Source organism: Podarcis raffonei, chromosome 6 (genome assembly GCF_027172205.1).
Source record: "Podarcis raffonei isolate rPodRaf1 chromosome 6, rPodRaf1.pri, whole genome shotgun sequence".
In the NCBI taxonomy this organism is placed as follows: domain Eukaryota; kingdom Metazoa; phylum Chordata; class Lepidosauria; order Squamata; family Lacertidae; genus Podarcis; species Podarcis raffonei.
In genome coordinates, this window is record NC_070607.1 from 33,948,072 (window position 1) to 34,066,091 (window position 118,020).

At 40.1% G+C, this 118,020-nt stretch overlaps 3 protein-coding genes across 18 annotated transcripts; 2 read left to right on the forward strand and 1 right to left on the reverse strand.

Annotated features, from left to right (window-relative positions):
- Positions 1-277: 277 nt before the first annotated feature.
- Positions 278-37,832, reverse strand: MIGA1 (mitoguardin 1). 5 transcript variants are annotated; one of them, XM_053392003.1, is made up of 16 exons: positions 37,616-37,832; positions 33,950-34,125; positions 31,321-31,498; positions 30,398-30,534; positions 29,872-29,998; positions 28,797-28,933; positions 26,919-27,042; positions 14,231-14,331; positions 11,085-11,203; positions 10,856-10,928; positions 9,848-9,934; positions 9,191-9,289; positions 8,787-8,921; positions 3,851-3,904; positions 2,663-2,779; positions 278-2,487 (listed from the first exon to the last, which is right to left on the reverse strand). In XM_053392003.1, the coding sequence occupies exons 2-16, from the start codon at positions 34,046-34,048 to the stop codon at positions 2,269-2,271; spliced, it is 1,806 nt and encodes a 601-aa protein (XP_053247978.1). In that variant the 5' UTR covers positions 34,049-34,125; positions 37,616-37,832; the 3' UTR covers positions 278-2,268. The 5 variants fall into 5 exon arrangements, with proteins under 5 accessions (XP_053247978.1, XP_053247974.1, XP_053247976.1 ...); XM_053391999.1 differs by lacking the exon at positions 37,616-37,832 and adding an exon at positions 35,558-35,662; XM_053392001.1 differs by lacking the exon at positions 37,616-37,832 and adding an exon at positions 34,469-35,434.
- Positions 37,833-37,856: 24 nt separating this feature from the next.
- USP33 (ubiquitin specific peptidase 33) lies at positions 37,857-68,122 on the forward strand. 6 transcript variants are annotated; one of them, XM_053391994.1, is made up of 24 exons: positions 37,857-37,907; positions 41,917-42,037; positions 42,775-42,828; positions 45,323-45,385; positions 46,565-46,702; positions 47,915-48,017; positions 49,039-49,108; positions 49,754-49,867; positions 50,926-51,004; positions 51,790-52,189; positions 53,956-54,096; positions 55,971-56,083; positions 56,726-56,898; positions 56,991-57,085; positions 57,657-57,690; positions 59,728-59,773; positions 60,578-60,758; positions 60,902-61,028; positions 62,553-62,719; positions 64,520-64,601; positions 65,209-65,317; positions 65,908-66,010; positions 66,806-66,874; positions 67,770-68,122. In XM_053391994.1, the coding sequence occupies exons 2-24, from the start codon at positions 41,957-41,959 to the stop codon at positions 67,925-67,927; spliced, it is 2,700 nt and encodes an 899-aa protein (XP_053247969.1). In that variant the 5' UTR covers positions 37,857-37,907; positions 41,917-41,956; the 3' UTR covers positions 67,928-68,122. The 6 variants fall into 6 exon arrangements, with proteins under 6 accessions (XP_053247969.1, XP_053247968.1, XP_053247970.1 ...); XM_053391993.1 differs by lacking the exon at positions 37,857-37,907 and adding an exon at positions 40,666-40,687; XM_053391995.1 differs by lacking the exon at positions 37,857-37,907 and adding an exon at positions 40,666-40,687 and having other exon boundaries at positions 57,015-57,085.
- A 7,176-nt stretch (positions 68,123-75,298) lies between these two features.
- ZZZ3 (zinc finger ZZ-type containing 3) lies at positions 75,299-116,155 on the forward strand. Of its 7 annotated transcripts, none has more exons than XM_053392011.1 (13): positions 75,299-75,482; positions 83,499-83,649; positions 91,559-93,120; positions 102,762-102,900; positions 104,790-104,937; positions 105,013-105,128; positions 105,376-105,447; positions 105,608-105,709; positions 109,329-109,424; positions 111,162-111,314; positions 113,245-113,379; positions 114,360-114,460; positions 114,799-116,155. In XM_053392011.1, exons 3-13 carry the CDS (start codon positions 91,610-91,612, stop codon positions 114,941-114,943), a joined length of 2,718 nt encoding a protein of 905 aa, XP_053247986.1. In that variant the 5' UTR covers positions 75,299-75,482; positions 83,499-83,649; positions 91,559-91,609; the 3' UTR covers positions 114,944-116,155. The 7 variants fall into 7 exon arrangements, with proteins under 7 accessions (XP_053247986.1, XP_053247980.1, XP_053247984.1 ...); XM_053392005.1 differs by having other exon boundaries at positions 75,300-75,482; positions 105,010-105,128; positions 105,373-105,447; XM_053392009.1 differs by having other exon boundaries at positions 75,300-75,482; positions 105,010-105,128.
- The last annotated feature ends 1,865 nt before the right edge of the window (positions 116,156-118,020 follow it).

Below are 118,020 nucleotides of genomic sequence, written 5' to 3' on the forward strand. Positions count from 1 at the left end.
TACTTTCAAGTCTTTATTTCATTTGAAGAAGGGACCCTGCAGACACCAGAAACATGGGCACCCATGGAAGCCATGTTGGCAATACCAACTCTAGTGAATGCCAGCCACAAGTACAAGCAAGCAAGTCACCTAGAGAAGGATTTTATCCAGAGATCTTTGTAACCAGGGAGATTTGTAGAGGAGTCCCCTAAACTGTAGGTGTTTCAGGGCAAGACCAGCACCTCGGATTCAGCCCAGATACACAAAACAAAAAGCATCACAAAAAGCAAAATCCGCATTAGGGCAATACGTTTTATTAAGCGAGTCCAAAATGTCACAAATAGTATGCAGACTTTCAAGTTGAACAAATAGTGTCGTTTTCTAGACATAGGCATAGATCACAGTATCTAAAACTGAATCCAGACAAGGCAGAAGTACCGTGGGCTGGTGGGACTGGTATTCAACCTGTTTTTGAACATGCCCACGGTTTGGTGGGAGGTGATATTATATCTCTACAGCCTGATCACAGTTATCCATACACTGGTAATACAGTGGTACCTCGGTTTAAGAACAGTCCAGTTTAAGAACGATTTGGTTTACAAACTCCGCAAAACCAGAAATAGTGTCCCAGTTTGAGAACTTTACCTCGGTCTAAGAACAGAATCCGAACGGTGGAAGGGCACCAGCGGCAGGAGGCCTCATTAGGGAAAGCGGGCCTCGGTTTAAGAACCGTTTCGGTTTAAGAACGGACTTGCAGAACTGATTAAGTTTGTAAACCAAGGTACCACTGTATCAGTTTAGATTACTGTGGGATGATAGCTTTTGAAGACTGCTGGATGTACAGTTAATGCAAATCATGCAGCAGTTATGTAAGGGGACTGGCTGCTTGGAGTGAAAGCTCAATAGTTCTTTGAAAGAGTTAAATTGGCTTCCGATCCATTTCTGAAGAAAGTGCTGGTTTTGACCTAGAAAGCCCCAAACAGTTTAGGGCCAGATTACCTTTTCCTGCAAGTGAAATAGGATTCAGATCAGCATCAAAGGTCCTGCTCCAGGTTCTGCCACCCTATGAGGTGCAGTGATGATAACCAAGAGTCTTCTCTGCTGTGTTTAAAATCCACACCCCTCCCCCCACAAGAGCTTCACCTGGTGCAATCTTCCTTCTCTTTCCAGAAGCAGGTGGAATCATTTCATATGCCCAGGCCTTCACAATATTTTACTGTAGTATCATTTTATTCTGATATCCCATTTTATGGTTGTATTATGCAAGCTTAGATGTGAAGTTTTGCTTTTTCTAAGAGTCACTTCGTAAACTGAACCCCAGAATTTTCAAAAGAGACGAAGACAAAATTTAAAATGACGGAAGTAACATGTATTTAAGTCTGTTGCATGATTATCGTTTTTGACATAACATTCCCCCTCCCTCACAAATATACTTTAAATGATACATTCAAACAAGACAAGATTCTAGCTTATTCACAACTAGTAAAAAGTTTTAAAAGCTCTCTAAAGGTGCAAGGGGATTCAACCAATTATTAAATTATTTAAGAGCATTGTTTAAGGCCTCCCTAGACTGTGATTTCCAATGTAAAATATCAGTGAAGGGTAATTTACATAAAAATATGAGCTTTGTACTCTATTATTATTTTTTGTTAAAAAAAAAAGCTTATAGAACGGCATTGCTGCCCAAAGGCTGAATGCACCGATTTATTTCGCTACATAATGAGCTATAGCTTATACACACAACATACATTTTCAAGGCAAAGTTAAATCGTTTGTCACTCTAAGTGTCATTATATTGCACTTCATTTAAGTAAAAATAACAGTAAATGTATAACTTGGCAAGTGTGTGGCCAGGGTCAGGTAGAGCTTTTGAGACTTTGTACTGGGTAATTCCAACAGTGCAAACCTTCGAGACAAACTTGTATACTATATACCACGTTTCTTTGTATCACTTTCAGTCACAAACAATATCAGAGGAAATTCACAGTATTTCCACAAATACATTTCACTTCGTTTTCAAAAATATATATATGTTGGGATATATTACATATAAATCCAGTGACGGTTAAGCTACCTGCTCCAAACATATGCAGTATCTTTTTTCCACAAGCAATTCTTTCCATATATTTTTTTAACTTCCCTGAGTCCATATTTAACAACATTGTAGATTTCAGGTACTTGCTAAAAAGAAGAAAAAGAAACCAAAACCAAAGCCGAAGCGATGGCAGCTTTCCTTGAGGGAGAAAACGGCAAAAAATTGTGCTCACATTAAGAACGAAAAGGAGGAAACTATTGTGCTTTAGCTTCCAAAATGCCACTGGCTGCTGTGTCCCCGCATCCACTAACAAGGCCACTGGAATGCCTTAGCGAGTCGGCTCCGAGGTTAGCCAAGAGAAGATCAGTGTGTCGAATCAGCAACTGCATAAGGTCTTCCGCTAGGTTATCTATAGTGGAGTACCGCACCTTTTCAAAGTCAAAAATGTCTTTCAGGAAATAGAGAACCTGGTCCTGGTAAAAACAAACACAAAGCAAATTCACTTATTTGTGATCATTATCAGGCTCTGAGATTAATTACAGAAGTATTTCTTTCTCGTTTTGCCCTGGTTTTGTGTTTTTTTAAAAAAATCGGTAATAGTATCAAATTAGTGGCAACGAGCTCTCCTGGTACAATGAAGCAGCATACCTTGAAGAAGTTGCATAATTCATACAGAGAATTCCTGGGGCCAAGGAAGCCCCATGCCAGAACAGGGCTGATGTGTTCACAAATAGCATAGAAGTGTGCAAAGAAGCCATCAGGAACCTGGAGATGTAATCAGCGCAGAAAAGGTAAATCACTTCCTGCTTCCACGTATGAATAGCTGTTATGTCAAAGGAAGACACTAAAGGAGGGGGGAGGCTTCACTTTTATTGCTCAGCAAGTGATTCACCAGGGCCAAGTTTCCCAGGGGCAGAGAATCTAGCGCCCTTCAGATGTTGCTGGAACTATAACTCCCAACCATTCCTGGCTAGCAGTTGGGAATCCAATGAAATCTGGAGGAACCACAACCCACCCCCCAACTCACCGCTTGTCCACACTATTTTTTAATAAGTTTCTAAATAAACCAATTTACACTGTGAACTAAAGTCATACCAGCTTTCACTTTTGATTTCTTCATAGGTGTACAAATATTTCTAATATCTAGGCACCCTTGCCACATTATGCATATATAAACTTCTGGACATTAACAGAACGTAGGACCTTCTCCAGCTACGTTAACATGGACAATCCATAACCATGTGATCCATTGTAATTTTTATGCATTACAGTTTTTTGGGGAGGAGTGAATAGCTGTTCTTTTACTGGTTAATAGGGAATTAAAGTTATATTTAATTGGATATTCACCATTAGATGTCAAAATGGCAAACATCCTCCTATTTCTGGAGCCTGTTTGGATGCCTGATTATCGTCTTTCAAAGCAACTACTCTATTCCGAACTTAAAAATGGAAAGCGTAATGCTGGTTTAAAGACTCTCTCAAGGTGAATCTAAAAAAATATAGTATAAACACCAACAACTGGGAAACCCTGGCCTGCGAGCACTCCAATTGGAGAACAGCCTTTACCAAAGGTGTCATGGACTTTGAAGACACTCAAACTCAAGATGAAAGAAACGTGGTAAGAGGAAAGCATGCTTGGCAAACCCTCACCATGATCAACTCCCACCCAGAAACCTATGTCCCCACTGTGGAAGGACGTGTGGATCCAGAATTGGCCTCCACAGTCACTGTTAAGACTGTGTTCATGGAAGACAATCTTACTTGGCTACAAGTGATCGCCAAAGAAGAATACCACCCATATCTACAAAAGTATTTAAAAAAGGAAAACCTGCTTACCTTCATTTGTTGCTTTTTTTGTTTTAGAACTGACCAGCAGCTTGAAGCCACAGCCTAAGTCAGAAGAAGAAGAGAAGTAAGGGTTGTACCCAACACTCTGTGCCCAAGCAGAGCAAACTTCCACTTGCACAATGAGACTTCACTCTCCTCTCCTCCCCACCTGCACTCTCTCAGAATCTGCTCTGGTGGGATTGGGGAAACCTCTGGAACATATTCTTGGGGTGGATGGATTGCCATGGGGCAGGGGGAATAGAAGATGATGCAGGACCTTTGTGCAAGCTGACATTCATTCAGTGTTCAATTCCACCCTACTTTACTTACCAATTTAGAAATATCTGTTACATAAAACCAGCTGGTAATTTTCCTAATTTTGAAGTTGTATTATTTTAAGTTTAAGCTTTTTAAATTACTATTGGGTTGTTGATTGTCAAGTAGACAGGCTTAACTTACGTTAAAATAAATTAGGCTGGTTTATAGGAGAAAAGAGGTCAATGGTGCACCTGCATTATTATTAGCAGGGAAAGTGTGATAATCAAGGAAAGGTAGGACCACAACCAAGGGGAAAAGAGAAAGTAAAAGACATATGTCCATGTCAGTCACAGAAAGACTTATACCTTTTTAATGAGGTGCACGATTTCACACACAATAAAAAAAAACCTATACACACAAAGAATGAAAGTGGGAACCTTAGCAGAGACATGGGACAAGAGTGGGCTGCACCTCCTCACACAATTGTTAATATGACTTTGCTTGAAAAGTCATTCTTGGTGCATGCAAAACAGCTTCCAGTCGCAGGAAGTTTCTGAATCAGGGTGGACAGTCACGTGAAATCAGTAGGATCAGGAGAAGTCCAAATGCAATCAGGACATTATCATTACGCCATATTTCTTTTCTCCGACCATAGCATGAATGAATATGGCTATATTTTCATGTGTGTGTGTATGACTTCTTTTAAATTGTCTCTCAGCAAAGAGAGCTGTACTATAGTTTCTGCAGCATCTTGATCTGGCTACTTGTAAAAGGCAGGAAGCAGGGTTCAAAGGGCAGCTCAGCTGACATAGTACAACTGTTCTTATGCTAGTTTCCAAACTCCATGGAATGTTTCAGTATACTAAAAAAGAAGCAGTACTTCGGTGCTTTATACAGCGCTAGACCAAATCAATCTCTCTCTCTCTCTTTCAGCTTAGGAACTTTGTTTTCTAAAGTTAGATTACTTACTATTTTGTACATAAGTTTGCTAATAAGGCTTTTCTTCTTGGTCTGCTAAACTCAGAAATGTGCATACGTTCAGTCAGTTTTAACTGCTCCAATAGCAGGCACCCAGCTATGTAACAGTTCTTCTTGCCAACTTGGCGAAGCGACTTTTTCGCCATTGCCTTCTGAAATCTATAGCTTTTGTATTATGTTATATGGCTGTAAATAAATCCTTTCTGCTTTTCATATTTTAATACTATTAGAGCTTAAATGCAAGCCAAAATCCCCAGCGCATTTAAATGCCAAAAGATGTTTTAAAGCCAGAAGTATTTGTAACCATAAAAACAAAGAACAAACTACATACTTTTGTTTTGACCACACTGTTAAAAAAAACCCAACACACTCACTTAAGAAAAAAAAACATACTTCAAATAGTTTTTGACACAGCTAAGCAGTTTTGTCCTAATAAGGATTGGAATAATACAATATACAGATGGCAAAAACTTTTGTCTCCCATAGGGCATAACAGAATTTGAATGGAATGCAATGCTACTTCGGTACTGGGAGGCAAAATGCTGACAGAATTCCATTGAGAAAAAGTCTGTCTCTGTGTGTCTATCTAATTATATATCCAACAGGAGGGGGAAACAAAACAAGATATCAAGACAAGAATAAAACCGATGCCCTTTTAAAATGCATTGGGGAGGGAGGGTTATTGGGTTGTTATTGTTTTTATTATCTGGTTTGTTTTTTTATAGGACAGGGGTATAGGATGGTATACAAATTTTAATAATAGATAGATAGATAGTTTTATTCCTTCCATTTCCAATGAGTCCAATGAGAGCTGGGCACCCTCAAGTCCTATTGAAGTTAATGGGTTTTGCAACTTTAACTCTGTGCTTAAAGTTGTCATTGATTGAAGATAATCATGTATAACTTTCTCAACAGGGATTCCCATGTGTAAACATCATTTTCAGCATTTTATCCTCCACAAATCTGCCTATTCCTCTTTCAAAGCCATCCAGGTTGATGGCTATCATCACCTTTCATGGGAGCAAATTCCACAGACTTGTCTATCTTAGGCTGCAGAAGTATCTGGTCTCATCGGGTTCATCATAGACCTAGAGCATCAACCACTCAAGATGAGAAGTTCCAATCTGTAATCCTAGTGAACTGACAAAATTGATCTCCAGCTACCATCTTGAAGGATCAAGTAAGTTTTACACCAAGGCAATAGTTGAAGGATTCTGTTAGCAGAATATTAAATATTATTCACCATAGCAACTCTGGGGGGGGGGGGAAGCCAGCAGCACTTCTCTCAGATATTGGGACATACCTATGCATACAATAGCAGCCAGAACCCATTAATCCATGTTGAAACAGGTCCACTGCTGGCACATGACACCAGTAAAAATGCATCACATAAATAACAGATTTTCTGCTGAGCGCAGGAAGAAATATGCCAAGTGAGCGAGAACCATTTTCTTTTGTGGTAGGTGTGTCCAGAAGTACAAGGTTTTCGGCTGGAGGTATCATATGAGATTCCGGGATGCAAGTTTGCGCCCAGGGGGATTCCCCCCCCCACGCAATGACTTGATGCTACCAATGTTTGCTCCTCACATGGCCAATCCCTAGAAATTGTGTGCAGTTTGCACTATTAATGGTTGTTTTCCTAGGCATGGGGTGCTTTGTTGTTTAGTCGTTTAGTCGTGTCCGACTCTTCGTGACTCCATGGACCAGAGCATGCCAGGCACTTCTGTCCTCCACTGCCTCCCGCAGTTTGGTCAAACTCATGCTGGTAGCTTCGAGAACACTGTCTAACCATCTCGTCCTCTGCCGTCCCCTTCTCCTTGTGTCCTCAATCTTTCCCAACATCGGGGTCTTTTCCAGGGAGTCTTCTCTTCTCATGAGGTAGCCAAAGTATTGGAGCCTCAGCTTCAGGATCTCTCTTTCCAGTGGGTACTCAGGGCTGATTTCCTTAAGAATGGATAGGTTTGATCTTCTTGCAGTCCATGGGACTCTCAAAACTGGTGCTTTGGGACCACCCAATTTATCACAGCAGGTGAGCCTGAGATCTAACAGTGCAGCACAATTTTGTAGAAATTTTATATAATTATTTTATAGAAATTTTGTGCCATACCAAAAATATGGTACCAAATATTTGAGAATCGCTATACCATCCTAAGAAGAAGAGGATTTGATATCCTGCTTTATCACTACCCTAAGGAGTCTCAAAGCAGCTAACAATCTCCTTTCCCTTCCTCCCCCACAACAAAAACTCTGTGAGGTGAGTGGGGCTGAGAGACTTCAGAGAAGTGTGACTAGCCCAAGGTCACCCAGCAGCTGAATGTGGAGGAGCGGGGAAGCAAACCCGGTTCACCAGATTACGAGTCTACTGCTCTTAACCACTACACCATACTGGATCTCCTACACCACGCTGATACTTACATAGATGTCCTGGGTTGTTGTTGTTTTATAAAATGTGAAAGTCAGCAATACTCAGCAATGGCACTCAGCAAGGAGTGGCATGATGACTTGAAGGAAGTGGTGTCTGAGAGCTTAAAAAGCAGCATTTCTAACAAAGTTTCTGCACTCTCAGTAATGTGGAATTATTCCAAAGAAGGCTGGACTTAATGGATCTTAGTGTGATCCCACAAGGTAGTTCTTTAGGTTCTTAAGAAGGCTGCATATTCAAGATCACTTCACACAAGTTAATTACCGGTATGTCTTAACTATAAACAAATCCTTAGAATGCACTGTTGTGTTGCAAATTTTACACATACTGGTGAACTACAGGGGTCCTCATTCCAAGAAAAGACCATGTAAGATAGCCTATTCCATAGGTGGTCCAACTGCAATCACCCTGGGTGAAACAAATGCAAGGGTGACCTAATTAGACTTCGGATTCCAACATATGCGATCAGTGCAATGCAATTTCTTAAAATGACATGCTTCATCTGTGTAGTTTAAGGTGCCATTCTTCATTCATTAAATCAGTTCAGACTGTGAAATGAGGTAGTAGTTATTCTTCAAACTTCACTGCTTTGCACTTCTTGATGGGTGTCTGTGTCAGCTGAATCCAAGCAAAACCAGTGTCTATGAATGCATGTATGCTTGCACAAGTCTTGTTGTTAGTCACCAATCATGGAGTGTAACCATTTCTTTTGAGAAAGTAACTTTCAACAACTACTGAACAGATCTCTCTGTGACATGAAGGCCCAGGTGGGCAAATTGGATAGAGCAGGCACCCCCAAACTCGGCCTTCCAGCTGTCTTGGGACTACAACTCCCATCATCCCTGACCACTGGTCCTGTTAGCTAGGGATGATAGGAGTTGTAGTCCCAAAACAGCTGGAGGGCCGAGTTTGGGGATGCCTGGGATAGAATTTGCCATATGTATTTTTAATGGCTTAGATATGTGGATAAAAAAGATTAATATATTTTCACTCTTGCAGACATTTCCTTTTATTATACAAAGTACTAAGACTATGACTTGATCCAAAATATGCGAGTTTCATGGCTAAATTTTATGCAGATTAGTAGTCTGCAGAAAGCCAATTAAGGTTCTTGCAGGTATGAATCAAAACTGCTTAATGAGTAAAAGGAATCTGAAACAGATTATCCAACCATAATGTAATTTCCTTTAAATTTAAATATCGCTCAGAGGAATGCAATCATTAAGTTACCTGTCCAATATTCCGCAACCCCCATATGAAAGCATGGAACCAAACAAAACCACTTACAGTTTCTTTGAAAGAGGAATTCAGCCAATTGTTATTGACCACATTTTGTATAGACATAGGTGGATTCTCTAAATCTTCAAAGGAATCCATTAATACGAAGTCCAGAACAACATCATAGAAATTTAGATGTTTCACCTGCAGAGCATCGGAATATTTATAAAGTTACTGACCTCATTTATACAACTTCCAGGTCTATAATAATAGCCTAAATGACACTCTGGGGGGAAAACAACAGATTTTAGTGAAATTGTTTAATAAACTGTCTAAGCAGACAGACTAAAGTAATAAAATTGACACCCTGAAATAGAGACAAAATAAAGAACAATAAGGGAATTGCAATTGTCTAACCAGGGAGAGATAACATTTACAAACTATTGAACTAATTTTTTATAACATATACTTACTCCCCAAGCAGCAAGCTCCATTTCAGTATTAGCCCAATGATCAGACTGCTCTAAGAAAGAGATCATTTCATCAAATACTTCCTCAAATTTCTTTGGGTTCTGTGGGTGAAACAACCAACAAGCAGGAGACAAATTATACATGTTTCTTTAGTTCTTAATTAGAGATAATAATCGCTTCCATTTAGTGCCTGAGTAATCTAGAAAGACTGGCTTCAGTCCAATGCTCTGAAGAACACATGGAACTCCTCTGTGATTCATTTCAACTGGAGCAGCTCTGTCAGCACAACTGGAATGTTTATACAGCGCTGTCACTGAAACTGAGATCAATGCAGATGCTGGACTGCACCTTAGCATATATATTGACTTGAATGTGTTTGTAAGGACATTCTTGTTTGGGCAATCAAAATCCACAGCTGCAAACAATTACAGAACGTACCACCTTTCAGAATCAGGTCTGCCAAATATGAATACTTGCTGCTTACCTCACAGTGAGAGGGGGCAACTACGGGGAAATAATCATGTCTACTGAGAAGTAAGTCCTATCAAATTCAATGGGGTTTATTCTCAGGCAAGTGGCATTAGGATTATAGCCTGTGACCATAAAGCTTTCTTGAAAATTAAATCCACCATACAAATTAATTAAACAAAAGTGTTTACCTTTCTAGCTCTCATGATTAGCGCGCACAAGATTTTTCTTCCACTTTCAGCAAGAAATATTCTATTTGCGGCGTTGGAAAAGATTACCTGTAATGGATCACTAGGTATTACCCATCTGAGATCACTTACATTCTTACCTGTCTTAATAAATAATAAAATTTTGTACCCCGCCAATCTGACTGGGTTACCCCAGCCACTCTGGGTGGCTTACAACATTTCTTTTAATTCTCCCAACCAGGGCTTTTTTTCAGCTGGAACAAACCGAAGGACATTGTCCTCTTTTTATGCTCCTCCCGATGGAAACATGCAGATGGGGACAGATATATCCCTGCTTTAACTCGTTGACATACTGTCTTCTCTTGTATATTATTTACTACAAAGCTCGATGACTAAGCCCTTTAGCGATGAAATGAGCACTGAACCACTGGTATATTAGAAGTGGATTCTTCATTTACTGTGTTTGCTATTGTTTAAGATAAAACCTATTTAAGAAAGCAACTACTTTTGCCATTTTTATGGACGTTTAGTGTTGGTTTACTGATAGTTGCCTTGGTGATATTATCTTGTGTCAATTGCAGAACTCAGTTGCCATTGTAAGAGAACAAGGGAGATGCTCATGGTGAGTTCCTTTTCTAGAAAAATAGCACTGCTGCCAACCAGTTCTCCCTGAAAATAGTCCATTTTCCAAGCAAACTTACTTTGAAAGGTTTCGAGGATACAGACAGAGACAGATAGAGAAGATGCTAATGGCAGAAAGAATTAGCTATCAATTGTGAAATACACTGGTAGGAAACAAGGCCTCTGTTGCTGGCGTCCTCCCGATTTATATACATAGAACTTAAATAGTATGTGACTAAGAAGCTATATTGAATACAACCCAATATAACAAATCACAATTACCCTTGATGATTGGGCGGTTTGGCTGATCTGTTAGAAAACCTACTGCCACAGGAGTTTTGTGCCTATGTGGTATGGAGGTCAGCCTTAAGGAGCTGATTGAACATTTACCTGAAAAGCTTGGCGGATACAATGGAGCTTAGCAAGAAAGTCGCTGTCCCCCAGACACTCCAACGTATCAGTCCTATTTACAGAGACAACAACAAAAAGGCACTTGAAACTTAATGGTTGACTTGCTCTTTAATTCAAGCCAATATAAAAAAGATAGCATACAAAGCACTGCTTAGCTTTTAGAAAATGTGCAAGTAATATTAGGGAAAGCAGACAAAGCATTTAGTACCGTAAGACTCGTGAATAAATCTTGCCCTCTTCTGCCAGGTGCATAGCTTCTTCGTATAATGGGCAATGGCATAGCGAATCCAGATTATAAGAGTTTCGGCTCTCTTTGTGTTCTGCAAGCTAGAAGAGGGAGACCTTCTCAAGATCAGTTGGCTAACATCCTGAAACACTTCCACAAATATCAAGAGCTAAATGCCCTTTGTGGTATTTCTATGCAAGATCCATCTCTTTCGACATTAGTTAAAAGATAAATATCCAGGGCTGCAGCTTGCAAAGAAAAGCCACAGTGACACACTGGGACAAGGGCCTGCTGCTGAATCATGTCCCTGAGGAGCAGAAATGGATAGCCGGCATCCATGCAAGGCAAGCCAGAGCTGAGGGCTACATCACATAGCTTGTCACTTGAACGCTAGCCCAACTAACAGTTTGCCTTCCATAAGGCAAGAACTTTTAATGCATCTTCCATTTAAAACGGACATTCTTAATATGCAAAGCATGGGAAAGAGACTTTGTAATCATATAGTATTAAAACAGTCTTTAGTAGCTGTTGCGTCGGAGTAGCACTTTGCAACAACAGCTGAATGCTTGTGAGTGCCCAACTGCTTTTGTGGCACATTCCAGAAAAGCCAAGACATGCAAGGAAGGGGAGAGATAATTTACAAGCCACCTTCTAATTATATTTTACCAAGGGAGGGATTGCAAACAGAGTAATAGGATTCGAAAGCATTTTAAGGGAGGGCAGCTAAAAACTGAAAAGAAAACTCGTACAGCAGCATGTTTCATGATGGCAGGGACTATGCAACCCCCTCCCCACAACCCATAGGTCCATAGTGCAGCTCAGTCATGTGCTGTTGCAGAAACACCCATAAGAGAATTAAGTTTAAGATGCAGCAAGCAAAGCCAAAACCAGTGTCATCAAGGAAAGTAGTCAGTCAACAGGGAAAGGGCCCTTCAAAACCACTTCAGCGATTTCTACAGGAACTTTGCATTACTGGTATATGTAGTCTTCTCAAACTTACATTTCATACAGCCTACAGACACCAATATTAGTTTTTGTTACCAACAACAGAAATCAGTTCCCTTAAACTCAAAATCTTCTACAGTGGTACCTCGGGTTAAGTACTTAATTCGTTCTGGAGGTCTGTTCTTAACCTGAAACTGTTCTTAACCTGAAGCACCACTTTAGCTAATGGGGCCTCCTGCTGCTGCCACGCTGCTGCAGCACGATTTCTGTTCTCATTCTGAAGCAAAGTTCTTAACCCAAGGTAATATTTCTGGGTTAGCAGAGTCTGTAACCTGAAGCGTATGTAACCCGAAGCGTATGTAACCCGAGGTACCACTGTATTTGGTTTCTGCTACTGGGTGTAATCACCACCAGCAGCACTGCCACAATTTATTTCTAGAACGTTTTAACAGGCATTATGAGCTTCACATTAAATGAAAGTTCATGGTGTTGCAGGAGCCATGTATTTTCAAGTGGCAGGCTGCAAGCAATGCTTTCATTTGCAGAAAGCACTTTTAGCCACTCCCAGAGCGGCTTATGTAAGGCCAATGATGAAAAGATGAGGGAAGAAGAAAACAAGCAAACTTGGGCACCGTTTTATACGTTTGCCCAAGAGAAGAAAACACCTTGCACAGAGAATAACCCTCTGCTGCCACAGGGAAGTGCAGCAAAGCCCTCTACTGCTTCGGGGAAGCATGGCCCACCCTTTGCCGCTGTGGGGAGGTACAGCAGGACCCTCTGCCACAGCGGGGAGGCCCAGCAAGGCCCTCCGCTGCTGCAGATATATATATAGAGATGTCATGATTTTTAGCTAGTGACATATCGCGATGCTGAAAGCCAGATATTGCCCAGCCCTACTCACCACCATTTGTCCTACTGCACATGGCCATATGAGAATGCTGGTGCCTGGCTAACAGAAATCTAGCTAGAAGTTTTCTCACACGGATGGAATGTGCTTGTGGGAGAGTGGCACCTTGACTGAATGGCACACACATTCCATAAGGCCACAAGCCTTCTTGCGGTGGTGTATTCAGAAGTGCAAATTAAAGCCCAGTGTTTCGAAAGGAAGGCTGCAGCGATCCAAAACCTGTTCACTCTGGAGCAGAATATATCCACTGATACATGGAATGGGGCCTTATTTCAGTAACACAAACTTTGGCTGAAATCCTAAGCATGTTCCCCTGGAATTCTCGCTAAAATGAACTGAAGTTACTTCCCAGTAATGAGGTTAAGGATTGTGATCTAAACATCAAAGCATTTGCGACTCCAAGATAACACTCCTTTATCTATGAGGTTAATTGAAGCTATTTCCGCTAAACCTCTCAACATGCATCCCAATTAAGGTAAAAGTGTACCATTGTTTCTGATGCAGGAAGATTAGAACGCTGCCCGTTGCATTGTGTAACTACTCCCATTTAAGATCCTTTAAGTGACTGGCCAGGCTATATTTGCACAACAGCACTTCAAAATCCAACTCTCACTCCAGGATTCCTGCTATGAAGGGAAGCTATCTGAGATCTAGGCTGGATGTGCTCCTTACAAGCAGACAAAAAGTAACATTATCCCCCAACTCAGCCCTCCTTCACCATCAGGCATACGAACCATGCTCCAATACTACTGTTATGTGTTGAATAAGTGGCAGATGATATCCAACACATAGCTGTCTCAGGCTAAAAATGAAAGGAGTGGATGCTGAGCTTTCAATCAATCAGTTGGGGACTACAGATTCCAGAAGCATGGTGGCCCAGGGCCTCCAAAAAGTGTCATACTTCTTGGCAAGAAGTTATTAAAGCAGTGCTCACCAGAGTATGATCATATTGCCTTTCTGGTGAATTCATGAGAATATCACTTTTATTCTCACTTCAGACACTACAAGCTCCTACATGGAAAGAGTATAGGGAAAAGGATGGAACCTGTGTATCTGTAAACATTTTATTATGGTGTGATGACTTCATGAATCTTTTACCTGTCTATCTACCTTTTTTTTAAGTATCAGAAGGCTACAATCAGTCTGCAGACTGCAGTGCATTTGTATGCATTTTTCACAGATATTCTACTCTAAGAGAAAGTCATTCCTGTTTAGCAGAATTCAGAAGTGGTATGATGGCTAAGCAAAAAAACAGCAAACACTACTTCCAACATACCTCAGCAGCTGAAACAAATGAATCTGTTGATCCCATGCTTAATGTATCCCGCAGGCTGAATTCTTCGGTATTATCCTTTACAGTGATATCCGTGTCTTTATCTTATAAAGAGAGAGAGAAACCTTTCATTAAAACACCTTGTGGATTTTCATTATAGTGCCAGCTAATGTTGATGAAAGACAAAGGGTTGGATCCAGACTTCCCACCAAGTAGTGTTTCACAGGACACAACCACTGGATGGGGAGAAGGAAATGAGGTTTTTCCCCACCAATTCCCACCCACCTCGGCTCTGCAGACTTCTGTGGCCCCTGAAAATCCATAAGAGGCTTACAAAAATGAGCTAGGAAAATAAAGTTAAATAGATGCATGGCAAAATTATGCCAACCTTATGGCACAGTTCAAACCACAGATAGTAGGTAGCGAATATTTCAATGACAAATGTAATGTCTGGCATACAATAACTAGTTTATCCAAAGGCATAGTGACAAGTGCACTTCATTGCAGAACACTTTTTTCTACACACACACACACACACACTGTTTAGGGCAGCTTGAGAGAGGAGACACCAGCACAATGAAAGCTCCAGGAATGCACAGCTGCTTGATACACCTGCCGCCCAACTCATTTACATGAAGTCCAGAGCATAACAGCCTGAAATACTGGCTCTCTTATATGTTTCAACGTACTTATTTAAGAAACCACAGTCCTTCTAGACTGCCTTGTCTTTAGGCGTTGCTGGATTTCCTAAGTCAATCAAAGAGTGAAATTATTTACACTTTAGCAGGGAAGCAGCCACAGGCTTTAGCTTTAATGCACAAAGCCTGAAGCTACTGAAGAATAAAACCGCAATAGAAGATTGTATCAAACCTTAGATACAAGGGTGTTTCTCCCTACCCTGACTTACAACTTTTTCAGCCTAAGTACAGCGGTACCTTGGTTCTCAAACTTAATCCATTCCGGGAGTCTGTTTGACTCCCGAAATGGTTCGAAAACGAAGGCGCGGCTCCCGATTGGCTGCAGGAGCTTCCTGCACTCAACTGGAGGCCGCAGAAGCCACATTGTACATTCAGCTTCTGAAAAAACGTTCACAAATGTTCTCTAATTTACGATTTGATCAAGCTAATGCCCCCGTCCAATGATTACAGAGTTATCCCATTAGTGTCTTCTACTTCAGTTGATATATTCCAAAATACTGGAGGATAGAGAAACAAATATGCTCTCTTTTTAATGTTCCAAATTACCTATTACCTCCATCACCATGAATATACCTATTGGTCTGCAAACCAATTTTGTAAGGCTAACCAACTGATCCTTTAAAATTTACCTCACAGATGTAGAAAACGAAGTTCCTCAGTTTACCCACTCACTTTAGTTCTAATTCAGTTGTACCTAAAGAGTATATTACGTTACTTTCTAATTGTTCACATTAATTGCCACAAAGATACACTCTCACGTCATAAAAATGGGGCTCTCTCTTAGTCACAAGGTCTCCTCAGCCCTTTATGCCCTCACAGTCCCCATCATTCAGCTGAAGAGATGCTATTTTAAACTTCCAATATGTTTACTTCAGATGAAGCTTGTGCACACGGCGCGCATAATCCCTGCCACCATCCCTCCAAACAGCAGCACTGTCAATCACGTGAAAAAGTGGTGGACCGCCAAGAGAGCCCCAGTCCTTGCTCAAACACAACACCAAGTGTGCCCTTTGCACCATGCTTTTTGCCCCGTCACTCTCACAAACAGCTGGCTTTCGACAAGGCAGTCTAGGAACGCCCACAGTGGCTCTGGCTCCGTGCCCCCATTGGTTACAAAAAACTTTCGTTCCAAATTACAAGCTACTTTATTCTCAGCAGGCATTCCTGAAGAAAAAGGAAAGTAAACTGATAGTGGAATAGAAAACATACCACACCTGTTGTCCTTACAAACGGGCATAAAAGCAACAAAACAGATCCAGACGAAGTATAAATATAATGTAAAATGCAATGTATTGAGAGAGATTTCTTGTTGTGTTTGTGTGTGTTAAAAAAAATCAATTATGCACCTTATTTCTCAAACACTGAGAGCTTCCTTTGAAACACATCTAATTTGGGGTCGTATATTTTATTTGGCTGATTGTTTTTCTCAACCATTACAATTCTCCCTTCCTTTTCCTTTCCCCTTTAAGACAGAGGTGGCTTCCATAAGCTGGAGAGAGCCTGGTTAGCCACCCCTGCTTCTACCATCATGGTTGGACAGTGTTCTCGAAGCTACCAGCATGAGTTTGACCAAACTGCGGGAGGCAGTGGAAGACAGGAGTGTCTGGTGAGCTCTGGTCCATGGGCTCACGAAGAGTCGGACACGACTAAGCGACTAAACAACAACAACCATCATGCTTCAGGTAGGAGCATCCAGAAGCAAACAAAAAAACCAGGACATTCTCAAGAAAGCATTTTCTTTAGGTGCCTGGACCAAAACATGCCAAAACCCTTCTCCCCAGGCCTTTGGCTAATTAAACAATCCATGGCCTTTTAAACTGGGGGGAATTGTTTTTGTTTGTTATTATGGTATGTATTTTTTGTGTTTTTATATTGTAAACCGTCCGGTGATCATTGGATGAATGCATTATAGCAATTGAATAAATATGAAACGTACAGAAACCACTCCGCTATCTGCACACTCTTCAAAAAATGCCATCTTCTTCAAAAAGTGCCCTTGAACAAAACGCTTCTGTCTCTCTTCTTGGCAGCCTCTATCACAATTAAAATGGCCAGCCAGATCACAGTTCCCAGCCCACCTGTTCTCAACAGCCAGCTTCCTCTTTGGGCACAGCATCATTCTGGGCACTATGCCAGGCCATTCCCCAGCTTTCCAGACTATGCTGAAAGCTCATGTCGCCCACTGCCTGCCACCTCCTGGACTGAAGAGAAGTGCTGGGGCTCTCTGAAAGGGCAGACTGGGAAAAATCAAAATCAAATTAGGAACCCACTATCTTTCTGTAGCCGTAACATGAGTCCTGTTGAAATCAGACCAAAGCTGCATCAAGTCCCTTTCCCACTCTTGTCCCCCATAAATGCATAAAGCCATTGTGATTAGCAGCCTTAGCCGCCAGGAATTTGTCCAATTCATGGACAAATTTGTCCAATGTTCTTGTATATTTTTATCTATTCCCTCTGCTGTTTGACCTGTCACACATCCTATGGCAAGAATGAGGAACCTTTGGTCCTCCAGATGTTGCTGGTCTACAACTCCCAACGCTGGCTGGGGTTGATGGGAACTGAAGTCCAACAACATCTGGAGCGCTATAGGTTTCCTATCATTGCACTACAGCAACCCTCAGAGAAACCATGCTATTGAATTGTTATAGCTGATTAAAAGCTGAAATTCATATAGCATAGAAGGAAGACTTGATTACACACTTGGAAAGCTTTCTTATCATGCTATGTACATGTAAAAAGTCTCAGTAAGGATCAGTCACAGTAACGTAATCCTTGGAAAATAAAGCTTAATCCACTTGCTGAAAACTAAGTACCGTAAGTGAAAACAAAATAGAACAAGGTGTAATAATTAGCATTTTCTTTCTCCATCCTTCACAGAGTGTGAACAAAATCAGAGAAACATTTACTCATATTCTTCATCTTTTAGGAAAAGGAGGGCAAGTTAATTCCAATTGGTTATGTCATAGAAACACAGAAGTTCATAACCAAAAAAAGGGAAAAGAGAAAGGGAATATTATATAACTTAATCTAATAACTAATTAACAGATCTGGGATGCAATCCAAGTGGTAAAACATGTGTATAACATATGATAAATCCACACATCAAAGTTCTTTTGGGAGGGTTTATGTCTACAGAAGGTTTCTGACCAGCTTTTTTGAACACGAGTTTGAAAAGCTGTTTGGGGAATTGGATATAACTTTTTAAAAAACGAAAGAGTGGTAAGAGAAACATAACACAAAGCACTATTTCATTGTATAATTGCTCACGCCAATTCCTCTAGATTTACAAAGGCTATTCTAACAGGAAATCCTTCTGAAAAACGCAGGTGCACATGCTGGTATGCTGATGTATTAATTAGTATATAGACGTATCCACTACTCTGAGATGTCAACTAGCTATCACTATGGAGAAACATGAGCTTGTCTCCTAAGAGGAGTTAAACTTACGCACACTTCCACTCCCCACAAAAGCCCCTGAAAAAGCCTCCCTGAAGTCTGATCCTTTTGAACAACATGGGATGGGGCACACGGTGTGTGGCTGTGGGTGGAATTGTACAAAATTAGTCTTAGATTTTGCGTTACTGAAGTCCTCCAGCAACCCATTGAGTCTCAAACCACATATCAGTGCCATGGTACTTTTGTACTGGTGAAAAGCACAAAGAAGGCAAAATTTAAACTAGGACTGCTGCAAAATCATGTCTTTTTATCAACTCAGTGAGGTACAAGGATGGGGATTCTGGGCTCTGCTCCCATCAGCCACCATGGCCAATGATGAGTTGGAGTCCAGTAGAACCTACAGGGCCGCTCATTCTCTGACCCTTCCTTTGAGAGATTTTTTAAAGAAGAGATTCCCTGGTTTGCAATCAGTCCCTTTTGTGGCTTTCTAAACTTTGACCTTCTTTCCCTTCCCACTCATCCTTCAATACCTTACAACAACAGCAGGAAACCTCTTTTGGATCAAGCGCCACCTTATCCCTTGGCCAACCCTTCAATGACTACACACCAAAAGTGGAGATGGTCTCGTACACTTCCCCTTACCAGCAATAAGAGCTGAAAAGCAGCGTTTGGATTTTTCAAAACCAAACTCCCACAGCATGTGTGTGATCTTCTGAGGAGAATGTAATTGGGAAGGAAGAATAACTCTCACTTTCCCAGCTACAGTCTTCAGCAGGATTGCCTCAGTGCCAGTCTCAACAATTAGGGCTTGAAGAAAGCTTCCCTCAGAGACAATAAAATGTGTTTTTTTCAATTGCAAAAGCGGACACTGTTGGCACTAGGGAGGGAACACAGGGCAAGGGGAGGACAAGATCAACCCTTCCCTCCCCAGCAGTACCTTCCTCTCCAAAAATGAACCCCCGTGCTGCAATTAGGCTTATATTCTTTTGTTATTATTAGAAACCATTTTAAAAGCCTAATTTCAATGGGGAAAGGCAATGGAATAAGGAGGGCAAACTGTGGGTCATACAGAGGCCCCAAGGTATGCATGAACCCCACACGCCTTCCTACCTTAGCACAACCAGCTTTTTAAAACACACAGAACTAAAAATACAAAACAAAGTGTGACACAGCAATATGTGTTGTGTTAGAAAAGAAGTAGGCATGTGAATTAGGCTTGGAGTCGAAAGTAAGTTTAAAGTTGGCCATAGGTTAGCGACAGCAAAATAACGCGTTCCTATTTCTTTCCCAATGTGTCAGAACTTTGGAACTTAATGGAACGTTACTGTGCGATTAGCACTTAGATAAATATTTCACTTGTCATCACATTCAGGAAGGAAGTCAAGATCTAAAACAAACAAAAAAGCTTTCTTGCACTCATTTGTTTAGTTTAGCCTTATTAAGACCCAACATTACTGCTTCCTAGTTGCAACTAAATTTGGATCTTGCAACAGATAAGCACAAACAGATGCAGCTTTCTTATTATTGTCACTTCCCCCCTTTTCATCTAACCTTGCCTGCACACTTTCCCTCTTCACTACTGGCTGCACTGTTCTGATGTCATGGAATGTTCATTAACGTTCCAGCAACAGAAGTTGGGAAGATGCCAGGGAGAGCTGCAAAATTAGTATAGCCGCTTAAGAGACAGTAGGAAACTTGGTTTGGCTTCAGGAAAACATCTCAATTGCAACATATGTATCCTGCAAGAGAGCCCATATACAGGGTGATCAGGTCGCAAGCAGAAAGTTACATGTTATTTCTAAACCCAAATAGAAAATCATCTGAAGCTAAAACACTTAAGCAGAAAAAAAAATAGTTGGGAGGCAGGAGAAGAAGTCCAGTACCTATGACCATAACTTGATGTTATTTCAATGCAGGTTAGTTTTTCAATCACCTAGGTAGTTGTGTTTTAGTTCACTATATTATTTATTTATTTATTTATTTATTTATTTATTTATTTATTGTGTTTTATTTATACACAGAGAGCACACATATAAGTACACACGCACACAAAATTGTGGTGTACAAGTTTAAGTAGATTAAAATTTTGAGTTAACATTTAAACTCTGCTTTCCTATTGAAATAATGCAGTTTACAATGAAAAACAAAACTATATAAACTCTAAAATTATATATTCAACATGACAATGAACAGAAGTAATGTGTTTCATCTCCTGTACTTCTTGCTATCTCCAGCAAAACAGAGTTTCTGGAACATAATTCATATCTACGATATGTTGTCATTTTGACACTGCATTAAGAGAAACTTTTCAGTGATAAAATTTGCTATTTCCTGTACCAATATGGTGACCCATACCAACCCCCCCCCCGTAATTATGAACCATAGCAGCTAAAGCAGTTGTGCCTAATCCACTGTAGTGCCTTTGCAGCAATCGCTTGATTGAGCTAATGACAAAATGGTGACTTTCAGAGAAAAAGTTAATTTGACAGGAAAAGTTGGCTTTTTAAAAAATGAGAATTCCATGTAGTTTTGAATTTAATCTTCTGTAGCCTTCTTCCAATTTCTACGAAGGTCAGCATGCACAGGAAGTATAGGTTATTGTTAAGCCCGCAGTTCTCGGCGATTCTATGATGAGGAAGTGTCAATTTTCATGTCCCAACTCACATGCCTATCTTTAAGCGGTGACTAATGTCAATGACTGATGCATATGGCGTCAGAAAAACTGAGCACATGCTTTGAATTAGGAATCCAAATAAAACTCAAAGCATTAATATAGCTCTAACTGGTCTATGTTACAGTGATTAACAGCTGAAGAATGGCAAAGTTATATTGTGATGCTAAGTCATTTGAAGTTAAGCTATAGAAAGAGACATAGTCAGTTTACATTCTAACTTATTTTTGTACACTGGAAGCTACTCGAAAGGCTATCCCACATTGAAAATAAATATTCAGCAAATAGATACACAAGAGCAGTAGCACAGGAAGAAATCAGTAAAATTATCTCTTCTCCATAGTAATTTACAGAAGCCTCTGCTGGATCCAACCTTACAAGAGGGGACTTGTGAAAAATTCTCAATCGTTATTATTTTTGGGGGGAGCGCTGAAAGGGGTAGGGGGCCTCTTTGCTCTTGAACAGGCCTTAAGATAGGGAAGGAAGAATCCAAGTCCTTATCTCCCATTTGAAAAATCACAATAATAAATTGTATCCAAGAGACACCCAAACCAATCTGCTTGTTCTTACCATTGTACTCCTGAAGCAAGTAGTATGATTAAGGTTCCCCTCCCCTCATACATCCAGATTGCATTCAATTCTAAATGCTTTGGATTCAGAGAAGATCAAAAGTCTGGTCATCCAACAAGAGGGTGCACCAACCCTCTGCTACCTTTCGAATGGGGCTCAAAGACTGCAGCAGGATGGCTGCCTTGCACAAACAAAAGCGCTTTTCCACATCTCCATATTAAAACCATTTTGCTTCCTCTTGCAAGAGGAGACCTTTTGTTTTGGGCTCAAAAACACCAGATTACCCCCCCCCAGTCTCTCTGTTTTCTACCATTGTGAAAAGTGCATAAATACATTCATTCATTCATTCATTCATTACATAAATACATTTATAAATGGAACTTTCACCCAAACACGTCCATAAGCGTAGGCAAGTACTTCTGACTGGAGGCTCCATGACATAGGAGGACAAAGCAGTACTAGATGTGTGGGGGTGCCCTAAGCTGGGGGGGATTTGTAGAAGGACCTGCCTCTCCCTGCTAGTGTTATGCTTTTTTATTTTTTGACTTTTCACACAAAGACATCAGGAACTGCATTTTCTTTTTCTTTCTTTTTCAAGTAGCATTGAACTTCTATTTGTGAGGAGCTAATTAATGGAACTTGATCCATCACCAGTTCTGACAGAGAAATGGCAGGGAGGGAGAGAGGATAGGAAGCCAACAGGTCGTTTTTCATTTCATCAACCAATACATGTGTAATACACACACACATTATATCACTTTTCAACTGGTTGGCCAGGACCAGCTACCACTCAAAGTCTGATCTAAGGTGAGTTGCAACAACAGCACTACCACCATACGAATACGCGGTAGAAAAATACAAAGAAATGGGCTTCAAAATGGATTCTGGGGTTAAAGAATGACTGGTACCAACAGTGCACAGAGCAGTATCTATAACAGCCTCACTTTTAAGGACCAGCATACCTTTGTCCTGAAAATATGGCAGCTATTCTTTGGTTGTTGTTTTTAATTTTAAAAAAAGACTCAATGGTTAGTTTGAGGTGGGTGGGAGAGCTGTTGGATACAAACACACTTTCTCCTCTCTCTAACCCTCATTTTCTGGCCTACACCATCTCTTGCACAGCAGTCGATGTGCCTCCTCTAACAGAATCAACACTTCAACTATCTCTTCCCTCTTTCCTGTTCTAAGACTTATTTTGGCAGATTCCTCCTTCAGACAAGAATCTGAGGAAAACAGAAGGCCTTAAAATATTGTATTACTTTACATCTCAGCTCAACCATAATATTACCTAGTCCTTCCTGCCAAGCTGTCCTCCCATTATTGTGTCTGAGGTTATGTTGCTTTTGGCACAGTTCAGCTACTGAAGCAGTCCCAGGAAACTATTGCTAATTCCCGACTCCCTTTCTTCAACTATTCAGCTAAATATTCTATGGTTACAAAGCATGGAGTGCAACAAAGGTAGGTGTGGTCGAGGGTTTGTATGGTCCTTTATCCAACAAGAAGAATTTTAATGAAGATTTGAATTCAGAGAGAGAAATGTATCTGGGTGACAGGTAACTCAAGCCTTGGTTTTTGCTTGGGCACACAAAATTAAGTACAGAGAAAACATCAATGACTGAGGGAAACACAGTCTGTGGAGATAACTTGGAGATGCTCAGGTGGGGATCAAAGTCTTGTTGGGTAGACAGCCCTGGAAATTACGATTTTCCTTCATTGAAAGCCTAATAAGACATACATTTTGCCACATTGAATCGACTATTGGACTTTTTTTATATAAAAGTGTTTATCTGAGCTGTAAATAAAAAAGTGAGAGGAAAAAATATTTTTACAGTGGTACCTCAGGTTACATACACTTCAGGTTACATACGCTTCAGGTTACAGACTCCGCTAACCCAGAAATATTACCTTGGGTTAAGTACTTTGCTTCAGGATGAGAACAGAAATCGTGCTCCGACAGTGCGGCAGCAGCAGGAGGCCCCATTAGCTAAAGTGGTGCTTCAGGTTAAGAACAGTTTCAGGTTAAGAACGGACCTCTGAAATGAATTAAGTACTTAACCTGAGGTACCACTGTATATAAAACAAAACATTGTGGTATCCAGCCTACTGTGAATCTAAAAATACTTGGGGGGGATGATTTTCTATTTCAAATCTTAGAAACACAGATTAAAAGAGCCAACTGCTTTAGGTTACAACATTAATATGACAGAAACTACTCAGGGCAACGATAATATGCCATTATTAGTATTCTGTTTTGCCCTTGCATGTTGCTTTAGCATTCTGTACTGAAAGGCTCTTTTGATTGTTATTTAGCTCTCTCTATACAATTTCATCATCTTTACACACCAGCAGTACTGTACTGTGAAACATATAAATTAATTTAACCCTTTGAAAAGCTGACAGACTCTCCACAAGGAAGAAAAATTAAAAAGGAAATTGACATCCAACAGCTGGTATGCAGATATATATGCCAATGTATATCAGTGTGATTTCTAACCTCAGAGCTGACATTCAAGCCCCTTTCTATGTTCTGACTTACAGTAGCAGGTGTTGGGGGAAAAATGTGCCAGAAAACTAAAATTAACTAGCAAGTTCCCAGGAAGCATGCTTAGAACAGGATTTTTAAAAGCCATTGGAAGACTGACCCCTGGTGGCATCCGTGATTCAAACTCACAAATCAATATTAGAACGAACACAAATGTCATGTTTCAGAGGGAAAACAGTTTCTATCTATAATTCAAACATGCAATCAATTACCCCATTGCCAAGTTACTCATTTGCACCATCTTAAGAATTGCCAATAGCTTTGAAAATGGGTCACAATCTTAACTACTGTACAAATTAGCAGTGGCAGCATGCGCCTCTGACTTTAAAGCCATGAGAATCTAGAGCTGGACAGTTGCCATTATCTTAAAATGCACACTTTCCAGGAACAAGTTGTGACCAATAAATCTACTTGGCAACAGAGACAGTGCTTTGCCTTAGTTAGCTCCTGAGGATGCAGAATACATATGGCTGCTCGGCTTCCCAATAAACCTGATGTCATGAATTTAATGTACAATGCTTCCCCCTGCTGCTGATGCTGCAGGAAATTTGGGGCAGGAAATGAGTGTTGATTTGTTTCAACACACTAGCATTTCTGAAAGTATAATACAGTGGTACCTCAGGTTAAGTACTTAATTCGTTCCGGAGGTCTGTACTTAACCTGAAATGGTTCTTAACCTGAAGCACCTCTTTAGCTAATGGGACCTCCTGCTGCTGCTGCGCCACTGGTGCACGATTTCTGTTCTCATCCTGAAGCAAAGTTCTTAACCCGAGGCACTATTTCTGGGTTAGCGGAGTCTCTAACCTGAAGCGTATGTAACCCGAGGTACCACTGTATGGGTTTCTGCCTCACCCTTCAATCAATTTCTCATAGCGGCTTTCTATACTTATCAGTAGTTTTAAAACAAACAGTTTGTGATTATTATAGCACTTTAAAGTCCTTCATATATTTTCTCAATAATCTTTACAATAACCCTGGTAGGTAGGCCAATAACAACACATATTTTGCAGAGGGGGACTGAAGACTAAATATCTTACTTCAGGCCACATAGAGAGTTAATAATTGAGCTGGGAGCCAGAAGTCTCTGTCATGAATTTCTACTCAATATTGACCCAGAGTAGAATTCCAACTTATAGTTAGCAGAGTAAAAACTTACACACATTGCAGGATTCCCAAAAAATAGACCAGAGGCAATAAATATTTCATCCAGTGGAGCTTTACTGCTACTGAAGGCAAATGAGCATAATGGTCACAAATCCAATACATTCAGGATTGGCACTGTCCATAAGAAACCCAGTTGCAGCAGACTTAAACTTACAGTAACTTATAACAAGTCTAAACCTTAACACTAAGCATACTATGTACAGAACACCACACCACAAGCAAAAGAGATAGAAAGAGAAAGTGAAACCCAGGCTCCTCCTGGCCTTACTTTTATAGTCAGCATGACCTTGACTGAAAGAAATCACAGAACCAGTTTAAGCCAGCTGTACTCAGCTTCTCTGAAGGGATAACCCAAACATCATGAACCTTCTGCTTGCTTCTTTCACACAGAGAAGCTTCCAGAAGCCTTGTGAATTAAGCAGAATAGGAAAGATCTCTACACATCAGATCAATACTTTCTGCACTAAGAAATGCAAACTGACAGTCTCACTTCACACTCATAGACACACTTCAACTTTCAATATCACACATCCTTCAGTAAATCGGTTATTCTGAGATACAGCAGTATTTTATCTTCTTAAAATATATTTGGTGTCCCCCAATTTCAAATTTTTCTGCATTATCTGTGCAAATCACACGATGAAGCAATTTGTATTTCAAGTTTACAGCTGTTATCAAAGAAAACATACAAAGCTTCTAGGCATGATCCCTGATCATCCTGGCATCCAAATACTAACTTTGATATTTTTAAGCTTCTAACTGAGATATGCCATAGCGGTAGAGCATCAGCTTTCATGAAGAAGGTCCTTAGTACACATAGGACTAGGAATGTCCTCTGCCTGAGACCAGGGACTAAGGTGCTGCCAGTCAGTGCAGACAGCAATGAGTTAGATGGACCAACTGTGTAACTCAATATAATACAGTTTCGTATGTTCTCAACAGCTCCACGCAACCTTGCTTTTTACAGAAACGGCAGACTGGCACTAAGCAAGCTCAGTCTTCTAAAGTTGCAGAAGAAAGGGTTCATTTTGGGGCAGAGTGATTTATTAGAACAGACTACCAGCAAGTCTCTTCCTGCCACTGCAGTCAGTTGTACAGAAGTACCTCAAAAATTAAAGTTGAAAATGTCAGCGCGGTACAAGTCTGACTTGCAAGCAAGTTCAAAGATGTTATCCTTTTACCTGTTCGCACATGCTGATGTGGCCGAGGGCTGGCAAACTACTTGATCAGGCCTAGCTTACAATACATAGTTAGCAAAGTAGCCACGTTCTGCTTTGCTATGTATTCTTACACAATACATAAGAAGTATCCTCATCTCCCCGCAAATCTCTACTTTTATGTCTCACTGATCATTACAATGCTTTCTAGCCAAATGCAAGAGCACCCTTTACACCAGGGGCTCTAAATTCAGTCCAAATATGGAGATGTGCGGATTAACAAATCACTTTACAGGCTCCTTGTGCTACTACTATGAGCCGGCAGCTAAACCAGCTTTGTGGAACTGATCCTTTGTACAAGAGGAGCAACTCAAATCACAAGTAATTTCTCATTCCCCTATTTCTACCTCTTCAGCATGTCCCAATAAGTTTTCAAGACTAGCAGCCCTATATTATCAAGAAACATGCAAGTTTAAAGCCAAAACAAACTCACCAATATCATTGGCAAAGGAAGCAGGATCAGATGCCCCAAGAGAAGCCTCAAATTCTTCCTGAAGACGATAAGCTCTTTGGAGCAAGGATTCAAGCTTATGAATGAATTCAGCACTAATGATATCCTGCAAAACAGAAGTTGCAGAGGGCAAATACATTCTGTCACCAATATTTTATGCAGCTCATGGAGATTCTGAGATGCACAAGGATCAACAAACCCGTTTTGGTTATTATTTATATCAAATATTTATACTCTGCCACATGCAAAAATCAGCAGGACCTGAAAACATTACCTAGAACAGCAACTAATCTATGCTTATACCAAGAAGCTCACTTCAGAAAAACTAAAGGTGCAATCCTATATACATATACTTCAGATACCCCACCCTGGAACTTCCGCATAAACATGTTTGCAACTGGGTACAAAAAGAGAATTTAAAGTATGTGCGGAATTCATGCCTTTCAGCAGCAAAATGCTTAGGGTTTCCATCACTGTGGACATATAAAGATCACTGTACAAATAACTGCCTTGTGAGGTTGGCCAGTTGTGCAAACTTTGTTCTTATCTGTGCCTCTACCCCACCTGTTTTCTCTAACCTTGGCCAGGGAGGAAAATAGCTGTCAAGCTATTCGGTGGGACAGTCCCTTATCCCAGCGCCACGCCCCGCTGCTGTCCCTTATTGATGAGGCTTTGTTTGGCTGCTGGCTGGACTTTCTGCCTTTGGCTCGGAAGGGCTCAGAAGTCGAACATACCTGTGACCGGAAAATCCCTTATTTTGGTTGCTGATCCCTTATTTTCGAGGCTGCTGATCCCTTATTTTCAAATCTGTAAGTTGACAGCTATGGGGTGGAAGTCCATGGAGAAAGAACTATAAGCTATGTCATCTGCCTCAGCAAGGTGGCTGCCAGTCTGCTGCTTCCCGTCTTCATGGGTCAGGAGTAAATTGCTTTTCTTGTGCTTCCACTTAGGTACAGGAGATAGTGGGCAAACACCTCCCCAAATCCCAGGCCCAATTAAAGAAGCAAAGCGAAAGGCAGATTGGTAATTCAAGAGAATAGGCAAACACTTTAAAAGTTAACTAACCAATGGAAGAGTGTCCAACCAATGTAGGCTCAGGGTGCAGCATTCTTAGATGGCCAAAGTAGGGGATAAAATAATATAGGGATCATCTTCTAATGTTATCCTATTAAGCCCATGCCAGTTCATCCTAGCCAGGATTTGCAATGAGATAATTTTGAGATAGCTTTGTGTAAGTTTTGATTTTAATAGTACTGTATTGGCCTGAATATAAGCCTCACTTTTTTCCAAATTCTGACCGTGAAAAGTTAAAGTGCAGCTTAAATTTGTGACCTTACAAAAATGGGCTTTTATGATATCGCTGCCGAAACAGACATACGGTAAAATGGAACGGGTTTGAGTGCCTGCAGAATTTTAAGGGAGCGGCTTATATTTGGGTATTTTTTCTTTCTTTCTTCCCCGCCCCCTTGAATTTTAAAGGTGCGGCTTATATTCGGGTGCAGCTTATATTCAGACCAATATGGTACTATGATATATTGAAAACTTTTGAAGGAAGAAAGACACTAAAGAAGAAATAGGTCACTGGGGACGCAGTTGCTCATATTGCAGGCATTCAAGAGGCTCACAGAGTTCTTCAGCATCATAAAAGTTGGAAGGGTCCCTGAGGATCATCTAGTCCAACCAACTGCAATGCAGGAATATGCAGCTGTCCTTTACAGGGATCAAACCTGCAATATTGGTGTTATCCAGGTTCTCTTGAATAATTTTTGCTTCTTTGCTAGAAGCTGGAGTATACTTTGGAATTTTAACCAGAAACAGGGGAAACAAATTATCTGAAGGAACAGCAACTCATTTACTTACTTCTACACTTTCTTCTGCAATAGCATCACCTGCTCCAAGTTTGACGGCGCTACAGTTGGCTTCGTCTTCCGCTTGCCTGTTACGAAACGTCAGTGCCTGCTCCCATCGGCGAAGAGCTTCTTCAAATAGTTCCATTCCTGAAAGAAATGTTTACTAATGCAACAACCCTGTATCAGATTTTCAAATTGCCTTCCCTTGTACCAGGTAGCAATGGCTCGACACTTGAACCTTTTGTAGAAAGGTGCCTGCCAAATAAATAAGTCCAATGTACTGGCACTCTAGCTGAGCAAGCCATGTACTTCATTGACTGATCAGGAGGAATGCTGCATTGTGAGAGGGGAATGGATTAGACCAGAGGTCAGCAAACATTTTCAGCAGGGCCGGTCCACTGCCCCTCAGACCTTGTGGGGGCGCCAGACTATATTTTGAAGGGGGGGGGGGGAAATGAATGAATTCCTATGCCCCACAAATAACCCAGAGATGCATTTTAAATAAAAGGACACATTCTACTCATGTAAAAACACGATGATTCCCGGACCATCCACGGGCCGGATTTAGAAGGCAGCTGGGCTGGATGCGGCCCCCATGGATGAGACAGCTTTTGAGTCCTTCCAATTCAATTGTTCCAAGCGAAGCCACACATTCTTTTAATATTCAATAAGCAAGCATATTGTGAATACACGTAGCAACACTGTAGATGAGGAAGGTTTCATGTTTCTATTAGTTTCTAAAACTTTTGTTGTCTACAGAGACTACACACCACATGCTCTTTCTGTTCCTGATCCCTGCATGTGGCAGGCTTTGTGTTCATGCATTATCATTATCATTATTATTATTATTACTCCCTGCCCATCTGGCTGGGTTGCCCCAGCCAATCTGCTGCAGAACAGACAGATATGTTATATGGCCTATAGAGGACTTAAGGCAACAAACAGATCACAATTTGCTAAATAAAAGTGTCATCATGCCCTTGAAAGAAAGTAACACTATTTTTGTAATAGCAAACAATCCTGAACTTAGAAACTTTTGAAAATAGCAGCAAGAAATGCTGCATCTAAGTAATCTGCTCACTTACCCATCAAGTATAAGTTTTCTGGAGTAGTTACTGGAACATTGACCAGCTTTATATCATCTTCATCTGCTTTGTCCCAGGAACTAGAATTGACACAAGCACAGCTAGGACAGGATGCGGCACTTTGGACCTAATTTAAAGAAGATGTACAGGTGTCAGATTTGGGATGCTTAGCTCACATGGCTTTCTAGAAGGGCAGTCTTTCAGTTTGGGAATCATTTTTTTAAAAAAATCCACTAGATGTCCCCATAGTTTTGTGGGCAATTTGTATGACAATAGCATAGAGGTGTCCCTAGGTAAGAAACGTGCTAGACAAATAAGCCCAAGGGTTTTCAGGCTAGGTGACTTTAAGGTTCATTTTATACAGGAGGAAAAGCAAGGTGAGAGTCAGCATAAAAATGGCACACATTCTAGAGGAGCACTGATCCAGGAAGAGTGCCTCTTTCCTGCCCCTATGCAAGTCAATGGGGGGGAATCACTATTCAACAGCTTATCAGCAAACTACATGAAAATAATAAGATATGCTTACCGAGGCCAAACTCTGCACTGAACCTGAATATTTACTGAAGAGGCCTCCATTTGCATTGATATAGGATTGAGAACCTTTTTCTTTGGCTGAACTCAATGAAAGTGTTAGATTTTGTCTGCTGCTGGAACAACTGGAACCTGAAGAGGAAGATAATACAATCAAAGCAACAGACCTATGCAGACTTACCTGGGAGTAACCCCCATTGAAGCAAGTGTCACTTGCATGACCGCAAAGGGTTTTCATTGAACAACAACTAACCAATTTTGTTGTATTCGAGCAATAACTTTTTAAGATTGGATAACTCTTTCTTTTCCAGTAACTCTTAAAATTATCATTTTGAAAGTAATGTAACATTCTAGAATGCTATTAATGCTGTACAATGATTGTATAAGCTGTGAATCACTAAGCTCTCATCTCATCTCTCATAAGCACGTGCACTTTGTAGTCAGCAAGGCTTGAGGATGGGAAAACAAAAAGGAAGGCTGCAGGCAGGTTTATGCTGGACCTGCTGCTGGGGGGAAAGGTGCTACACGTGTCCATCTCCTTGCAGACCAATCAGGGCTATGCTAAGCCTCCCAACTGTTTATTGTGGTTTAAAAAAATTATCTCTAAGCGATAAAGAGGCAGTTTAGGGATTTGTTAAGGAAAGAGTTGTGGTGCACACACACTGTTGCATGCATATAGTACATGTTTCAGTGGGAAACCAAGCTGAGGAACTTAAAAAACCAAAAACCTCTACCCCAGTCCCAAAATGCTTGCTTGGCAATAAGCCCCAATTTTTCCAACTTATTTCCATGTACTTCTAAAGCTGGCCACTGCAAGTCTACATAGGCGTGCTCAGAAGTAAGCCCCACTGTGTTCAATGAGGCTTCCTTCCAGGTGTGTACATAATCTTGGCTTTCCTTAGACATCGTGTCACCTACCTTTCTCTGATGCAGGTGTTTTTATATAGTCTAACACGACGTGGCCTGGCTCCCATGGAGATACATTCCTGGTTTTCTTCCCACGCTTTCTTTTGAAGTGATGGGCAAGAAAAAGCACAGACACTGCACCCACTGCTGTTATTACAAATAACTTCTTGAGACCTGGGGAAACCTTAACCTTAAAACACATATTTTAAAAAGTAAGTTATATCATATGTTCTACAGAAGGAGAAAAAATAATTCAGTTTTGATGCAATAGGTTTAAGTTAACATTTGAAATCTGAACACTACACCAATCAAAGAAACTCTGTGCAATTTATTGTGTATAAATCTTAAATAATTTCTGTAAAATATAACAACAACAACACACAATAGGCTAAAATTCTATACTTTTATGTTAACTTTGAGAAAGTGTGCGTTTGCATTTATTTTGACAGTTATATTGGATGCTGTATTTCTACATTTTGACCACAGACCTTCGGATTCCCACTGGCAAATCCAAAGGCCTAGAGAAAACTAGGTGAATGTCTTCTTTTGCTCCCAAACACTGATTCTTTTCAGGAATTTGAGCGGTAAGCTGATAATTACTGGAAGCAGAACTGGATGTGCCCAACATTAGCTATTTTTAGAACAAGGCATGCTCATTACAGCATTTGTTTAACTGCATTAGTCCTACTCTATAATTAATCATATTCTGTGTTTTGCTATGTAACCATTTAGAGACATTTCTAAAGGTTTCCACTTGTAGATGCACCTGGCATAATATGTAGCCTGGAAACAACTAAGAATCAGTACACTGTGATGAACTTTATGAACAAATGTATTAGCATAGAGTTGGCAATCACATTATTTATTTGCACCAGACATAACACTATAGCCACTGCCGAATGTGTCGCCCACACACGCCTCATTATTTAAAAGAAAATAGCAGAATCCGATGTGATTTCTACTCTCCACTGATTTTTTGTCTTCCTCAATTGATCTAAGGATACAGGAGTAGTCGTGGCGCCTTCTCCCAACCAACAGGTGCCCAGGGAAAACGGGTACCTGGGGTGTGGCCACCAGAGGACTGGGCATGGTTTCTATTAGTTCAGCAGCAGGCAATCTGCTGTACTTGTGCAGATCCTCAACACAAGCAAAGTGTGCTGCTCAAGACAGTGAATTTCCAACCCTTTCAGTAGTTTTCCTGTGTGCAACACAGACATTCTCACAAAGCATTCTGTGGCTACATGTGGTTTGCCTGTTACCGGACAAATGTCACTATGCTTGCATTATATACAAGTTCTATCTGCACAAGGAGGGCACAAGGAGAAGGGGACGACAGAGGACGAGATGGTTGGACAGTGTTCTCGAAGCTACGAACATGAGTTTGACCAAACTGTGGGAGGCAGTGGAAGACAGGAGTGCCTGGCATGCTCTGGTCCATGGGGTCACGAAGAGTCGGACACGACTGAACAACAACAATCTGCACAAAATGACCCTCTGGATCACACTCCTAATATGTGTTTCTCAATATACAAACTTTCAGGCTCTCTGTTCATATTGTATAGAGATACATTATACATTCAGGTTTTTTCCTAGTTGATGGAACTAGTAGAGGTTTTTTGTCATTGAGACAAATGATACAGCAGTCTTTCCTCTTCTGGAGTGGAGCACATTGACATCAAGGTAACAAAACTCAGTCCAACACTGTCTATTTCTGTTCTGTTGCTTTTCACCACTCCACCTCCTCTTATAGTGCAGCAGCTTTTCTGGCAGTCGGGGTTCCACCCTACCCTGCTTTAGAAACAGATGTTGTATGTCCTATCCACCACCACCCACAGTAAAAGCCTGCTCTAGATTATTTCTGTCTTCCTGATTCTGCAGATCATGCTAAATATTGGAAGTATCAACACTCTGTAAATGCTCATCTCGTAAATTGGGACAAAACTGACAGCAACATGATTAAATTTGTAGAAATCTTAAAAAACAAAATACTGTCTGAAGCCTTCTGTGACTTGCATTAGCAAGAAAACATACACATAGGGTGTGGTTATTTGCAAGATATTCTTAAGAGGTAGTCCCTATTTTATAATTATTAAAACTGCCAACACAGGGTGGTATCTGACTAAACTGTACTACAAGAGACCTGCTGAAATAAAGCAATTAAAATTAGTTGCTGCTAACTTCTCTCCTGTGATTTCAACAGGTCTGCTCTGTATATGACTTAGCTGTATACTACCCATATTACTCTTAAGGGTTTTTTGTTTATTCATATCAGTGAGCTCAATAAAAAACTTTACACTGAAAGGCAGAAAATAATTAGAAACTGGCTAGACAATACATCAAATAATGCACTTTGACGCAAAACAGAAAAAACAAGATAGGCAGTACTGGTTGTAATCACTCTACAATTGAGATGTATGGCACTGCAAAGGCTTCACTGCAGCCTCTGCAGTCCAGTACATGTAACAGAATGAAATCTACTGGAATCCACAGCAATATTTTTTTTTAATGCTACGTTCAACAATAATTTTATATAAACCATCTTAACCAAATACGTATTACATAAAAGCACATTATATAAAACACTGTTAGATGTTAGCTTCAAAAAGCACTACAAGCTAAAATAAAGAAATGCAAGGGTTACCTGGGTTAGGGAAGAATACCAGGAAAGAGGAAGATCAAATACTCTTAAAGCTGCTGTCTTCAAAGATAAACGTGTCTCACTAGTAGCGTCTTCTGACATGGCTCCTTCTTTCCCACAGCATCATTGAGTGACACTAAGTCAAAACCATATTACTTGCAGACGATGCTGGATATAGGCTGCCAATGAGAGACAGATATTGGACTATACACCTCACGCTTTGTGAAGTTAACTCAGTGGCTTCAAACTTCCTTCCTTCCATCCAGAGTTCCAATGGTACAAAAAGCAAATATAGTTCGCAGTAGAACAGTGAATGTCGTGGAGAAAGTAAAAGGTACACACCCTTTCATTTTCCTGTAAATAGTAACAGCAATATCCTAACTGTGTCTACTCAAAAGTTAGCCCCATCAAAGTCAGTGGGCCTTGCTCCTAAGTAAGTGAGACAAGGTTTGCAGCCCAATACTGCAATTCTATACACACTTATCTAAAAGTAAAGTCTATTAAAAACTCAGTAAGACTTACCTTGGGCAGATGTGAATAAGATTCCAGTGCTAATGAACAGCTCTGAGTACCGAGAAAGCTATGGAGTTTTCCAGTGTGTTATTCTTTTTTTATTTTTTTATCTTTAAAAACATACAGAGCACAACACAGAAAAACAGAAAGATTACTCCTAAGATTTATAATTGCCATTTGGCTGACCTGTGAGTTAACTAGAGATATTTGGAGCACTTAAAAAAAGAAAACTGTGCAAAAGATTTTGAAAAGCCTGCAAAGCAGCTTATCTCCACACAAAGGTTTTTAACAAGCTTCCACATGCACACACAAAATACAAAGATGAATAACAGTAAATGTTTCTAGGCAGAAAAACAAAAGTGGGGAAATGTTTTAAAGTGGAAGGTTACATCCAACCACATAATAATAATAATAATAATATTCTTTGAATGGATGACAGTGGAATTTCCCATAACTCTTATCTGATGGGGGGGTGCTATTTATGGTACTGAGCCAAGACATATTTCAGTCTGTTACTTTGGATTTCTAATTATTGTTATTTTAACATGTATCGCCATTAAGAGGGGGAAGGGACATAGTTCTTAACATTACAATAAGTATTTAAAACCCAATTGAATATTTTTTCCACATCCAGCTTGCATAACAGCAAGGGCAGGGGGAAAGCAGATGACATGACAATGTTTGTAGAGAACAGGAGAGTAATATATTGCAGTTAACTCACAGAATGACTTCTAAAGGATGCTGCGACTGAGCTATCCTGTTATAATGTCCTACTCTGTCATGTTATCCTAAACATTCCCAGGCCTATTTGGGTATCCCTTAACCCCACAATTCCATACCACCCCATGGCTGCCTCTTATTGCACCCTGATTCATTACTACTGTATATTATATATAAGCTCTTTGCTACAAGATCACAAGACCAACCCGTATTTTTGGCCCAGGTTTTTCCTTGAGCACCAGCAAGGGTGGGGCTCGGCCAAGAGGGTCACGGCCTCTCCACCTGCTAGGATGGGGTTGGAAGCAGCTCTTCTCACCCTGGAGGACCAAACAAATCGCCTCCACGGAACAATAGCGAAAAAAGGAACCGAAACCAGACCTGGCGGCTTCTCGGGGCTGCACCGCAGACACGAAGCGACCCGGTTCCTCCTTTGCACCAGCTGCGATTCCTGCTGCCCAAAAGTGGGGCGGGGGTGGGGTTTGAGAGAGATCATAGAGAGGAAATTGTAGAGTAATATGTGCCTCCTCTTGCTTCCGGATCAATTTTTTTGGGGGGGCGGGGAAGGTTTCCCTCTACATTAGGGTGCTAAGAGCCAATTGAGTTGAGTAAGGCAGGGAGGGGAGAATCTTAGCAGGTTTATTTTCGCCGCGTGCTTTGCGGAAGCTGCTGGCGCATTCTGCTTCCATTCATTTGCAAACAGGGCGTGCTGCCATCACTCCAAGGCTATGATCTCATGCAACTTTAGTTGGGGCATAAACCCCATTGAACGCTGCAAGGTTTAAACTCCGGTATACATAAGGCCTGTGTGAGCGACATAGCCAACTGCAGGTAAGGCAGGGATATAGAATTTCTAGCTTTTAAAGGACCGATTTAACAACTTTCCATTAACGAAATGCATCTGGTAGGTGACCATTATGAGCACCTTTATAAAAGTGTTACTGTGAGAATCTATTAACCTCCGATCCACCCCATCTGAAATTGGAGATGACGATACGGAGGTTACAAGTGTTCTTTCCAACCCGCAGTATTAATAAGACTGGACCACATGGCAGGCCTGTCATAAGCCACACTCCCAAGCTGCAACAGTTTAAAAACAATTCTATTATTATTTTTACACATGAAAGTTTACTGGGTGGCAAGAGACTTGCTGCTGTCAAAATACTGCAATTATAAATTTCTAGATTTCTCCATTATCTCCTAGAAGCAGTTGGCATTTTTGTCACTCTTTGGGATTTAAAAAGCTGTGGAAATGAACCAGCACCTAAGGCTGGTTTTAATTTCTAGCAAAAAATAAAAAACCTGCTTACAGAAAAAGGGCAATTCATTTAAATCCTATATGTGTCTCCTCAGAGGTAAGCCCAACGCAGTTCAATGTGATACATATCTCAAGGGAAAATCAATTTGGAATTACTACCTTATGACTTTACCCCAGCCCAAATGGGCTAGAGCCTCACACTCTCCAACCATCGACATGCATGCAGCTGCTGTGCACTTTTAAATGTTGTTATACGCCACCTCAATCTCTGAGCGATGTGAGATTCCAGGGGTACCAAGCGTGCAAACCAGGGTCCTTTGGAACAATGAGGCACAGAGGACACAGTGGTGTCTTTATATTGTTTATATATGCAACCTAAATTCTACATGGAGGAGTCCACAGCATTCCTCCCCAAGAGGTTTCTGTTCCTCTCTGGACTGCATCCTTGCAGCCCAAGAGCAAGAAGCTGTGCTCTCTGACCCATAACTCGCTTCTGTCTGCTTGCATCACACTCTTAAGCTTTCCTTGCCTCTGCCTTTTTAAAAACTGGCCGAAGTGCTAATGGCTCATTTATCCCCAGGCCATCACTGCAAAGGAAATTAGGATGACCTTTCAACTCCTGTTGATTTCCTAGGATTAAGAAGTACCTAATAAACAACTTAGGAAATTTGCCCAGCGTAAATGCTCATTAAATGATTAGAAGTGTCTAGCACACAGGTCAAATGCACACATGAATTATCTTAAACACACATAAGTCACGCTATTTCCCGGTTCTAGCACCTCTAAACTTAATAAAATTATAACAATCACTAAGCTCAGGCATTTAGCACCCACACACCTATAACCATTTTGTGTGTGCGGTGTTGGAAGAGAATTAATATTAGATTTTTTTTACGTCTATGGCCCATTAGTTTGCCGAGAAGGAAAACGGGCAGCAACCTCTTTCCGAGGTCAAAGGGAAGAAAAAACACACGAAGAAACCAGGACGCACCTTCCCCACAAATCTTTGCCTAAACAGAACCACGTGTTTTCGCCACACCTCAGGCGTCAAGCCCTGTTCGAATTTTCTCCACAACATTCAAAAGGACAAAGCAGTTCGGAACGTCCACTTCCCACCGCAAAAACCCACTCATTCCTTTCCCCTCCCTTCTTATCTCTATGGTCCCTATTTTCCCACCCACCTTTAACGAACAGCGTGCTCTTGAAGGCGCGCACGCGCAAAAGAAGGTGAGTCGACCGCCGCCCTCTTTGTTTAGGGCAACATCGCTCCTCCTTTTTCTCCTCCTCCTCTCAGCCATCTCTCCACACCAGTGAAAGCGAGCGCTGCCATCTTGGTACGGGGCCCATTGCGAGTGACAGCCCGGCTTGGAGCGGTGCGGAAGGCTGCGGCCCAGTGAAAGAGAGAGAGAGGCGGAAGGCGGCGGAGCCGCCTGCCTCTCTTGGACCTCCATCTCTTGGCCGTGTGGGAGGCAGGTAAGGAGAAAAGGGCGAGGGCGCAGCGGCCGTTATAATGAAGCTGGAGGGCGGGAATTGGCGTTGGGATGCGAGGAAAGCGGCCTCGCAAGTTGGCCTGGAAGGTATCCATCCGCAGGGGCTGCTTTCGCGGAAGAACCAGGTCTTTTAACCTTCCTGAAGAAGTAAACCCCATTCGGTTGAGTGGGGTTTATTTCACCTGAGGTAAAAGCGTATAGGGTTGCAGTCTTGAGGACTGGGGCCTCTCCGTCGGTTTATCGATGCTTCCACCCCTGTTGGAGGTGGTGGAGAACTGAAGTCCCATTTTCGAGATATGTTGATTCCCCATCCCTCCCTCCCTCCCTCCCTCCCTCTCTCTCTCTCTCTCTCTTTCTTTCTTTCTTTCTTTCTGTAGCCTCGATTTTTTTATTAACATCACACACCTGCACACTCCTTAGCTGTAAGCCAAGGATTGGTCCTGGATTATTTTTTTCCAGTGCCAGGAGGTTTTGAGTCTGAAATAAGTCTTGGATCTTAAGGAAGTGAAAATGAAGAAATGGCACATGAGCATGTACAGAGGGGTCCTTTTGAGAACAAAATGCCAATGCTATCCTAGGCTGTATCAACAGAAGCATAGTGTCTTGATCCAGGGAAGTCATAGTCCCTCTCTGTTCTCCCTCGGTCAGGAATATTGTGTCCCGTTCTGGGCACCACAATTTCAGAAGGATGTTGACAAGCTGGAATGTGTGCAGAGGAGGGTGGCCAAGATGATTGAGGGTGTGGAAGTAAAGCCTTATGAGGAACAGTGGAGGGTATTTGGTATGTTAGCCAGAGGACGTCTGATAGCCATCTTCAAATATCTAAAAGGCCAGCACACGGAAGATGGAAAAAGTTTGTTTTCTCCTGCTCCTGAGGGTAGGGCTTGAACTAATGGCTTCAAGTTACAAGAAAGGAGATTTTGACTAAACATCAGGAAGAACTTTCCGACAGCACGAGCCTGTTTGACAGTGGAACAGACTCCCACAAGAGATGGTGGACTGTCCTTCCTTGGAGGTTTTTAAGCAGAGCTTGGATGGGCATCTGTCATGGATGCTCAGGTTGAGATTCCTGTATTGCAGAGGGTTGTACTAGATGACCCTTGGGGTCCCTTCCAACTCTACAATTCTATGAATGACCCCTCTAACCCTGTATAGCTGTAGTAAGGGAGAAAGCAACTTCCAGGTCACAGAAAGTGACTTCCAAACTAACCAGCACCCAGGTATTTCTCCCACCTTGGAAAGTGAATAAAAGCTATGCATGTGTGTTAGATCCAGATATAAGTAGCTTTCTTTTTAAGGGTTATCATGTTGCTGTGTGATGTTCGATTTGTGAAGCTCAAAAGTGCTGGCGTGCCTTAAAATAGATACGTTGTTGGAGCAAAACTTAAAAACAAAAGCAAACTGTAGGCTTCCATTCTCTTTTTATAAAGCTAGGCAGTCTTGACATAATATGTGCTGCTATGCCCTAGGGGAACATTGTAATCTGGAAGAAGGGGCAAATTAGGAAAAATGTGACATTACTATTTAAGGGCCATTAAGAAAATGTGTGTTTGTGTTAGGGTGGGGAGGAGAGGAGAGGAAAAGAGAAAGGAGTGATGCTTTTTCTCATATATCATACTGTACCTGACCTTATAGTTCAGATGCTGCATTTAATAAATAATTGGGACATCTATTCTGTGCTGCAGAGCATCATAGAGAGAAAGCATGGTTGACAAACTCCACTGCAGTTTGCAGTAGTGCAGGGACAGCAGTTCTGCTGCAAAAAGATCAATCTGCAGAATATGCTGCGGGACAGCCAATTCTTTCTTTTAATATTCTTAAAGGATGCAAAGGGAGGACTCAGACAGCATGAAACAGATTGTATTTAAGAAACTTCTGTTTCCTCTTAATGTTATATACATAAGCACTTGGAATAAATATTGTTGTTATTGTGGCATTTGTAGAATTTAATGCAAACTCTGTTTATTTTATATGAGTGAGCTCTTTTTGGAGAAAGAGAGTAGGAAGAAATCAGCTTGGATAAATGTCCTCAAGAAGGAAATAAATTATAGTTGATCCTTCCTAGTTTTTCCTTCTGAGTTTTTAACTGCAGTTTTGTAAAACAAAAGGAATATTAATATGAGATAATGAAATCATCCCTTATGAACACCTCTGAACATACTGTGCATTGGATTTTCTGCAGAATACAATGGATATATCTTTTTTAAATCTGAAAATGATACACAAAAAACTGAATGCATATGTGCGCGCTCTCTCTCTCTCTCTCATTAAGAGGACATATATTTGGAAAAGATGAAATGATATATTCTGTTTGTCCAAAAATGTCAAGAGAACAACAGTTGGGTTATTGGGTGTTAAACATAACACACGGTTAGCATTTTAATAGTAATTAGGAGTTGAATATCTCTGAGTTGTGAAATTGCCAAGAGACAAAGACACCTTCATAGAATGTTAAGAATAACCCAGAAACAACAATATTATGAAGTAAAAGAGACCATTATTGATAATAGTTTCTGTGTCAAGGGTATATGTTTGCAACCCATTGTAAACATAAAAAAAAATTATAGATCTTTATCATTGTAAGCTTGGAAGAGAGAAATTATGTATCACGACCATAACTACAATAATTTATGCTCTACATTTTCTGTTTTATATCCTGGGTAGATCCTGTTTATATGATGAAAATAATAAATTACAATTGTTGGGAGGCTTCACGTAACATTATTGGTTGTCATACAGCAGTCTAAATAAAGTTTATTTCTAGTAAGTAGCAAATAATTTGAGGGGGCAAAGCTCTTATGGTTCTCAGGATGCAAGTTGTCAAATTTCCTTTTGATACCTGATCTTTCTGCTCACTAAATTATTTAGATTGGGTTGCAATCTTCTTCGCTATTTTTTCCTTTGTTAAAGAAATAACAAATATTTGCTGTTTTCTCAAATGATTTGAAAACTAGCTTCTGTGATTATTTGGCATTTGGATGTTTAAATCTATTAAATATACACTGGTTAACTCAGCACCTTTTACGATACCCTTCACAATGTGACATCCTGTTTCAAATGAATTTTTAATATCGGCCTTTGCATCATTAAACATGTCTTTCAGAATTATATTAGATGCCATGGTGTATAGCAGGAAGTTATGAAATAATCCTTTGGTCTATTTAGGGAAGCAGGGATTGAACTGGGTTGTATCCAGTTGGTCTCCCTCTACTGTCAGAATATATCTGTCAGCAGAGGCAATTTTGAGTGATTCTGCCTTTTCCATCCCCCCAATCTGCTCCAGAGGGTTAGGAGAGTTTCTGGATTAGATTGTAACAGTCACACCAAAGGCTGTTTGGGATAAAATGAATTACCAAAAATTGCCTCCCACCCCATTCCACTGTTGGATGCCTCCCTTCATTGGAGGAGCACGACTTGGATACCACCTATTGGTTTTAGTGTAAATTAGAATAGGACCTACACTCAGGTCTTGCTTTCAGACTTCCCATAAGCATCTTGTTGGCCACTGTGAGAGCACGATGCTGGACTAGATGAGCCAATGGCCTGACTCAGCAGGCTTTTCTTATGTTCTTATCTGTAATCTGATTACTACCAGTACCACTTCCCTCAATACAGTGGTACCTCAGTTTAAGAACAGTCTGGTTTAAGAACGATTTGGTTTACAAACGCCGCAAAACCAGGAAGTGTCCTGGTTTGAGAAATTTACCTCGGTCTAAGAACGGAATCCGAACGGTGGAAGGGCACCAGCGGCGGGAGGCCTCATTAGAGGAAGCGTGCTTCGGTTTAAGAATGGTTTCGGTTTAAGAACAGACTTCCGGAACGTATTAAGTTCGTAAACCAAGGTACCACTGTATTTTGTTTTGTTATTTCACATTCATTTTTTAATGTTAGCATAAGTTGTAATGATGTGGTTTCGCCTTTACTAAAGCCTTTTTGCATGCTATCAGTTGCACAGATGTCTCACAGTACAATCACTATGTTTCCCTCTCAAGATGTAGATACAACCTGAATTTGGAAGAGACCACTATTAAAATGTCAGCACTAAGCAATGATTGTTCGCATTTGGAGTCTGTTGGTGAAATAACCAAGGAAGACTTAATACACAAGTCACATGTGAGTTTCTGCTGAGTACATTCCTTGATGGATTAACATGGACTTATTTTTGCCTTGAATTGTGCAATACGTTTTAGTGCTAGGTGTTACAACAGGCAGCATGCTTGTTTTATTAATAATATTTTATTATATCCTGCCTTCCTCTAAAAGGATCCCAGGGTGGCTAGCATAATCATTGAATGAATGACCACAGGAAGAAGCCTTTTAAGCTAATCTTAAGCTAATCTATTTAGGTAGGAGTTTAGGTATCATATATTTATGTGCCTAAGTGGACATGGGATTTTGAAGCAGTTGCTAATTTATTTATTTTTAATTAATTTTTATTAAAGTTTTTCTGTGGTACAAAACAAACAGATAAAGAGTTTAAGATTGGGAGACATGTAATACAGGCTTAAACGTTCTATTTTTAAATTGTAGTCCTACACACTTTCCTGTGACTAGGTCCCAACTAAATTAGTTGTGTTTACTTTTGAGCATGCTTTCTATAGTCCTTTTTATATGGATATAGAGCAGGGGTCATAGAGAGTAACCTGTATCAGTGGCACCAAAGATGTGGAACAGCAGCTGATTTTGTAGAAACAGAATTTTTGTGTGAGTAAACGTATAAAAAATGCAGATTCTCTGAAGTAATGAACAGAAATATTTAGACTTTATAATATGAGAATAGGGCTTTTTGCCCTTTTGCTCCTCTCTGACTAATTTTATTAACTAACCACATCACTCTCTGCTTTTAATAGGGTACTTGCCAGGACTGTAAAGTGAAAGGACCAAATCTTTGGGCATGCTTAGAGGTAAGATGAAATTCCATTTATTATATGCAACAGAAAAGAGGTTTTTTTCCCTAGAACCTTAAGTTTAAAACTGATAATTCAAGGGTGAGAGCAGTATTCACCTGCCTCTAGGCTTGGCTGGATTGTAGTGGGAACTGTGTTTGTGGAGTGGATTCTTCAAGTGTCCTCTGCAGTGTGTCCTTGTGAGTTATAGGTTGTTCCCCTAACAAAGGCCACCTTTGAAACTATAGTTGGGCTGTGCTTCGAACTCAGCAATTGTGAGTTCAAGTCCAGTGTTCTGGCCACAGAATCCCATGTTGGATTTCAGTTCTACCCTAAACTTGCAGTTCACACTGAATACCATAATTGAGCAAGTATGCTAAACAACCTCCATGCATGCCCTTTTGAGAAAAACATGTTTCAAAGATAATTTTGGCTGGGACACTGTATATAATATTTTGCATTTTGTTAAATAAAAATGTTGTTTTGTTAAAATAAAATCCCTTTTTGGAGAATGCAGTTGGCTGACAAAATGGGAGGGATAGGTGAAAAAACTGACAAACACTTAAATAAATAAATGTTCTTGGTAAGAGCTCACCTACTATTTTCACTTTAGAAAGAATTCTAATCAGAAATGTTTGGTATGCTATAAGTTAGTTGCCAGCTTTCTGCCATATAATCATTAAACTGTGTAGTTGTTCCTGCATAAGAAGTGCCACTTAAGTCACTGGACACCGTCTCCGCCTTTTGTGTGGATGCTTTTCTTTAGATTCAGAAAGGAGCCCCAGCAACCTATTGCTTGCTGTTGATTTCTGGTGTGCTGAATTTATTTTAAAATGCCTAATTACTAATCATGTTCACTGTTTTTGTAATCTACAAAGCATTGCCATAATTATGTACATTTTCTTGTTTGAACTACTTGTAGATCCACCAAATTGAAAATGATTTGTAAGGGCTTGAGAAAGCAAGACATGCCATTGCACTAGCTCTTGTAATTCTAGACTTTCTTGCACTGAAAACCTTTAGAGCTCTGTGGTCTGCATAATAATAAAGGTTTCATAATGTAGGTTATACAATCCATCTTAATGGTGTTCTAGTTGTTGCAATAAGTTTATTTAACCTTATTTAAGGTATTATGTAAAGGAAAAATAGCTACAGTTGCTACATTATTGACTAGATATGCTGCACAATATCTATTTTTTGTTTTTGGTTGTATCTAATGTCACCACTCAGCTGACAGTAAGCCTTCATCAGCAGAATGGGAAGAAACACTTTTTTGTGATTTATCCTCCAGCCTGCAGCCTTCCACCCCAACTAAATCTGTTCCTAAGAGTTGGGGAACCTTTCCGAGGAGGTTTGGGAGAGGCAGCGTGTGTGTGAAAATAGCTTTCTTCCCTGTTCCACTAAGGGAAGCCTTACCAGCAGCTGAGTGACAGCATTGGATGCCACACTTCATTCTTATAAAGCAGAGGTTTTGAACCTTTTTGGGTCCACAGCTCCCTTGACCAACTACATTATTTCTGCTGCACCCCTTCCCTGAAGAGCCAGCAGCTCCTCACTTTTTTTGAACACCTTGTGGAGTGTTCCTCAGCCTCCTCTCTTCTCCCCTCTCCTTGGGAGTCCTCTGGGCAGCTGCAGCAGCCGTCCCTGGTCTCTGAGCTGCCACCCCCCAGAAGAGAGGTGCCTCTTCCCATTGCCCCACTGGGGCCTGGGAAGCACCCCCTGGCCAGCCCCAGAGGCACCATTCGCTTGGGGAGCTTGTAGCCAAGGCTGCTGCAACAAACAACTGTGCAAGCCTTTGGGAGGCAGAGATGCGAGAGGGCATCAGAGGAAAGAGGGACAGAGGCTAGTGTTGCCCGCGGCACCCCTGACCATTCAAGGCACCCCAGGGTGCCATGGCGCACTGATTGAAAACCACTATTATAAAGGAAAAGTTGCTTCAGTTGATGCGTTTAAATGTCTTACTCTGCTTCTAAATTCTTAGCTTTCCGTTTGAATTGAAGTTACTTTAGGCTGCAGTCCAGCAGTGGTTACCTCTGCAACACTTATTGGTCAACAGCATTGGCACACTTAGCATTACAGCTCTGAATTGTATTTCTTGCAGCTTTAACCATGGGTAATTATTTATGCAAGTCTCAGTAAAAGATATTTACCTGGGAATTGAAATTAGCCTGAAAGGTTGCACTGTAGAATTATTAACATCAAGTAGAGTTTTGATACTGACTTACTATGTTGATTGAATCCAATCTAGGGAGCCCTTTTGTGTACCTTTTTACATTAATAGTTTCAACAGCAACTCATCATGCCTCATCAAAAGCTGCTTTTGGCGATGTTCCGTTGCCCTAAGTTTTAGAAGAAGCATTCTTGGTGAAGTGGGATAATTACTCTTGAGCTGATAATATAAAGTGCCACCCCATTTGTATCATACTGTGAATTGCTCCTGCTGAGGACTGAATTATGTGCCACTACGTTACTGTATTTTGCGTTTTGTTAATGATTCTGTTTTGTTTGACAGAATAGATGCTCATACGTTGGTTGTGGAGAATCTCATATAGATCACAGTACCATACATTCGGAGGTATGTATGTATGTAAAAATACTTCAGCGTTTTGACAAGTTAACTCATCTTTAACTTTTGAATCTTTCTGGTGTGCAGAGATTACTTATATGGATGGTTGATAAACAGGGAGGTTAGATTTAATTTAAAATAAATAATTGCTTAATTTTGGCAGATATGAACGATGATGTCTTGTTCAATAAGCAGAACCTTTAATGGCTGAATACATAATTTAGATTCCAGCATTTAACTGTATTGTTCATGATAACCTTATTTTTACATTTATCGGCAGTTGGTGTAGGAAAATGTATTTTATACCAGCTAGTATTTTATACCAGGGTGAATAGCAACTACTATATCCAAGTTTTGGAGTTTAAAATAATGTTTTTGTTCATAATTTTTGTTGAAAATAGTAGTGGATACTATTTGGTTTGTGAATAAAAAGCCAAAGGCATTGTTCTAAGTAAAATGTATTTCCCAAATGTATTTGGGTTTCATTTTAAGGAAGAAAGTTGATATGGAGAGGAAGTATGCAGTTGCAAAACACCTTTAACGTGAAGAACTAGCACAACCACATTCTTTTGCCATTCTGCTGTTAGGAGCTGAAGTGGTCTCCATGGAGCCCAGGAAACACTTTTTACTTTTTCTGTATCATGTGGAATTCCACCTTGAACTCATTGCCTCCCAGTTGCATAGGCAGCACGGGGGGGGGGGGCAGGGGGATGAGCTCCCCCCACTCCCCCCTGCTCCATACCTGAATTGCTGTTATTGCTGTTATTTTTCTTTCTTGCCCACCTAGAAATATATTTTGTCTCTTCTGTGCCCTCACTCCATTTTTTCCAGGTGCCACCACTTCTCAGCTGTGTATTCCTATATATAAACTCCCCTCCTCAATCATAAGCCCCTCCCTTTGGGTTACAGTTTCAAAGCAGTTTGGAGCTTTTTATTTTCCTGCCAGCAGGTGATGGATGTGCAGCCTCTCATGTATACAATGGAGTTCTCATTGCCCTAAGTTTAGAATGTCAGGATGTAGCTAGTTATTCCTATAACAGTCTGTGCAAACATTACGTTTAAACCAAGCCTAGAAAGATATGCATTTCCATACAAGTAAAATGCAACAGTCCATACAAGCTAAACCCAATTCCTTCACAGTTGGTCTTACTGTATTAAAAAGATTTAGTAGCTGCATTTGTTTTCTAGGAAACAAATCACTGTCTAACAGTTAACCTTACCACATTACGTGTCTGGTGTTATGCATGTAGCAAAGAAGTGTTTCTTGATAGAAAACTGAAGTCTCATTCTTCAATGCAAAATGTTCGACTGTCTCACATCATACAGGTAATTAGGCAAGTTCACTATCTGGGATTTTATATGGGATTTTTAATTGATTTTTTTGCTGTTTATGTATGGTTTATAAGATGTTTCAATTAAGAAGTCAGGTTTTTAGTCTTCTACACATAAACATTCAATAGGTTATTTAAATAGTGTTTAAGGAAGCTATTAACAAAGCTTGTAGTACAGCAATTTTGCTTTAGCATCTTTAGAGTCCTAAATTCTTGATGATTTTACACGGTTTGCATGGCAGTGTAAGCCAAATATGGTTTACTGCGACTACACAAACATGCAGGCTTTTGCAGAGCAGTTTGTAACCACTTTGCTCTTTCCACAGTCCCATTTTGGCCATGCCAAAGGCTCAATTAAATTTAGAATCTATATTCAAGAGGTTCAAAAACTTCAGAGTGCTATATAAATGCTTATTAGGGTTCAGTCCTATGTGTGTTTGCTAGGGAGTAAGATCTTTTGAATCGTGGGACTTACTTTTGCGTAAACATTTATAGGATTACACTGTTACTGTGTTTTAATTTTGAAAACGGATAGTGTAATATGTGCATATTTTAATACTTTATGATCACTCATAAAGTGGTCAGTTGCATCACTCATGGGGATCCAACGAGCCACTTCAAGCATGCTCTAGGCACAGCTCATACCCAGTGGGATTTCTGACTTTTTAAAAAATTGAACACAGTACAAATTGCTTTTGAAATTCCCCAGAGTTTTGAAAGTGCTTTGCCATATAGCATTGAGCGCTACCTTGAGAAATGGAACTCGAGCTCAGCTGGGAAACTTCATTTAAGAATTATGAAAATATGTCCTTAATATACTGACATTCATAATAACTATTAATTTTTAAAGTAAAGTTGAATATGGTTGCTTTCATTAAGTGGTACCGCAGTGGTCAACCAGATGGCTATAGCCCTTGAGCAGGACCTGAGTTTATCAGCATTCTCCCCACTTGTGATCTCAGCAACTAGCCCTCGGAACATTCATATTTCTTATCTTCCTATAAGAAACCTATGCTCTTGGATAAGTTATTTCAAAAAGTTGTGACATATACATGTCAGTAAACTCTTGGCTTTGCATGTAAAACATGCTTTAGAACTTGATATAAATAAAGTTCATAGACTGATTTTAAATGATACACAAAGAAAAGTAAGATTTGCAGGAACAACACAAGGCTTCTCATGCTTTGTATCTTGATCTTTCCCAAAGGATATTAGGTTACCTAGTATCCCTACGCTGAAAATTCCTCTAATTGCAACATTTGATGACCTTGATGTACAAGTAGATGAAGAGGATGAATTCAAGGCAAGAGGTAATATAACTGAAAAGTTCACCAAAATATTGTTAGTTGACACAAATTGTTAGTACCATATTCATAATTTCAGTGAAATTTTATCTCATCAGTGGTTTCATGTGTGCTTTTATGTTCTTCTTTCACATAATTGTTTTATAGGTCCCATCTACCCCTACATCTCAGTTTTCTGACCCTAATTAGTTACCTATTTGGATAATAAGCTTTGTCTGTTGAAATGTAAGTGTTCAGCTGGACATCTAGGGAGCTGGGTTGAGAGAGAAATTGGACATTTCTAAGGGTCTTGGAGAGACGTGGGTGGCGCTGAGCCTAGGGCTTGCTGATCAAAAGGTCAGTGGTTCGAATCCCCGCGACGGGGTGAGCTCTTGTTGCTCGGTCCCTGCTCCTGCCAACCTAGCAGTTCGAAAGCACAAAGTGCAAGTAGATAAATAGGTACCGCTCCGGCGGGAAGGTAAACGGCGTTTCTGTGCGCTGCTCTGGTTTGCCAGAAGCGGCTTAGTCATGCTGGCCACATGACCTGGAAGCTGTATGCCAGCTCCCTCGGCCAATAAAGCGAGATGAACGCCGCAACCCCAGAGTCGTCTGCGACTGGACCTAATGGTCAGGGGTCCCTTTACCTTTTAAGGGTCTTGGAGGGAATGCAAGAATTTGTTTAGTTCTGTGGTGACTGCGGTCAGTGATATAATTTAAAGACGATAAAAATGTGAGGAGAAATGAGGAGACACTTTTATTCAATTTATAAGAGCAGTGAGTAGGAGTTGAATTTCACAGATGTTGTCTCATTGGGTGATAGCCAAATAATCCATACCCAGAGTAGACCCACTAAAATTAATTGGCTTGTGTCTGTTGATTTCAATAGATCTAGCTTAGTATGACTGATTTTGGATATCTCTCATTGAGTTCTGAGCTACTATGTATATACACAGGCTAAAATGTTGCTTTTAAATCTGTGTGAGAAACTCGCTACTACACATATTGTAACCTTTTTTTTGCTTGCTTAGCAGTTTTTCATTATTTGCAGGACTGACAGGCTTGAAAAATATTGGAAACACTTGTTACATGAATGCAGCTTTACAAGCTCTTTCAAATTGGTAAGAAAAACAGTCCTCTTTGTAGGGCAGTGTGCTTTTCAGTTGTTAGAAAGTCCAGATCAGCAAGAAGCTGTGTAGGGTAGAGGTTATAGCATAAATATTACTATGTGAGTTGTATGGCCTACAGAACTTGCTGGAGGCACGTCCTGATCATATGCCCTTTCATAAGGCCCTCAAACTCATAAGTTAAATTAATATGAGTTTTCACTTTACAGATTGTCTCATAGTTATTTAATTGGCCTATGAAATGCAGGACTCTTTCCTGTTTTCACTGATTTTCTGTGCTAACTCAAGGGTATCCAATTTCTTGATGATATGAATGTAAAGAAAAGGATTAAAACCAAAAGTTTATAAAAGGCTTTTATTTTTTCTTCAATATTTATTGGTGTAGAAGCAGTGTGGTCATTTTGTTACACTGCATCTCATTTTGTTAATATATTATTAAACAGTTCTGTTACTGTTGCAATCAGATGCTGAAGGTGCAAGATGGTATCAGCCCTATCATGGAATCAAAGTGTCTCTTACTAGAAAAATGGAGCTTATCTAGAAAGGAGCAGAGCTGTACCATATAACTGGGGTTGGAGTAATATTGACATGTTTAGCACAGTCTCAAAAAACTAATGGTCTTTTTCTCTTTCTTGCCAGCCCACCATTAACCCAGTTTTTCCTTGACTGTGGGAGTTTAGCTCGTACTGATAAGAAACCAGCCATCTGCAGAAGTTATTACAAACTGATGACAGAACTCTGGCATAAAAGCAGGTATTGTGCTACTTCTGTACTGGCATAATTTTTCTAAATCAGCTTCTCACAAATATATTTTCAGTAGAATATTTTGTAATTAGTGAACTACATAAAATCTTAGAGTTTCAATGATTGTTTAGCAGAAAACATATGAGGTAAAACTGTATTTTTCATAATATGCACACACTTGAAGTCATCTTCCCAATGAAAATCTTACATCTGCTTATTCAGTTCCATAGTAGGTTATGACATGTAAATCATCCCACAATAATTATAATTACGATAATATAACATTAATCTAGCACCTGAATGGAAGGCCTACTGTAAACAATTAGCATGTTCGAATGAATTTGGCTGAGTTATTGAATAATGTAGGATCTCTGTTTGAAATGTATCGTAATTTGAGTGCATTGTAATTTTTTTCTGTTTTTAGTTTGGGGCATCACCTATTGAAACAATAAATATCCATAATCTGGGTTGTAGAATTTTAAGCAGCTCTTGTATAATAAAATAATAATTGATCTGATGAAGTTAGACAAGGTACATCTAGTGCCCCACACAGCTTTCAGCAGTGACTAAAAAGATGCCTCTAATTGAAACTCACAATTTCCTTGACAGAATTCTTATTGTTTACTTTGGTATAGTTTGACTCAAAATATAAAAGACTGCGGCAAGCAAGCAAGATTTTGTGTCTATCTTAGATTGTTCTTAAGTTATGTGTATGGTACAGAATTAGATGTACACATCAATGAGTACAGTCTTGTGTGAAAGGAATAAGAAAGGATGCATGAAATGAATATTTCATGATGCATGAAAGGCATATTGAGACATCCATACTACCCCAAACGGTGTACCCAATCAATCACAGAATCAAGAAAGGTGAGAATAGGCCTATAATGTCATAGGATGCTGAGAGATGAAATTCAGATTTTGTATCCAAAGGCAGTTTTAGAAACCTCTTGACATTTTGATTTGTTGGTTTAAAAACTATTGCAGTTTGAATACTGTACTAGTAAACTGAAACATTTGAACCATTTGAAAAGTTGTAAATGCACTTAAATATTTTTTTCTTCCAGACCTGGAGCAGTTGTCCCCACAAACTTGTTTCAAGGAATTAAAACAGTTAATCCAACATTTCGAGGCTATTCTCAGCAGGTAAGCTTTTCTTAAGGCTTCTTCTATGCATACTACAGGAAAATTTTATTTAGTAAAGCTGCAAGGTTCAAAGAAATGGAAATTGCAGGTAAAATAATACATTTCACTTCGGGTTCTTAGCTAGCTGCTAGATGATGTTTACAATCCATGCTGGTTTTTCCCCTTCTTGATTTATGAATAAGAGTAGTTGATAAAATTCTGCCTAGGTCCAAAATTACACAGTCATATCCAACGTCGCTGTTCTGCTACTGCAGCAGACGTCTGCATGAGCAATGAAACTTCCCCTCATCTCCCCTGCTGCCCATCACACACCCTCAGAATCTGCTCCAGAGGAGTTTCCAGAGCAGACTTTGGAGCTATGTGGAGAGGTGAACAGGAAGTCTCATTGCACAAGCAGAATTCTGCAGGTGCAGCATTGGATACAACCCATAAAGTGTAATGTGAAAATTTAGAACAGTTTAAATCCAGCTACAGACCACAATAGGGAACTAGGAGCTTTTATTTTGTAATAAAATAAAATATAAGAAGAAGAAGCAATAAAAATAAAAGTAATACAGCATGTAGCATAATGCATTACATTTGCTACAACAGGCAGAAAAATCATTAACTGGTCTGCCAAGACCATCAGCAATTTTCAAGTGATCCGGGGTTTGTGGGATTTGGAATCACTGCTGTAAACCCAAAGAGCTGATTGAAAGTTCTTTTTAGCATTATTGAATGGCTAGCACCATTGGAGTACTCAACTGAATAAAGCACAATGCTGTACCTACCATTTTAAATTTCAGGATGCACAGGAATTTTTGCGTTGTTTGATGGATTTACTACATGAAGAGTTAAAAGAGCCTGTTATTGCAGTAGAGGATAGTATCCCAGCAAATGAAGAGAGCATGGAAGAAGAGAAGAGTCAATCGGATGTAGACTTTCAATCATGCAATAATACTGATAAGGTAGAAAATGAGGCTTGGTCAAAATCTGTGGCAGAGGACCAAGCAGAGGACACAATGTTAATTCAGGATGATGAAAATGCATCCAAAGACAATCAGAAAGAGAAATCCTTGTGTACCAAGATGAACAAAGCAAGCTCTGTGGAAGACATAGAAAAAGACATATACAATTTCTTTGAAACGGCTGAATTTTTGAACAATCAGGAAACAGTGAAGGTGCAAATACACAGCAGATACTCAGGTGATTGTATGGCTATTAATTAGAAAAAGTGTTGGGTAATAGTTTGGTCACATCTGTTACAAGATTCAATTCTACCTAACTACATGCTACAATGTTATTTTACTGATTTTGATCTCGTTTGTAGCTGTTACAGGATAGAATATTTTTGAATTTGTTGTTGACTTGGCAGCAGTGGATATAAACCATTTGTTTTTGTATGATCAGCTGTTATTAGGATGGGTTGCCGCAATTTTATATTAAAATGGCCAAGTTCTGTCACTCTGTAATAGAACAGATAGTACAAGACTTTGGGGAGGCACTAGTCAGAATTCTACCAGCAACAAAAGCAAGTGATAGTTACTCTGGTTTTCCCTTATTTATTTATGTAAGTGTTTCTGTACTGCCTTCTGCTAAAATATCAGGTTGGTGTACGGAAATATAAGAATATTAAAAACGTTGAAAGCAGAACAGAACAATGATTAAAATGATTGCCTACTAGGGAAAAAAAATAGTAAACAACAGGATAGGCCTGTCGGCATAGCAAAGTCTTCAGGAGGTGCCTGAAAGTTAAAAGCAAGGATGCCTGCTGAAGACACTTAAGTGCTTGACTTTGGTTGAGAGCAGTTGGGCCTCTGTAACACAAAGGAACTAACAGTACTCCTCCAGGTAAAATTAATAAAATGTGTCCGGTGTTTGCATAAAATGACAAAATTTTGAACTGGAGCTCAGTGTTTGGGTTGGGATATTAGCTGCTTCATTCTGCACTCGGTAGCTCTTCTCAAGGGCAGACCCATATAGAGCACATTGCAGTAATGCAGTCTTGAAGTTACCAGTGCATGGGCTGCAGTCACCATGCTATCCAGATACTGCAGCTAGTATACCAGCCAAAGCTGGTTGAAGGCACTCCCAAGGTCTCTTGGGCTTCCAGAACAGTTGCTAGTTGACCACAGTGGTTGGAAGAAGTTGCTTCCAGCTCTGTTCCAGGAGTGACATGTGCTTTCACTGCTTTCTCACGTTTCTCTGTCGAGTGATAGCAACATGGTTGTTTCAGTTTAAGGATAAGTGCACTTTAAGAGTGAAGTAAACCACTTGCCATGAGAAGGGGCTGGAATGGAGTGGTGTGTGTATGTGATCATTTGTGTATTAGGGAAATGAGTGTTTGCTCATTTACTTGACAGTTTCTACCCCCACGTTGGCAGAAATGGAAAGTTGTTCGTGTAATTAGATGAGCTTTTCTTTGCAAACTGAAATTGCAAACTTACATGTATGTGCATTTTTCACAGCAGAAGCTATGCATTTTCTCTAAGTTAAGATTAAAGAATGTGAAGACCACATGGCAATATTGCTGAAATACCTGGTTGACGCTCGACATTTTAGCCAGCATGAAAGCTGCTGCTCTTGTCTGTATGGGGTAAAACATTTGAGCTGAATGATGTCTTGGATGTGGCAAAATACACACATTTGTAGTTTCTAAACAATCTTTCCATAGTGTCCCTCTTCCTTCACCAGTCCCTGCTCTATTTTCCTTTGCAACTTCTAATTTTTCATTTGCTTAATTTTTCCATTGTGGCAGTTTTGGTTCATATCCTTTTCCATTCTTCCTTGGTTCATTTTCTACCCTGCTCATGATTCCAGGTTTTTTTCTTTTTCTTTTGAAGGGCATTGTGACTCTTCTTCTTAAACTTAATAACAAATAGGACTCTGGGCAGTTAAAATTAATTTTTAACTCCATCCTCTTGGTTCATTTTAATTTTGTAATACTTATTTGGCTAAAATGTGTTTTACAGACTATATCAATGATGTCCATATGAATGATGTGTCTATGCCACAAAGTTTTCCTTCAAAAGATGGGGGGAATGCACGTTTATCAACCAGCCCTCCCAAATCAGGTACTTTCTGGTCTGGACTGGGACCCTTGAACAAAAAAGGTATAGCATTCCCTAATGTTACTTGGTGCTTTTCTCCTGTATTGGTCCTAACACTTTTAAATGATTAAAATAACAACATTAAGTTGCTTGATTCACCCACCCCCTTTCATCAATTCATATTGGAAATGAATTTTGGTCTTTCAGTATTACACTGTGGTCTGGTGGGTGTCAGCAGTGAGACTGGACATTAAGAACTCTTTATTTGTTCCCGTGCCCCATACTATTTTGAGGGCTTTGGGTATCTCATTCCATCAACAAAATGCTAAGACAATAACATAAACGGCAAGCACAAGATTTCTGTCTAGGGACCAAACACCAGCACCAAAGCCTCTATTTATTTACTGAATGTCTCTGGGGAGTTGCATCATTTTGGCAAATTTGTCAGAGGAGCTTAAAATATCCTATTGTTTTCCAGTCACATTTTATTCCTTCATCTGCTTCGTTTCTTTTTCATACTTTCATGTAGCCAGTTCTTTTAAAAGCTAGTTAAGAAAATTCTCCTCTAGTTTGTATTTAAACTGTCTTTTATTTTGTTTCATAAGATGCTTTTGCAGATTTATATCTCCATTGCCTGACACACAGGAGTTTTCTTCTTCTGACACATACATAGTAGTAGGGATTGAGCCACATACAGTCTCTCTGGATTGTGCTGTGGACACTGCATGTGAGGCTGTCTTTGTCTGGGTCTGTACATGCAGCAGAATGAGGTGAGAATTTAGTGGCAGAGGGTTTAGTGGCTGAGGTGATAGAATGGACTATGCCAGTTCAGGCTACAGGTGCAGAATCACATTCTGAATTTATTTTAAGTGTCTTTGTAAATAGAAAACTAGCACAGCAGGAGAGGGCTAGGTCTGAATATTTCCCCTGAATCTGTTAGTTTTCTACTTTCAGGGTGTGTTTACATGGAGGAACACTTAAAAAGGTTTATCTCCAACCTGCAGTCTGAAGTAGTGCAGTCCGTTCTGCTATCATATTTTGCTGATGTACAAGGCAAGGCCTTTGTCTCCCATCAAATCTGAAAGATCCAGTGATTTGTTCAAAGCCAGAAGGCTTGCAGAAACCATAATAGAACCCTTAAGTCATTTGTTGTCTATACCAAATTTCCTTATTAGATATAATTTTTGTGGGACAGCCCTGTCTAGAAGTTGCATTTTGTATAGTCGAAGAGTTGGCTGTGTTCTTATCACCATCTGTCATGCAGATTTGTGGCATGGGAGCAGTGAGGTCTTGTGCCAAAGACCCCATGTTAATGTGAAATGTACTTAATGTATGTTTTGTGTGAACACTGCCATCTCCCCTTGTAGAATTATATTAAAAAATCTGGTACCCTAGCCAGCTCAACAAGCAATGTTTTGTAATAAAGTGGATTTGCTTTTCGGCTCACTGTTTATTAAAAATAATACAACAACAACAACAAATAAATTTATCATTTATACCCCGCTCATCTGGCTGGGTTTCCCCAGCCACCCTGGGCAGCTTCCAACAAAATATTAAAATACAGTAGTCTATCAAACATTAAAATCTTCCCTAAACAGGGCTGCCTGCAGATGTCTTCTGCTTTTAAAGTTATTTTTCTGAATGTTTGGTAGTGGAGTTCTCAAAAATAGTAAAAGAAAGGGAGAATTAACTATAGGTCTGGTATTCTTAGAATCATAGAGTTGTAGAGTTAGAAGTGGCCCCAAGGGTCATCTACTCCAACCCTCTGTGATGCAGGAATCCTGCCCACAGCTATCCCTGGGTGGGCTTGAACTACCAACCTTCTGGTTAACAGCCAGATTCACTGACCCATTGTGCCACAGAGACCAGAGGAAGGGTAGAATAAAAAGTTACTGTACTTCAACTCTGTCCTGATTTCAATTTTCTTTTCTTTTTAGTTTCAACCATATGTTCCCCCAAAAAGAAGAAACACAAAAAATTCAGAAGTGTTATTTCTGACATATTTGATGGGACTATCATAAGTTCAGTACAATGTCTAACATGTGACCGGGTAAGTGAAGGGATAAAATAAATGTTGCTACATACACCATTAGTACTTGTGTAAGTTTTCTTCCCTTATATGGTAAAAGAAGTTGTTAAAAATGAAGCATGAATATATTTATTCATCCACTTGAAATATGCAAACAGTTCCTGGATTATTCTAGTTCGGACTTCCTCATAGTTTTAGGCTGGTCTGTTTCCTGTTCTTAATAGCTTTTTCAGCTTAGTTTAGTCCCAAACAGCTACTGTTAATTTTCATGTTCACATAGTACTGTAGTACTTTACAGTGGATGCATCCAGGCAACTCTCGACTTACTTTGGGGTTACATTCCGGGCATAGTGCCTAAAACCAAAATTGTGTATACTCAGAACACATTGGGTTATGAATGGGAATGCCAAAGTCTTTTTTCCTGGAAGCCCGCTCCCTTTTTAAATTTTTTTTTTAATTGCCAAGTACGTAAAGCTGAATGTGCACAAGTTATATGCGTGAAGGTTGTAAGTTACCTGCAATTGCCTGTAGTTTGCCAAACAAAGCACTGTAATTAGCCACAAGTGGAATTTAGTGTTGGTAATTTAACATATAGAATTTTATTGGGTCAATTAAAAAGAAGGTGGTGTTGGCCTAATCATCTTCCCTTTGGTTTGGCAATAGGTGTCAGTGACCCTGGAGACTTTCCAGGACTTGTCATTGCCTATTCCAGGCAAGGAAGACCTTGCTAAGCTGCATTCGGCAAGTCATCAGACCTCTCTTATCAAGGCAGGCTCTTGTGGTGAAGCATATGCTCCTCAGGGCTGGATAGCCTTTTTCATGGAATACTTCAAAAGGTTTGTTTCCTTGCATTGCTTGAACATTTTAAATTGATGTTTCTGCTGTACTGGCAGAACATTTGCTGTTTTTTTTGTCAATGATGTTTCAGGTTTGTTGTCTCATGTGTTCCTAGCTGGTTTTGGGGTCCAACAGTAACCTTACAAGATTGTCTTGCTGCCTTTTTTGCTAGAGATGAACTGAAAGGTAAGAAATTAATATTTTTTTACATGTCTTACTAAATATGACCACCCATACCTCTTACTTTTTCTACCTATTTTCACATTCAAAAGGTCTAGAAAAGGTTCCCTTTTACACTGTTGCAGAACCATCAGTTGACAATATATTCAACAGAGCAAAGGTTCAAATTAGCCAGTGTAGAAATGTTATCCCTTTAATTTAAAATAATCTCATTTTCATTGATGGGAAGGGCTGTGGCTCATTGGTAGGACATCTGCTTTGAATGCAGAAAATCCCTGATTCAATCCTTAGCATCTTCAAGTAGGGTGAGCAGAGGGTCTGCCTTTGTAGTACAGACCTTGATGGATCAGTAGTCAGGCTCACTATAATGCAGCTTCCTATGGCCCAATCTTACAATTTATTAACAAAAATATTTTTAAGTATCTGGGCTGTGAAAGTCCATGTAGTGCATGTATTCCTGATGCTAGAATGTCTTGAATACTTAGTGCCTTTCAAAATCAGAAAAGCTCAGTGCAGGCTGTGGTGGGAATATGTTTTTAGAATAATGGTTGTGCTTTCCTTCCCGCAATGTCTGCAGGTGACAATATGTACAGTTGTGAAAAGTGTAAAAAGTAAGTGGCCTGCTCTTAAATTCTTATAATTTGATATATGTGGTTACTTTAAAAGCTGTTGGATGAGAGCCAGAATTGCAGCAGCAGATACAGTGGGACTTCCCCTTCCTCCCACTTCCCCCAAATCTTGTTTTGCAGCGAAAGTCTCCATTGCCTTTACCTACAAAACACAGCCTGAGTATCCAAAGTACCTCTTTCATTTCAGAAAGATGGAAGTGGGAAAAGGCATTTTGCAAGTAAAGGCAGAGTGCAGGAAAAGTTGCCTCTCCCTTTCCCATCACTTCTGCACTCCTCAAACAAGGATTTTGACAAGGTGTATAAGACATCTGCCTGCTGATCAGATGTCAAGGAGATAAAGAACTATAAAACTTTTAGAAGACACCTGAAGGTTGATCTGGATCGATCGCGGGCCTAAGGCAGCTGGAGTACAGCATGCTCCTCAATAGACAGAAAGACAACAGTTCCAAAGCCGGGCATGAAAGAGCTCCGTAGCCCAGCTGGTTTGAGGAGAGAGAGAGAGAGATGTGCTGGGGGGGGAGGAGGGAGGCGAGAAGGAGCCAGGTCTCTGACAAGGGAAGGTGGGATCAGGACCAACAACAGCATCACCTGCGCAAGGGTGGAGGGAGGCGGGGTGGGGGGAGAAGGCAGGATTGGCATTGAAATCACCTGAGTGGCTCTCTTTGACCGGGGGTGGAGGGAGGAAGGGGGAAAAGGCAGGATCAGCATCGCCCACCCACCCTGCACCCATCCCTGCCCCCCTCGGCATAAGCAGCCAACACTCGCCCACCCACCCTGCTCCCATTCCTGCCCCTTTGGGAGAAGCAGCCGGTGGTGCATGCCCACCCACCCTGCACCCATCCCTGGGTGGTAGATCACTGCCAGTTTTTATATTGGATCATAGATCACACCGTACTTGTTGGACATGCCTGGCATACAGCATCTCCCTATGTCCATAAGTGCACAGATGCTTTGAACTATGCAGAAAGATTTTCTAGGCTTCCTTTCAGTTCTCTTCTGCCCCCTGGCCCAAGGTTCATGAGGGTTGTAGGGACATTGGTGCAGCACCAAATATATGGCAAGAGGCTGCAAACAGAAGCAAAGATAGAATTGTAAAATCGTAGAGTTGGCAGGGATCATGAGGGTCATCTAGTCCAACCCCCTGCAGTGGAGGAATCATTTGCCCAGCGTGGGGCTTTTAATATTGTAAACTACCCTGTGATCCTTGGATAAAAGGCAGTATCAAATTTAATAAAGAAATAAGGAAAATAAGAGGTTGCTCATGAGAATCAGGGGGCCCTCTTGAATACCTTTCAAGGCAGTGTTGGGGGACTGCCACTGAGCTGGGAGAAAATGGCAGAATTTGGCAAGTTCCCTCCTTGCATAAGTGACAGTACCTTTGGCTTCTACAAGGGGCTAATTTGTGTTTTTTTAATTAGTTCATACTACCAAAAAAATAACAGGCGTTTTGTTCAGAGGACTGGTGTCATCAGCCTACTTTGATTCTGGGCCTGCAGTCAAATACAATGTCCTCCCCATTTTTTCTCAGTATAAAGTTTTACTCAAAGGAGACCTTTAAAATTAATGGATCTAACCTAATCATAATAGTTTCAGTATGTCTACTCTGAGTAAAACTTGAGTACCCTTCAGAGAGGTTAGTTGAGGGCATGCTGTGACTTCTCCTTCCACAGCTATGCTTAATGTTCCTCTGAGTGTGCATTTGCTGCATGTTTTTTGTATTACTAAACAGGAGACCCACGTTGCCTTTTCTGATATATGCTGACTACATCAGTTGCCAAGAAGGAATGATTGCTTATGATGTACAAATTGATCATACCTATGACTTATGCCTTGTGTCTGTGAAAATAAGATCTAATTAATTTCTGATCACTTCCAACCTTGTGATTTCTTTTGAAGATGATAGCCCTTTTTCTAGTTAGCAATTTTGAAATATCCAGGGTATTGTACAGTATTTAAAACGTCATTATTTTAAATGTTTGCATTGGATACTTTTTTACAACTTTACTAAATTTGCTTTAGGTTAAGAAACGGAGTAAAATTCTGCAAAGTTCAACACTTTCCTGAGGTATTCCATTTTTTTAAATAATAGTGTTGTTTTTCCATAATAGATAGTTGTGAATATAGTGTGAAAGCTGCATTCTGACTTCCCAAAAGATGCTTTTATCTAGTCACATTTGCACACTTACTCAGATGAAGATATTAAAAATGGCGATGCACCTACACAAATGACTAAAAGCTGATGACGTGTGATCAGATATCCACTTGTACAATGGGCTTTCCTGTACTCTCCCTCCCCCACCCCCCTGCATGTACTCAGATCTGGAGCATCCTCCAGCCCATTGCACAAGTGTATATCAGTTCCTCAGGCACATGGACGCAACTGCATGGCACTCATTACATTTTTTTACAAAGCATCTGTGGCTGCCTCTGTGCACCCAAAAATCTGCTCCAAAGCGTCCATCAACCATCCAGCAGATTTTGAGGGCATGTAGTAGGCTGTGTGGGAGAGGAGAGGAAGGTGAAGTTCCAAAGTACAAGCAGAAGTTCATTCTGCTTCCACATAGATGGCATTGGATACAACCCATAATCTTCCATTATAACCAGTTACATAGGGAGTTTTTTCTACAAAAGTGTACATCTGTGCAGGAAAATGTCCTTATTCACCGAACTAGACACAAATCTTTGGTAGCATTATGTAAAGTGGCCCATGGAACATCCCTTTTTTGTAAAAAAAAAATAAAAAATGAGAAGGCAGGACAGAACGCAATAAATTTAATAACAAGGTAGCAGTAGTAAAATGCTTGCCTTTTATATTAGTATTAAGTTGTGAAGCATCAGTTTTTGAATGAGTGTCTACTCTTCTTTATAGATATTGTGCATTCATCTCAAAAGATTCAGGCATGACCTTATGTTTTCCACAAAAATTGGGACTCATGTATCCTTTCCCTTGGAAGGACTTGATCTTCAACCTTTTCTTGCCAAAGACAGTCCAACTCAAATAGTGATGTATGATCTCTTATCAGTAATCTGTCACCATGGAACTGCCATCAGTAAGTATATATAGTATATATTCTCTTTCTGGATCCATATTATGCAACTGGGGTGGAATCAAATAGTTGTGTTAATATGTTTTAGTTTCGGATTGCCTTACAGTACTTTGACAAAAAATTATCTTAACTGTTCTTGAATTTAGATGGACATTATATAGCTTATTGCCGGAACAATTTAAATAATCGATGGTATGAGTTTGATGATCAGAGTGTCACAGAAGTCACCGAATCAACAGTTCAAAATGCAGAAGCTTATGTTCTCTTCTACAGGTGAGAAAACAAGGGACAAGGATTTGAAATACTGTCTTGAGTAAAGTTCTTGTTAGTACCCAATGCATGGTATTTGATCATATTAGCTGTTAATTCTTGCCTGCATGAGTTTCAAGAGAGTATTCCAAAGAGCTGGATAATACTTTCCAATGGTTAGAGTTTCTGATCAGCTGTAATTGTGGGCCAATACAGAAAGCGTGACTTCTTTTAAGATGCTACTTTGCAGTGAGGTAGTGTATTTTCCCACAGTTCTCACGTTTTTCAACTCATTCTGCTTCTTTTTCTGGGCCTTTCTACTGACTTAATTTTTCCTAGCTCCCCCCCACCCCCCGAGCATTTTTTACAATACAATGTTCTTGGAACATACTGAACCATGGCCCTAACATCAATCCATGTAAAAGTAGAGACCTCTGGTCTTCTGTAGTATTTATTTATAATAGGAACAGGGAATTTGTGGCCCTCCAGATATTTTTGGACTCCAACACCCATTATCTTCAGCCAGCTTGGGCAGTAGTTAGGGATGATGGGATTGGTAGTCCAATATTCTCTAGGACCACAGATTCTAACATCTCTGGAAATACTGTTTTGACAGCCATGCATTTTTATTGCAAAATTAGAAAGTAAGCTAAATTGACTTAAAACCTGAATATTATTCATTTCATTTCAAATAAATTGTAATATATTTGATGAAAATTCACAGATAGGATGCCACAGTGAAATTGGACACTGTGCATAGTTCACTTTGAATTAATAGCTGATGTTTCCTCATTTAAATTCATAGGAGAATGCATGTAGGACGGATTCTGGAGTCAGATAGAATTCAACTGCAGTAGAAGGAACACTTCACAGTTCAGCAGCTGAAAGCTGGAGGACAAAGGGATTCACTGTAGTAGCTTGAAATTTATGAGCTCCTGCAGCTGAGCTTTTATTGAAATGTGAATAGGGCCAGGGAGAGAGGGAACTACTCTTCCAGTCTAAAAAGCAAAGACATTCTAATAAATGGGATAATAAATTTAACCTCTTAACAAATAACAGTAGCCAAATTATGTAAAGAGCTAAACATGTTATTAGAGAAACTGTTTTGTGTTGCAAGCATTAGACCTAGAGGTTGACCTCAAGTACATAGATTCTGATAAACCGGGGAGCAAATTTTCAAATTAATTGTAACTGTACTTAATTGACATCTGTACCAGTAACGTGTGCAGATCAATTCCTTCTATTAAAATAAAGCTCAGGAGTTATGTATGCTTCTGATGTGCACACACAAATATAAATATGTGCTGCCTTGTTAGGGTATTCATATTTCCAGTTACTATATCCTAAATATTTTTTACTTGGAACACATCCAAATTTGAAACACTGCACTTTATTTTATTGGCAGATCTTTCCAGTGACTTACAATTAGCATAGTGTATAAACTTCCATTTTATTTCACACAAATTGAAATAATCTCATATGGATATAATAATGATTATTGATGTTACTTAATGTTCTCAGTATTACCTCTTTTCATTATTGTAATAGAAAAAGCAACGAAGAAGCTAAGAAAGAGAGACAGAAGGTATCAAGCCTTAATATAATGGAACCAAGCCTCCTCCAGTTTTATATTTCCAGACAGTGGTTGAACAAATTCAGGACTTTTGCAGAACCGGGACCTATTTCAAATAATGATTTCCTCTGCATGCATGGAGGTGAGAGCATAATTATGCATCATACATAATTGAGTGTGTTATCTAATAAGTTATCTCATCACGTAGTGTGACAACTTCCTGACTCTCTACTTGGCAGTCATAGCCTGACTTCCCTCTGAAATAGTCCCATCTATTTCAGAAATGGCTTCTGTTTGAGCTTAACTTCTTCAGGCAATCATCTTTGAAATGTGAAGAGGGATATTGCTGGTTAAGAATTACAACCATAGATATAAGTTGTTTAGCTTGCTAGCTGAATGGTGCAGCAGTTGGTATATCTTTACTTGTCAGCAATGACTCACTGATAATAGTATTTAATTTGAAACCCATAATAAAATCAGCACATTATTTACTGCTTGTATTCTTTTTACCCCATTTTCCTTCCTACTGCTTCAGGCATTGACAGGCAGAACATTTCTGATTTTATTTGGGTCTTTAAATTTTTGCATTCTAAAAATCAATTGAAAGATGATCATGCCCTCTAATTTTCAAGCAGATTGACAATAAAACTGGCAGGGGTTAGACTTAGGTTAGAGAACAAAAATACAAGGCATCCTTAAATTGTAAGCTCCTAAATACACAGATTTCTTTAAACCATTCTTTATCCTGCTGCCATCAAAGCTTGAATTTGGGGAACAGTTTGTTTGATTTTGTTTTCCCGTTCCTGAAATTCTTACAAGATCATTCAGATCATATCAGTTGTCTGGCTGTGGCTGGTATTTGCATAAGGAATCGTACATACATGATAACTTGTTTCTGCTCTTTTGACGGATTGACACACTTCTCTGTGGAATAATATTAAGGAAAAGCAGTATTAGCTTCCACATTTGCTTTGGGTCATAATTTCTTTGTTTAAAGTTTGAAAATCAGACCTCTGTTTATCAAATGTTGATGTGAAGGACATTTTTTTAATGCATATATACTTGTGTTCACTTGGGTAGGAAGAAAGCTGGGATGGGGTGAAAAATAGGTGTGGGACATTTTTCTTAATTTTTGAGAAAAGGCACAACACAGTTTTATTGGGTTCAACTTACAAGTAGCAAGGCGGACTGCACAGGCAAGGCAGAGCATACCAACAAGGATACAGCTTCCTACAACCCGTATCCTGCCTGAAAACCCATGGCCTGTCATGGCTGCTGTGGGTTACCTTGGAAGGTGGAAAGCAGTGACTACCTTCCAATGACTTGAACCATTTCTGCAACTGCTGTCCAAACGCCCACAAATGTAACAATGAGATAGATTGACCCATGCTGCCATAGCTCCACGGCCCTTTAAGAGGGCTTTTCCTTCATGTGAGAGATTTTGGAAACCACTTTCACTTAAATCTTACTGGGGGTCCTGCTAGTGCTAGATGCACCAGGTATAAATGACAGCCATAGTTGTGGTACAGGAGCAGTCTGAAGACAAAAATAGAAAGGGTAGATACTAAAGAAAGGTTAGGGATGAGGAAATCTGTTGTGCAATTGTTTGAAATACTCTGTTTTGCAATTTGATAACTATTGTGCAAATTTAAGATATTTTGAATCTTTGCATACATATTCATGTCACAAGTGCGTTTCAAGCTCAAATCTAGCATGATCTCCCTTCTCACTTCTGGGAAAGCTATAGCATGCATTTGTTCTGACAATTAAATTGCACAAGTTGCTGAAAGCTGGTTGTGACAGAAGTTGTATTCCCCCTCCCCTGCTCAAACTGTATTCATTGGTAAGGCTTTTTGAAGCATATGATATTCTTTAATAGTTAACATGACCATATAGTAAATAGTTTTGCTTGAATTTTTTTTTTACTATGTCTGCTCCTCAGGAGTTCCTCCACACAAGGCTACTTCTATAGAGGACCTTGTAGTAGTGCTACCTCAAAATATATGGGACAACTTATATAGCAGGTAAGCTGTTGTTTACAAGATGAAATGAATTGCTTTTGATGTTTCGTCCATATACTGTACATAAATACAAGAAGTTATTTGACTATAAAGCCTCTTCACATTTTGATACAGATTTTGTGTTTTATCCAGTAATGGTGGTTTGCTCATGGTATGGTCTAATACAGCAGAAGCTTCTGTGTACAGAAGGGGAGTGGATTATTATTATTATTATTATTATTATTAATAATAATAATATCATAATCATCATCTCTTCCCCTCACAGCTCCCAGAAAAGGGCATGAGGTGATACTGAAGGAAGGGAGAATGGGCAAAATAATATCCCTGCCTTCCATTCATTTGAGCCTTTGCTGCATTAAAGAGCCTTCCAAGAATTACACCAGTGAATACTAACATGAGAGAGAGAAGCTATCTTTCAGTAATAGTTGTGCACAACTAAAATGTGTGTGGCTTATTTTTCAGGGAAGTTGCTCCTATTGATGAAATATTACCTACATAGGAAACTGGTGCTGAACAAATTACAGCATTTATTGTTCAAGCAAAGAACAACTTGGTTCAATGCACAACTTTTGATCCTTCTAAAATGACATTTAATATTCTGTGATTGCAGGTATGGTGGAGGACCAGCTGTGAATCATCTCTATGTTTGTCATACCTGTCAAATGGAAACAGAAAAAATAGAGAAAAGAAGGAAGACAGAACTGGAAATGTTTATTCGGGTAATACATTCCTTCTCGCTTGTTAAGTTCTTCTTCTTTAAACTTCATAAAAACAGTGATCTGGAACCTGTGAGTAGAATTTTGCTCACATGACACTCCCATGGTTTTCTCCAGCAGCCCCTGAGCCTTCTGGAAATCTGGTCTGGCAAGGCATATGCCCTTCTGGGACAGTGTGGCATGAGGCATGGGTGTGCAGAAGGGAGAAAGTGAAAATAATCTGTTCCCCATCTCTTTTCACTGGCAAGATTAAGAGCCCTTCCCCAAATAGAAGGAGCCCATACATTTAAAGACTGCCGACTCAGGATCCAGTCCAATATTTTTGTACTGAAGAAAAGTTAGCCTTTTACAGTAGTGGATATTCTATTTTCATGAAGACTCTTTCATATTCACATAGCATCCACATTGGAGTGTGGGGTAGCAGTGGTGAGATTTCAATATTGGGTCAGGATTCATAGAATGCTTCAGATACAAGCTCATGTGTGCTTTCGTGGTTAAATTGTCAAAAAGTTGTTAAGAATATTTCAGTTGCTTCTCTTGAGAAGGCATCACAATTTCATCAAGTGCTTTAGAGCTTGCTTTGTGTCTCTCAGCTCAACAGAGCCTTCCAAGAGGAGGAGTTTCCATCGATATTCTATTGCATCAGTATGCAGTGGTTCAGAGAATGGGAAGGGTTTGTGAAGGGCAAGGACAGTGGTGAGTAGACTTCAAAATTCTTATCAAGTAGGTAGGATGTACCTTTTATAGCATGCCCTTAGAATTTTATCACAGTAATTTACTAATTAAAAAAAGCACCTGTCAAAAGGCATATACCAACTCTTATGAAGAGCTTTTAGTCCAGGCATCCCCAAACTCGGCCCTCCAGCTGTTTTGGGACTACAGTTCCCATCATCCCTGACCACTGGTCCTGTTAGCTAGGGATGATGGGAGTTGTAGTCCCAAAACAGCTGGAGGGCCAAGTTTGGGGTTGCCTGTTTTAGTACCTAAAACAAAACAGAGAATAGGACATAATAGAGCTGTTGGCATGCAACAGCATGTAGGAAGCTACACCACTAGCTAGCTTATTAAGGCACCAGAGGAGAATCTGCTTTATTTGCAAGCATGATTCTAGAGATCAGTTCAGAAGACTTCACGACAGTTTTAATGGATAGTTTGCCTGTAAATATCATCTAAAGTTTTGGGAGATGATTCAGATGTATTTTTAAAGGCTGTTTACAGTGCAGGGTAGTTGCTGTGCCAAAAAAGGAAGCAAAAGCCCATCTGAAGATGGGCAGTTCTTTTGCTCTTGTAGATGAGTTTTTGAATTGTGCTCCTGGATATGCTGTCTCCTTTACTAATAACTTTTAAGTGTGTTATGTTTTGTTAGCTACACCTCCAAAGGAGAAAAAAATGGAAAATGAAGAAAGTACTAGAGTAGTTTTCTGAGGTGTTTTTCTTTTAAATAGTATCACTTCATTATTACCTTACATGCTAACATTTTTCTATCACTAGATCCTCCAGGGCCCATTGACAATGCCAAAATTGCTGTCAATAAATGTGGATCTGTAGTTCTGAAACAAGGTACAATCTCTTATGCATGCAGTTTTTCTTTTTCTGCTAGTGACTACTTGCATGTCTTTCTACAGTTTTGTTTCTATTTCTGTTCATTTATTGATTGATTAGTCCATTTTAAAACCTCCTTGCATTACATAAGCTCCCAGGGCAGATGAAACAGATACAGATAAAAAACAGAAAGTCAATAAAACCTTAGGAAATATCAAAACTTGGCAGTTTTAAAAATTGTTTGTTCCATCATTAAAAACACACTTGCACTGACTTTGAACACATATATGAGGTGTTTTGAGATGTTGTTTCAAGATTACTAGCTTCCATTTAAAACAGTAGTACTGTACTTCAGCTCTCTATATTCTTTTCGTTTTTGCTTTTTTTTAAATGACATTTTATGTTGAAGGCAAAAATTAAGGACTGTGACTATGAAACTTCATATCTAAAAGTCTGTACAGCATGTATTTATCCACCTTTGGATAACATGCAGCGTTTTAGTCCACATAATTACTAAGGGGGTGAAGGGTTGAAAACCTTTGAAAATGTGCGGGTAGCTGTTCCAAGATGTTGACTTAAAAATGAGAGAGTGAGAGTGAAGTTTATGCATAGCAGAATTCCTCTATAACATTAAGTCTCCTTGTAAATGTCAAGCCCTTCAAGTTTTATAAAATATTTACTTGTAAGAACAAAATGCCAAAGTATGTGGAATGTAATTGGCTTGAGTTGCATGCACTGTTGCAAAAATTGAAGTAGTCTTAAATAGTTACCCTGATCCAGTTAATGCCATCTGCAGAGTTTGCTGTGCTTGGATTTGGAGCTTGGTATTAAAATATATCATTTATAAGCAGATTGTTTTCAAAAATCATTAGTTGAATATCGGCTTCACCTTCACTGAAATGTTTTTTTTAAGGAGCTGATTCTGGACAGATTTCTGAAGAAACATGGAATTTTCTACAGTCCATCTATGGGGGAGGACCAGAAATCATCCTGCGACCACCTGTTGCTCAAATGGAACCTGAATCGTTACAAACTGAAGATAAGATTGAGTTAGAAACACGTGGACTGTAGCCACCAACCCAAGGATAAATTCTAATGAGATAGCATCCAGTTAACAACATACATTCCTAAGATTTTTTTGTCTGTTTTTCTGTTTTATTTTTGTTTTCCCTGTGAAATAACAGGAGGTTGGGCATTATCGTGTCTGTGAAAAACAAATTGAAACTTGTAATATATAAATTCTAAAAATGTTTTAGAACCTATCGGAGACCTACATTAACTGTACATATGCAAAGTAGAGATGAAGGATTTAACTGTTCTTTTCAATATCTCTATGAATTTCTAGGCTCTTTCATATCGGGTCTTGTCAAGACAAGATTTAAAGGGTCTTTAACACCACATGGTGGAAAGATGGGATATCAATTTAGCATATATATAAAAAGAAATATAAATATTTTAAGCTGTTGGTGAGATTGTAAAAAAATGGTTCTAACATCCTAAGAAAACTCAGGAAAAGTTACGCTTCACTTTTATTTGCACTGCACTATAGAAAAACATAATGAACTTTGCATTAGATAATTTTCTTATTTGAGTGTATCATATATACTAATGATTCAGATGGAACATTGGTTTTGGTCAGCAGCGTAAGTAACTTCCTACTGTTTAAACTGTCTGATAAATTGTTGTTGAATGTAAGCTAGCATAATCAATAGTATGTGTAATTAAACAAACCCATAGTCTTTAGGAGTGTGTGTTCTGAGAGCATGAAGTGGGTATGTTAGCAGCTTGCACACCTGAAAATTTTCTAGTCTTTTTTTTCAAAATTAAAAGCATCAATAGTTTAATGTGGAAAAATCTATTGTACAGTTCTGCAATGCTCATTGGCATGATTTATGATGTCAGATGTTGAATGATAACACAAAGCAAGATTGCAAAAGCATTCTAGATTATTCATATTGAAATGTTGAATGTCACCCAAATGTGTTTCTTCCTGAATATTGCTAACGTATAAGCAATATTATTATTTGCTAGTTCAATAAAAACCAATGGTAAAATGATAAAAAGTGTTTGAACTTTAAGCAAGTGATTGAACTTTAACTTCGAGATATATATTAGGAATATGTATTATAGGCTGCTGCTGTGCTTTAATGTACAATTTCAGAAATGAAAGGGAAGATCCATTTTGACTGGAGAAACTTTCAAAAGCATGCTCACCTCTGAGTCAAAATGGTTTACTTATAGTACAAATGGCAGTCCAGAGGATGAAAGTGCAACAATAATTTCATTCTGGTAAATGGAACATCAGAAGCTGCCTTATACTGAGTCAGACCATCTACCTTAGTATTATCTACACTGACTGGCAGCGGCTTTCCAGTCATACCTGGAAATACTGAAATTGAAGCTGGAGCCTTCTGCATGCAAAGCAGATGATCTACCATTGAACTGCCTTCACACTAAAAAAAATAAATAAAATCATTTCTTTGGGAGAACAATGCTAATTGTTCTAATATGATGCTTTGGATAGGGACTTTGCTCCACTAGGTTATAAAATTACTATTGAAGCACAAGACATCTTGATCCCTGGATAGAAGTAAAATATTAGTGGGGGGGGGGAATCTGTTGTTGCTTGCATATCATACTTTTGCTACTAAGACCTCGAGATTCTTCATATGCAAGAGACAAATGAGATCTTGTGTTGTTTAATATTTTTGTGTTAAACAAAAACATTGGCCATTTGCACTGGATCTACCTTCTGCCTGTTTTTTTTAAAGAGCAGCGAACACTTCAAGAGCTCGAGTACTTGGAATTGTATTTACAAAGTAATGTCGTAGCTGCTGTAAAAGCAGTTTCTCAGCCCTTTAAAATAGTGGCATTTTGGTTTTACAAAATCCTTAGAGGACAATCTTTTATCTGAAGATAAAAGTATCCTAGGGTGTTGTGGAGAAGGATACTGACCTTAGTTTTGGTAGCTTTCTGCGGAAACTCAAAGCATATTGGTTGCTGTTCCTTCCATAGTGAGAGAAGTAATTGAAAGGACTACCTGCAAGAACTGCTTGAAAAGCCCCATTTGCACATGCAGAGGGTAGGTATAGAAACCTCTGTGTAGGTGAACAGGTGCCAAGGACCCAGCTGTAGAAGATGCTGGCCCTCCCCCAGCAACTGTACGGCTGCGTCTCCCCATCACACCACAGCCTGTGCGCTGTAGGAATGAGGAGTGGTTTCTTTTGTTTCTCATGTCTAGGGCTGATACAAGTTGTAAGGCAAATGTGACAAACCTGCGGCCTTCTACAAGTTGCCAGATTCCAAATCCCAACAACCTAAGGCATACCTAGGCTCCCTTGTGCCCTTGGCAAGCAGCTGTATTGGTGTCCTCCTAGTCACTCTGAGCCAGAGTGCAGAGGTGTGCTTTTTGTACCGCCTGGGCCTGTGACCTTGGTGGAGGCCAACCTAACCAAGCCATCATATTCCTGATCACTGGCTATAAGTATAAGGTCTGCGGCTGATTGGAATTGGGGGGTTCCACAGTATCTGGAGGGCCAGATTCCACAGTCCTCTTGTAAGGTAACTAAATAAACAAGGACATACAAAGGAAGTAGGAATATACTCTTCTACATTAATCTTGAGTTCTACCTTGGAATCAAACGACATTTTTAAAAATAAAAATACCACAAGTTCTGTCTTCTGAGGAGGTGGCAGACTACTTTTTAAAATGTGTATATACAAGTAAGTTTCTGAGTCAGATAACAAGGCTATCGGATGGAGCCTGCAAATAAACGTGTTTAGAACTGAACTGTTGAACATTAAAATTTGCATGCCATTCTGCATATTAATAGAGCTTCCGTGTGGGGATTCTTGAGACTTTCTGGCAGTTGTGGAAGGTTGCCCGTGTTCTGCTTTATATTTCCCCATATAGGTGCATGTGCATCATCTACTTTGTTTGGAAAATACTGTGGGTAGACTAAATCATTTTCCTGCCTCTGGAGAACCCAAACTTTGAGAAACAAGACTCTTGACTTTCCCATTTATCTTCATTTGTATCATAGTCTCATCTTAATTCTAGCTTCTTGGTCATTACGGTGTAAAGTTAGGACATGTTTTTTATCAAGAGGTTCTCTTGTTGCACTTGGAAACTTCATACCCTTCTCTTTAGATCCCCCAAGATTTTTTTGTGTGAAAGTTAGTACACATTCATAAGCACCACTCACGTTTTACTTAAAAACAATGGTTCTGGTCCACAGAACATGTTAGTCTTTATGGTTATAGAAAAAATGTAGTAATAGCCTTTGCCAGTTGCAAATACTACGACTATTTGCAAAACATAGTTGCCTTATCTAACGTAGATAGTAATTTGTGTATGTACCCAAATGCTTTGGGTGTAATTCATGAAGCCAGAAGCATTTGCTTAAATAAATGGCTTCATAAATCTTTTAGGCTTGATAAAATGAAAATTGAGAAGTGCTTGCTATTTTTAAATATGACCAAAAAAAGATTTAGGATTATTGGGTTATCTGTGCATCATACAATGTGTGAAGATTTAATTTCTCAGGAAAATTAATTCCTTATTTGGCTTAACCTATTCTACCTTAACCTATTTTACCTATTCTGGGTGCATTTCTGTATAATATGGTATTTCAAATCCAGATGTCCTTGTTGCCATAGCAACACATCCCTCTCCTTTCTCCCCCTGACTTTCAAATGGTAGATCAAACAAACTGAAATATTGCACAGACTGATGTTTTTACTTGTGTGTCTCCTTCATCCTAGCCAGGGCCAAGTATCTACAAAAACAGGCACAAGATTTTTGATCAAATCCTATTACCAAGCCTACTCTTTAATGCTTGCTAAAATTCTAATTGCTGTTTCATTCTGTGGGTTAAACAGTGACTACGAATGAAAATTTGAATTGAAACTTTGATCTATTGTTTAAAAGTATCCTTTGATTTTTGACAGTGTATCAGAGTTAATTTTTTATTTAGTGAACTAAGAAAAAGTTGTAATGCATGCTTTTTATTGACTTTAAAGTAGAATTGGTTTAGGTAGATGTTACTACTCAATGAGAACACAGACCAAATACAACAGACTAAAATGATGTCAGAATGGTTGATTGTAAGCATCAAAGCTTCTATTAAATAGTTTCATGACACAAGCTTTCATCAGCATCCAAACATAGCAATTTACATTTTCAACCTGCAATTATGTGTTTGAAGTCACAGAACCCCAAATGCTAGGTTTTTCATTTATGTAGCAGTATATTTGGTGGTGGTGGGGAGAGCTGTATGGGTCACACAGTACCACACTTCTGCCATTTTAAAGGCCATTTCAATAGCTTCTTTTCAGACAAATAAATACAAACAATGAAGTTCCTTAGTAAAGAGGCAATCTGAAGAGAGGAAGAGAGGAAGAGAGTAAACAGATTGATGCAAAGTGTAGATGCATATTCTAACTACCAGTAAATGTCCCAACAGATGCCTTGCTCTCTATTGCCCAGTAATATCTAATCTATATTAAATAAATTAAAGTGATATAGTGTTATTGTAATGTGAGGTTTTTCCCTACAAAAGCAGCAGCCAAACAAGTGTCACAGGGTCACTGTTTATTTTTTAATCATGAGCTATTTGAAGTAGACGCTATCCAATAAAACCATTCTGCTAGCGCGAGAACTTTTAGCTGTACTGTATAATGCAACTTCCCTGCCTTCTCTCCTCTTCTCTCCTGCACACCCCCTAAATCTGCTCTGGAGGGTTGGGAGACACCCCCCCCCAAGCAGATATTTAATGAACAGTCGTGGGGGTCATGGAGAGGAGGTGGGGAAGTTTTATCAAACAGCAAAGTTCTTGCAGTAGTGGAGCTATTTAGTTGGATACTGCCCAGTATGTCTAGTTCTACTCTCAGTGACCATCTGTTCTAATTAAAACCACAAAGCTTCGTAAGTGAGGAAAGCAACAGCAGAACAGCATTAGAGTTGCATTGACACCCTTTTTGCTGATAGGTCTGTATTTAACAACTGAATTAACTGTAAAATTCAATGGTTGTTTTTCTGGAAATGTTATATTAACAAATCCTGAAAAACAGATGTTTAATTTTAATTTTTACCGTTTCTAAGTATGGGAAAAAAATATTGGAAGAGGGTATCCTACTACAACAGGATGCATAGCTAGATCTATGTGAACAGTGAAAAGTAGCTGAAATGGTAGCAACCCATGCAAAAGGTGCATGTGTATGGTTCCAGGTTAGAGGTCCTGCCTCACTTTCAGGTTGGATCAATAATGCTACTTTGGGAGTGATGATGTATAACTTAACAGTGAGGCCTACTAATTTTATGGTGGAACAACTTACACACCTGAGGTGCTTGGCAGGCAGGAGTTCAAAAGCTTAAACTTTTACAGTACAGTGGTACCTCAGGTTAAGTACTTAATTCGTACCAGAGGTCCGTTCTTAACCTGAAACTGTTCTTGACCTGAAGCACCACTTTAGCTAATGGGGCCTCCTGCTGCCGTCGCGCCACCAGAGCCTGATTTCTGTTCTTATTCTGAAGCAAAGTTCTTAACCTGAAGTACTATTTCTGGCTTAGTGGGGTGTGTAACCTGAAGCGTATGTAACCTGAAGTGTATGTAACCCGAGGTACCACTGTATGTAAATACAGTTTTGGGAAAAGCTTCACCATAGTAGTATTTTGTGACAGGTACTCCCAGCACTCCCTCAATACTCAAAACATGCCACTGGTCTAGAAAGCCTGGTGACCCCTGCTGTACACCACCATTGACTGGCGATAGCTTAGTCAATAGAGCATGAAACTCTTGAGGTTGTGGGTTCAAGACCCACATTGGGCAAAAGATTCCTGCAATGCAAGGGGTTGGACAACATGTATTGGGAAGTTTTTAATGTTTGATATTTTACTGTTTTATATACTGTATTTTTCCATATATAGGACACCTCCATGTATATTTTGGGGGACTCAATTTTAAGAAAATGAGGGGAGATGGCCCAAAGTTGTTAAGCCTCTCCTCCAAGGCAGCTGCGGGCAAGAAACACTCCCTAGATTGTTTCCTGCATGCGGCAGCATTAGGGGAATTTGTGCTCCTGCCAGCCATCCGGTGGGTGGGAGAGCAACCTCCCCTGATGCCACTGCATGCGGGAAATGACCCAGGGAGCACCCCCCGCGTAGTGGCTTCTGGGGAAGTTGCGCTCCCGCCAACAAGCTGGCTGGTGGCGCACAGCTTCTCCCACGCAGCTGCGGGCAGGAAACAACCCCCAGATCATTCCCCACTTGCTGTGGCATTGGGGGAAGCCGTGCTCCTGCCAACCAGATGGCTGGTGGTGCCCCGCTTCTCCCACCCCATGCCACTATCCGTGTATTGGGTGGCCCCAGTTTTTTGACGTGATTTTTGAGTCAAAAACCCTCGTCCAATACACAGAAAAATACGGTATGTTGTAAGCCACCCAGAGTGGCTGGGGAAACCCAGCCAGATGGATGGGGTATAAATACTAGAATAATAAATAATAATAATAATAATAATAGTAATTAATGACCCTTGTGCTCCCTTCCAGCTTTACAATTCTATGATTCTATACCATGTGGCAATATTTCCTCTGTTTGGGGGCAAAACCTTTCTCCCCCCAATTTGCAGACACCGAGTACTTTAAACCCGGACTTTCATAATCTTATGCTGCAGAGTGCACTCCCCCCCCAACCGATAAGAGCCGGTTAATCAGGACAAACTAGTTAATATCTAACATTGGAATAATATGGCGAGCATCATCCCTTCACCATTGTGGCAACTTTCCTGTTATTACGGAGCTATCCAAAACAGGCATTTCTCTCAAATCAACGGGTGATTTCCAGTTTTGCCTGCTTGAATGAGCAACCAGATGTTTCCTTGTGGCAACAGAGACTTCGGGTTCAACGAAGCCCAACTGGAAGTGGCTCATGGGCAGGGGTGCCAACTTGAATAAAATATTGGGGGGGGGGGAGCCCCGTCCCACAGAACGGGGTGCGCGCGCACTATGTGAATGGCAATGTCTATCATATTTCGGCTCCTATGTCAATAGGAGACGCCTCTGCCCCATTTTCGTCAACTCCCCATCCCATCCCCCACCTGATGGCAGGAAGCCCCCCCAAGAGAAACTTCTGGTGGGCACAAAACTGCGGCGCAGTGGGAGGATTCTCGCCTCAATAATCTGTCATTTTGGGGTGCTTCCAGATTTTTGGGGGGGTTGCTAATACTGAAAACAGGCCACTGGCAAGAGTTACGAAGAGCCCCAACTGCTCTACCCACCAGCACCAGGGCGGCTCCGTCCCGAGCCTCTTTCCCGCCTCCGTCGCCTCCCTGCGTTTACCAGCAGGCGGAGCTGCAGGGAGCGGCCCCCACTCGCGGGCTGCGCAGGGAATGGGGCTGGGGGGGGAGGGAGGCGGGTGAGGGAGGGAGACAGGGAAGGAAGCGGAAGCGGAGCCGCCGCCGCGCGGCGCTGAAGGGAGTCAAGCAGCCGTTGGGTAGAGTGGGGGGGGGGGGCGGATGAGCGAGCGAGCGCTGACGTCTGATGCGGCTGCCGCTGAGAGAGACCGAAGTGAACAAGAAGCCGCTGCTTCGGTCCCACCGGGCTGAGTTTCGCGTCTCTCAGCAACCAGGTCAGGCCGCCTCCCTCGGGGCGAGCGCGCGAGGGGGGGGGTGAAACTGGTGAGGCGGAGAGACCCGGATGGTGCGGCGGGTGAGGGGTGGGGGCCGGGGGAAGGAGCGTGGAGAGGGAGAGAGCGCGAACAAGAGGAGGAGGAGGGGGGGAAGGTATTATATCCCCATGTGACCTGCGCGTGCGGGAGCGGGAGGGGGGAAGAGGAGGAGGCTCGCGCGCCTCGTTCGAATCCCAGCTGCTGAACCGAAAGGTGCGTCGTGCGCGTGCGCGGCAACGTAACCGCTCCTTTCCCTCAGCCATTGACCATTTTGCTCTCCCTCCTCTCTCTGTCCGTCCGCCCTCCCATTTTCCACGTGCGCGGGGGAGCGCGCACGGCGTACTGCGGGCGCTGTTGTGTATATACAGTATATCTGGGACACGCGGACACGTGCGCGACGCTTCCGCCATGTTGGGGCTCGCAGGAGGCAGGGGGAGGGGTGTGCGCGCGCGTTGAGGTGGGAGTTCTCGCGAGGTCAGCCCTAGTTCCCGTGGGAGCTGGCCGGAGGCAGGATGGCGGCGCTGCGCTGAGAGTGATGGGTAATAATGGTAACGGGCAACCGGGAAGCGAGGTGGGTGGGAGGGGGAGAGAGCGAGGGGGCGGCGCGCCGTGAGCTCCCTTAGGCCCGGCCTCTTTAAGTCCGACGACGCGCGTGGGGGCGGGGCTGAACGTCACGGGGAGTTAGACCTGCGAGAGTTTTGTGCGCGTCGGGCTCCTCCCCTCCCCCCTGCGCTTTCCCCACAGTCGAAACTGCCGCTCCGTGGCGCCCCCCCCCTCGCCGCGTCTCAGGTTTTCACCACAGTTTCCCACATAGTCTTGAGGGCGCCCCCATGTCATCTTTTTATTGATGCTGCTTGGGTCAGCCCACTTGGCTCCTCAGCCCTTTAAAACCGTTCCATGGAACCTCTTCCCGCAAAGTTCGACCACCTCCAATGCCCACCTTAGGTTCAAAATACCTTAGTCAGGGCCACATGGCTAATTGCGACTTGCCTTAGTTGAGTATCTTATAGTATTGGGTGTTCTGTTCTAAAGGACTTGTAACTGACGCGATCAGCTCTGGGAGACAATTTGGCCTGCCAGGCAAGTTCCTTAAGAAAACTAGACCCAGCAGAATAAACACCATGCAACAGCCCTAATTTGGAGCCCTGTTTGCCAATCCTGTTCTCTGCTGCACTGCCTCACATGTTTGGTTATCAAACTTTTTTTTTTAAGCCCATAAGGTATTCTAGAAAAAGCAAAGGTAAGCAGGCTGGCAGAGTACATTATTGTTAGTTTCTGAAAGCATATTTTGCACCACTTGCTGTTGACTGCTGAGCAGGATATTATCCACAGTAGATTTTATGTAGAAAACGATGGGAGCCTGTGGCCCTCCAGATGTTACTGTGTTACAACACCCTGGCCATGCTGATTGAGCCTGATCTGAGTCTAGGAACATCTGCAGAGCCACATGGTTCTACTTGTAGTCACCATTTCCTTTGATGAAATGGGTTTTTGCTTGCAAAGTACATGCTGCAATACATTTACAAATCTTTGCCTTAGGTACCGCTTGTGCAGGGTTGTGCATTCCTCTGTAAAATTGCACAGTCAACCTGGTTTGTCCTGGATTGTTTGAATCTCCTTTTCTCTTTGGTGATCACTCGTAGCCGAGTAAGATTACCTTCCATGAACACGGTCTTAACAGTGAGTTCGTAAGTGATTGTGGAGGTCAATTCTGGATCCACATGTCCTTCCACTTCCTCTTAGCACATTTCTCCCTTTCGTCTTGAGCTCAAGCGCAAGCATCTTCAAAGTCCAAGACACCTTTTGGTAAAGGCTGTTCTCCAGTTGGAGCTCTTGCAGGCCAGTGTTTCCCAGTTGTTTGTGTTTATACTACATTTTTTTAGATTTGCCTTGAGAGAGTCCTAAAACCTATTTTGTTGACCACCAGCATTACACTTTCCATTTTTAAGCACTATCCCCCCCCAATCCCATAACAAGTTTTAATGTGAGTCTGTTACAAGATCATTTGTATTATCTTGCACTTTTGAGATCTTTGTTTCCTGGGATTGTGATTTTACCTCTAACAAGCAAAATATGCCTAGTATAATTTTATATAAAGTTTGTGAGGGAAGTTCAAAACAATGCATTTTCTCTTTGCAATTTGTTTTAACTATCACACATGTTGCATATTAGTTGCAAATTAGGTATTTTGAGGACTGGATTTTAGTAGCACAATTTTTTTGTTCATTTTGAATTTGTAGATTGCATTCCTTTTACAGTAACTTTATTAGCAAGTATCCTTAACTGCAGTTCTATTTCTGCTGTTTATGGGTGATCTCAAATTAAGATTATGACTTGGTTGGCTACAACTGTGTCTGCAATTATATGAATAATTCTGGTTTTGTTATTTTTTACAGAAATAGTTGAAATTATTGAAAAAGTTGGTGACCCAACTAGACAAGAAAGAAACGAGTGTAGGCACCCCCAACCTTCGGCCCTCCAGATGTTTTGGACTACAATTCCCATCATCCCTGACCACTGGTCCTGTTAGCTAGGGATCATGGGGGTTGTAGGCCAAAACATCTGGAGGGCCGAAGGTTGGGGGTGCCTGATACAGTGGAATGCTGAGAATGATAGAGTTCTAAAAGCTAGCCAAATTCTCTAAATAAGTGTCATACAGTGTTGGTATGCTATCTTAAGTTTGACTCACAAACACAATATTGTCCTAGATGTGTTTTTTCTTTGCAAACACATATTTGCACCTTGCAGAATAGGGGAAGGAATTTGAGAGGGAAGATGGTGTTAAGTATCTCATTCCCCTACTTCTTCAGTCCAATTTGCTCTTTTCTCACTCTTTTTCTGTGGAAGAGTGGGAGCCAATGGAAGGTTACATACAAATGCATATAATAATTCCAATATTTCTTAACCCAGGTTCACTGAAAAATGCTTGGATTGGTGGTGGTTAGGCTTGAATTCCTACAAGATATTTTTGCTTTCTTTATTTCACTTTGTACTGTAGAAAAGCACTTTGTAGCTCTCATTGTATAATTTTCATAAACAAGTTATTGTATTCTATCCTAAGTAGTTATTTGTTGCTGCAGCAGTTCTTGGCCTTGGCTATTGCATTGTTCTCTCAACTTTTTATAGCTTGTGTATTTAATGGGAGCTACTCCCAAGTAACTGTACTTAGGATTTCGGCCTTCAGAAAACACATATAGGTCTCCAGAGTCTCAGCTAATATTAAGAAGTTTGATATTAAAGTATCTTAAAAGATGTCAATAAAATGTCAGTGTGTTCCCTTGTTATGATATTGTTCTCACATGACACAAAGCCATGGTTTGTTTAACAGACCACGAGTTAGCTGTGAATTGTCTCACAGGCGATCAGACAAGTCCTAACTTATTTCTCCCAAGTTTGTTTTGTTTTCCAGCTGCTGTTGCTTCATGTTTCATTAGCATCTAGGATGGGAGATACAAAAAAAAAAAAAGTTTAAGGAAGGGTGCCAGATTCACATGTAATGCTGATTAAAATAAATCAAGGTTGCTAGCATTAAGCAAGTGATAGTTAAGCTGCTAGGTTTAAACAATCAAACAAACCATGGCTTAGTGTTATGATCATAGCTAGCTGCCTTGGTCTCCTTTTTGGCAAAATGTAGGAAATAATAATAATGTGTGAACCAGACCTATGTGTAGTGTGCTAGGGATGGTGCAATAATTTTTTGTTTGTTTTGGGGAAATGCACAAAATATTTCCTAGGCAAAACTTAATGACAAAATTATCATTAAAATAGCACAGTGTGCATGTTAGGTGTGTAATTAAACAGCTGGTATATATTACCCAGAGTCCTCTGGATAACCAAGGAGGTTCTTGCAGTATGCCTGGACAGACTTCTATTTTATCAACTGTGTATGTTTATCTATTTTACACATTTTTAACATTGCATGAAGTTAGTAAGATGGCGAGCCATCATTCCCCCATGCTTAAATTTTATATTTTAATGTCATTTCTATAATTTAATCATGTTTTCAGAACTAGATTTAATGCACAGTTACCTCCTAATAGAAAGCATTTTATTTTACATGGCCCATATATTCAGAAATAGCTGGTTATTTTTTGCACTGGCCAACTATGATTTTAATTTAACATTTCTAGCTTATAGTAATATCCTATTAGAGTGGCCTTTCACAATTGTGTAGCAATATTGGTTATACATGTAAGCTATTTCTAATATATATATATATGTTTTTAAGTTGCCATTCCTAATATTATAGCCTATCTTGTTTTCTTACTTTTGGCATGAAACTTTCTCAATATGTGTTCAAATAATAAAAATAAATAAATCCATAAGCTACAATGCAACATAAAAGTTATTTCAAGGTTCAGAAAACAGGGCCGCAACCAATACTATAGTTCCTCACCCTTGTATTAGGTTTCATTGCTGTGTTGAGAACTTATTGTGGCCAAACTGATTACAGCATCAATAGAGGTCACTCCTCTATATTGACATCATTTGAGCATAACTTGGATTGGTGTTAATATTGGATAAGCTCAAAGGACTAACAAGCAATTGGATATCCCAATCTATGAAACAAGCCAACAGTTTGGGTGACTTGTTCCTCATTTTGATTCTTACCTTAATAGATGGAAGACAGTACTATTAATGGCTATGACTTCCCATAATTTAATGTGGCATTATTTTATATTCTTTTGGGTTTAGATTATTATTTGGAAATCTAAGAAATAGTCATGGGCACCACAGAATACCCATTTCACAGAAGAATAACTTCCCCATAAGCCGGCAAAAATCCTACACCCCCCCCCCAAAAATGTATGCAAAACATTCACGAAATAACAGAAAATCCAAACAGTTTACTATTTCTTCTGTGTGTGTGTGTGTTTTTTTTTAAATATTAGTGTTGGTGTGTGCAGTGTAATGTGTCTAAGGGTAATATGGTGTCCCTGGGTGTCACTTTGAAAGTTAAGACCAACACTTTGAATTTAATTCTAAAACATACCAGGAACTAGTAGAATTCTTTCAATACAGATGAGATATGATCTCTTTTAAGAGTCTAGTTGTGGTTCCTGAAGCGACTCAAGTAGCATGTACATTTAAAGCCTGTTGTAGTAATCTATCATAGAAGTTACCAGGGTTATGGATAACATTTGGCTTCATGTGATGTGAGATACACCTTTACAACTATCTTTTAAAAATAGGCAGTCATCTGAGAAATAATTTCTCTAGCTCCCACATATGGCAGTGGTACTTTGGGCTCTGTAAAGATTCCTATTCATTTCCAGCACCTATTACTTCATATGAGGATTAGGAGATGTCACTTGCTATTTGCAAGTGTCCTTTCAAGGTGGAGTGACAGTTTCAAAACAGGGCAGTCCCCCACACCTCCTCATTCAGCTTCTTCATACTTGATTGAAGGAGTGCCTCATGTGACCTATGGAAGGCTTATACTATATTGCATTTGTGAAGAATGTTGCTAACGGCTATTTGATAGACGTTTACATTTGTATTTGGGGAAATACAAAGCAAAACAAAGAATAGCCAGTTTATTATGATAACATTGCTGATAGTGAAACTTTGACATAAGTTTAAAAAAATTATAAATGCCCACTGAATCTCACAAAAGCATGAAAATGTAACTAATAAATACTTAGATGTTTTGTAAGATCAAATGAGTTACTATTCAGTCTCTGGCAAAAGAGGCTTGAATGGAATTAAACTCTAGTTCTACTTTTAAAGTGTGTGGAATTTGGATGTTTGATTTCTTATGTTGGTTTATCATGGCAAATAATGTTGTTTATTTCCCCCCCCTCCTCTCACATTTAGAATGTATGACACAAAACTATCTTTTGGAATAGAGAACTTCCATAGGATGTGCATATTTTAGAAAAAAATCCCCCAGGCAATCTAAGGAGTACCAGCTGCATATTGCCAGAATGTGACTAATCCCAACCCACCATTACTTCTGTATAAACCTGTCTTGCCCAGCAGTGGGTACAAAATTGATGCACTTAGGTTCCTGATCCAAAAAACCATCCATTGACAGTTCACAACTTATTTCCTCATCTGACTTGGTGTAAAAATGTAGTTATCAAGTTTGTGCCAGAAACTGTTCTGCACATTACTTCCAGGAGAATATTGTGGACTCTTGCTCTTGAAGGTGATGGAGCAAACCTTACTTTATCTATACTCTACTTAGAATACTGCATATTGATGAAGGATATTAAATGAATTGAGAGGTAAAAAATCACATGACTTTCAAGAACTGTAGCTTATTATTTCCAAACTTACACAGTTCTAGTGCACACTGTGTACTTAGGTAGCCCCATACTGGCTTAGTTCTATGCCATAGCCCTGTCCTGGCATGGCACAAATTTTTGGCGTTTGTACTACCTGTGGTATGTCTGATAAAAGCAGGAAGTTGGTTAATCATGGTTTTGACTATGTTGAATACTGAAAAGAGGAGAAAGCCTTCTACACGTTATTGGGGTGAATATATTGGAACCTGTTGTACTAGCAATACAAGGAATACAGTGTTCTGTGGTACCTCGAGTTACAAACACTTCAGGTTACAAACTCTGCAAACCTGGAAGAGTTACCTCAAGTTGAGAACTTTGCCCCAGGATGAGAACGGAAATCGTGTGCCAGCAGCGCAGCAGCAGCAAGAGGCCTCATTAGTGTAAGCACGCCTCTAGTTAAGAACTATTTCAGGTTAAGAACAGACCTCCGGAACGATTTAAGTTCATAACTAGAGGCACTACTATATTTATTTTAACTGTAGGTAGCATGGAGGCTCCCTTTGCTAATTGGTGGTAAGGAAAACAGAATCAAAACAATCCATTTACGGACATGTGAAAAAATAATGCTTCCTCCTCAACTACCAAATCTGTGATTTATGTATATTTCACACCACTTAGGAAATGATAGTATCTTTGGCAAGAGTGTTTCTGGGAATGGTCATATGATAGTGAGAGGCTTTCTCTCTCTAACGAGGCTACTTATTAGAGGAATTGCAGGGAATTTTTGTGTCCTTGCTAGAGATATTGCTAGAGATACTGCTTTTCTGTTTGTGTGAGAGTATGAGAGGCCAAATGCCATGTTTTCTCCTGTAGTGAGAGGTTTTTGTTAGTTTAAGACTATTATAAATGTAACAGGGAGGTAAAAATACTGTGTTTTGGTGAATTGAACAAGTTCACTCTAGGAAAAAACGTGTGTGTGTATATATATATACCCATACCCATACCCCCACACACTTACCAAGTATCCATGCTAACTGATTGCTGTAATAATTAAAGCATGATTGTGATAATATAGAGCACTGCTTTTCAACTAGTGGATTATGACAACTAGATTATCCACCTGCATTTGATGTCTTAATGAATACCATCCTAAACTGTTAGAAGGCATTCTGTGCCACTTGAGCCTTCAGTGAAAATGATGGTTCTAGTAGCAACCTCAGCCTTGGTCCTTGGTCATTCTAAGGCAGTGTTGGATCCCACTCATCCAAGCTGAGGAACATCTTACAAACTGTGCCAGTTTTGTCTGGATTGAATCTCAGTTTGTTTGCCCCCGCGCATTCTATTTCTGCATCCAGACACTGGTCTATTCCCACCAGGCTCTGAAGAGAATGTCAAATGGAGCTTTGTGTCATTTCCAAATGGATGACAATACACTCCAACTCCTTGAACTACTTTGCTTAGCAGATTCAAATAGGTATTTAACATCATGGGGATAAGATGAAACCTTGTGGGATCAGCAAATATGCTGTGGGGTAAAGCAGAAATCCCATGGGACCACATTTTGGAATTGGCCCTGTAGGTAAGTGTAGAACCATCATAAAAAAGTCGTCGTCCCTCCATACTCTTTTTTTAACCTACATTGTTTGCAAACAGGAAAGAGTGAATACTTTGAAGGTTGTCATATGCCATGCCATATGGACAGTAAATACACTGACTTTTTCTTAATTCTGTTGTCTCTTTCCTACAGTATCCTTGTTAAAAGAAATGTAAATTGCTTGAAAATGATGTCTGGCATGCATCATGGACATTAGCAATGGTGACTATTAAGCTTAGTGGAGCTACACTGGAATTCCTCAAAGCTCAGAAGAGAAGTTCATATTCTATTCATTTTTGCAATGGTAGGAAATAATTGAAATATATTTGTTTAAAATTATTGTGCCTTCTTGTATCATTAAATCTTTTAAATGTTATTGTATTTATTCTAATGACCAGTTAGATTTACTCTGAAATCCATGTAAACACCATTTTGTGATAGGATATATATACACCTGTCAACTTACATATACACACAGGTCCTGCTATCCAAATGCATGTTATACAAAAATTCACTTATCCAAACACAAGCAATTAGTATCCAAAACTTGCTGTACATATTTCAGAATCAGATATCCAAACAGCCGGACCTGCATGCAAGACTGTAAGCAGTCTTAAACAAGATTAACTTTTTGCATTTTGCTGGTCCTCAAGCCATTTCAGCAGAAACCATGGTGGGAAGGAGGGAGGGGGAGAGCTCAGACAAATTAGAGAGCATTTTTTTCCTTCCTTGTTTGCATTTTGCAAGTTTCAGAATGTTTTGTCATTTTGGGCTCAAAATTCAGTGGTTGAGGACACATTAGAAATTGTTGCATAGGAATCAATTGACTATGCGAACGCTCACCTAACAAACAATTTCCTGAGAACGCATTATGTTCAGGTAGTGAAATCTGCATGTATAAAAAATGAATGAATATTTAGTATTATGAATTCCTTTCTTTATGGATGAATCTTTTGAAGTCTGAAACCAGACACCCAGGGATGTGATACATCCTCTAGTACAGGCATGTCCAACTCCCAAGAGACTGTGATCTATTCACAGTATAAAAAAAAACCTGGCAGTGATCTACCTATTGTCATTGGAGGGAGGAAGAGCTTGCGTGGGGTGGGTGGATTGCCCAGAGTTGTTGAGCTTTTTAGGGGGAGGATTGCACAGAGTTTTTTAGCTCCCCCCCCCCGTAACTTTTTGTACACGATAAGGCTCCCAGGATCAGCCAGCCAGAGATCTACTGGTTGGACATCCCTGCTCTATTGAATATTTCTAATTATGATATTTTATAATTAGACATTTTGTCTTGTTTTTAGGTTGTAGTTTTGTTTTATTTTGTGGTATCTTGATTTCTGTAAACTGTCTTTTGTACATTTGTGGAAAAGTAGTGTATAAATGGGTTCACTGAAAAACAAGTAGAATATTGGCATGCTCAGGGGAACCATGCAGAACTAAGGGGCAGAAAACTCCAACCCCATGCTCAGAAACCATTGAAAATTGAGTACAGTAATATCTCCGTGAATGTCCGCCCCGTCGACCATCCATTTTGGTGAATGTCCGCGAAAAACCCAGAAGTACCGGAATGGGTTACTTCTGGGTTTGCCACTCGCGCATGTGCAGAAGCGCTAAATTGCGCAGAAGCATAAACCGCTCCGCGTGTATGTGCAGAGCAGCACTTTATCGAGCTGCCCTTTCGTGGAGCGTCCGGTGCTCCGGAACTGATCCCGGACTCAAAACAAGGTACCACTGTACCAGTTGGAAAAATAAAATGAGTGTGGGTGTATGGTGAATAGGGCTAGGCAATATATAATATATTATTCAAAACCGGTTTGAAGTCTATATCATTATATCAGTTTCATAATTTTTGACCCAGCAGTATACCACAAATCAATATCTCTCTCTCTCTCTCTCTCTCTCTCTCTCTCTCTCTCTCTCTCTCTCTCTGTGTGTGTGTGTGTGTACACATACATGCACTATGCAAAAATCACAATGCAAGAAAATCTTTATTTCAGACATGGTGATACATTGCAATGTTGAAAACCAGATATTGCCCAGCTCTACTGTTTGCCTCTGCATACTTCCATCCTTATTTGAGACATTGTGATATATCAGTATACAGTGGTACCTCAGAACTCGAACATAATCCGTTCCAGAAGACTGTTCGACTTCTGAAACGTTCGAGTTCCGAGGCGCAGCTTCCGATTGATCAACAGCTCTGTTTTTGCACAGTGGAAGCCGCGTCGGACTTCCATGTTTCGAAGAACATTTGAAAACTGGAGCACTTCCAGGTTTTCAGCGTTTGGGAGCCAAAATGTTTGAGAACGGAGCCATTTGAGTTGTGAGGTACCACTGTATGATGATGTTTAGTTAGTGATATATCAAAATGTTGAAAACCAGATATTGCACAGGACTAGTGGAGAAGAGGAATGCCCTGAGTTAGGAGCTCTTTGTAGCTTATAGAATCCTGGAGGAGGTCATGCCTGCCTAGCAAGAACCCCTGCCTGGATCATTCCTGTTAGGAGACGAGGATGCACTGAAAAATTTGTTTCAGGTTTCACTTGTTTGCTATAACTTATAATGCAATGTAATATAATCCAGATATTTCTCCAATCTACATAGTGCCATCATTTACTTAAGGTTTATCTTTGTTCTGTTTCATTTTTAGTGGAAATAGAATCTCTTTTTATACGAATCCCAAGGAAAATCCCCAATGTATGGGGTTGTTTGGATCATAATTGATAATCGGTATTGCCTGCTGTTTAACTCTAGTATTTAAAGGCATGGTATGTTAAGAAGAATGGCTGCATTTCTTGCATGAGATTAGTCACTTTTTAGAAAGGAGTTACGTTGCCAGCATTGTTAGACTGTGGCTGTTAAAATTATTTTGAGCTTTTCTGTAAAATGAAAAATGTATTGAACAGACTGAGTATTCCGTAGAGAAGTTTTGCAAAGTAACAACTTCAGACATAAGCTACACCCAGTTTCTGTAATAGGCTGCCTGCTATGCTTTATAATTCTGGGAGGTGGCACTAGTTACACGGAGCAGAGTGTACTCCTGGGAACTGGAAGTTGTTGGATGTAGTTTATATTGCTTTCTTAGCATTATTATGTCACACTGCCCTGCTTTTTGTCTCTGGTACTAATTGAAGACCTAGGCTGTGATCCAGAGAGGTTTTTTTTGTGCAAGACAATAGCTGCTCATGCCTTTTTATATATAGAAGTGCAGACCATTGCATAAGCCAGGGGTCAGCAAACTTTTTCAGCAGGGGGCCGTTCCACTGTCCCTCAGACCTTGTGGGGGGCCGGACTATTTTTTTTGGGGGGGGGAGAAATGAATGAATTCCTATGCCCCACAAATAACCCAGAGATGCATTTTAAATAAAAGCACACATTCTACTCATGTAAAAACTTGCTGATTTCTGGCCTGTCCGCGGGCTAGATTGAGGTGATCGGGCCGCATCAGGCCCCCGGGCCTTAGTTTGCCTACCCATGGCATAAGCCATTGCTGCATGATTCTCTGTAAGATTATTACGGAAGCTACTTGTTCAAGGAAAATAGTTTCTCTCCACGCAGGACAGGTTTTCCAGTTTACACCCATAGCGGCATATGCAATTGGCTTATAAATAAATACCGTATTTTTTGCCCCATAGGACGCACCGGCCCATAGGACGCACCTAGTTTTTTGGGGGGGAAATAAAGGGGAAAATTTTTTATTGCCCCCCCCAGGTGCGCTGCGCTAAGCCCGAAGCTTGGGGCGTGCTGAGCTCAGCGTGCCCCAAGCTTCTGGGTGCCGGCAAGGTCTCCGCTAGCCGTGGGAGAGCCGCGTGGCTCTCCCATGGCTAGCGGAGCACTGCGCTAATCCCGAAGCTTGAGGCGTGCGGAGTTCAGCGCGCCCCAAGCTTCTGGGTGCTGGCAAGGTCTCCGCTAGCCGTGGGAGAGCCGCACGGCTTCGCACGGCTCTCCCACGGCTAGCGGAGCGCTCCGCTAATCCCGAAGCTTGGGGCGTGCGGAGCTCAGCGCGCCCCAAGCTTCTGGGTGCAGGCAAGCTCTCCGCTAGCCTGGGAGAGCTGGGTCTCCCACGGCTAGCGGATAGCTTCCTGAAGCCTGGAGAGCGAGAGGGGTCGGTGCGCACCGACCCCCCCTCGCTCTCCAGGCTTCAGCGAAAGCCTGCATTCGCCCCATAGGACGCACACACATTTCCCCTTCATTTTTGGAGGGGAAAAAGTGCGTCTTATAGGGCGAAAAATACGGTAATATTCCAGGGCTGGTCACCAATTACGTAATTGAGAGAGCACTATTGTATCAAGCACACAATTACATCTGTTCAGGGAAATATACATGTATCACCTACCTCTACACAGATGTCTAGGGATTTGTGCTTTTCTACATTGTGAAATGCAAATATGTATGTACTGTACCTTGTTACCCATGATTGCTGAGATTGCCGTGATTGTGATAGCTTCAGAAAGACTTTTAGCAGTCATAGGAATTACATGTGACTGCTTGCTTATGGATTCATAGGAATCCACATGCTGCTGCTTGCTATACCAAGAACACCTGCATGGAGATAGTTATTTAACATCTCAACATATCTGAACCAGCCCTTCATAAAATATAATTGTGTGGAATATGAATTATTATGGTATAGTCATAACTGATTATGAGAACTAGTTTTTATTCTAATTTGGTTAATATGTGCCAGTTTTCTGTCATAGAGCTTCCCTATAAATTCCACATCATTTCTCTACTTGGGCATTGTTCCTTATGGACAGAAAGCAATCCAAAACTTTAAATTTATCAAGTATCTTTCAAACAGAATGGATTCTAATAAAAGATGGAAGCAGTTGGTTCTAAGGGCAGAACCTTCACATGCTCTTTGCTGTGTAATGTTGGAGTTGGTTAGTGCATGTTGCTGATAACACCACATATGGGACAGCTGCATATTCCTCATTGCAGAGGGTTGGACTAGATCAGGGGTAGTCAACCTTTTTATACCTACCGCCCACTAATTCATCTTTCTTGATGGTAAAATTTCCTTACCAGTGTTTGATGGAAAGAGGATTCAGCTTGTGCCATAGAACCCCCTACCACCCACCTAGAATCCTGAAACACCCGCTAGTGGACAGTAGGGACCAGGTTGACAACCCCTGGACTAGATGATCAGGGTCTTTAAAATGGGGTTTAACTTCATTTTCATACTAGTCTTTTCCACATTTCCAAAACGGACTATCATGGGGAATTATGTCATCTTTGGAGATTTATTTGAATCTTTGTGCCCTGGCTTCTGCAATGAAGATCTTCAAGCTGGCTGATGGTATACGTGGTGATGGTATATAGTCACCCCTCCCCAATGCGCACACATCCCAGTTGTCCTTAGACTGATGGATCAGGGTAGATTATACTTCCCTTTAGCCCTGCAGTTGCTGGACAACTGGCAATTATAAAGCGGAGTGAAGTGTTCTTGTGGCAGAGAAGCCAACACCATGCAGGTGGCTGGGCCAGGCTTGTCTTCCCTGTGTCATTACATTCTTCACGGAATGCATCAGTGGTTGTGGGACTGCAAAGGTTGGAAAGGTGTGACATGATAAAGCCAGAAATCCAATTCAGTTACAGCTTGGTTACTAAGGATAGACCATTTGAAGTGTACAGCGATTTATTTTCTTGATCAAAACATCATAGCATTTGCTTATTGCCAAACCCAGTAACTTTAGTGCAGAATCCCTTGTTAAATTTTCATGAATAATGTATATTCTCAGTTTTAGGGACAAAGAATATTCCCCATTGTGGTTAGACTCCATGTAGCAGGGATGGGGACCTGTAGCCCTCCAGATGTTGTTGAACTCTCACCAGTTCCAGTTAATGTAATAGCCCAGCAACATTTGGAGGGCCATTTGTTGTCCATCCCTGCCATATAGTATGCTTCGTTCACCAGGCATTTAGGATTATCTAATCTAGGCTTTGCTTCCTTGATATCATGGCTTTCTGGAAGATAGGAAAACAAACATTTCATCCTCCCAAATAAAATATTTGCATTAAGTATTTCAGATTTTGCTTTTGAAGCATGTTTACATTGATGAGCAGAATACTCCTTTAAAACACCTCACTAAACTGGATAATTTGAAACAAATGTTCCTTTCATTTGCAAGGAGTTACATTAGCTGTTTTCTTTGCATTCATATACAAGGTGTTGTTGTTTTTTTGTAGGGCCTACTTTGTTCCCACTAAAAGGACATAATTTATCACAGTTTTTTCTCCTGAAAAAGGATATGAGAGTAGTTGTATCATATAGATCAAAATCATGAGCCTCAACTTTTGTTTTCCCAGCAGTCCATCTCTTTAATGGAAAAAATAGGAAATGACTTTAACACTTGGACAATTTTTACAATTTAGAAGTGGGTATAATTTATTTTGCATTAGAATTTGGTTTTGTTTATGTCTGTGTACAGATCCATGATCCATGTTCCCTAAAATTATAAGTTACTTCCACTATTATTCCAAAATTCTTATAATTCTAGTATTTATAAGTGGTTTAGGGAGCCTCTCTGTTGCTTAATATGTTTATATTATTTAGCTTATAAAACCTTCTGAAAATGAAGCAGAGACTACCATCTTATTCCATAAGATATCAAAGTCACTGGAGTTTAGAATCCCGTCCTAGTTTCTCCTAGGTTTTTTATAAAAAAATCTTGATGTTCCATTTGGTTATGATTGTGTCTTATCCTGCTAAATTATTTCATCCATTAACTTTGGTTTTTAGTGCAGTTGATTTGTACATGAGACTCAATCAATTAAATACATCTTGATATCTATCAGTTTTAACTTAGAATGAAACTGTGGTATAAAATAGTAACAGTCCAGTCTTTACTGGATTACCCTGAAGCAAGTTTCACTAAGTTTAATGAGGCTTACTGCTGAGTAAATGTGCATAATTTTTTAGCCCCATTTGCTTTATTTTTCCACTGTCTTTATTTCTAGTTTCAGTAGACAAGTTTTGAATTAGAGGCATATATGATCTTCTACTCATTCACTGTTGACTTGTTGATTTGTTTTTGTCAGCAGCTCCTCCTGACACAAGCATTAATTCAGTTTTCCAAGGATTGACCTTGGCACAAGGAAGAGAAGTGATAGCATATCCCACATGGTCTTAGGCTTCTTATATTACACCAGTGGCATAGGACTCATAGGCACAGGGAGTCACATGCCACTGAGTTTAAACATAAGGACCAAGCATAGGAGAGATGACTGTGAGGTTCTGTTTTAAGAACCCACCAGGTCTTTGTCAGGAATCATGTAGTCCAGTTCCAACATACTTAAAGCCTGGGAATTTTTATCCCCAAAGGTAAAACCTGATGCAACTTTTAGGGATGATGATAGACCCTATCATTAGTGGACGAGATTCTAGTTGTGAATAAAGTGAAGAATTGTGAAATATATTCCTGTACATTTTTAAAAGCTTAGCATTAGCAGTGAATTCAAGCAGACTGTCTTTGATTAGACAAATTTATATCCATATGCTTATCCCCTTTACTTGGTCCAGAGTGCATTGGTTGACTCAGTGCTGAGCCATAAGAGTAGACAACTTTCACGGGTTGTTTTTTTCTACAGTCAAATGATGAAAGCCATCACTGTGGTTTTGCTTGAAATGAACAAATTGTCTTGGGAGATGAGTACAGTAATTGACTTTCGTCTTAAAGTGTGAGCAGAAATGATAAGCATGTTTGCAACATGCCTCTGAACAAAATTTTCAACTCCTGCTTTAGTCGTAGGATATCCTTTTGGGTTATGAGTGTAGAAGTAGATGATTCACTGCTTGAGTTGTAGTTTTTTAGTCCTTTTTTGAATTATAAATTGAAAAATACTGTTGAAATTAGATAGAACCTTTTTGTATGTTCTCTTAAATGCATTAGAAATCCTTCCTGTTCATTTAATACCAGAAACAATGGTTTATGTAACTTTTCTGTTTGGCTTAACTGAAAGAAAATGATTTTCATTTTATAAACCTGCTTTAGTGTCAAAACCTTTTTCTGACCCTCTGTTATATAAATAGTAGTGTCAATATTGAGCAGTTAGTGTTAACATATGCTAAGAAATTTAGATGATTGCCCTGCTGTCACAAGGAAACTACCATAATAGAGATCCTTATTTAGTCATAAAATTGAAATGTTAGCATATTTTCTACTACAGACAATGCTTTTTCTCATTGTTTTATTTACCTTTCTTTGAAGGTTTCGGAATGAGTGGATCATGAGGAACATACTTTAGGGACTTGCCATAGTATGGCTGCTTCTCGATCTACTCGTGTCACAAGATCAACAGTAGGGTTAAATGGTTTGGATGAAAATTTTTGTGGCCGAACTTTAAGAAATCGTAGCATCGCTCATCCAGAGGAAGTTTCTTCTCTTCCACAAGTAAGATCAAGATCACCAAAGAAGAAACCAGAATCTCTGCAGACTCAAAAGGGAAATAACAGTGCACGAAGTAACGATGTGAAACAGCAAAGTTCTAGGGAATCATGGGTAAGCCCTCGAAAGAGGGGACTCTCAGCTTCAGAAAAGGATAGTGTTGAGAAACAAATTGTGGACAATTGTGAGAAGAAACAAGGGGAACCTCATTCACCAGTTTTAAAGCGAGTTAAGCGCTGCCTGCGTTCAGAGGGACAAAACAGTTCAGAAGAAGTGTTGTCCTCTAAAACAGGGAAGGAACGATTGGAACGCAAGAGTTCAGTACCAGACAATGCTGCAGTCACTCCAGGAGCTAAACGAGCTTGTCGATGTCTTATATTGGACGATAGTGATAAAAGGGAAGTTAAAAAAGTGAATGCTTGTGCAGAAAAAATTAACAGTTTCTCAGTATCCGAAGAACTTGCAGGTTGTCAGACTGTCAATGGAGTTGATGGGAGAGGTCCAAATGCTGCAAAGTGTGACAACTGTCAGCCTGATGGGACTACTGCACAAAACAATGTTGTTTCCTGTTCATCTAAGGAAAAAGATGTTGCAGAAAATGGAAATGCATTGGCCCACTCATCATTTTTTCTCAACAGAAATAAAGAGGACAGTTTTGTTGACCACAGTGTGCCTTGCACAAATTCACAAGAACAGTTAACATTAGAGGACCACAAACAATTAAACAACTGTTTGCCTGAGGAAACTACTAATCAGGCACATGAGTCAGGTACGGGTACGGGGTCCTCTTCTGAAATCCAGTCACCTTTATTAAGGGATTCTGAGGAGGAAGTAGACGTGGTGGGTGATAGCAGTGCCTCAAAAGAACAGTCTGAAAAAACCAACAGCAACCTGGGCAATTGTCATGACAGTACATCAGTCTCAGGTGAACCTGAACCATCAGTTTCTGTTTTGGACTGTGTTTCCACTCAAATTGCATCTGTGTCAGAACCTCAAGAACACAGATACACACTGAGAACATCACCATGGAGGGTGGGCACAGCAAAAGGTAGCCCTATTAAACATAACTCTCCATGTAGAGAAAATGGACAGCTTGAGGAGAACAATCACAGTGCCGCTGAAACGAATGTAGAATCAAGTATTACCAATATCAATGGGTCTTCTGTAAACACAGATACTGTTCTGAATGAGAAGGAGAGAAGTTGCGATTCCGGGGAATATATAGATGAAGGACTAAGTAAACCACCCCCAGAGGCTAGACTTGTTACTGGATCCCTACCATCTGCCAAAGAGAGTGCCAACCTTCATGCTGTAGAAGAGGAAGAGGAAGAGCCTGATGTGTATTTCTTTGAATCAGATCATGTGGCATTGAAACACAACAAAGAGTATGTGTAACTATGGTAACCATGGATTCTGCTTTTTGTTTGTTATTCAAGCCCCTAGTTTTTCAAATACTATTACATCTGCCTTAGTGTAATTTCATTTAAATAATAGTTTTCTTTAGAATACACTTGAATTCTGCAAGAACTATGATTTAAGTATATTATTTTAGTGTGAGAATATAGCAGGAAGTTGACTTTAAGGCTGCAATCTTATATCTATCTAGAAGCAAGACACATTGAACTCAATGGGTCTTATTGCTGAGTAGACATGTATAGAATTGCAGTGTAAAACTTCATTGTTTTTGTTTTTGAAAGCTATTTCAGAATTAGAGTTTTACATTTCAGGTTTTGTTACAACGTTTGAGTGAAAACTTCATTTTATTAGTATGCTAAATACAATGTAGTCTGTAGAATAGTGATATTAGTGTACATAGCAGAGTGTATAAATTGTCAGTGAGTTATGGCAGTTACATAGTATTGCAAAAGAGATTAGTTTATATAAGCTTCAAATTAATTAACCTGGTTTACATTGCTAACTTACTGTGTAGCAGTTTCTAAACTTACTGTCATCTGTAAAATCTAGTAATGTTGCATGGAATTCAGCATTGTGAATTTCAGTTTGCACAGATGAAACAATCCCTTCTCTCCTCTCCCTGTGTGCTGTTGGCGTTCTTCGACTTCCACAAGTCAATTTTGGGATGCATTCAGTGGGGTGTAGAGGGGGGGAGCCCCACTGCACAAGCGGAAGTCCCCATTTGTGCAAGCAGAAGTTCTGCTGATCAGGCTTCTTATATGAATCCCTCTCATAATATGGTTCATCAGTTAGGTTTAATACATTATTAGCTGTATAAATATATTGCTTGTCATTTTGACAGGTGGAGGTTGGGAAGGTTTGTGAACTGCATATAACCTTCAAGGTATATAGATAGTGCTTTTCCATGTGAATCCTCAACAGTTAAACATCCAACAGTGAATTATTCTTAACCGCCCCCCTGCCCACATTTGGCCTTTGCTGGGTACAGGAGGCTGATGAAGCAGCAAAGTTGATGAAGTAGCAAAGTGTGCTAGGCTTTGTGGTCTAGATCAGTAGTGGTTTAGACAGTTGGTGTGGGCTGGGAGAGAGAAGTTCAGCTTCTGGATCTTAAATGATAGCCCCTGTATAATGGAGTAGTCAAATATGTAGATAACCCAAGACCTTGTTTATGCAACAAGAAATATTAAGTTACTTTGAATTAATATGTACTTTTGAGATTTGGAGTATGTTAAGAATAGTCTTCCTATTCTTGGAGTTAAACATTTTGTCACTGTTTATTTAGTTGCATTCTGGGTACTGAGTAGCTAAAGTATTAAAGGCCAGTTAAAAGGCTAATTTTCTGATGAACAGAGAAACATGATAATTTTCTAGCAATAAATATGGTTTTGTACATTCAGTTGTAACTTGGGACATTGTGATGCAGAAGTAGCAAATGATTGTCTTTCATCTCTGGGATCAGTGACTGTACTATTACTTTTGGAGTCACATCACTTAAAATGGATGTTTTTACTGCTGGAATTAGATAATGTGCTTTCAATAAAAGCAATTGGGTTAGAATAGTGTTTTTTTCCTGTTAACATTTTCTGGAAATAACTGCAATAACAACAATTGGCTGCAGTTTATTTTTCCTCATAAAAATTTGAAACATATTCACAGCTTGACCTTGTTTTTAAGTTACGTTTTCTGTAAATGGATGTTTCCCCACTGTGATCTTTTCTCAGTGAATGCATAAATTTGAAACGGAAATGAACTGCTGGAAGTCAGATGTGGACTGAATGGCCATATCAAACCTTGTTTGTGTGCTAGAGATGTTTTAGTGGTTAACAGTTGTTGACAAAGTGAAGTTGGATTTATGTTTATTTTTTAAAAGAACAGTGTTGCACCTTACAAAAAACTTTAGTTTTTGTTTGGCACATGTTCAGTCAACACATAAAAGTTGAATATTTGTTCCAAGCCAAAAGCATTGCCTTTGGTGAAGCTGGTACTTGTATATCTATCTGATGATTGTGCTGTCACCAAGGGATTTGTGTGTTTACCGGTATACCTTTTTTGTTGATGTTTTTTTTTTTTTATACCCCACTTTCCTCCCAGACTGGGATTGAAGGTGGTTTACACAAATTAAAGCAACACAGAAAAAAATACACCGGTAGAAAGCTAAAAACATATAAAAGATAATAGTTATCCCCCCGGTCTCCCAGAACATGCAGAGAAATGAAGAGGGCACGGCAAAGAGAGACAAGTTGACAAAGCTTTAGGCTGCTGGGGAAGTAACCAGTGGAGGAGCCTAGGGAGCAATGGGAAGGTAGGGACCTTTAGTCCTTGCAACTGCCTCATTGGGGCAAGGCCTCTTGGGCAGGGTAGCTGTGATCACTAGGCCTGTGCTGTTTTGGTTTATTTGAATAAGGAGCTAACTTTACTGACACCAGTGGTTTATTGCTGACCTAACCCTTACTCCAGCTACTTTGAATTGTGTCCGAAAACAAACGAGTGCCTGGAAGTAGTCAGTGGAGTTATTGTAACAAGGGAATCATATGTTCCCTATAACCGGCCCCTTTTAACCGCCTGGCTGCAGCTCTTTGGGCCAGTTTGAGTTTATGAGCACTTCTCAAAGGCAGCCCCACGTAGAGTGTGCTACAGTAATCCAAACACAATGTAAATAAGGTGTGTGTCTTACTGTGGCCAGATCAGACATCTGCAGGAGTGGGTGCACCTGGTGCACTAGCTTTAACTGTGCAAATGCACTTCTGGCCACCTGGGCATTCAGGCTCAGGACTGAATCTAGAAGCACACCCACACTGTGAACCTGAGTTTTCAAGGGCAGTGTTACTCCATCCAGTACAGGCTGAATCCATATTCACTGTTCTGGCTTCCGACTGATCACGCGTACCTCTGTCTTGTCTGGATTAAGTTCCATTACTGATGGCACACCAGTTTATAACCAAGACAGTTTAGAACAGTGTCTCCAAATCCCATCCCATTAAGGTGGCTCAGGAGGGTTCAGCAGAACCAACTGGGACATACACTGGGAATTGGACAAGGGAAGTATGTCAAAAGCCGCCTCTGTCCTATAACTAGGCCTAAAACCAGATTGAAATTGATCTAGGTATTCCATCTCATCCAGAAACCCCTGGAGCCTGAGATGCCAGTATACACTCTAATACCTTGCCCAGAAATGGGATATTGTTGAATTGTTTGAAAGGTTGGATAAATGGTAGCTGCTGCTTTTTAGAATGTTTCATAGATACATATGGATTAATATCTCATAGGCATCTCAGCAGGCACCTTTTATTTTAGCCTTTAAACATTTGCTGAAAACTTTTCTATGTCACTAGGCTTAGGAAGACCATTAAGAATATATCTTTTGTAATAGGTGATTATCTGTGATTTTAATTTTTTATATGGTTTTTATTGTATAGATATAATTGTTGTAAACTGCTTTGATATTTTTTAATGAAATCACTATAAAAGTATTTTTTATACATAAATAATTTTTGGAATATTTTGGTTACAACAGCTCTGGCTGCTCTGTAGAAGGCAAAAATAATAAAATGTGTGTACTTTTTATGGCCAAATCCTTTTTTTCTGATTTTATTTCCTCTAGATGGAAAAAAGATGCTTTCTTTCCCCCCCCCTTTTTTTTGTAAAAATAACTTTGTGTGTGTGTATGTGTAAAGAATAGCAAATTGAAGAAGACTTGTTACTTCATTTCATTCTTGGATTAATTTCAAAGATTCCCCCTCCCAATAACCCCAACTTTAGAACACCCAATTGTGTGTGCCAGAATTCACTTTGAAACACATGAAGTAATAAAAAGGATAATGGTTTTAAACATGTTCAGAGTACTTGGTTTCTCATCAGTAAATGAACAAAATGCAATAACAGAACTAAATAATTTGGGAGGGCAGGATTCTCAGTTTGGGCCTAATGAAGCCAATCTTCTCATAGGCAAAAAGCTTTGGAATAAGTTATCTATCATGTGACTAATAATTACTGATTCTTATTCCACTTGTCTACTAAAAGTTCCCAAAGGCAAGTCCAACTTAGTTTGCTGACTAAACTGTTAAAAGACTAGAATAGCAAATATCTCATAAAATATGTTTCCTTGATCAGCGGCCTGGTTTGGATGGTTATATATCTGCTCTCTATATTCTGAATCATCCTCTACATTTCTTTTAGTTCAGAGAGACCACTACACCTGGAATTGAGCTCTGCTCTTCACCAGCTCATATAACTTTTAAACACCTTTTCCAGTTGTTCCTGTTTACAAGTGCTGGTGCTGGAGTGGAGCATTATTCCAGGGTTTGGGTCTAAATACCTCCTGAGCAAAACTGACAGAATCACACCTGGACTTGAGCTCTGCTCCCAACCCAGCCTAGCCCAATTTGCAATGTCTCTTCAATAGACATGCATTTAACAGGGTTATTTTTCCGATAACCAGTAATGATTGTCTGGAAAATACTGGAACTGATATATATTTACTAAATTTTGAAAACCGACTGCAGACAGAATGTTCTTGGTTTTCTAACTATGGTATGGCTTCTACATACCTTTACCACTTGTGTGCAACTTCCCCTCACTTCTCTTTTCAGAATTACGTCTATACTGGTGTTAATTCTAACATCCCACTTCTAATCATGTGTATGCTTTTATCTCTTGTTTTGAGCTCTCCATGGTTGCTATTATCATGAATGCAACCTGAAACTGCAGTATAGTCATATCTGAAAAGGGAATGAGGGAAGGGATTTTGATGTGAAAGAAGATGGTGTGAGAAGTGAATGAGCCTACTGGGAGCTTTCAGTCTCACAAACATGGTAAAGGGATCAGGAACACTATGTCTGTCCTGGTACCAGTGGATTATCATCCTCTTAAAATGCTCCACAAATTGTATTTTCTGTTTTACCTTGCTGTCGTTGCTTATTGTTCTTCAGTCTGGGTTTTAAAGTGTGTTAAATAAATAATCAGTGTATACACAATTAATAATGTGATTCCACAGCAGGAAACAAAATAATTGTTTGAAATAGCAGAATCAACTAAAAAATAATGAAACATTTCCCTTGAGATACAGGACGTGCCTTGTATAAACTTATGCAGGAAGTTCATGACTCTTATGTTCTAAGTAAGCCACCTCTGTGCTTTATCAGAACAAACACTAAATCTGTCACATTAGCCTGTTAGTATATTACAAAAGATGCTATGTTTGTTCCATTTTAAATTTATAATACGCTTGGTCTCATCATAAGAATAAAAATAGACATTCATATGTTGCATTTTCAAAACAGGTTATACTCTAACTTCTGATTTATGAAGTATGAATATTTTAACAGTATAGAGTCTTATCTGAGCGCCACACCCCATAATCGCCTTTGACTGGACTTAACTGTCCAGAGGTACTTTACCTTTTACCTTTACTCTGTTAGTTAATGTTGAATAAGGAGAATCTTATTTTTCTTGACTAGAGAAGCAGAGGTTTATAAAAATGGGCATTCAGTTCTGCCATTGATAGATTAACTTTATACTGTCAGTATGAAGAAAATTTTTGAAACATTTACTTGTTGGAGATAGTGTTTAGCTTTCTTTTTATGGGTTTTTCATCTATCATCTGTTATCATGATGATACAGAAAAAAGATTTATTTAAATGTCCTGTTGTGATATTTCCCTACATAAATTATGAATCAGAAAGTGAAGCATAGAATTCAGTTGTGCTGCTGATAATATAGGAATAGTTTTATGAGTCCATGCAATTTCATAGCAGTCCTTACATATGTATGGTTCTTTTTTGGTGTTGGCAGGATTTTGATTCTTGTAAGAAAAAAGGCAGTTGTAATGAGTTAAGTATTTTGTATTTTAAACTTCGTTTCAGTTGCATTAGTATTTAATTGTTATGTGAGCCACCTGTGGCAGATGTGTGGTGGAATGGCATAATATATATGTATTCAAAATAATGTTTTGAGATTAAGTTTGTTAGCTTTTGTGTTGGCAAAAAAGTTAATTGTGTTACAGTTGTAAGATTGGAAACCTTGCCTAGGTTGAAAAAAGAATTTTATTTAGAATACTAATGAGGTTACTAGTATTCAATACTTACCATATGATTGTGTGAATGTACCGTATTTTGCACTCTATAAGATGCACCAGACCACAAGACGCACCTAGTTTTTGGAGGAGGAAAACAAGAAAAAAAATATTCTGAATCTCAGAAGCCAGAACAGCAAGAGGGATCGCTGTGCAGTGAAAGCAGCAATCCCTCTTGCTGTTCTGGCTTCTGGGATAGCTGTGCAGCCTGCATTCGCTCCATAAGACGCACACACATTTCCCCTTACTTTTTAGGAGGGAAAAAGTGAGTCTTATAGAGCGAAAAATACGGTATATTTGGGGTGGATCCAGAGATATACCCGTGGGTGAGGTGGAAAGTGACTTTTCCACCCCATCCTCTCCCAGTCTTCTGAAAAGGCTTCTCAATTCCTCTGCTGAATGGGGTTGTATGTGGTATGGGAGACGAAGGGGAAAGATTGTGGAAAATCTCTGCTCACAGAGATGCTTTCACACTTTTCTTCAATCTTCCTCTTCTGCCACACTACATTGGGGATCACTTAGGGGTTCTCCATATGTGGTAGCCACTTCAGGGGGACCTCTAATTTTTTGTTAACCTCAATGGTTCATCAACCAGCAGGCAGGCTGGTTGATCTTTGCAATACATGCCCAATGCCTATGCTGAACCAGTTGCATCTGTAATCATTAAAGTTGTGGCCTAATTTGAATCCAGCATGTGTTTCCTGTTCCCTTTCTTTTGTCTGTGCACTCCACCTCTGCTTCACTGTGCCTGGGCCCACAAAACAGTAGACAGCAGTGTAAGAACATTTTAAAGGAAGCACTGTGGCAATAAATAGTTCAGGAGTCCCCTGGCTCATGTATGAGTGCTTCTGTGTAGATTCAGTGTCTTCTTTGGCTCTAGGAAGTAAACACATTTTCTATCTGCCCTTGGGGCAATCTGAAATTATTAGTATAATGAAAATGACTAATTATAAACAGATTTTAATTATTTGGACTTACGGATTGCTTTGTAAAAATAAAGTGGCATGATAGACCGCTTAACCCACAGCAGCTTAAATATAAATCGCATAAAATAGTTTATTGAACTAAGTCAGCTGAGAAACTAATTCTTCTACTGCAAACTATGTCGGAATTTTGACTGTAAAAAAAGGACTATATGATCTTTCAAATATTTAGAAGGCAAAGACTTTAAAATGCAAAACATATGTGAAATCTTTACTAGTTCATTTCATGGGTTCTTAGACCTGAGAACTGTGGTATTGCTCATAACAAGCAATCATAGAAGTCGGTATTACTTCTAAGATTGCTTTCAGAATCCCTGTGTGCAAAACCCCTGTGCAAATATTAGTGAGTAACTAATCAATGTGCATGTAGAGAGGCTGTGCATGAATTCCCATATAGACCTTGTCAGACAGTAGTTTCCATAAGGATTGGACCTCATATGGAAATCCAGAACTGGCTATTTTTTGCGTTCTTTTCTTAGTCCCCTCTTCTCATTCTTCTGTGTCCAATGTGATAATGAGGCATATCCTACATTCAGACAACTTCAGGATCTCCCATTAGTGATTCACTTTTTCCTTTCCTGTTGACTGCTCTCGCTATGGAAGGAAGTGAATGCCTATACTAGGAATTCATCCAGTTATTTAAATTAACTACCCTTGGCAAAGACTTGCCCAGTAGCTTGTCTGGGAAAGCCATTCAAATGTCAGTATATTTCTTCTCACATGAGATGGAAATCAAATTGTTGCATAAAACATTTCTAGCTGGACGCACTTCATGTTTATCTAGCTACAATGAACACACTAAGATTCCTGAGTATTCAGCCTAAGATGTAAATATATTGATTTTTTTTTCAATAGTAATAGGATAATATTCCAATTTTGCACCATTAGGTATGTATTCCTTGTTGGGTTTGTTTTATCATATGCTTAGACAGTTATGTATAGGAACAATTATGCACATTTAAGTTTCTTTTCCTGTTGCTTCAGTGTCATAATTATTCAGGCCCGCCCACACAGGAGTTGTATATGTTTGTATAAACTATAAAAAGCAGCTACCCTCTGTGAATATGTATTTGCAAGGCTTGTTGTCTAACATATTGTTAGAAAAACATTTATCCTCTTGGGATTTGTGCCTATTAAGCCAGTTAAGTACTGCTTTTATTAATGTGCTTAATAGTATCGCTAAGCAAAAACAATGCTTTCCTTCTGCTAAAAATAAATAAATCCTGTGAACATGTATGAACTCCTAAGATGTCAGTGCAAAAGAATTATTCTTTCTGTGAGACAGCAGTGTAAGCAAGAACTCATTATGCTTTAGGAAATAATAATAATAATAATAATAATAATAATAATAATAATAATAATAATAATAATTTATTTATACCCTGCCCATCTGGCTGAGTTTCCCCAGCCACTCTGGGCGGCTTCCAACAAAATATTAAAAATACAATAAAACATCAAACATTTAAAACTTTCCTAAATAGGGCTGCCTTCAGATATCTTCTAAAAGTCAGATAGTTGTTTATTTCCTTGACATCTGATGGGAGGGCATTCCACAGGGCGGGCGCCACTACCAAGAAGGCCCTCTGCCTGGTTCCCTGTAACCTCACTTCTCGCAGTGAGGGAACCACCAGAAGGTCCTCGGAGTTGGACCTCAGTGTCCGGGCTGACACATGTCAGAACTCTGCATTTGTGTGGGTGTGAACACATACACTCACAATAATACTGAAGATATAAACCATTAATGATGCAGATAGGAAGGAACTTGAGGCATGTCTTTGGTAAGACAAAGCAAAAGAAATAAGATATAATAGCTTTCAGTATAAATAAGATATCAACATGAATTGCATCACTGAAAAGTGAACTATACCATCCATGCAACTGTGTATAACAGAGCCTTGGCTCTGTCCTGAGGCTGCTTTATCATTAAAAGAAACACAAACAGTGGACTGAGACCTGCAGTAGACCTTGGACCGCTTTCAGATGGGGCTTAGTCCACAGCCTGCCCAGTGCCTGCTCACTTAGTCTGCCTCACCCCCTAGCTATGCCAAAACCTTTTGCCAGGCAAGGTTTTGTGGTATATTTGTGGTAGTTGGGGAAAATTAACTTTGATTAACCTCATTGACTACAATAGATCGATAGATCGATAGATACTTAGATACTTCCTTTGTCCAGGTATCAGGGTGATACTAGTCTAGTATGTTGGAACCATATTTATAGTGGTAGGTAGAAATATACTGTGCAGCAAGAAGAAAAAGTCATTGTTTTGTGGCTTACTCAGCATCCAGTTTTTTTATACTTGTTATGTGTTTTTGCTGACATTTCTATAAAGCAGTCAATCCTACCACTATTTCAGATTAAAAGAACTTCTGATACACATTCTATTGGCGCACTTAAAAAATTACTTTTAATATATGCAGTCTTGTTTAAAATAATATGCTTTGTTTGAGTCTTTCAGATAAGTGTGCTGGGTGCTGAGGTTTTGGGGTTTCCCCCCTCCTTTTGCTTTGGTTATTGTGCATAGAAATCTGTAGTGAGTTGTTTCCCTTTGTCTCTGTAGTTATCAGAGACTGTTACAGACGATTGCGGTACTCGAGGCTCAGCGCACTCAAGCAGTTCAAGATCTTGAGAGTTTAGGCAGACACCAGAGAGAAGCGCTGAAAGATCCCATTGGATTTGTGGAAAGTCTCCAAAAGAAGGTATTGCAGTGGGAATTTTTAAGCACCCCTGAGAGATGTTTGATAACGAATAATTCATCTCCTGCAGACAAGTGCGTGTAAATGGTAGAATTAGGGGAAAACATGGTTTTTCTATAAGACACAGGCAATTAGAGCTTATTGAGTCTGTTACCTTCTCAACTACATTGTTTGTTCAAAACTGTGTTTGTGAAGATTTTGTAATGAGGTTGTAATGTTGGTTGAGGGCCTGTCACATCTAATAGGTAAGGGCAAGAGTTTCCATTCTTTTTCCCTTGTCTTTTCCCAAATTCCCCACTTGGGGCTGGTTCTTCTGATTCAGGGCCTCCCATGCACTCAGGTAGTCGAGGTATGAAATACAGTATGAAATATACTGTGCCCAACTCCCAATTTGTTTGGCAGTTTCAATTAAGCTGTCTATAAAAGCCACCACTCTCCGTAACTGAGGGGCAGAGGCAGCCATTTCTCCTAACTTTATACATCCTTTAACTATCAGTGACATGTTCAGTGGCCTCCATATCCTTTCATGCTTTAGACAGCGCCAGTGCTTGTTGTTGTTGGGTTTTTTAATGGCCCCTTAACATCCCAGTTACAATTCACCCAGGGGTGACACTGAAACATTGTGGTAGAAAATGGAGTTTATGCCCTCTCCCACATCCATGTCCCTCTCCAGATAGCTTTCAGTGTAAACTGAGCCCTTCACTCCTGATCTTACGAAGCCCTCTTACAGCCTGGGCACACTAAGGTCAAAAAGCGTAGGAGGCCAGAGGCATGTTTGCTGGCCCTCATTCCTCTACTCTTGACCTTGTGTTTAGCACACTGATCTGCAGTGAACTTGCAGAAATGTTCAGCTGAATGTGCTTAGAAGCCTTCCCCCAACCAGGAACTCGATATTATCAGGGTTCCCGATTGTAAGGTTCCTGAATGGAAGCCTCTTACAAACTTCTGTGCTAAAGGCTAAAAAGACGATTGTGGTGGGAATGGGTACTCTTGACATGGTTCAGGATTTTGGGGTAATGGTTGGTACAGACCCCTAGTCTCTTCCTCCTCCCCTTGCCTTCACATATTTAGACTGAACATTTGAAGAAGGCTTCTCTTCTTCAGAAGAGAAAAACACAACATCTCCATGTGACCAGGTGTTCATGCATAGGATTTGGCTCACACTGAAAGCTGTCTGCAGGTGGGGAATAGGTTGCATGCTCACACTAATGTCCCACCACACTGTTTTAGGGTCATTTGCCACCCCTAGTTGAATGTATGCTGTAGCTTTGTAACTCCTCCTGCTTGTCATTGACAGTTAATTTACTTCTGATTTTGCAGAGAAAGTTTAGATGTCCTAGCAAAGAGAACTAGCAATTGAGCTGTATGATGCAGTCATGAGAAAGCAGAAGTATCTGTTTCAGGCTGTAGATGTTTTTGTGGAACATACTGCCATTGATTACAATTGAATTATTAAGGGAAGAGCATATAGTGAGTGAGTTGTAGAGGGAAATATCCACACACATTCTGAAGATGTTTTTGACCAACTGTGGTATGTTCTTTAATTTATATTTCCTGGTCTCCTCCCTGTCTCTCTTAATATGCTATATTTGCGCACAGACTAAAATTTGATGGGAAATCATGCTTTCTATTTAGCTAACAAAAGACAGTAAGAGGAGATGACTGTCACTGTTTTAAACATGACCTCCAACAAGCCATCATTTCCCATTCCCCTACATATTTTATACGCTTTCCTGTGTATTACTGTTGGACGAGTTCCTTTTAAAATGTGGAAATACAGTAAAACATGGCTTACTTTAAAACAGGCTCATATTAGTTTCATATTGCATCATTTGAAAGTGTGCTTTGTGTGTATTTGTGAACTCTTTTCTTCTTAATTTTGACTTTTTCAGGTTGACGTAGGGCTTCCATATCCACAGAGAGTTGTTCAGCTGCCAGATATATCCTGGGACCAATATACTACAAGCCTTGGGAATTTTGAAAGAGAATTCAAAAACCGAAAGCGTAACAGTAGACGAGCAAAACTTATTTTTGATAAAGGTAAGTAAATAACTATGTCATGGTGGTGGGGCACTCTAATGCTCTTTAATAATTATTTTCTATTATTTTCAGTAGGTTTACCTGTAAGACCAAAAAGCCCTTTGGATCTCAGAAAGGATGGAGAGGCCACTTCATACTCTGTCTTGCCTTTCAGTGATTGTCCAGAAGCTTCAGCAAACAATCGTCCACAGGTAAATACTACCAAAAATAAGACAGAAGCTATTTTCAGGATTTTATAAAACAGCATTTTCGATAGTTATAATGAATTCAAAGGCACCAGTTTCAAATACCTGCCCATTGAGAATATTTATTTTAATGTGAAAAATTAGATGATTTGCTTAGTCATTCATTGAGTAAACTCTGGTTTTGTTTGAATTAAATCCAGTTAAATGAACTTCTCTAAAGTCTTGTCCCATGTTATGTACTGTATTTAAGCAGATGATAAGAGGGCGACTTTGTGATGAGACCAAACCTGAAACTTTTAATCAGCTGTGGAGTACAGAAGAACAGGTAATGGAAAACGAGGCTAGCAGAATCATACAATTCTATAATGTTCATTTGGTTTTTGCATTGTATTCCCCACCCCTGCCCACCCCCATTAATGAATAAGTGGAGCTCTCTTCTGTGAAACATTAATTGGTATTTATGACCTACTTTGTGATTGCTTCAGAAAAAGCTTGAATTACTACTCCTGAAGTATCCACCAGAAGAAATAGAATCTCGACGATGGCAGAAAATAGCTGATGAACTAGGAAACAGAACTGCAAAGCAGGTAATGGGGAGTAACACTTGTTTGAGGTCTGTGCAGTCCAACAGGTGGGTTCTCTGCTTCTGTAAAACAAGTCAGAGAACTAGGGGTGGGTATCCAGTCCCTGGTGCAGAAGCTTCAAGAAGTTCAACAGGTTCCTTCCTGCTCAGTTCTCTTCTCATTGCCCCAACAGACTCTCATCTATTGCTTTTGCTAAGAGTTGGTGTCATTGGTTATACAATTTCTTCTGGAGTGGTGAGAAGAATAGCAGTGGGTGGCAATCAATTTTATCTTGAAACATGTTTTCAACAAAATCTATTCAAATTATCAATGTGTCTCTTCCCAGTAATGAGCTACTATCAAAGCTAAACCTTACCAGAGTTCTTTCATATGAATAGCACAGAGCCTTCAGAATTATATTCCTATATAATGTCTACTGAGAACCTAGTTTTTGAACACCAGTATTAATAGTTTGTTGTTCTTTCAATTTAATTAATGAATTAATAGGTATTAGTAAGAAAACTCTGGTCCTAACCCTTTGCCGCCTTGGGGGGTATCTTCAGGAGAAGAAAAGGGTAAGGAGTGAACCCTACACAAATCCCTAAGATGGACGGCACTTTGTACACCTTTTTCCAACAACAACTGCAGCCAAGCTGGTGCCAAACACATTGCCCTGCATTCCTTTGGATCACATATGCCAAGGGGGGTGGATCCTGTTGTCTGAGCAGGACCTCTATGCACACTGCTCTGGCTTGCGCCCCAGGGAGGTCACTTAGGTGCTGCTAATGCAGCAGTTTGACTTCATCCCTGGAGGCGTACTCCATTGTCTCATGAGACTGACAGATGCCAACAAGTTAGGTATGCTATCAGTGGCAAACACCCCCCCCCCAATAATCCTTTAATGGTACCAGCTCTCTAGTAAATTTGTCTGCAAAGTACATGAGAAATGGCAAATTTCAGATTTCCGGGTTGTTGCATTGCACCTAGAGTAAAATTATAAATGTGTGAAAATGATTTTTATCCTAGACTAAAAAAAATCCAGGGATGCGGGTGGCGCTGTGGGTTAAACCACAGAGCCTAGGACTTGCTGATCAGAAGGTCGGCGGTTCAAATCCCCGCGACGGGGTGAGCTCCCGTTGCTCGGCCCCTGCTACTGCTAAGCTAGCAGTTCAAAAGCACATCAAAGTGCAAGTAGATAAATAGGCACCGCTCTGGTGGGAAGGTAAACGACGTTTCCGTACGCTGCTCTGGTCGCCAGAAGCGGCTTAGTCATGCTGGCCACATGACCTGGAAGCTGTACGCCGGCTCCCTCAGCCAATAAAGCGACATGAGCTCCGCTACCCCAGAGTCTGCCACGACTGGACCTAATGGTCAGGGGTCCCTTTACCTTTACTTAAAAAAATCCATTTATCTCCTTTGATTAAAGTTAGAGTTGACTCCATACCACTAAATCACAATAAAGATGATCTCCCAGAGTTTATGTTGTAGTTTGAAGGCGTATCTAGAATATTTTTTTATTTGAAACGTGCATTTTCCTCATTTACTCATTTATTAAATTTCTATACCTTTCTCAAAAAGAAGCCCCAAAGCCCACATTTTGCTGATGATCAAAGTACAATTTAATAGTACTTACCATATTTTCTCTTTGTAACCAGATTCACAACTAAGAGGCAACCAATAATGCCCTATGATATGAATGCAATGTAGCATTATTTCTAGTCCTTACCCCTTAAGATACTTTATATGTCCTAGATCTTTTCCTGGCCACAATGCATTCATTAAATAGGTTTCCTCATAATCTGAAAATATTGGTATCCTATTAAATAGGAATTTAGAGAGAATATTTCATATTTTAAATAATCCTGAATTGAATTGTTCTGATCTTGTTGAAGGAAGGACAGAATGAAAAATAATCTGTAACCTCTTACTTTGCTAATTTAGCAAATTAAAAAGCTTTATTCCATAACTTTTTGGTATCTGTGGCTCTGTATTTTCACTATTTAATTGCTTTTAAGCACCAGCAATATTGGGCAGATATCGCGGAAAATGGAGGTGACACTGTCTTTATACAAGTTACAGACAAAATTAAGTAGGGGATTAGGGAGGAGGAGTAGAAGCAATCTGGGAAAGTGAGTGACAAGTGGGCAATCAGCTGTGGAAGGGCTTCGCAAATGCAGCTGTTCTTGATGATAGATTTGAAGAGGAGTGCGAAGTGTTCTTATGAATAGGGAAGAGGGCATGGCTTTAAGTGTATGGAGCAGCATGGCAGCTAGGAACTTATGAGTGGCACATTTGTAAAGTAGATAATGTTCACTACAGTGGTGCCTCACAAGACGAAATTAATTCGTTCCGCAAGTTTTTTCTTCTTGCGAGTTTTTCGTCTTGCGAAGCACGGTTTCCCATAGGAATGCATTGAAAATCAATCAATGCGTTCCTATGGAAACCGCCTTCAGACCAGGTCCGGGGACAGTCTGTCCCCCGACCTCTTCTGAAGGCTGGGGGGGGGGGACACAAGGGCTTTTCTTCCCACCGCCAGCCTTCAGAAGGCTGTTCTGAAGGCTGGCGGTGGGAAGAAAAGCCCTTCTCCCCACCTCCCACCCTGCAAGCTCCGGGGACAGGAGGGCTTTCCTCCCGACCACCAGCATTTTAAAAGCCCCCAGGACAGCGGAGACTTCTCTGCTGTCCCAGGCGATCTTAAAATGCTGGCGGGTGGCAGCGAAGGCTTCGCTGCTGCCCGCCAGCATTTTAAGTTCGCCCCGGGACAGCGGAGAAGTCTCCGCTGTCCCGGGGGCTTTTAAAATGCTGGGGGTCGGCAGCGAAGGCTTCGCTGCCGCCCGCCAGCATTTTAAGATCGCCCGGGACAGCAGAGAAGTCTCCGCTGTCCCGGGAAGGCAGGCGGGGGGGAGCAAAGACTTTTGCCCCCCGCCGGCCTTCAGAAGAGGTCCTGGACCTCTTCTGAAGGCCGGCGGTAGGCCAAAGTCTTTGCTCCCCTCCCGCCTGCCTTCAAAAGCCGTCGGGATAGCGGAGAAATGCGCTGCGCTTCTCCGCTATCCCGGGAAGGCAGGCGGGGGGGAGCAAAGACTTTTGCCCCCCGCCGGCCTTCAGAAGAGGTCCAGGATCTCTTCTGAAGGCCGGCGGTGGGTGAAAGTCTTTGCTCCCCCCCGCCTGCCTTCAAAAGCCATCGGGATAGCGGAGGTCCAGGACCTCTTCTGAAGGCCAGCGGTGGGCGAAAGTCTTTGCTCCCGATGGCCAGCATTTTAGAAGCGGTCCGGGATAGCGGGAAAGCGCAGCGCGTTTTGGCCCTCTTCTGAAGGCCGGAGGGGGGCGAAAGGCTTTGCTCCCCACCGCCAGCATTTAAAAGAGGTCCCCTCTTCTTGTGAAGCAAGCCCATAGGGAAATTCGTCTTGCGGAACGACTCAAAAACGGAAAACTCTTTCGTCTTGCGAGTTTTTCGTTTTGCGAGGCGTTCGTCTTGCGAGGCACCACTGTATGTCTCTGTTAAATGTTTAAGGTAACATTACCAGCTGTCACCCATCTCTCATGTTTTTACCTTTTTAAATACAAAACATAGCTTACTAATTGGTATTAATGTTTAGAATTAGTGCCCATATGTATTTTAAAAAATCTGTTTCCACTCTTTCAGGTTGCCAGCAGAGTGCAAAAGTATTTTATAAAACTGACTAAGGCTGGTATTCCAGTTCCAGGCAGAACTCCAAATTTGTATTTTTACTCCAAAAAGGTAATTGCTAGAATATTTCACATCTGTTTCTGGCGTTTAGATAAAAATACATTTGTGGAAAACATAAATGGTGCTTTATCAGCACATTTTACTTGTTTGTTTGTTTGTTTGTTTGTTTGTTTGCTTGCTTGCTTGCTTGCTTGCTTGCTTGCTTGCTTGCTTGCTTGCTTGTTTGCTTGCTTGCTTGCTTGCTTGCTTGCTTTGGAAGAAATTTTCAGAAAGAGTAGCCTCTCCATAGTGGTCAAAGACTGCCAAATTTCAGACTGGTCTAGGGGCTTTTGTGCTGGACACCATTTTATTATGATTAAAAAACAAAACCCCAAACATCAATAACTCTTTTGGGGGGGGGGGAATTAGATGCAATTTGGAGACAAGATCGCCCCTTTTAAAGGCATGAATCATGCCAAATTTCAGAAGGATACTTTCAGAGGTATCGCACAATGTCAGCCATTACAATTGTGGCAGATGGCTTAAAAAAGGAATCACTTCACCTTACTTAGTGTTTTGTGGACAATTAGACTGAAATTTACAGACATAGAGGTGTGCTGGTGCAAGAAATCCACCAAATTGCAGACAAATAGAACCAGGGAATTTTCGGAGTTAATCTGATGGGATTAATTTTCCCGACTGACTTATTCCCTAGTGGTATAGAAGCAGAGGACTGGGAAATTTTCAGTGGTATGTCACCAGTATGCTGTGTCTTCATATTAAACCATAGTTTGTTTAAGAGATAATGGCTTAAAGCGCACTGTTGTATGTCTAGTTCATGTGTGTAATAAAACTGTACCATTCCAACACAAATTTATCCATGGCATTTTTTTCTTTCCCCACCTTGCTGTTTTTAGTTTACTTGTATTTGGTTTTTCCTTTCAATCCCTTCCCAAAATCTGATGATCACCAACCTGGCTGCTACCATAAATATCCAATGAATGGTTTAAAGTGGACATTCAGTGAAATATCAGAGCAGCAGATCCACAGTTTCATACCATTCCCAGCCAGGGTAGAAGGCGGAGGCCTTTTCCTCACCTTCTGGTGCTCCACCTCTAGGCTAGTATGACTGAGAGGCCCTTCCTTCTGTGGATTTGTGGAGCTTTGGGTCCTACACAGTGGCATTATCCCTTCTTCGTTACTTAAATTCTGTTTTAAACCGGTTATTAAATGTTTTGGTTTAAAGCACCCTGCTTGCATTGGTTCTGAAGAGCCTTGTTGATCGCTTACACAAATCGTTTTATTTGTGCGATTTTGTAAATAGGGAAGCGGGAGTGTTCTATTTCACTTAATTACTTAATCAGATTTTCAGCCAGTTTTTGGCAAAACAATTTCTTGTTTTCAGAATTCATCAGTGTTTTGACCATATGTTGTAATAATGTCTTTATAATGAAAATTAGAAGTAATGTGGTGGTTCTTTTTCACTGCATTTCAAACAGCATTTGTTTGTTGTACTCGTCAGCAGTTTGATGTGTATCTAAATTGCCTGTGAATGTCCACAGAAGTGGGCCGAAACACGGCGAGGATGCCTTTTCCTGATGAGTATTCAATTCATGTTGAATCTGGTTTGGGGGAAGCACATCAAAATGCAATATTTAACAAGAAACTACATGATAGATATGGATTGTGGCTAACGCTGTTTGTATACAGCTTCCCAAACCAATGGTGAGAACACATTAGATACTGTTAAAATGTTACGATGGTGGTTTCTTAATACCATTTCATAGATGGTGTGTTCTTCTGTTGTAGTCCTCCAGTAGAAGGCAACATCCTCTAAATAAACATCTCTTCAAGCCCTCAACTTTCATGACATCCCATGAACCTCCCGTGTATATGGACGAAGATGATGACAGATCAAGTTTTCATAGCCATTTAGGCAATGCAGCAGAGGAGGAATCATCGGTATATTTTTTATTCTAAGTAGATGATTATGCGTGAAGGTGCTGAGAGTTAAGACAGCTCAAGGAATGCCTGTGTTGAGTAAAGGAAACTCTTCAATATAATAGCAACAGGTTTTCGGTGCCAAAAGTGTTGGGTAAAGGTGTATCTGTTTATTTTTCCTTTCCTTTCCAAACCCCCATGCGAGAGCTGAAAATACTTCTGCATCTTGGTACATTTCTTATGTGATTATTATTATTTAACAGACAAGGACAGATCTTTGTACATGCAGGTCCTGCTATCTGCCCACCCGCTATGTGAAAATTCAGTTATCCAAACAAAGAATTATGCCCAAACCTTGCTATACACACTACAGATTCAGATATCCAGACAGATGGAGTTTGCCTACTTCCTTACTTGTTTTTTGGGAAGAAACCATGCAGGGAGGAAGTGGGGAGATAAATCAGGGAGCAGGAGGGAGTGGACAAACCAGTTTTCCTTTTGTCTCTCTCTTGCTGGTTGGCTGCAGCCATTTCAGGAAGAAACTATGGAGGGAGTGGGAGAGAGATCAGATAAATCACAGATTAGAAACGTTCCCATAGAAATCATTAGAAATTGTACTCATTTTGTGAACGCTTGCCAAATGAATGATTTCCAGAGAATTCATTGTGGTTGGTAAGCAGGATAACTCAGCGTTAGAGCTTTGAATTCACATCCCTCAGATACAGCTCTATAATTATAAGATGACATTGATTTTACTGTGAGGATTGCCTACAGTGATTCTGTGGCATGCAAGTGTAAGCAGTAGTCAGATAAAGAAATTTATCTTCCACAACTTCTCAGCTTGGAAATGGTTAGGTGCAATCTTTCCAGCTTGACCAGGCACATTGTTTTCATTCATGGCATTACTTTATTTTCTGTCTGGATGTTCTGCTTCTATAAGAAAAAAGAGAACTAGGCCATTGCCGTAGTCCTAGGGCCACTTTAGACCAACCCTTCTGCTTTACCCCACCCTCTTGAGGAGCCAGAGGAGGTCTTCCACTTCCCTCACAGGTAGCGTCTCCTGCACGTACCTTCCACAGCATCTCCAAGGCTGTGATCCTCTGTGCACTTTCTTGGGAGATAGCCCCATTGAACTCTGCCATCGGGGAGAACAAAGTGAGTTGGGGCTCTCTCAGCAAGACAGGTGGCTTTTTTCAGAACATTACTTTTCTGCTTTATCCTCTTTTCTTCTACTGCTGTTCTTACTTCCCATGCATTTGTACATCCTGGACTACTTTTTATTTTGTAATAGGCAGCTTTGGTCAGAGATTGTCCTGCCTACCCTGGGAAGGGAACATAGAACAGGAGGCTGAAGAAAGCCACACAAATCCAAGTTTAATGTGATTTTGTTTTATGAGACATCTTGAGGGCTTTTAAAGGCAAAAGGCAGAGTAAAAATAAATCTCATAAACGTTCTCCTATTCTGAACCTCAGATTGTAAAACTGCATTGAAGGATTTTGTTTGCTATGTTTATCTTTAGTGAAAACAAATCTGTTCTCTATCACATTTCAAAGATTACATTAGAAGTCATGCAATACCCTATTAGAATTTTTCATTCTGTCTTGGTTGCATCTCTGCCTTCAGGGGACATTCTGTTTCTTCCTGTCTCAATAGTTCTTCAAAGCTGTCCAGCCACATTTCTCTCCTATTCCTAGCTATCAAAGTGTTTTTAGAGCTGATGAATGAATCTGATAACTTAAAAATCAAGCTCATGTTAATTTTTAAGAGGGAGAGGGGGAAATGTCTTTTCAGTAATGAAGCCATTCTAACATTTCTATTCTTAAATTTTGTCTTAGAGAGCAAAAACTCACAAAAATCCTATTTTCCTTTAGCATTTGTGGATCTGCTTAAACGGTTTGGATTCTTAATATTATTCATTCTCTCCCCCCTCCCTCCCTCCCTCTTTAACAGGATGAAGAAAGTATCCCTGTAGCATATCGAGAATTACCAGAATACAAAGAACTGCTTGAGCTAAAAAAGCTGAAGAAGCAGAAACTGCAGCACATGCGTGCCGAAAGTGGTTTTGTGCAACACATAGGCTTTAAGGTTAGTAAAGCTGGAGGGTTAAGTGGGAGCTTTCCTGCCACTCCTTTAGTCAACTTGGGTGGCAGGGTCATTGGATTAGAACAAGCGTAGTGTTTTAGAGTAGTCCATGCAAGATGAGTAAAACTAAAGAGAGATTGAGAGAAATTATAGCTGTTTTTGGGACCTAGCCTTCATGTTAGAAACTGGTTATATCGCACCTAAGACTGTTGTAAGCTGCCCCGGAAACTGCTGTTGTAGGGTAGGTAATAAATTTCATTATTATTACAATTATTTAATCTTAAGTAAGCTTGCACTGGCAGTGACATTTCCAAAAAAGTTTTTCCCCTTGAACATTGTCAGAGGCGAAACAATGAAGTTCGTAGGTGATCCTGAACTTTTTGTAGAGCTGGTTACCAATAACTATAGTAGTTGCATTGCAACCTAGCTCATAATTCTGAAAGGGGAGATGTTAGAGAAAACTGTTTATGATGCAAACTAGCTCTTAGGCAGCAGTTTAGCTTCAACTGCGGGTACCCAGGATGGGTGCACGCCAGGTTGCGGTGTGTGTGTGTGCCAGCCTCGCCCCACACTGCCAGAGCGACCCCACTGGAGCAAAGCAGGGCTGCACTGAGTCACCTGTCCGCCCGTGCAGGGAGCCCTGCCAGCCGATGTGGCCTTGGTGGGCAGAGAGGGGCACTGGGTTGGGCTGTGCTGGGGGTGCCTGCATGGTCATGCCTGGTTCATGCCGCCTCAGAAATTGTGCTCATGGACTCCCTGGCACACACACACCCCTATGCTACAGCCCTGGCTCTTAGGCACAGCAACTTATTTCCTCTCTCAGCCAGTTATATTCTCCTGTGTGTTCTTTCAGTATTGAGGTTAAGAAAATATTCCTTAAATCACAACTTTTGATGCCCTCTGTAATCTGTAGAGACTTACATTTTTGGAAATTGCTTTTGGAAATGGTTTTCCTGAGAGTTCTCTCCTGAATCTGTTTTCAGTGCGATAACTGTGGAATCGATCCCATTCAAGGCATTCGGTGGCACTGCCGAGACTGCCCTCCAGAAATGTCTTTGGATTTCTGTGATTCTTGTTCTGACTGGTAAGCAACATGCATCTATGACAATTACTAACAATAAGCTTAAGACGGAAATCCGATGCATGCTTTTCTCAGTGGGTCTTGATCTCTGAGTAGAGGACTAAAATCACATGTAATTTCTCCCCCTCCCCCAATTTAAATCATGATATGAAATGCATATCAGAAAGTTATATAAATTTGCTGAGGATAAAATATTGTATGCATCGGGTATAATTATGATATTTTGTAGGGCATTTTTGACAAATGTTTAGTGTGAGAATTTTTGACAAATGGAATACACCCATGGATTTCTTTGTGCGGAATTTCATACTTATCAAATAATGCTTCTTCCTTTATTTCAGTCTGCATGAAACAGACATTCACAAGGAAAGTCACCGATTGGAGCCTATGTACAGAGCAGAAATGTTCTTAGATAGAGACTACTGTATGTCCCAAGGCCCCACTTATAATTACCTTGACCCCAACTACTTTCCTGCAAATAGATGACATGGAAAGCAAATCTGCAACCTGAAGCTTAGTATCCTCTCTGAAAACCAACCGTGGCACTGTTGGCGATTCTGTGTCCACCTTGGGAAGACGTTTGCTTTCCCAGGAATGTCATCCTCAGCATGAGAGCGTCCTGAGTGCCCTCATCAAAATCCTGCTCTCTGACCTGTCATGATACTAGATAACTGAACAGAGGTTGAACATTCCTAGTGTGCAGAAAGCTTTTGGGGGAGATTTTCTTTTCACTGTGTTAGTTTGGGGGGGCGGGGGGGGGGGTGTAAGTTGGTTTAATCTGAAGAGAGGAGTTGCAAAAGTGTGGCCGGAAACGAAAGCACACATTAAGGTTAGTCATTTCCAAAGAACTTGACTACTAGGAGATGCAGAGACGATGAAGTGCGTACATTAAAAAACAGTTAAGTAGTTTGCAGTTTTGTTGTGAAAATAGTTTGCAGCACAGAAAACTGACTTCTTTAGGCAGAGTTTTAACCTAAGACAGTGTTTGCGTCTAGAACGTACTATTCTTAAAACAATCACTGTCTCTGTGATGGTCGGTAATAGGCCTTTATAAAATTGGAGCTGCTTAATCAAGTTGATGTTTCTTTACTTTCATTTCATTTTCTTTTTTTCTTTTTACCACAACAAAATTTTATTTACCAACAGTGAAGCACTACAGGAGGCAACAGTGGCACTGCTTCCTTAACCAGCTCATGGTGTGTGAATATTATAAAATTGTCACGCAAATATATTTTTAAATGTAATGTTATATAAAATGACCATGTGATGTGTACAAAAATATGGTGAAAAGTGCCAGTGGTAGTAACTGTGTAAAAGTCTCTAATACCCAACATTAACTCTTATAAAGTAAAATACACAGCCTTCTGCCTCTGTATTTGGAGTTGTTAATGCAACTCATCAAAGAAAACTGCCTAATATAAATCATATATGGGAATAATTTTCCTCTTTTGTAGTATGCACAAGATCCATGAAAGATTGTATTTTTATTACTATTTAAACAAGTGATTAAATTTAGCCTGAGCAGTGAGCAAGGGTTCACATGCATTCTTTTATACTGCTGGATTTTGTTGTGCATCATTTAAAGCATTTTGTATGTTTCTTCTTATCTGTGTATACAGTATGTTCTTAAATAATGTTCAATTGTCAGGAGAACTGTGAGAAATAAACTATGTGGATACAGTCTGTTTATATATAGAATGCTTACTGTGACTTTTTTTTGAGGTTTGACTATTGAACCGACATTCAGAATTGAAAATATAATTTAGCTCTTAAACTCAAGGGGCATATGATCCCCTTAAGGGGCTCAGTGTAGCCTTTGCCCAGCTATTTACTCAGCCTCTTCAAAGATTATGCACAAATACCCTGATCCTGGCACACACCCGTTCTGAGCCGTGTTTGTTCCCACTTGCAGATAGACCTTTTGCGCATGTGCTACTCTATTCACTTTGATGGAGGATGTAGGTTTGCACATGTGTTAATGCTCATGCACAGCTGTATACTTTTAAAATGAATGGAGCAGCGCATTGGGGTGCATGTCGGAATTACCGTGTCTTTAAGAAACCACTGGATTGGATTGACTACATGGGAGAAGGTATCAAGCAAATAAGTAATATTACCATGTAGCTTCTCTATGGCTATGATGCAGTCGTTCCCCCCAGTATTATAATTGCAGAGTAAAAAGGAAAAGCATTTTGGTACGCTTTATTAGCCTAAATATAGCAATGATCGAAAAAGCTTTGTAATATTTGTTACATATTTTTAGCTAATATATCATTTTGACATGTATAACTTGTGATTCAGAAATAATGATTATTTTAACTGTAATAGATTTCCACTTGCTTAAAAAAAACTTGAATTTTCAGAATGACTTCGAGTACATGTTTAACTTAAATATGGCAGTAAATAACTAACAAAGAATTGGCTGGTGCATTTGATAGCAGTTTTGATTTGTTTATTCACAGTGTTAATTTTCACAGTGTTTGTTAGGTGTAATCACTCTTTGTTAGAGGAGCTTGAGCATTTTTTTAATATATTGAGTAGATGATGCAGTACCGTTTCTAATGACTGAGCAGTATAACACATCGTCTGTAAGCATATCTCATTCTTTGAGAAATTTAATAAACCAAAATATATATAACGGAAAAGAATACACCTGATGTATTTCACTTTTCTCTTTAACAAAAGCAAAGGCAAATTGCTTTGGGAAAGACAAATAACTAATGCAAATATAAATTATGTCCTTTTTACATATGCAAATGGTGTAACCCATCAGCCTTGATAATTCTTTTACACTGCAACATTCGAAGTTTGTGATGTGGGGGCAATCCGTTGCCATACCAGCCGTGACATTCAGAAAAGGGATTGGTTCTGTAAGCCACCACGCTGAGCAGGTGTTCTGTAAGCAAGGCAGCCAATTTGATGTTGGACCCATCCTAATACACTTCCTGTGGGATTCTATTTGTGCCAAACACAGCTGGGGAAAACTAATAGGCGAAACACAACTAAATCTCTTATTTGATCTTTTGTTTTAATTAAATAATTGGTTTATTTGTTACATCACCCGTTTTCTAAGAAGCCCGAGTACATGCTCAAATTGCATATTACAGAAAGTCTAAGCCAGCAGCATACCCATCAAAGCCATATAGAATAGGTAGTTAACCTTCGTCTAAGTTTGTTTGGATGATCTTGATAGATTTTAAAATCAGCTTTTTTGGGGGATGGGGGGCTAAGTTTCTGACTATATTTTTCCTGATAATCCAGAAGTAACAAACTTTGTGTACATTGAAAGTTTATGAAAGATAAAATGAAACCAAGATAAGGGTGGCCTATTTTGGAATTTTAAAACCTTGTGGTCATTTCCCCAAACTTTGATAAGTAGCGGAGATCAATGTGCAAATCAATGTTTTACGTGAGTTTCTTCAAATTTGCGATGAAGTTTAGTGCTGTGCTTCCTTATATGTCCTGACAAACTGCTCCCACATGCCTGACTTGTTTCCACAGCAGTTGCCATAATACTGCATTAATAAAAATTCCGGAAAACATTTGTAAAAGGGCTCAAACAA

What these genes read in the sequence shown, in the direction of transcription:
- ZZZ3 (XM_053392005.1), top strand. Translation starts at nt 91,610, where the DNA reads ATGGCTGCTTCTCGATCTACTCGTGTCACAAGATCAACAGTAGGGTTA. An exon ending in AAAACTTATTTTTGATAAAG is followed by an intron (nt 104,938 to 105,009) that starts GTAAGTAAATAA and finishes TATTATTTTCAG; the next exon opens with TAGGTTTACCTGTAAGACCA. An exon ending in TGTGATTCTTGTTCTGACTG is followed by an intron (nt 114,461 to 114,798) that starts GTAAGCAACATG and finishes CCTTTATTTCAG; the next exon opens with TCTGCATGAAACAGACATTC.
- MIGA1 (XM_053392003.1), bottom strand. Translation starts at nt 34,048, where the DNA reads ATGTCAGAAGACGCTACTAGTGAGACACGTTTATCTTTGAAGACAGCA. An exon ending in TAATCATGAGAGCTAGAAAG is followed by an intron (nt 9,290 to 9,847) that starts GTAAACACTTTT and finishes TTTCACCCACAG; the next exon opens with AACCCAAAGAAATTTGAGGA. An exon ending in ATTCCTCTTTCAAAGAAACT is followed by an intron (nt 3,905 to 8,786) that starts GTAAGTGGTTTT and finishes CTTCTGACTTAG; the next exon opens with GCTGTGGCTTCAAGCTGCTG.
- USP33 (XM_053391994.1), top strand. Translation starts at nt 41,957, where the DNA reads ATGTCAGCACTAAGCAATGATTGTTCGCATTTGGAGTCTGTTGGTGAA. An exon ending in AGTTGTGAAAAGTGTAAAAA is followed by an intron (nt 57,691 to 59,727) that starts GTAAGTGGCCTG and finishes AATTTGCTTTAG; the next exon opens with GTTAAGAAACGGAGTAAAAT. An exon ending in GCTTATGTTCTCTTCTACAG is followed by an intron (nt 61,029 to 62,552) that starts GTGAGAAAACAA and finishes TTATTGTAATAG; the next exon opens with AAAAAGCAACGAAGAAGCTA.